This window comes from Phalacrocorax carbo, chromosome 1 (genome assembly GCF_963921805.1).
Source record: "Phalacrocorax carbo chromosome 1, bPhaCar2.1, whole genome shotgun sequence".
Lineage (NCBI taxonomy): Eukaryota > Metazoa > Chordata > Aves > Suliformes > Phalacrocoracidae > Phalacrocorax > Phalacrocorax carbo.
Genome location: NC_087513.1, coordinates 214,820,467 through 214,942,362, shown reverse-complemented (window position 1 = coordinate 214,942,362; position 121,896 = coordinate 214,820,467). Strand labels below are relative to the sequence as shown.

The 121,896-nt window shown below is 45.4% G+C and overlaps 3 protein-coding genes across 5 annotated transcripts; all 3 read right to left on the bottom strand.

Moving 5' to 3' along the window:
- Positions 1 to 296: 296 nt before the first annotated feature.
- Positions 297 to 17,291, bottom strand: LRRC32 (leucine rich repeat containing 32). 3 transcript variants are annotated; one of them, XM_064441527.1, is made up of 3 exons: positions 16,777 to 17,291; positions 8,637 to 8,727; positions 297 to 4,000 (listed from the first exon to the last, which is right to left on the bottom strand). In XM_064441527.1, exons 2-3 carry the CDS (start codon positions 8,721 to 8,723, stop codon positions 2,060 to 2,062), a joined length of 2,028 nt encoding a protein of 675 aa, XP_064297597.1. In that variant the 5' UTR covers positions 8,724 to 8,727; positions 16,777 to 17,291; the 3' UTR covers positions 297 to 2,059. The 3 variants fall into 3 exon arrangements, with proteins under 3 accessions (XP_064297597.1, XP_064297598.1, XP_009508141.2); XM_064441528.1 differs by lacking the exon at positions 16,777 to 17,291 and adding an exon at positions 16,657 to 16,769; XM_009509846.2 differs by lacking the exon at positions 16,777 to 17,291 and adding an exon at positions 12,001 to 12,831.
- A 12,630-nt stretch (positions 17,292 to 29,921) lies between these two features.
- On the bottom strand, positions 29,922 to 65,691 carry LOC135313145 (retinal guanylyl cyclase 2-like). Its single transcript, XM_064450272.1, has 11 exons — positions 65,668 to 65,691; positions 65,416 to 65,572; positions 64,349 to 64,498; positions 62,092 to 62,240; positions 58,886 to 59,049; positions 58,405 to 58,597; positions 58,120 to 58,294; positions 51,769 to 51,867; positions 49,318 to 49,412; positions 48,170 to 48,255; positions 29,922 to 34,317 (listed from the first exon to the last, which is right to left on the bottom strand). The coding sequence occupies exons 1-11, from the start codon at positions 65,689 to 65,691 to the stop codon at positions 34,179 to 34,181; spliced, it is 1,431 nt and encodes a 476-aa protein (XP_064306342.1). The 3' UTR covers positions 29,922 to 34,178.
- Positions 65,692 to 68,217: 2,526 nt separating this feature from the next.
- On the bottom strand, positions 68,218 to 84,377 carry LOC135313130 (retinal guanylyl cyclase 2-like). Its single transcript, XM_064450165.1, has 7 exons — positions 83,581 to 84,377; positions 80,907 to 81,208; positions 79,055 to 79,409; positions 74,319 to 74,403; positions 71,113 to 71,209; positions 69,004 to 69,138; positions 68,218 to 68,226 (listed from the first exon to the last, which is right to left on the bottom strand). Exons 1-7 carry the CDS (start codon positions 84,317 to 84,319, stop codon positions 68,218 to 68,220), a joined length of 1,722 nt encoding a protein of 573 aa, XP_064306235.1. The 5' UTR covers positions 84,320 to 84,377.
- Positions 84,378 to 121,896: the final 37,519 nt, after the last annotated feature.

The window sequence follows — 121,896 nt, the reverse complement described above, 5'->3', positions numbered from 1 at the left end:
AAAGCTCACTAACTTCAGCATCGAGCTTCCAACTAATCCCTGGGTTTGCTGCTTGTGCAAACTTTCTCCTACAAGAATAAGAGCTTAAGCCAATGGGAAGCATTGACTTTCATAGCTGTTAGGTCAGGCCCTGTTGCTGCTAAGTTTGTGCCAAAGCTTGCCTACATCTTCAGTAGGTGTCCCGGTTCTCCTTTGGTTGTACACCAAGATAGGGAGCAGCTGTCCCTGCTTCAGGACTAGAAGGGAAAGGTCGAAGGTGGAGCCTGAACACCATAGAAAACTAGGAAGACATAGCTTTTTATCTGTGGAACATTCCAAGCTGGTACTTTAATATATTCACAACCCTGTGCTTTTTACAAAATTCAAAGGCGTTTTTATTGTACAAAATTTCACAATGAAAACTACCAGCCAGTTTCTTACATAACTGCTTTAAAAAATAGAATTATACACCTGTTTGTAGTGTGTTAATTTTGACATTCACTAGCTGGGAGAAACAGAAATGGAGCAGCAATTTGACTCTGAGTTATTTACCTGGACAGGATTTGGTTTGACCTCTATTTCTTTTATGTGCCTTAATGTACGGTTCCTGGCATTAACAGAAAACCTGCTATCACTCCTCCTGAAGCCATTGAACCCCGTTAGGAGGTCAGGCTCCCACTGTTGGTGAGCTTCTCTTCACTTCAAAAGGGTGAATCTGCTGTCAGAGTACGGGGCGTAACATATGTCAGTGACAGCTTTTAGCAACGAGAGAGGCTGGCCACGTTAAACCCATCACAGAATGAGGGTCTACGTAACTCTGCTTGCAGCCAGTCCTCTAGACCATAATCTCTTTTTAGGGAGAGACAGTGGACCTCTGATGTGAACAGCGGCCCAGGACTACATTCCCTATGTATTGTTTTACACTGGTATCTTTAAGACGCCTTTTTGCTGTCCGACCTCCTGTGACCTTTAAAAATAGACAAATTTTTTTTTTTTGCATTGAAATGCAAGTGTATGCAGTGAGTTCCCAACAGTTTCCCTTAGAAGTATAAACATTTCAGTCCAATGGTAGCTGGTTGAAATTCATTCTCCAAGATTTCTCTTTTAAAAAGTGTTCACCCCAGAGATGAATCTCTTCACATTAAACCCAGTTAAATATGTATTGCACGTGAGGGACAAATTTCTCCTCTTTGAGTTGAACTGTGGACCTGTGACCTTCTGAGCAGATCTGGGTAACATATAGCGCAGCAGCTGTTTCACACCTGATATTTCTCTTACATCCCTCGTGGGTATTAAGCGCTAAGACTAATTAACCTCATTTACCTCCTGTGTGTTGCTCTAGTGGCTGGAGCAACGTACCACTAGCGAAGGGAGGTATCCAAAGAGGTTCCTACCACCAAGGCCTTTGGTTCCCATGGATAGCTGTGGATTTTCTAAATGGTGGCCATAATCACAACAGACATGAACAATGATTTCCTTTTTTAGCTGAATTCTCATGGGAAATTTGCAACCAACTTCAAGGACTGAAAAACTGTTTATTGGCCCGCCCTGGCGTTGGCTTGTATGATTTAAGCTTAAGAAGGGTTAGGAGCTGTTATGTCTAACCAGTTAGGAAAAAGCAAAGCTCATAGCTCAGAGCAAAATATCTCATGGAGGCACAAAACTTTGAGAAGGGCTTTCCTGCTCAGTTGATGTCATCAATGACTGTCATAAAAAGGTGATTCAGTTGCAATGCTCGATTTGTATAAAGCCTTTCTGCGAAGGCAACATCGCAAAATATCTCTGAGCATAGTGAAAAGCCTCAGGTCCCTCAAAACAGCAGCAGGGCTTTGCAGTGGCCCTTTCTACCACTGTATTAACTTTCTAAGCAGATCTGCTTGTGAATGAAGCAAGTGCAAAACACGACAGATTCTCCTTTCAGTCCCTGCAACCCAGAGCACTGTAGGGGTGCAGTTCAGGGGCGCTTTGAAACTGTCTTAAAATCCACAGTTAAAGATCAAAGATGAGAATTTTACCCTTCATTTCTACACACCGGCAGTGTGGCACCTGATTTCTTCGGTTTTCAAGGCATTTTGTGTTCCTATGCTTTAAACTGATGGTTAAAGTTTTGCCTGCGGAAGCAAAAAACTGAACCCACGCCAATGATTATCACCGATAAAACCAACACAAATGTTAATATAATAAGGAAGTTGATTTTCTTTAGATCCTCTTTTTCACAGTCTTCTGGTCTAATGTTCCCAATGTGCATTTCTTCCTGGTACCCAAAGTCCTGAGTGTACTGGCATGTTAAGTGCTCCACGTTCGGGATCTGGACATTTTTGTTCTGGATCATTGATGAAAGCCAGATGTTTCCACAGCAGTTGAGTGGGTTCCCAGTGAGATACAAGTTTTTAAGGGAATTTTCTAATGCTAAAATATTGCTGCTCTCTAATGTACTGAACCTATTGTTCCGTAGGTCCAGAACTTCCAGTGGAGAATCACTACCCCACTTAGGCAGCCAGTTCAGCTGGTTTTCAGAGAGGTTTAAATGTTTAAGGTGACTAAAACAAGGCAAGTCAATATTTAAATCTGTCAGCCTATTACCTTGTAAATACAAATATTCCAGAGACTTTTCCAGTCCTGATAATGCTTTAACCTCTATTTTCAATCTGGGGTTCATGGAGAGATCCAAGACAATCAGAGAAGTCTTGTAGAAAGTGTATGCTGGTAGGATGTTCAGCATGTTGTCAGCGAGATACAAGTACTGAAGGGCAGGAGAATCAACAAATGATACGCAGCCACTTTCCTCTCCAGCAAGTCTTTGCTTAGCTAATCCTGAGTACATGCTGCAAAGGCTGATATTATTGCTCTGTAGATTAAGTAGTCTGAGGCTAGGAAGACTTGAGAAGATATCAAATTGCAGGGCCTGAAGATGGTTGTTTTGAAGATAGAGCTCCTTTAAACCTGACAACGTGCCAGCATCTAGGAGAAGGTTGTGCAGAGCATTGTAGCTTAAGTCGAGGACAGTTAGGGAGATCAATGCACTGTCATAATTTACTGCAAATGCCTGAAGACAGTTTTTACTGAGATTAAGGGTGTGAAGGGACAACATTGATTCAAAGAAATCATCTGGAATGGATTTGATTTCATTATAACTTAAGTCTAAATATACAAGCTGGGATAAATAAAGAGAACTTTTGTTTCTACTTTGCTTCTGATCAAGAAGATGAAAAGGAGCATCTAGCCATTCATTTTCCATATAGTCCATTTTATTATGAGGGGATTCAGCAGTGAGCTGGATTAAATTCTTTGATAAATTCAGGGTTACCAGTTTATTTACCTGGGGAAAGACTGGGAAGTGAAGCAGTTTGTTTTCACTCAGATCCAAACATCTTAAGCTATATTCATCATCTGACTTTGTGGTGAGGAAGGTCTCAATGCTATTCCTGCTAAGGTCAAGTATCTCCAGCTGCCTGAGGTTGAAATCAGAGATGCAAGTAATTGAATTCATGGAGAGATTGAGTTTGGAAAGGTTCACTAGAGCCTCAAAAGCACCTTCTTCTATTTCCATGATGATATTGCTCTGAAGATCTATCTCCACAAGATTGGGAGACCCCTGAAACATCTTGTGTGAAATTGTTATAATACTGTTGTCTGCCAAGGAAAGATACCGTAGTGCTGGAGCTTGTTTAATGAAATACTCAGCCATCCCGTTGTACAGACTGTTGTGCGACAAGTCCAGTATTTCCACCTTGGGTAACAGTCCAATCCCTTCTGTCCCATTCTGAGCAAGCTCATATAAGTGATTGTTGGCTAAATTTATTTCCAGCAAACTCGTCATGTGTGCAAAGACTCCAGGCGTGATGAGGCTTATCTGGTTAGAGCTTAAATCCAGGCACTGGAGGGAAGTGTAGAATGATAATGGCATTTCAGGGATGCTTTGAATCAGATTTCCAGACAGATCTATTTTGTTTACATTCGGATGGAGCTCGCGAGGGATTTGGTGGAGGTCTTTGTTGTGGCAAAATGCCTGCAAGTTTGCCTGCCAGAAAAAAAGACAGAAAAGGGGATGTCACGTGACAAACAAAAAACATCTTTACATGAAATATAAGGAACATAACATTCAGCATCCAGGCAGGCCCTTCTTCTGAAACACTGATCGCCCTCTTTTCTCTGAGCATTCAGACAGCAAGAACAGCAATCCTAACAATTTTTTGTAGTTAACAGCACTCATTTAATTTTAAAAACATTTATGATTTACAACAGTAGAGAGCTTTATCTGCATGTGATACCTACTAATTGTTCTCCTTTTTGTACCTTTCTCCTGGGCTCACTTTAATAGTCCCAAGTGGAGGAGTTTTGCCCTCTTTCCACTGCAATCAAGCACCTTTTCCTCGCTTCTGTTCTGTTGTTTAATTTTCTTAGCTTCAACACTGTATAAGATTTCAACAACTCTACTCACAATAGTAAGTAGTACTTAGAAGATCCTCACTCCGTTGGCAGCATAGGTCCCAAAGCAAGGAGGTGGAGAAACATGTAAGGATCCTATAGCACAAAACCCATCTCTCTCCTTAGTCACACCCACAGATATTTGATCACGTCTGCCTTTAGCCATGGCTTAGTTAAGCAACGCATCTTTAACCAAATAGGTCATTCAACAGCTGAAACCTTTCTGATGAAAATCTCCAAACTCTTCCTGCTTTTACCATCCATGTTCATCCTTCTCCTAAGGCAACAGTTCCCTTCTTGTATGGGGAGTGTGCCTTATGGAACCACCCACACAAGACATCCATGATGCAACACGGAAAGGACAAATTACGTAAAGCCAGCTTTTGAGGGGAAAAAAAGCTGTGATGTGCCACAAGGGTCACGCCTTTTCAGTCCAATTCTCAGCAACAGGGTAGAGAAAAAACCCAAGTGCAAAAGTAAAATTCATCTTCTAGATGCATGTCTGTTTAATTGCAGCTAGGATTGACTTTGTGTCCAAAGCAAAATTTGGAGTGCGTGTATATAAGGAACATTGGAAACATGAACATGATCATCCTTGCATAAATGTCAAGCTGTATTTTGTTATTAAGGAGAACATACAGCAGCCAGAGGAAGTGGAATGCGAAAGGCTTAGGCAGCATTTAATTTACTGGAGGAAAACTCTTGTTATGAATGTATTTGGGTGACTGGGTCATGTACTGTTTGTAGAAAGATCAGAAAGAAAAAAAAAATAAAAAAAATTTGTTGATTCTTAACTTCTGTGAAGAAGCAGAATCCAGATTCCATGACGCAAAGCTTTTCAGATGTTAGAGAAAAGTTAAAAGTAAAATGTATTAAAACCCATCTGTTTCATGTGAACTTTTATGTGACTGAAGTGGCAGGTCTGTTCAGAAGTGGGGCAATAGTCAGCATTTTGTGAATCTCTTTTGCATCATGTGAGTTTTGGAGACGGCACAAAAATGTGCCAGAGGAGTGTAAGTGCTCATCCAAACTCTAGATATACACAGACTGCTCCACAGTCCTTTCCATGACACATCTTTCCCAAAGACCCCAAGTAAATGTCCTATTAAAACCTGAGTCCTCTCCTTTTTTCCCTCCAAATCACTCAAAATTCACCCAGATAAATAAATTAGAAAAAAAGAGAAGGGAATTTTCTTCCTGACATTATTTCTTTCCTGCAAAGCCACTGTAGAATTGCTTATTTTGAGCTAAAATGTGCACAGAGCTGAGCTTAGCTCTGAGGCTCAGGAACGGAGCAGGAAGTCTCTCCTTCATTTTGTGGAAGAGGGAGAAACCAGAAGGATGCAAAAATCCAGAGTGAAAACGCAGCAGCTGCTTTGCAGCCTGAGGCAAATGCCAGGTTTCTTCCCACACTTTGAGCCAGATCTCAACAAGTGTTGGGCACCCTCCGTTCCCTCTGGGCACCCAACACCATAGCAAAGTCCTGATCCAACTGCCCTCGGCGTCAGTCGGCTGGTTTGCACTGAAGTCAATGGGAGAGAGGTCGGTCCCAGTTCACCATGTATCTTGCAGGACTGGGCCTTTAATCTGTAGCCACTGAACCCTCCCAGGGATAAAACCAACTGATAAAATCTATACCTCCCACTGTCTGCCATTTGTTCCTATAACATTTCTCCTCCCATTTTTAACTTTCATTCCTCTTCACTGACTATTTTGATCCTCACTGAATTTCTTATCTAGTCTGTTCTGCACCATCTTTCTTCCCCTGAGGCTCAAACTGCATGAATTTTATTCTCATCGGCACTAGGAAGAAAAGATGAAGCACGTCTCAGTGGGTTGGAGCAAACAGCATCTGTTTGCTTGTGTATCTCCCCTCCCCCCCACCCCGTAGCCCAGTGGGTTGGTAGCCTGAGGCTGGAAAAGAGTTTTTTTCCAGCCTCATGTTCTGACTTCTTAATCTCTGTCGATGCTGCTGCCAGCTTGTTTGAAGTCCATTGGCAAGAAGTACTGGAGGGTGGGGAGTGTTTGGTCCCTTCTGTGTCTGGTTCCATTCAGGTGCTGGTGAAAAAATGACCCAACAGCTCAAAAGTTGAGCATCGCTTGGATTCTGACTCCGATTCTTCGCTGCTCAGCACTGGGTGGAAGTTGTCACCCACCTTAGTAAGAACCCTACAAACACAGCATCTGGATCCAAGCATCCACCTGTGTTCTCCCATATCAACTCATGAGTGTTTGAACCAAAGAATTTGGGATGGAGCCACTTGGCATCAACTCGCACGTGCACGGTGTCCATCCTAGAAGAGCTGCCCAGGTGGAGGCTCAGCTATACAACAAAACCTTAGCGATTTGCCGAGGTACCACGTATCGGCTGGCCAGTACACATGCGTTCTTGCACAACCTCGATGCAAGATAATATATAATGTGCCGAAAACCCTTCCCTTCTATGAATTATTTGAAAGTTCCTCTCTCCCAGTTAACATGAATTAGCAGAAATATCTTTGGGAAGTAAGACATGAACTAGTGGAAAAACCTCTCTTTGCATGTCAATATGAGGTAGGAAGAACCTCCTGACATTTAAGCTATGCCTTGTTGTTGCTCAAATGGGCAGATGCATGGTGACTTGTATAATCACTGCAGCTCACTTACATGTCAGGGGCCTGGTGGGGACTGTTGACTTCCTAAAACCTCTTTCACAAGACTTCGGTTCAATGACAAGAGCACCAGCAGTGAGTCAGAGAGGGGCACAGGTTTCTGATTCATGACTCTTCCAGCAGATCTGGGATGAAAGTTTTCACTTCTAAGCCTTTACTATTCTAAAGGTGTCGCCACAGAGAAAGTACCATGTAAAACAGCGAGGTTGTGATGAAAAATCATCACATGAAGTAAGCAGGACTCCTGGTGGACCCTTCAGCTAATCCAGTAGCTGCCTCTTTCTTTAAGCTGTGTTTGGCTCTACACCCTCCTCCTTCCCTTGGACCAAACACCCAGCGAAGGAAGAGGAGCAAAGCTCCATCGACATTAGCGACGCTGAGCCGTTAATTTATACCAGATGAGCATCCCAGCCTCTGACAGCAACAAGTTTTCTGTCGGGCCAAATTTTTCCCAGACTCCTTGAGTAAAGCCTTGGGTTGTTGGCTCGATGCAAGCAGTTTACAGTGGCGTGGTGGAAACAAGCATGTGTTTACTTCTCAGCAACAAGCCTGATCTGTGACCCATCAAGAAATGGGATGGGGCGAATCTGCTTGGATTATTGCATGTCTCGCCCAGCCTTCATGTGACTATGATACATGGGACCCAAGCCGTCATGTTTACAGTGGCTTCATCAGTCTTCCCTCTCCAGCCAATGAATTGAACTACCCAGTCACCTTCCCAAGATCTTTTTATATATACTAGGTCTTAATTTCTCTGGAATTCAGGAAGCGCGGCAATACAGAAGGGTGGGCAGGAATGGAATGAGTCCCATAAGGGAGATGTGTACAGCTAGCAAATTATTTTTTTTTTCCTATTTTGGAAATTCTTGAGGATTTGCACTGAACAGCTTCAACGCTTTAAAAAAATAAAAAGTAGTTAAGTATTTTTAAATGGCCTGTTACAGTCAGAAGCACTTGGATAGGGAAGGGAGAAAGTTCAGCTATGAATAATATTTATAACATTGTACCAGGTGCTTGCAAAAATTCAAGGACCAAATTTTGTACTAGAGTGAGAGGCTTTGTCACTTCTTTCACCTCCAGCAGAAGTTAGGGACCTCTCCCTGGCAACAATGCTGTGTCAGGGCAGAGGAGGTCAGTCTCCCTGTTATTACAAAAGGGCTGGTATAGGTGTATTTCACAGAAGATGCTTTATTTAAAGCACAAAGAACTCAGGCCTGATATAAAGGAGTTGATTTTAGGTCTAAGTTCTTTCACTGTCTCAGCCACAGATCCCTTGCACAGTATTGGGGAAATCAGGTCCAATTTATTTTAAGCAGCTCCCCCTTAGAAAGAAACAGGGATAATGACCCTTGTTTTTCCCCCACCTTTTAGGTGCTGTCACTACAACAAGGACATAGCCTGAGACCAGACTGCTGAGCATCCACTAACCCAGCAAAGCCCACCTCTGCCACCATGGAGAGCCTGGTCCTGGGGGCATTTGCCTTCTCAGAGGGCATAGCTATTTGTGCAGTGCCTGTAACAAGGGGGTCCCAACCTCATCCGGGATTTCAAGGGGCCTGAGCAGGGAGGCAGCCTTACCATTTCACAGGACTTCCCCTCTGCGGGCTGATCGTTAGAGGTCCCTCTGTTCACCGCTGCCAGGAAGAAGATGATGTACAGTTTCATGGTTCTGCAGGTAAAAGTAATTATGGTTAGATTTCGAACGTGACACAGTGGTCGACGAGTGCAAAAGCTGGCACCAGGTCATCATCTAACACGGGGAAGCACCCCGCAATGCAGTAAATGAACCCACCTCTGAGCCTGCAGCACTTACAACCTGCCTATGAACCTTTGCATCCCTTTGAGCCTGGTCAGAAAAAGAGATGTTCATCTGGGGACTTCAAAGGAAGGTCCAAGGCATTTCATCGATTGCCCCAGTGTGATTTCAGCGGCTACCTAGATGATACTCAGGCCACCCGATGAAGTCCAGGGCCTCAAGCTGGGCAGCGTGTCTGGCATCATGGAGGAAGGCAACTGCTGGAGACTGAGTTGCCTTCATTCTCCTCATAGAGGCAGCTCAGGTACTTTCAACTAGGCTGGAGTTTTGGGGTGCCAGGTCTTGAGAAAAGTGGATGGGTGCCACTCAGAAACAACAAGTATTGGGAACAGTTTCTACTTCCATCCACAACATTTTCCACTCCTCTCATCCCAAAGTGTCAAAGAGCTTTTATACACTCATCCAGATTTGTTGAATTAATATAAACAGCTTAAAGAACGAACTGAGAACTTTTCGTCCAAATGTTAGTTTTCTATTTTATACATCCCAGGTATGGGCAGGCTTTTAAATACATTTGAAAGCAGATCCCTTACAAAAGGACAGTTATAAAATGGAATGGATTTGTGTGAAACGAAGGATTCCTCAGAGTTTAACTGTTTGGAAAGAACTCCAGAAAAAGAGCATAGAAATAACCGCAAAAGCAGCAAACGCCACTGGGAGGCCTGTCACTGGGCAATGGGAGAAAAATGCAAACAAAGCCAAAGGAAAGCATTTGTCCTTCAAACAGCTTGTTTCTAGATGGACACTAATGAGGTCACCACTGATGTGAACTCCAGATATCACTTCTTTGTGACACGCCTCTGTCGCCAACATGCTGAATCTGACTGTATTTGTGTGGCTTCTCGCAGGCAGATCTGAGCTGGTCCTGCCCGCACCCAGAGCCAGCTCCCAACTGGAAGCCATGCAGCACTGCCTAGCTAGCACTGCTCGTAAGCCTTTCCAGGAGGAAGCCTGCATCTGGCAAGCTCCAAATGCGCACCAATCCCATGCATATGTGCCGCCAAAAACCAGCATCAGTGTACCGTTACTCAGCGGCTTCCACCCACAGAGCATCAGGAGGCTGGAAACAAAAGATATGGGATCATTCCCAGCTGGTGGAGATCCCTCTGCTTAGTCACTGTTTGAGGGGTGCAGCTGATGGCAACGCTTCTGCGCAGCAATGGCAACTGCAGAACAGCAATGCCAGCGGGTTCACTACGGGAACCAGCGCATCCCTCCGCTTCCCAACCAGAGAAAAGAGTTGTGTAATAGGAAGAGAGAAACTGGGGAGACTTAGACCACAGCTACTCTATTTTCAAATTGCACATTCCTTCCAGTCCAGGGAAACAACTAGTGATGGATGATAACCTGGGACCCCAAGGTGAAAGATCTTAGAGTTTGTCTTTGTGGCTCAGAAGTCAGTTTCCCCCCTCTAAAACAAGACCAAGGATGCTCATTCTCGACCCTTTTAATTATTGTTTGCAAAATACACTGAAATCATCCTATAGAACGAGGAATTGCTGATACGACCATCTATAATGTCTCTGTCATTCCCCCTCTGCTCCTCATTGCCCAGGCTTAGGGGAGTGAGTGCCTCCTCTAAGGAGGAGAAAATGAGTTTTATCATTTGGGTATCAGTTTGCTGGCACTGAGAGAAAAGACAAACATACTGATGATTACAAGACTTTACTCAGAGCCCTCAAATGGAAATCGTTTCTGTTTAAATCCAATGCATTAAGCTGACAAAGTCTCCATTAATATCACCCACAACAGGGCACCACCCTCATGGGCAGCATGTGTCCCGTGTGCTCTGCCATGTCGTCTCTTGTCACACTGCCAGTTCAAAAAACGGTCCCTTCACTTCCTGAATGACAAACCTGATGCAATCTGGGTTCTTTACATGCTTCGAAACTTCCTAAATTATGTTTATAAAGCGACTGGGAAATTGATGTATTTGAATGCAAAAACCTGATTTAATGGCACGCTGAGCAAGACAGGGGTATAGTAAGCAAGGACCCTGTCCCTCAAAGTGTTTGAGGGTGGCTGTCACACCCTGAAGCACTAGGACGTGGTGGTCTTTTCCAATATAAGACCACATGGACTCCGTCCAGAGGAGGGTAAGTCACTCCTCCTGGTACAGCACAACCCCCTTGCTCATGGAGATTCCCTTCCCAAGGTGATATTCAGCTTAGCTGAAGAGCTTTTCCCTGCCTAGGTTTTCTCTGGACAACATTTAGACCCACCTTGTGTGTCACAGCACTGTGTCCCCCACCTCTCTGGCCTGTGGGAAGGTCTCAGATGCCCACCACCCTCTCCCAGTGCAGAGCAAAGGGCTCACAGGACCCCTGTTGCCCTGGTGTCAGAGAGCATCACGACTAAACCCTGCCTGCTGGCACTGGCACTGATGGCTCTAACCACAGCTTACAAAAACAGCCTGGGAGTAACAGCAACTTGACCTAAAGGAGCTTTTAGAGGCTTTCCCAGAGTTGAAGCAGCTTTGTGCTCGGTGCCAGTTTGCTCCCACTGGCAGCTGTGATAAAAATCCCAGCATACCTCAGAGCAGGGCTGATCTCTGAACCACATTCAGTGTCACACCTTTCCATCAGGGTACTTCAAAATTACCCAGCCCCATCCAGAGCTGAAAAATATACGTGAGTTCAGTGAGTAACTCCTCCAAGGAATCTTATTAAGTGGGTTAAATAATTTAAATCTAGAAAAAACATGGTACCCAAACCACGTCAGCATGTCCACTTAACAGACGGGAGGGCAAAGGCAGAGGAGAGCAATGATTTGCCCCAAGACAGATTTGAAACCATGGAAGAACCAGGGCTTAATCCCAGTTTCCCCAGTTCCCACACCAGAACAATATTTGCCTCCATCTCTATTACAATATCAACCCTGAAACCACTTCATAGATGTTGCTTGTAGGTAACAACAGCAGCGCCTTCCAAATTTCCCCTAAAGGCAATTTTTGTTACTGCTTAGACAATTAACAGAAACATTCTCCTGTGCCAAAGAGAGGTTAAATACGAGCCAATACACAAAACACAAACCAAACTCCCCAGGGTCTGTTTCTTTTTCACACAAGACTCTCTGCTGCTGTGTTAGAGGCTTCAGGATTAGAAAGAGTGAATATTCCCCGTTTACCTTGTTTCAAGGGTTTCTCGCATCCCCAAACACTGCTTATCATGTCTTTAAAAAGCATATCCAGCTCTTCACAACCAGCTCAGTCCTGGTACCGATGAAATTGTTCTTCAGCTTCGGTTTCACCCATGCGGGACATCAAAAGGCTCACTGGTAACTTCATAATGAAGGACTTTTCAGGGAAATAACCTTATTTGGGACAGTGTCTGCTTTAAATTATGTTGCTTGTCTTCCTCCGGACTCCTCTCCGGGCTCTTGCTGGGTCCTAGCCACCGCTGTGCTCCAGACGGAGTCAGCTACTGTGCGACATCCTGAAGCCCTTGCTCGGGGCAGGCGTTGAGAAACAAGGGGGCTTTTTGCCAGAGAAACTGTCAGGATCGGGCCACGGGTTTGCTCAGGGGAATAAGTGACTTATCGTTGCCGATGCCGCTGTTGAGCTGCGTGCGTGGTGCAAGGCGGCGTGTTTACTTTAGGGGTTTGTGTCCGCGAGTTACATTCCTGGAGGGTTGCAGCCTCCTACCCCTGCACCTAAATCACTCTCTGCATCGTTAGGGAAACAGCACTTGAGGATGAAAGGTTTCAGATTCATGGCTGATGAATATAAAAGCCCTGAATCTGGAAACCTGTCCTGGAAGAAACAGCTCTTTACAGAGGTCCCGCTGATCAGAGCGGGATAGCAATCTGCCGGCAGGATGGGGGTCCGGTGTCAGCTACAACGCACCTGACTGGAAGGGTTTTCATGGCACGAGGCAGGAATGAGGGACCCTGGCAAAGGCAGAGGGGTCCGAACATCTGGATGAGCTGCTGAATTTTTGGCAGCAAGTACATAGTGCTGAAACCTCCGGACCTGCTAGGAAAAATTCCCATTGCAGAAGGGGTGCTTTTGCCATGCAGAAGAGGATTTCAGATTGCCTGCAAGCTCAGCTTTTTATTTATTATTTTGTGCTGCCCTCTAGGGCTGGAGCAGCTGTCTAATTGCTGGTTTCCTCACTTCCTTTTGCTAATTAAGACCTGCTTCTGGAAAACTCGCCTTTACATAGATTTCCCCGTCGCTGTCTCTGAACCTCTCAAGCCCGAACTGTTGCAATGCACTTTTCCCATGGTTGAAATCATACGACAAAGACCTGGGCTCTGAGCATCTCTTTTGCTTTCTAATGCACCCTGAAACGAGAGGCATAAACGCTATGAAGAGACAGCAGCATGCGTGCGGGCAGGCGAGGGCATGATTATGTGCAATGGGTAGAAAAATCCACGTTCAGCTCTCAGAGGAACAGTCTGCCGGGGAGATTATCACAACCCCGGACAGTTTCCCCTTGACTGGGCTTCATCAGACTAGTTTTGATCACCTTCCCCCAAGCACGTAGTGTCTTGAGCTTCCCTTGGTCGGAGCTGGCTGCAGCGCTGTTTTTCACTTGATCCCTTTGGCACGCTCCCTAGAGCCAAGCTCTCCATCTGCAGTCGCCTTGGGGTAAGCAGGAAACTCATGCTGAAGCTAGGGAACCCTGTGGTGTCCAGAAGTTTAAATGCCTTTTGGATGCTCTGGGTTTAGAGTTTGCCTCGTCAGCAGCGTGCAACGGCACTTGCAACGCACAGACACTTTCGCAAGGAAAACCTCAAAAATGTGGGGTCTTCAAGAGAAGAAAAATACTTCTAAATTTTTTTAAAATAGGATATTTTGGTTTGATTTGGAGATGGAACACAAATATCATGCCTGTAATGAAGAGCAGTGAGTGCCTCGGATGACTGCAGCTTCACATTTTCCTACACCTGGATGTTCAGAGCACTTTGGGAAGTTTGGATTCACAGGGGTAAAAATAGCAGGGTTTTTTGTTTTGTTGGTGGTACTTTTTAAAAAAAGCCAGCTCTGCTCCTCAAGCTGTTTTACCGAGTGGCCGAGCAGCTGTGCCAGCTGAAGTGTGAAAAAGAGCCTGGACAGAAACAAATGCCAAAGCAGGAGGGAAGGGCATGCACTGATTCTGCTGCTCAGGACTTTGCTTCATTAAAACCACAGCCTTAGAGGGACACCAACCGCGCTGGGAAAGGTCAGCGGTGTCCTTACTATCTCTGCCCTTTCTTAAAGGGTATCTGAGAGCAATTAATTTCAAAGACCCTTAAGCATGTGGCTCACTTGCATTTTCAATATTTTCATGCTTTGGGCGGCCCAGAAGTTGATACCTTAAAGTGGTGTTGAGACATTAGCACAGTACGCGCTTGGTAGTCACGTCTGCGGAGCAAGGCTTGCCTCCATGGGACAGATTGGGTCATCTCCACTGGGAAAACTGGGAGTCAAGCTTTTTTGCCCAGCTGTACAAAATAACAAGGGCTGTCCCACCCCACTGATGCCAAAGGGTTTGCACCTGTGGCTCTGTGAAATCAGGCCCTTCCTGATTTTCCTGTGGTCTCCTCAGCAATCACCGCCTGCTCGGTTTCTGCCGACAGGATTTCACCCCACGTCACCCGAAGCCGGGGTTGGCGTGGGGATCAGGGCTGGTGGGGACCTCGTCAGACCTCCCCTCTCCTCCAAAGCCCCTTCCCAGCATGGCCCAGAGCAAACCCCAGCCACTGGCTCTCACGGGCTGGTCTGTAATCTGCTGGGAGTTCCCAAGGGTCTCGGATAATCAAGAATATGTCTTGACGATTATTTGTCTTGAACCTCCAGACCTTTTGGAGTCTGTCCATCCAGAATGCTGCTGCTTTCTAAGGCACTGCTTTTAGGGATGAGTTCTGTGTCGAGCTGCATGAATCAAACTCTCCAGAGAAGTAAACAAAACAAGCCCCCACCTTAGAAAGTGGGTCTGAACTGCAAGGGCAGGAGTGGGACAAGTATTGCTCCCTTTCGACCGGAATAGCTCCCTGGTGATTCATTCCACCAGGGAGCTGGAGACAACATTAATAGCGATCCTGTTAAAAAAATAAATAGCCCATGCCACCCTCAGCCACAGCCTTTGAGAAGGAGGCACAGCTCCAGCTCCTGAGACCCTACAACATCTCCAGGAGCTGCTTCGCCTGGTCTGGTTTGCTTGTGCCACCTGCACGGTGCTTGGTCTGTCATGAGCAGATGCAGCCGCCTGCCTTTCTGGTGTGCAGTCCACGCATCAAAATAAGAACTCCTACATCTCCTGTAATCCCAGCGTGGCTTTTCTCCTGTCCTTTGAAGCTGCTGCCTTCCTTCTCTCTCTCTCTGCCCTCTCTCCTTGCGCACCTCTGTCAAGTGTGCAGCCAACAGCATTTCCCCACCAAAAATTAACCCTTCCAGTTAAGGACACAAAGGGTTTAGCCACTTCCACTGATTTATGCACCTTTTTTCCTGCTCCTCTCTCCAGAAGAGAACACGTAAATGAATGAGAATTGCACGAAACCCACCAGCCCGGAGACTGTGTGAGCGAGGGGCTGGGCGAAGGGACAGCAGCAGATGGGAAAAGGAAAACACTTCCGTCAACAAAAACTGACGTAAACTAGCATTTGCAGATTAAACTATACGAGTATGAAATTCTCTCCCAGGAGAACAAAATTCCCAGAGAAACTCAAACCCAGGGACCAAATCAGAACCTTTTCTCACCAGCTTTAGTCTAAGCACAGAAAAAAAGAGAGAAATATTGACTTTTAATACAGCAATTTTTCTTTTACTGACAGTGGAGTCAGTGTTTGAGAAAAGGTGTACTCGATTCATAAAATGAAGGAAAATTATTTCTGATAGATTTGACTTGCATGATTCTGATACCCCCCCCCCCCGAATCCATCCATCACTGTATTAGTAAAAGGCCAAGCACTCATGCAGTCACTGAGCTGTAACCATCTGCTTGAAAAAGAGGTGCCTCATTGTCAATTTTTGTTATTGAAAACCAAAGGATTTCAGCATTTTAGAATAATAAGATTATTTTTAGGTTGAAAGTATTACATCTTAGTAAAATGACAAATTTTCACTCTTGCCGAAATCCAAACTTTGGCTTCTATTTAAAGGAAACTTATGTAAAAAAAACCAACAGGGTTTGGCTTTAGAAAATTATCTGTGACTTTTATATAAACTAGAATTTTCTAAAACTTTACCATTTCCAAATATCGTCTAAACATCTCATTATAACGGTCCAGATGCAGCAAAACACTCTCAGCAAGTCATTGTTCACCCAAGGTGACATTCAAGCTGTCAGGATCTTAAGAGTAGAAAAATAACCATGTCATCTCACACCTCGTGCTCCAACAGGGAGAGTTCAATGACAGCACTGATAGTAAGAACAGCATTTTGCCCATTTTACCCGGGGACTGTGTGATTCGCCCAAGGCTATATTAGGATTCAGTGTCGGAGAGCTGGAAGCAGCGTTTAATCAGCGCACAGTGCTGATCTCTGCAGCACTCCTGGTTCAGAGCGCTATGATGCAGTAACACCATAAATAGACTAAAGTCCTGTGAAGAAAGAAAAAAAACAACCCCATCTCCCCATCTTCCATTACTGTAAACATGGAGAATAGTAACAAAGCAGGCATATGACAACTGTATTGTTATAAACTAACCGGTGCCTCCTTAACATAAAGGATCTAACTCGCTGCAGTGCAAGTCCCTGATGGATTAAATCTACAGCTGTGTGGATAGAGCCATCTACACAGTGTGTTTAGCCAGTCCTCAGGCTATTCGTAAACACAGTATATTTTATTTATACAGTACCTTCCTCATCTGTGTTATTTTTAAAGGCTGCAGCTCTAAGTCACCGGAGCCCCCGTCTCTCCCGCAGTCGAAAGCTCAACTTTCCAGCAGGCTCCCGGTTTCACACGCGTCTCCACGTACCTGCTCTGTGGCTGGAGGAGGAGGAGGAGGAGGAGGAGGTTTCGCCTCTGCTTGCAGCCTTCTGTCTCCCGGACTCTCCCAGCAGCCTTTCCAGCGCAAGCTGAGGAAGAGTTTCCTTGGGGAAGTCGTACCTCTGTTGCATGCCAGCTGACTAAAACTCTGCGAGCTCCGAGAGAAGTTTGAAGTCACAGGGAAAAAAAATACTCCCCATAGACTGGTCCCTGAATTCATTCCTTCGCAGTCATGAGCTCTTATATATTCCCAGGCTCCCATGAGCACGTGAATACATACCTCTGTAATAGTTTTAAAATGTGTGTGTCCTCTGCGCTTCTCTTTATTTTCCATTTCGTTCATTCAACCTTGGCTTATTTCCTGCAGTTTCTCAGCTGGTAATTACGCTTCTCTCGTATTGACACATGAAACAGTCTGTGAATACCACAAAAAATCCCCTCCACAGGCTTCGGGGGCACGTGCTTGTCTCTGAAGTTCGCTGTGCCTGTCCCACAGATGTGAGCGTGTGCTTTCAGCCACATGGACCTGCAGGTTCTCGGGGGTGGCATTTGCTGGGGCTGGGGTAAATGGGTAAATCATGGGGACTGAGCGGGCTGCAAACCCTAAACTCCAAGTCCTTGCAGGATGGGATGTGTAGGAAAAGGGTATGTTGGAGGGAAGCATCACAGCAGGACAAGCACATTGCGTTTGGTGTCCCGACAGCTCAGGTGTGTCTCTGCGGCACAGCAGTGGCATGGCCAAATGCACCCCTGGGGGAAAGGATAAATTAAATTTAATGCTTGAATGGGTAATAATATACATGCCTTCTAAAATGGGCAGTGGGATGGATTTTTGTTTCCCCTTCTTGGGTGTGAAATTCCCTTTCGTTTCAGAAGCAATGCTCTGGTGTATATCGGTGGGAGACCTTCACATTGCCCATGTTGTCTTCTTCTACTTCGAAGTGTCCTGATACCTGGGCAGGTGCCTGCTGGCTCCACGTGTTAGCTTCTGGGAGTTCAAACCTCCAACAGGGTTTTGCGAGCTCCCGAATGGGTGTCTTAGGACCAAACCAAGTCTTGGCTTCACCAGCCAGGACCTGACCTCCCCTGGGCCACCCCACCTAGGAGCTCCCGCAGGTACCAGGGACCACCGCAAACCTCCCTCCTTCTCCCCTAGGTGTATGAGGAGCACCTCCATGGAGTGACCCCCGCCTTGCAGGAGAGGTTCAGCTCCAGCATCGTGTGTTTTCCCCCTTTTATGCCGAGATGTGCAATGACGGCCAATCATTTTTACCAAAAAAAAATGGGGTGCTGAGTCTCTTCTCCTGGACAACATCAATTCTGTCCCGCTTTCCTAGATTTCCTTATTAAAATCAGATAAAAGCCATGTCCTTTTATACAGTTCCTGTGAGTCAGAGTTACTTCAGATCTGCAGCATACTGGGAGGCTCAAGATGAAAACGTCTACAGATGTGAAAGATGTGGTTCGTTAAATATCACAGTAAATATATTTTGCACATGTTGTTGCAATAAGTACGTAACAAGGACAATAAATTTAGTAGTAACATGTATATAATGATAAGGAAGTAGACAATAATGACTTTATTACTACAACAGCTATTGCCTGTGTACATGTATAGTACATACGTTTATTTCTTAAAGGCCAAATGGCTTACAATTAATAAGTAAATGGTTTCTCATTGACTTGTCTTGGCAACAGAAGCAGATCCTTTGGAGGAGCTCGCTTGTGTACAGCAGTCCCAAAACCTTGTTGGTGTCCTCAGAATGGTTCTTCTATGGGACATAATGGTCCCAAGAGTACAGGGCAGTACCAAGGAGTGAGCTTATGGTCTGAAAGCTGTACAGTCCCGACAACCCCATGCAATGTCTAAACTAGCTGTCCACTATCGCTCCATCTCGTGGCACCGTGCCTAGTGAATATGGCTGCCCTGTTTGGTTTGGCATGAGCTTGACATTGACATGTTGATGTACGCTTCCTCCCCAAGCCAAAACTCGCCCCTTAGTCTGTCCTAGTTTATTTGGCCAGGACTGATCCGCAAAGAGGGTTCACTGAAGCACAAGGATGTATCGTATCCCTTCCTGTCACCACACCAGGCCAACCTGATGGCCAACTTGATGTCACAGCAGCCTAGCCTGGAGGATAGCTGTGGACCTGCTTCTTAGACCTGGGGATCCAATTGTATTTTCCAGGTGGTACGTGGCTAGCTTACAGGAAAATGGCCTAGCACAGAAAGGGTAAGAGGTCTCCTGACAATAAATTTTAGGTCCATAAGGAAGCAGAAGGAATTATTCCCATAGATCCTGCTGCTGTTAGACCTCTGTCTCTGGTGTGGGGGCTGCAGAAGACTTGGGTCAATCTATGGCTGGTTCCCAGTGGCACCTGAGTGCTGATGCTTCTCCAGTTACATCTCTCCCACTAAAGATGTCTCTTCCAGGGAGTGATCTTTGGCCTGATCCATATAGACCTGGCCCTTCTCTAGAGCAAGATGGCTATGTCCTGGTATGCAGCACTCAGATATCTAGCTCTGGGTGGTATCCCACAGACCTGAGATGGTTGTTTCACTGTATTGCTTTCACAGTGCCTTAAATAATGTGGGGACAACATGCAACGCCCTGTGGAATAATGTAGGAGGACTGTGCGGAAGAGAAGCAGCCAAACTTGATGCAGGCCCTGAAGGAAACCCCAGAACTACACCCAGCTTGGAGGAAACAAGCTGGTTTGGTGGGGAAGGGTGCCCATGAGAGAGCTAACCCTCAGTGTGGTTGACTGTGGGGAGCCAGGTTATCTGGCAGTATCAATGCACCCATGCATATCCCATGAAAGAACCTGAGGACACTAGGAGGGATGCCACACCTTGAAGACTTGTAGCATCATGCCTCCAAAACTGCTTACAAGCACCAGTTCTACAGTGATTTCTGCTGGTATCTGCCATGCACAAACCCTGCACGCCTCCACACTAGGGCAGCAGGCTGGGGCAACCAGCAAATCCCACGTCAAAAAAAAGGCCACAGGTCAATGCTGGCCACACAAAGTCAACCCTGGGCCATGTCCTGCCATAGGCTCAACCCCTCCAAGTCTCATGGGGTTCCCACTCTTCCATGGGAGAGGTGAGCAGGCTTTGGTTGGTGAGGCTGGCATGGAGACAAGCAGAAGTGCACGAACAGAAAGCAAAACTCCCAGCTACTGAGATACTTCGAGACATCACTGCCAGTATAAGCATCATTATCTTGAGCTGACGTTAGCCCAGTTGCTTTTTAGAAATTACACACAAAAAAAAAAAACCACCCCAAAAAAAACACCAAAGGGAAAAAAAAGAAACCAACCAGGAAGAGATGAACTGGCAGTTTTTAATCACTTGCAAAAGATTAGAGGTTGACCACGTGCTCACCTTACGCTTAAAATAGATTGTATCATGTCAACAGGATGCCCATCTCTAATTATAAATGATATTTCCCCAGACTAAACAAAGTTTGATATTTATGCTCCATTTCCTCCAACTCCTATTATAGCCTGTTTTTTTTTAAAAAATATGTGAGGAACAAGAGGGCCAAGAGCTTTGCTCTGGCCACTCTTTTTCCATTCCTGCTGTTATTCAGGGAAGTTTGCTGCTGGGAGCGTGGTGATGCTTTAAATGCTGTGATTTTGGCTTGCCTTGGTGTTGACGCTGGGGTGAGTGGGACAGGGGGGTTTTCCTGGTCACCAGGTCAGCTGTGGTTCCTGTCCCAACTCAGCCTCATCATACGGTGCCTGCAGATCTCAAGAACTTTGTCTTTGGTTGAACTCAAAGAAGATGTCGCTTTTGGCATCTCCCCAGACTAGGCCTGGCTTAATCTCCTCTGGTACCAACTATAACCTTCCTGAGGTCCACATGGCCTTGGGCCGTGAAGACATTGCTCCACTTACAACTGCAAAGAGGACATGCCTTAGCTATCTCCAAACCAGCTACCAGTAACCCAAGTAGCTGCGAAATTTATCCAAAAAGCAGGGTAAAAAATGCATGTCCGGTTCTCCTGGGACACTCGGCACTCACCCAGCCAGACGTGACTAGCTACGAAGGGGTTAGCTGTCTCCACGTTAGGAGGCTGTGATTTGCAGGATGGGCATAGTCCTGGCTTGTCTTGTCACTCTTGGGTGGCTGCCTGTCTCCAGGCGCTGCTTGACACCTAGGCAGGCAGTGCTAGAAAATTGAATGGGAAAGCAAAATGCACACAACGGTGCTCAAGACCTTCGTGGAGTGCTTGAGGGATGTTGTACGTCACTTGGAGTGGCAGATATTGCTGAATCTCCTAGTGTGAGCAGGTACTACTTCAGGATATAGATAAGGTGGCTTTGGTGATAAGGGTCTGCTGCAGAGTGAGAGACCACAGAAGATAACACAAATAGAGTTGGGGAGGAAATGATGGCCAGATGTGGGGGTTGCTGGGACATGGGGCAGTGAGACAGTAAGAGAAAAAGGAGAGGGAAAGCGTGTGGGCAAAACTTCCAGGGAAGGAAAAGCATATCCCAGGAGGTGCAGAGAGTCCCGTCATTTTGGGGGGTTGGAATGGGGCAAATGGAATTTGTGCTGGGATTGTGGGGGGCTGAAACCATCATCAGGGTTCTCTGGTTTTATTTTCCAGTGGCTGTGGGCCTCACACTGTTGCCCAGTGAGACTTTGAGGTATGGCTTGCAAGCAAAGTTGCCAGGTGAACATCTTGAGAAGACAGAAGAGAACCTTCTGCCTTGCACTTGCCCTGCCATCTCTGATGGTCGGAGGCAGCCTGCATCCAACCCAGATTTTTACAGTGTCTCTGGGGTTTGTCTGCCCCCTCTACCATCTCTAGGGACATCTTCTAGCCTGTGCTTGAAACATGCCAAGCTTTATCAACAGGTTCAGGAAACTGTGCTCCATGTGACAAATCTGGTTTATCTTGAAATGGCAAACCAGACGAGACTGATGTGGTTTCCCTTGCAAACATTTCTCATATCTCTGCCTTCCACTGCAGTGGCAGGAGGATCTATGAATCAGGTGGTGCTAAACAAGCTGCAGAACAGTTTATTCTGTTGTCTGTGCTAATGGGGTTAAAGATCATGTTTCTCTTTTTAGACCTCCTACTCAATTCAAAGTATGAAATACCATCCATGCTTCTTCCTTTTTTTCACTTTCTTTTGGGTAGGAGAAGGAAGAGGAAAGCTGGTCTCTCCCCCTGGCGTTTTCAGTCCCTGCTATTGACTCAGACCTTGCAAAAATGACTTTAAACCATCAACCACCACTTAAATAATCAATTTTCCCTTTTTGTTGTCCCTTCTCTTTCCACCTCTTTGCCATGTTTGGATAGGTGGTGTCTTACTGCAGGGAAGCTGTAGTGAAGGGATTACTGGCATTTTATCTGCAAAGCCTTGTAGCTGATCATGAAATAGGAAATTTTCAGCTCTTGTGGAAAAGGGTTTCACCACGGTTGGTTAAGTATGTGATCTGTCCTGTTGTTTGCTCCTTCTATGCTGACTTTTTAGGCAAACGCTGAAAAAAAAGAAGGTTGCAGTCATAATCCTAGGGAGAGAAGAAATGACTTAGAAATGCTCTATTTTTGTCATGTTCCTTAAACCCTTTGATCCTTCCCATAGCCCCTTGATCCATCACTACGTCACCACTTCTGAAAGCATTTTTTTTTATAGCCCACAGCTGGATTCTGGGTTATTTCCAAAATGTCTTTACTTCCTGCGCAGTGTGCAGTTTTTCTTGAATAATCTAACTCCCACCCCCAATTACGTCTTTCGGACTTTTTGAGTAGAGACACAGTATTTAAACCCTAGCTTCATCCCTGAGCATGCTCCTTGCTGTGCTGACAGTACGTCACGGCAATCCCTACGCACAGTACTGGAGGAGAAAGGTACCGGCACCATCTAAAGACCCCTCCACACCAAATAACGAGGGCGGGGTACACTGGGACATGTGAGGGAATGAACATTGGAGTTGTTTCAGTGGAGAGAGAAAGCAGACATAGGGCAAAAACCTGAAGGAAGCAAGGCCTTTTTAGTCCTGCTTATCAGTCTCTTAGATTTGTTCAAGATCCTGGAAATTTAATTGGATGCTGAACATCTCCTTCTGGATTTCAGAGGTGGGATGGTCTCCTTTTAATACAAATTTGTAACCTCAGAATGATGTCATAGGTGAAAAAGATGAGATCTCTCTGATCACATGTAGATATCTGCAAGGTCGGCATCTATCAAATAAACCACTGATCTTGATATCCTTCACAGCCCATGGAGGGAAATGGAAGCCCTTCTTGCTCATGATTCATCTCGTTCTCCAGAAGATGAGTCACCCGCAAGGAGCTCCTACTTTCTCCTGTGAACACAAAGGGAGGGGTGAGTGACTAACGCGGACACAGATTCAAAATTAAAAGGAATGAGTCCCTCTTGCAGTCACGAAACAGGGAGCTGGATTTTTTGCTGGTTGTGGTTATATGTCCTGATGGTGCAAACCCCAGCTTTCCAGCCCAGGTTGGACATACCAATCACTTAAAATACTGCCCAGGTTCCACTGGGAGAAGCCACTTGGGGCTGGTGTTTCTGGATGTGTTACAAACATTATAAGTGGTTCTGCCATTGCCTTGAAGGTCTGATATCTATCGCCTCATTGAGCAAAGCTCTGCACGGGATTCCTGCCCCGAGGAGCCTCAGTACCCCTATAAAGCATCTCATTGTGCACAAGTGAAAAGATATCTGTTAGCAAATTGGGATGCAGCTTCTGGGGTTAGATTGTACATGCCTTTTCCTCCACAGGTCGGATGCGCGGGGTTTTAGACAATAATCCTTATAGATCTCATGACCTATCATATCTAGAAGGTCTTTCTGTGCTCCATGGTAAGCATCTCTTGGTTGGAGGAGAGGGATTCTTAGGATTTTCTTTCTGGTGTCAAGACACCTGTATTTTTATCCTCTCCATAGCATGAGTGAAAAGAAAAGAAGCTCTTTGGTCATTGTACCTTTCCAGAAGGTCCATGTTCCTGCTAGCATACCTCACAACTCAAATGGAGGAAATAAGCTGTTCCTAGGACTCAGGACCTTGAGGGCGGCCACATTGCTTATTGGTTCATATTAACATCGCCATTAGATCTCCGTTGTTTTTGGTTGTCAGATAAGACGATCTTGATAAATGTTTAACACAACCCAGAAGGGATCAGTCCTTTTACTGTGCGTCAGTGAATATCCCCTGATTGCAAAGGAATAATAATAGCTTATGACCAAAGAAAAGTGGAGGCGTTCAGCTCCCACCGACCTTCTGATTTCTCCAGACACACACATGCCAATACCCATTCCTCCTTCACCCGCAGCACTGAGGAAGCTTCTCGCCTCTCACACATGGTGCTCCCTGTGCTTACCCCATGGTGGACCGCTCCCAGCTCAGCCCATTTCATCCTTGAAAAATGCAGAGAATTTCTAAACAAACAGAAAAAAAAAATAGCCAGCGTGCTGTGCAATATGAGGTTGTCATAAGGTTTGAGATTCAGGGTAAGAAAGTCATTGGAGGTGGTCAAAGAAAACATTGGTGATACCTTTTTAGCCACTGAACAAGTCGCCCATTGACATGTGCAGGGAATACGGGACAACGGATTTACCTATACTTTGCCTGCCCTCTGGTGGTGAATGGCTGCCGGTTAGTTAATGCATACATACATATTTTTATATGCAGATATATATATGTGTATGTATATGTACATATATTTGTATGCACACATGCATATGCATTGACATATATGTCGGAAAATGCTTTCATCTGAATTGTACTTTGAACCCGAATGTTACAGACATGACTAGTGGTTAATTATTGTCATTGGCTGTAGCTGGTGTTTTTAATGCTGAATTTAATACTGAAGATTTTACTGTGATGGTGTTAAAATTTTTCAGTTAAAATGATTCTGTATGAAAATAATAGGACTACAGTTAATTATTTGTTCCATCTTGGAGAGACCAGTGAGCTCTTCATGTGTCCTTTTCCTCTCTATAAATAAACTCTCCTGAAACTGGGATGAGCTGTACAAAATCAAGAGCAAACTGTTTTTCCAGGACCAGTTCTTATAGCAAATACAGGACAGCATAAAAATAACTGCCGCAGCATGGCTGTGCTTTTCCCTACGCAGTGCCAGTCTTGGTTAGCAGGAGGGCACAGAGAGGAAGGTGGCCCTGGGCTGAAAGGGTCTCCTTTCCCCTTGTAGTTGCAAAGAGCAGAGGGATTTGCCGTGCAGCTCTTCAGACCACCTACAAACCTGTCCAGCACTGGGACATGAGGTATCAAGGATAAGCGTGTTCAACTTTGCGGCTCTCAGGACTTATAGAAATACAAAAGGCATTGCCGAAAGACAGTGTCCCCAGCCTTTTCTCTTTGGGATGACCTATTACATTCGGAAGGGCAGCAAAGGTGGTTCCTCAGGCTGTATTCATGTTGAAGGGGTTTCTCTATGTCTAGAGGGAAATGAACTGGAGAAACTTCTCGTCTCAGCACCTTCATTCACCACTCAGCATTTCCAAGTGAAACTACAGCATTTCCCCTTTGGGAAAATAGCCTTCAGCCCTTCAAGCCCTTGAGATTTTCAGGCCCTCCTGTAGATTATTACCCTGATTTCATATTTGCCTTGGATTGTGTTTTGAAGCCATGCAGGGATAAGTACACCATGTCCCTGGGCTCATGTAGCCTTAGACAGTATGGCGGTGGCATCCATAGTGTCCAAACCCACTGTTTATAGCACATTGAGCAGTACTTGTCTGACTTTCTGTCTCATGGTAGCTCCAGCTGAACCAGTGACCAGTTCCTGGGTGCTGGATTCAACTCTTAAATTGCTACCACTGGTGGTCTCCAGGCCAACGAGCACCACCCCAAACAATCTTGGGGCATGTCTGGGGACAGGGATATTCCTACCATGTGGCTGGGGTGTTCGGGAGGAGAAGGGAGTTTATTATCTGACTCCAGTGCCAGGGAAGGGTGCAGGCATGTGTCATTTAATCATGCAGGTGTCACCATTGCTTTCTGAGGAGCACCCCTTTGCGCTTTTCCTTTTCTAAGTCCAGAGAAGCACCATGCAAGGTTGGTTGCTCTCAACACTCAGGGCTTCCTGTTGGTCCAGATGTGGGGAATGATTTGCTGGAGACTTCTCAGGATGTGAAGCTTACTGTCCCTTTACAGCCAGAGGACTCCCCATCGGGGAGTACCCGCTCATCTTCTGCTGGCTGGGCACATGCGGGCAACAGTGCCTGAACATACAACCAAGGCAGGTTCATCCTACCTAAATGAAGACTTTTTTTGTTCTTCTAACCTCACCTGGTCAGGAGGTTATTAATCCCAGTGTTGTAGAGTCTGTACCCTTCCCAATACTTGGCCATCAGGACAAAGCTACAACAGCAAGGGTAGAGAAGAGAAGGTTTTCAGGCTGATCCCTCCTCTCCATAGTGTGAGAAAAAGCATTTCCTTGGTTCCCCTGCAGATTGGACCTGAAAGGCTTGGACCCACCATAAGCATCGGGTCATATTTCCCTCTCGTCCCGACTGCTTTGCCGTCCTGACAGGTGCAGTCAACCAAGCAAACCCAATGACATCTCTCCATGAATAAACTTTGGCACCTTGTTTGGATAACAACCTGTGATTATTCCTTCTGGTGCTTTCTGTGCGATGATGGTGTTTGGGGAGCTGAAGTTACAGATTTGGCCAGGCAGACAATCACCTCCGCAGGGAGCCCACACAAGTAGGTTAAACAAAAGCTTTATTTCCACTCAGCATTCTCGGAACATGGTGCCAGGATTTCACAGACGGCTCAAAACAAGTATTGGCAAGGACCGCTCTGCTCCTGTGATGCTTTCTTATTGCAAACAGCCCTGAGTCACAAAATGCTTGTTCAGAGCCAAGCCTGAACTTCCTTTAAAATCAGAAGTGTTCAGATTGACAATTTTCAGGTTTGTTCTTTAAGGCACTAACGTAGCAGAGCAGGGCTCGCATGCAGAGGAGTGTAAGCAGTTTCTACCTCACCAGACTCTCAATCCATGGCTAAAGCCCTCTGGTACTACAGTAGAAGACATATTCAATAGACCATGGTTATTAAAGCAGTTAATTGCAGTACATCTGCCATCAGATATTATTCTTTGCTATGGAGTTGGACTTGATGATTCTTGTGGGTCCCTTCCAACTCAGGACATTCTATGATTCTATATGCGATGTTTGGACAGTGCAGTGCTCCTGGTGAGCAAAGACCTCAAGATTGGAGCTCAAGCCATGCAAAACCTGTTTGCTGCCTTCTCCTGCCCACAGTTTTCTGACTAGCGTGGAGAAAGGTCAGTTGGTTTCCTGCAGGTTTTCAATATTTTGAAATACTGTTTCAGTTCCAGATTTTGAATGCAAAAATAAATAAAGAAGGAAATTGGATGTGGAGTTGGGATCTGAGACATCTGCCTCCAGGGCTGGAATTGGTGACTGAGATAGCCCAGCAGATGGGCAGCTGAGGTGTCTGGCAAACAAACTGTTAGAAAACCAGACCATTTTCCATTTAAAAACTGCAGAACGTTTGCAACTTGGCAAATGCTAACAATAGTAAAAAAACTTCAATGCTAATAAATGCCTTCTGTTCAAGGCCAACTGGAATTTCATGCATTGTATCATGGTTTTCATTTGGGCATCAGGGCTATGTAGATATTTCACTTTTGGTCCTTGGCCCTACATCAACTTTCCCTGAGCTTCTCTGCACAGGTTAATGAAAAAATGTTTCAGACCTCTAGCTTTGTGAAAATGAGCCTATTTATTTTCAGAGTCTGTTGTACAAGTTTTTTTAACTGTACCTGCAGTCCATACTATGTAGCTTGGCTGCTGGACAGCCCTATATTGAGAAGAGAGAATGGCAAAAGGGGGATTTAATTCCTTAAAAAAAAAATTATTTTGAAGTGTCAATGAAAGCAGTCAATAAAAGCGAACCAACTCATAAAATTTTTCTTGATTTTCAGGAGATCCTAAACAGACCCTATGCAGGAAAAGAGGCTATATTACACCATGTAATGGCAAAGTGAAGGGCAAATGTCATGGATCCAGACTGATGTGGAGTCAAGAAGCTAAGAGGAGAACTGCATGACCAGGATTCACTGTGCAACCACTTTTGTGTGTGGTCTTTGCAGTCCCCCTCCGGGTCCTGTGCTGTTTAGCAGAACCTGGAGGTGCTTAGAGATATTGGTCAAGGAAGGAAGGAGACTCACATCTGTAGATATGATGAAGTCAGGCTTGGGAAGGATTGTGAGCAACTCTGGTGAATGAGGAAAAAAATGGTGAATGAAATTTAATACCAACAGCTGTAAAGTAACGAGCATCAGAGGGAAAGTATTAGGTGCTTCTTACACTGCACAGAACATGGAGCTGGGGAATCCTCTCCTGCGGTTATTCTAAGGAGATTGGGGGAGTACTCTGGTGTGGGGTGAATACTGAAAAGCTTTACCTGTTTGCCTGTCTCAGCAGTCGCTGGCCCAGGAGCACTGCGTACATGTTGCTCACCCACCAGCTGCAGGAGGCTGGAGGAGAGGATTGCGATGACCCAGGGTCTGGAAACCATCTTGAATGCAACGGCTTTCTGTGCATTTTGGGGGATCTGGCCCAACGCTGTGTGCTAACCCAACCTCCCCTTATATCAGGCTCTCTGTGTCCTACAGCATTGTCCCCACAACCTGAGCTAACAATCCTATAGCTCTTCCTCAGGCTCAGTTTTGCCTGCAAGGGCTTTTTCTAAGGCCACCATTTCACACTGCTTCAGTTTGAGTGTGAAAAGCTGTAGTTCCTCAGCCTTCTCCCACCTATTCTTTTATACAAATGATTATATTTAACACAGATGAAGTCAGTGATGGGTTTCACACTAGGACTCTCTGGCATGATTGGAAGGGAATCAAAGAGTCATAGAATTATTAAGGTTGGAAAAGACCTCTAGGATCATCAAGGCCAACCATCAACCCAACGCCCCCTAAACCATGTCTCCAAGGGCCACGGCTACATGGTTTTTTTTTGAACCCCCCAGGGACGGTGACTCCCCCACCTCTCTGGGCAGCCTGTGCCAGGGCCTGACCGCTCTGGCAGGGAAGGCATTTTCCCTCATCTCCAACCTAAACCTCCCCTGACGCAGCTTGAGGCCGTTTCCTCTCGTCCTGTCACTGGTGACTTGGGAGCAGAGACCAGCCCCCCCCTCACTCCACCCCCTCTCAGGCAGCTGCAGAGAGCGAGAAGGGCTCCCCTCAGCCCCCCCTTCTCCAGGTGCAGAATGCAGGGATATGTGGATACAGAGGTAGGAAATCCTTAGCCCACCTTCACCAGTGATGCCCAGGGACTTGCATCCAGCTGATGACCACTGTCACCGTGTGTGAGTGGGTGGGAGGAGGGTCTGCCTGTGAATAGGACCTTGCCAGACCATGTTCCCAATTGCATGGACAGATGGCAGGAGGTTGCCCTGATGTCTCCCATGCATTCGTCAAAGGGACAAACCCATTGCTGGTGTGAGGGGGGAAGGTTGCGGGGAAGGTTGCAGGGGAGGGAGGGCGGGCTCCTGCTGCAGTGACCATGGAGCTGTCCCTGACCTCACCACTGAAGGACACGTCTCTACAATGCCAAGGTAAATAACCAGAGCTTCATGGAAGGCAGAGGTCCTGATGTTTTTGCATGAGGATGTCAGGACAGAGACAACATCGTTTCATGAGTTCAAGACGGGCAATGCTGCAGCAGACTTACCCTCAGCCCTACTCCTGCCTTCACCCGCCTGCAGTCCCACACCCCAGAGAAGCATCTTGATATATTCCAATGAGAAATGTGCTGTGGGGAGTGGTATTGCCCCCTCCCCACTTTAGTATCCGCTGTCATGGGAAGCTTTCCCAGACATAGCTCCTTGCAGCTGTATGGATACCCATCCACGCTGTGGCTGCTCCAAACCTGTCTTGGGTTCTTCTCCATCTCCCCACACCTCCTCTGCCTGACTGTCCCGCTGGTGGCCTGCATATTTTGAGACCTGCCTCTAAATTATTGAATAATGCAGCAAATATGTGAACAGGGCTCTCCATAGGTGCCTTATCTGCACAGAGAGCTGAAAAGTAAGCTGAAAAATAAGCTGAAGATAAATACACAAACAAGAATGAGACTTTCAGGTGGAGGAGTAGGCCTCCAAGGATCTTTATTGGCATTTGGTTTTAATTCACTGTTAAAAATACTGTAGGAAATCTGAGCTATATTCAGACAGTGTATATTGTGTGTAAATACATCTTCTACAGCTCTCAGCGGGTTTGCACGATTACATTAAAATTCGCCCTATAACATTAGTGGTAAAACCTCTGATAATCACATGGTAGGTTCTTGTTGATAGAAGTTTCTAGAGTGTGTCCTTCACTATCGGAGAAATCCACCAAGTGACTTGCCCACCGTCACCTGAGAAGTCTGCTGCAGAGCTACAAAATTTACATTTTCTGCTTCCAGCCCCAGTCTTCCTCATTACAGCCTCTAAACACTAGTTTTAGGAGCAAAATAACAAGAAAAGAGCCTGATACAGTAATCACAGTTACTATGGGAAGAAATTTCATGAGTAAACCTAAACTTGTCTAAGCAGAACAATGCCAGGAAAATATAAATATATTTTATAGTGTTCTAGCAGCAGAGGTTATCACACTCAGGGATGAGTCCTTGGCTTCTTCCTGTTGAAATTAAGAGGAAAAAAATGCCACTGGCTTCAAAGAGAATTAAGAATTGTCCTGGGATTACTAAAGTCGTCAGTAATCAGAACTTTGCTTCTCTGTTACCCTTTCCCACAGATTTACTACTTTATTTTTTAAAATGAAGTCAAAGAATGTTGTTTATTTCAGAAGACTACAGGGCGAAGAAAGAATCCAAAAACTGTGTACAGAAGGGCAGACTGAAATCCTCCTGTTTAAATGGTCTTTGACTGGAAAATTCAGGTTTTGGCTACCCCAACATACTTTTAAAATTGTCTTCTCTGGGACTATCAAAAACACACACTTAAAAGATTATTTCTTAGTTGGTAAGTATGAAATAAAACCCTGGGCACCCCAAAATTGAAATATATATGTATCTGTACATATGTGTAGATGTTGAAAGGGAGAGTATATGCATAGTGGTAGATTGAAGGGGTGTGTTGTTGGTTTTTTGCTCATGCATTCACAAATGTTTAATGTGATATACAGCAGAAACAGAATGTCACTGTTGCTCCCGCTCGCTGCCACGTTACCAGCTGAATGGTGTGATGGGAAGTGTTAACAATGGGCAAGCTACATCACAGATTTTGGTTTCTGTTCATGTGTATCTTCCTTTACATCCATTTTGCCTGTGTGCTGGGAAGAACGAGTGTTTCACAGAGGGTTAACACATCTAGACAAGCCACGTGGCAGAGTTTCCAGACGCAGGGAGAAGGTCAGGGCGTTCAGCACCTCCTCTGAACCAGTGATGGTACCTGTGTGGGAGTGAGGTTCCTCCAGCTTGACTTTAGTCATCTGTGATGTTGGTTTCTCCACCTGAGCCAATCAGTGCAGCTCCTGTTAGAGTCGATGGCAAGTACTTTTAGGGCATGGTTCATCCATCCGAATGCACATATCTAGGGTGGGTTTCACTTTTGGGTTAAGACACCCAGCTTTCAAGGTGTACCTCACTAAACATACGTGTCTAGTATTATTTCAGATCATAGTATATTTTTGTCTGGCCTCCAGCTGCCATTACAAAAGGATCTGGTCCTGTATCTTATTTATCAGCTCTGTCTGGATGTTGTCGGTACTCTAGGGCATCCCAAATGGCATTAAGCACTTGTGTTTAGGCAGCTGAACTGTATCACAGGTATCTCCATTTGGGTATCTCTGTGTGCACCAGGCTCCCTTTGCTTGAATGGAGACGTTGCCAATAGTCAGTGAAGTTTGGGGGTGACTGTGCTAGACAGATGTAGGCACCTATTTTAGGCTCAGATGCATCATTAGGCTCCTTGGACTTTTTGACTTGATCTCCATTAGCTGTAATGGGAGCTGAGACACCCAGCACACACAGAGGTATCCACATGTAGGAGCCCAAGAAACACTCCTGGGAAGAGCCTGTTTCCCTTGTCTGACTGTTAGGGGACCTGTGTGGGTGACTTTTTCAGACTGTACCTTATAGGGCAATATTTAGTCAGATGATTCTCGTTTTGCACACCATTGTGGGTATTTGTCTTCATTTGGAGGCCAGCCTGGGCTACACACAGGCCTTTCCAAGCAAAACCCATTGATGCAACTCTCACTTGCATGGAAATACCACACCAAGAGCAGGGGGAGAGACCACCTGTCCCCCATAGAGAGGATGTGCTTTTTGCATGCCACATCTTGCAATCGTCTTTAGCCAAGACGTAAGGTCAGGTTCATGGAACCCACACCACTATGTACCAGAACAGCACTGATCAATGTTTTTGACATGGAAGGATAATGGAAAATACATGAATTATGCAGAAATTGTTTGATTTTAAGCTCACGTTTGCACAGACCGCTCCCGGTAACAACCCTCCCTGGAACTGTATGTTGAGGTATATTGTGTCAGAATTGCCTGGCCCACGTATCTTCCATAGGACTTCATTCCTGAATGAATTTGCAAACAGAGGGTCAGCACAGTGCAGAAGGTGAAAGCTTTCCGAAGCCCTGTTTGACAGCTCAAGTGTTGTATGAGCCTTTCGACAGATGTCTTTCAAGGGCCAGCTTCCCCCACCTGGAATATCAACGGTCACCACTAAGCAGGCAAAAGCTTCTTTCACAAAACCGTGAGATATCACAGAGTAAAATCTCATTAATAAAGAACATTAATGAATTTCCTTTCCCTTTTCACTTTTCAGGTGTTTATACTCCAAACAGCTCTTACTTTGACAGTACACGTGTGTTACACATGCTACAGTGAATTAGTTGTGAAAACAGCATCTTCCTTAGCTTTGTGGAGTCTGGCTTGCCTCGTTTCATGAAGTTATTTGCAGTAACCAAAGAAGGTTTGGCAAGTGGTTTTTGACACTTATTTATCGTCTGAATGATAAAAATCTGCTCTCATTGCTCTGATGAGAAGAGTTCAAACTGAGCTTGAGAGCGGTCTCCATGTTTTCAATGAGCTCCTTCTGGTGGTAATAGTGATTAAATTACTGTATCTGCTGTTTCCTTCCGCCTTGAAGGAGGGAGAACAACAATTCCCAGAAGTTTGTTAGAAGCCAGATGTTGAACAGGAGTAAAAAACCTGGGAGAAGAAGTGGCCAGCAACAAAATTATTTGACCTTGACGAAGTGTGCTCTGAGAGAAGTGCCTACAGACCAAATGCTGGCCCTTTGCAGAAAGGTATTTTTACTCACTGGTAGGTTTACTTTGAAGACAAGTGCCTTTGAGACCACTTGGAGATTGGGAAGGAAGAAGAGAGATGTGTTTTAGGCTTTGTACTTCTTAAGTGATGTACTTTTCATTCCCTCAGCCCCACTTTTGCAGGAAAGAAAATTCATATCTCATTGGTATTACTCAGCTAAAGGAACTGCAGAATGTCATTCTCTGCATCTCAGTTTTCCAATATCTGGCATTCCGTTTTCATCCTGCTTTGGGATGAAAAGCATAAAATGTTCAGATATGCTATATGTGTGTGTGTATAAAGCAAAACAAAATGTTCTTCCAGTTTAGAGCTGGAATTTTGAAGACAACATATTTTGACATTTTGAGCAGAATCGCATTTTGGCATTTGGAATCAAATATTGATTCATACCAAACTGTTTCATTTCAAAACTGTCATTTCAGTTTGAAAATAGCTTTAAAATAGCATTTGCAGCTGAAACGTCGATTTAAAAGAAAATGTTTCTGCTTAAATTGACATACATGAACAAAACATTTTGATTCAAAATTTCCCTTTGTGGGGGAGTAAAAAATATTTTTTGTTGTTGTCAAAAACATTTTCTTCTGGATTGTATTGACTTTCATGAAACTAGAGTTTCCTACAACAACAAAATCTATCTAATGCAAAACAGTTAAACAACTTTAGCACTCGGAATTATTGTTTGAATCCAGGCCCAGATGCCTGGACATGTTTGTGCTCCCATGCAGGCCTAGCTAAAATGTTCTGTGGGCTCATCCTTGTGACAGATGCTGATGAAAAGCTGGCGCTACCATCACCATCACCATCACTTTCCTCCCCAACAGACCCCTGCCAAAACCACACACACAGAGCTCTGGTCTGGTGCCCAGTTTCACAAGAGATGATGGTCAGGATTCATCTGCCTGCTCAGGATCACCCCGTGTAAGAGCTAAGAGGCTTCATCAATTATATTGCTTTTGGATGGAAGGGAATTAAATGGAAGGTGTGAGCTCCTCTGCTGGCTTAACTTCCAGGTGTCCGTCCTGATCTTACTAGTTCTTTGCTGCCTTCTTCTCAGATTTCATCCTCTTCAATACTTATTCCGGCCTCCTTCACGCTCCCCAGCTCTTTAAAGGTTGCTCTTGTCAGTGTCCTCTTTGTGTCCCTCAGGACAGATTTGAGTTTCCTGGTCAGCACATCTGGCCAGTTGTGGCTGTAAAACAGAGGACAGAGTTAGCGACCCTGCTCACTAAGCAACAGCCTTTCATTTTGCATCATTTTGTGTCAGACAAAGCAGAAACATTAGATTTTCTCAAAGCCATCAGGAAGCATCAGGCAAGGAGGGATGTTGGTAGAGAACTGCAGGGATGTGGTGGTCCCAGTAGACCATACAACTGCTGGAGCTGTTGCATGGGTGAATGGGATACATAAAGCTTTCATCCAAGGATGTCCACTTTACAAATGTAAATTATATTTACATAAAAACAACCGGAGGGCTTCAGCTGCTCCTGAAAAACATTTCCAGCTGTGCATCACAAGCCTCATAAATCTCCTGGCTGGTAATAAAAGAGATTCCCTGTTAATCAGCTGGACTTCTCTGGGTTTGAGGTCATTCACTGCCACCAGTGAGACATCTGAAGGTCCAGCTGCTCTGACAGAGCCATGATCTCACCAAGCCCAAGACAGGATGGGCGGAGAACCAGAAAGCCCTGACAAACATCTCAGACCTAGGTGCGGTTTTGCTGCCTGAGCCTGACACTGTTCCTGACAGAATAAGCTCTGCTGAGCACCAGGATTTAAGAACTGGTCTGAGAGACCGCATCTAGATCCAGGCTAGTAAACTGATGTGATGGGGGACCGTTGGCTATGATGCTCCAAGTATCCATGATACATCTACCATCTGTCAGTGGGCACAGGTTTATTACAACATAATGGGGGTTTCAGAGACAAAACAAATATCAAGAACTTGTAGAAGGCCAGAAGCTGAGTGAATGGCAGGGCTTTAGGTAGCTCTTAACTCTGCAGCTGTCCTGTCCTACATAAAGCATCATATGAAATAAAATTTGCTGTATATAAGAGAAAAAAATATCATTCCAGCTGTTGTAAACCAAAAAGATCCAATGTTAACCCATACCAATAACACAATTGAGATTATATAGATATTAAAAAGAAATAGTTGAGAAATTGTTGTGTATATACATATATATGGTTTTAAATTGTACACACCGTAGTTGTACAATGACCAAGCAATTACCTTAGAATAGAAACATATGTAAAACTGACTGCATGAAGCAGGGATCCTGGAGCAATAGGACAAGGGGATGGCTTTAAACTAAAAGAGGGGATATTCAGATTAGGTATAAAGAAGAAATGTTTTATGCTGAGGGTGGTGAGGCACTGGCCCAGGTTGCCCAGAGAGGTGGTCGATGCTCTGAGTGACCTGATTGAGTTGAAGATGTCCCTGCTCACTGCAGGGGAGTTGAACTAGGTGGCCTCTAAAGGTCCCTTCTAACCCAAACCAACCTGTGATTCTATGATTCTAACCCAAGAGTGTAAGATATAAGGTCTTGAAAGGAGAGGAATGAATATTATTAGACTCAAGGACTATGAACTCTAATGACCAATTATTAATGTAGGACTGTAAAGTGGCCTAATGAAACTGCCCTTAATGACAGCACAGGATGAGGTGTCTTTAAAGTATCTGTTAGATATCTATAAAGTATATAAATATACTTTAAAGTATCTATCATCTATCTATCTATCTATCTATCTATCTATCTATCTATCTATCTATCTATCTATCTATCTATCTATCTATCTATCATATCTAATGCTTTTTTGTTAGCATTCAAGATAATTGTATTTTATTATCTAACCTAAGATTCTGCAGATGGTGTTTGATGGTCTGGGTACCTGAGCCTGAGGACTGGCTATTAAATCTGGATACAACAAGAGGAGAGCCAGGACTTCCAAACTCAGCACATGTCATATTCCCTTACTCTCATACTCAGTGGGAGACCAAGGGCAGCCAAGGGCAAAAACCAGGAAAGGGGTCTAAAGGCAAATTGCTGAATCTTAAGAAATTACCCAAATGTATCAATGCAATGCGATTTAGGATTCAGTGGAGGATCCACCCTGAAAATTCAATCATTGAGCGTGATGAGAAGGAGCTGATGCCCTTGTCAAAGATGATCCCAAATGTTTTGCAACCACTAAGGAAACAAGGAAAAGGAATTTCCTTTTTTTTTCTTTCAGGCCTTTATTTCTTCCAGCGTGTTGCTGGGAGGTGTCCCTGCATACCAGGAGAGAAGTAGCTGATGCAGAGTGGAAGAAAGGAGGAAGAGATGAAACGTATGATGGGGGAAAAAATCAATAGAAATGAATATTTGGTTTCTGCAGTTCTGGTTTTAACCTTTGGAGAGATCATGCAGACAAGGTCATCTGAGATTATCCCTGCAGTGGGGCTGAAGAAGGAAGCTGTAATTGTATGGGTTTCTGTGCAGGTGTGCATTTCACCATTGGGGACAGAGAGAATCTTTATCAAAATCCTGTACTGAAAGAGCTTTTGACTCCTGGTCAGCCACACCTTGCTAGTCTATGGCTTGGCCAGAAAGATGCAATGATTTGGGTGTTTACTATATTTCCTGAACAAGGAAAAACCTTGAGGGATCTCCTGTCACTAAGCTGAGTTGGTGGGACAAGAGGTCAGAACAGAGGGAGAGGCAAAGTCCTGAGGAAAAAAGAACAAGAGAGAAAATAATTTTAAAAATTGAGCATCAGTACATTTACGTGATCTCAGACCGGTCCTTTGTCCATGCAGGACCCACTACCTGTATGCTTATATGTCTTCAGGCCAGCAAAGAGCAATACAGGTGACACTACGATTTATGCACCATGGTTCCCTCAATAAATACAGGAGCTACCAATCACACTGGGGTGAAATCTCACCCCTCTGAACTCCACAGTGAGCTCTGACTGACTTGCATGGGGTCTAAGTCTCATCTCCAAACTGAAATCAGCCTAAGGATCACAGGGAGCCATTGACATCTCTGTGGAAGAGTTCTCTGGAGGGCCTCGAAGGAAAGAAAGAAATCCCTTTTGCCATATCAGAAGCACTGTAAGATGCTACAGGAGGGATTCAGCTGCATGAGAACACTGTCTGGCAGTATTTGAGATGCCACGGTTTATCCTACATGGTCTTCAGCTGCAGTTGCCTCTGCCAGACTCGCACAAGTGTCTCTGACAACCATGGTCCTCCAGGCTGAATCCCATGAGTGGGTAGGTAGGTCCATCACAGATTCTACTGCAGGACAGAGTGTAAGGACCACTAGCAGTATAGCCAGGAGGTTTATCTTCAGGTAACTGGTGGTGTGCTTTGGTATTCCTCATGCTTTGCTGTACATTTTTATCAAGATCTGTTGAGAGCCATCACTTCTCTTCAAAGACAGGTGTCCACCAAGGACAACAGAGTCCACAGTCACTCCTTCAGGGTTAAAGGATTTGCTTCCTGAGCATGAGGAGCAGAGTCTTGGCATTCCTCTGGACTCCAGGACAGATGAAGACTCCAAAATATATAAATACTCCAGGATGGGAATCCCTATCTTATCATAGCAAGGACCCTGTGAGACTGTCAGTTTACAGTCCCAAACTAAGGGACTGTAAACTGGGTGAATGGACCATAGATCACTACATCTGAGACCCTTGTAGATTGTCCATTTATTGCTATCAAGGAAAAGCAAGGTTGTTGATGGCATATTCCCTTTCATCATAAATGTTTAAGACAGATTAGCTGGAAACATCACTAAACCCCCAAGCAGGCACATGGGAATAAATGGCTGTTGAGGACGTAATTGCGTCCATTGAAAGCTTCATGCACAGGAGAAGGATTGAACTAGGACTGTTGAAAAGCTCCAGGTACAAACGTCTTACTGTTTTTCCTAAAATTTCCCATGAATTGAGCCAAGCGGGCTAATGAGAACCTTCTGTTCTCTATAATGTACTACTAATCAGCCTCGCTTCAGTGCAGAAGTCTATGTCTGAGGGTGATATATGTACTAAATGTTTTTGTATCAGTATACGTGCAGTTTTTGTCAAGCAGGGCTAACCCAAGTGAGAGATCCTCTTTGTCTCTGGCCTTGGAAGAGTAGCTTGTGCTCATAGGTGTAGATCAGCAGGATGGTCTTCTGTTGCTTGGAGCTTATATTTACAGCGAGTGCTCACATACCGTAGTGCTTATACAGGTCTCTGTACAGTATGTATTTAAATCTTTTTTCAAATTATGAATTTCTGCCCAGCTCCTAGAATAGGGAGAGCCTCAGACAAAAATTTTAAAATCTCTTAAGGGAGATAAAATAGCCTAATAATACCCCCTGGATCTTTAAAAGCTGTGGTTGAGAAAGAGGAACACAGCAAAATGTTCTCTGCTGGGTTTTACCCTTGTGAGACAACTGGATGGAGCCTTAGTCTTTAATCTATCAGCTTGATATGGTGCATCTTAGGGGTTTGTAACCAGCCTATATCGACGCACCCTGTGCTTTCATCCACCTCTGCCTTTTTCTAAATGGAAATTAAGTAAAGGTTTGTTCAGAGGCACTGAGCAGAAGCCTTATTGCTGCTTTCAGAGATATTATTTAAAAAACCAACCATACAGCACCTTCATGGGACGTCAGACCCTCTATGTGCATGTGTGGGTGTGCATGTTTATATGCCAGCCTTGCTGTCGTCACACATATTTGACCAGGCATCTCAGGTCATGCTTTTATACTCCATGTAACTTCTGAATTCCAACCAAATCATCTTAAATCCACATTTATTTCTTGTACCAGTAGGTACCATAGTGATGAATAACAGCTGCATCCTGTTTCATGCCATGAGATATGAAATTACACTAGGCAGGAGATATACTTTACAGAAAGGCAACAGGAGGCAATTTGTGTTCTTCCAGGCTTGAACTCCAGCTTTATCTCTGTGTTTACCATGGACTGGGCTCTTCCTGGCACAGTGCGCATTGGCATCCAGCGGATCAACAATACACTCCAGGTGAACACAGTAATACTGTATGTCTTTCAGGAATGAATGTGATAACAGGTCACAAATTTGCTAGGAAATCACTCAACAAGGCTACTACTACCTTTAGACAGCTTTGCTGCTGTTCCGAGCACCTTCTGAATGAGACACTTTAAAAGAATCGTACATAATTTTGACAAAAAAAAAAAAGAAAAAAAAAAAGAAATAAAATTCATGACACTAAAACCAGCAAAGTGCAGACAAATAACACATAAGCAGACACGAAACAGCAGAGCTACGTTGGGACTGTCCCACAGCTACTACCTCAGATCTAGGCCCTTTTGCCAAGGAGTTTTTCAGCTTTCCTCCTTTTGAACTCTGCAATTTCTTCTGAGGGTAACCCGTGAGCTCTACACCTGCAGTGAACATGTAGGCCATTAGAGAAAGAACCAGTTCAGCTTCATCTGCAATAAAGAACAGACCGTAACGGAGACCGAGTGAAAAGTAAGTGTCTTCTGGTGTGAAAAGGGAAACAAATATTGGGCCTGGTTCTGTTTTTATTTGTGCCTATCTTGTATCACTGTAGCTCGACTTATTGCAAAGGGAGGTTAGCTAATTTAATTTTAAGTGTCCTGAAGTTAAGTGCCTGCTCTGAGACACGCATCTTTTGTAATCTGTATAACCAGGCACTTCCAGAGGGCTCTTGGCACATCTTAGACACTTCTCCCAGGATGAGATGAATGACCTTGTTGATCGAGGAGCACAAACTATATATCTATCATGGCTGTATCCAGAATCTATTAGACAAGATGAATCCTGGAAGAATTATTCCATTATTCCTCTGATCCTTCCCCTCATTCATCAAATGGAAGAACAGAACAAAACTGCTGTGAAGATCTTGCCTTCTGTTAGTTCAGCTCTTCCCTCAGTGCCTTTTAGTCCTCCAGGGGTGTTGCTATCAGAAACTCTCAGCTTTCAAATCTATGGGCACATTAGAAATGGAAATCCTATTTCACTGTCCCTAGAGACAGCCAGTTTTCCCTGAAAGCTTAGCACAGATTTAACAGCCTTTCCCGAGGGAGGCTGGAGTCAAGTTTCGGCTCTTTCACCAATTCTGTCCTGCAAATGGAAACATCTAACCAAGCTGTCCTTCCATGCCTTACCTAAACCCTCAGCTTTGGGAGCACCTTTCCTTTTTATAGAAACATTGATTCCTGTTTATAAACCCTCCTGTGAGTGCTGGAGCCTTTAGGGCTGGGTCCCAAGGACAGGGAAGCCAAGATGGTATAATCCTGATGGGCTGAATGAGGAATGGCTTCTTCTGGGAATCTACCTCTCAGATGGGATTAATCTCCCTGAAGTTTAGCTATCTGCAACAGAGATGTCTCTGTCTGAGCTAAATATCTTGGGCTTTCTTCTGAGCCAGTGGAGGGAAGCAGGCACTGCTGGACCACAGTGGGGGTTTACCCCAAAGTAGATGCCCTCTGTGGGGCAGAAGAGCTAGAGCAGACTAGAAGTGTTTGTTTCTCTGCATTGACTCTAAAAGATGTGTAAGATGACCAGCGCAGATGGAGGTGCCTATCCTAGAGGTAGATAACTTTTAATAAGATTAAATCCTACCAGTTGGAGGGGGAAGAGGAATACTTTGTCTCCAGCCCCTTTATGCAAGGAGTAGCAAAATTCAGCCACACACAGGTCAGCGTGAGGTTCTTTGAGTTCACCAGCAGGACTTCATCCCTGGGGGGGTGGAGGAAGTTGATGCCTGTTTCTGCTCAATAGTGCAACAGGTTGTGACCCATGGAAGGTGAAGACCTGACCAAGGTATTTGGGGATCGAGCACAGTATCGGTTTGCCTGAGCTCCACCTCCAAACACTGCTCACACAAGTATCAAATAACCATTTGATAATGACTTGCCCTTCATCCACAGCACAATAACAAGAAGAAAGATCTAGTGCAAACAGCACTGACACATCTCCTGAACTCACTCATGTCTGAGCAACTGGAGGGGGCTGATTTTGCACCCTCCACCCCAACTTCTCGCAAAACCCCTCTGTCTGAAGTCACCTGTTATTTTCCCAAGGTTTTCTCTTCCCACTACCTTGTTTCCAAAGCCAGCGGGAAAGAATCTATAAAGTCCTGCACCCCAGCTCCCCTGACAGTTAAGGAATTTGCCTTCTCTTTTCTGAATATGGTGTGTTACAATGATTATGTTCTGAGCATTGAAAATACAAGCTCCTGGCTTGAACCTTAGGCAGCCGGCACAACTTCTAGTTCCCAGTTACAGGGGGAAAGGCTCAGACCCATAGACAGAGCATCTTTATGACTTGGCCATTCTGTACCCTTTGATAAGAACAACTGTAACTCAAATTGCCTTGAGACCTGGGTCATACAGATGCAGACATAGTCTCCTCTGCCCTCATTTCTCCTTCTCCTATTCCTGCTTTGCGTAAACCCGTACGCTGGAGCAACGCGTACCCTATTGCAAGGCGCAGGTGTCCCGGGCAGCCCGTTACATCTCAGCTCTGCGGTCCTGCTCCAGCCAGCCCTGCAGCCCTTTCATTGACTGCTTCCCACACACCTTTAAACCAGTCAGGATTGTCCCTGGGGTTACTTGTTTCTGAGGTAGTTTATTTTATTTTAATCCACATTTCATCATACTCTAGTTTTTCTTACTTTAAATGGCTGGTAAAATTATAGGAGCAGCTGTCTGGGGAGCAGAGGAGGCTAAAAGCAGCTCTGAGACAGTTTCTCCTCAGTACTCTTCCCTTTTTTTCCTCATCACTGTTGTTCATAAAAGAGCTTTTGGGCTGCCATGTAATGAGAAAGCCTGTTTAGATGGCACAAGGGAGAGCAGTGTGCCCTGATCAGATGGAGATCTCACTTGGCCAGCCCACGCAGCAGGTGCAACACCACAAAAATGTTCCTAGACTCAAGCTGGCTCCTGTTCAGACAGCTCAGATCACTCATCACTGGGCTTCCCTCTGCTTCTTTTTTCAAGGGAAATGTGGGCAGATCCAGGGAGAACCACCCTCAAATGAACTCCTACAGCCAGGACCTACCCCAGACAGCCTCCCCTGCTGTCAAGGTGCTGATTGCTGCTGTCTCTGTCCCGCTGCAAAAACATCTTTCAAAGGGACCTTCACCTCCCACTTCACCTCCCAGTCTGTCTGGCTGAGACAGAAGAAACTACTGGGCACGTCCAGACACATCTGGGCACACCTCAGCCACGCCTGAGGCCATACCTGCAAGCCAGAATATGATTCAAAATGCCAGCCAGGCCCTGAGCACAGTTTCAGAACCACCTTTCCCTAAATCCGTAGAAATATCCATAGAAGAAAGGGTAATGCATCAAATCACATCTTCCAGCCAAACAATGCCACTACTTGACTTTGCTTCCTTTCTGAACACTGCATTTAGGGTTTCTTGCTGTCGGCAGTAATTTGCTAATCTAATATTCCAATCAGTTCACCCAGAAACCTCAGCTTGCTCAAAAAGAGCTTCTTTAAATATACCAGCTAGAGCAACCACAGTCCAAGTCAGAGCACCTTGTTCAAAGGGAAATAAGTCACTAGCTTTCATTCCCTTTCTCCCCTCAATCAGATTCCAGAGAAAATGTCTTCTTTCTCACCTGCATTATGCCATAGCCGTGACCAGAATATTTCTTGGTCTTAATTTTTCTGCTGCGTTAGGGGTTCAGAAATAAAAGAAAACATTGATTGCGAAGCAAAAAACATCTGTCCTGACACTGGGTGATCAAGCCTATGAGTCAGAGGATGTTTGATTTCCCTGAATAACCTTTGTTATAGAAAGTTTATTTAGGAAATGTTGTGATGCTGTTGTATAATCCCAGCTCTGTGAGGAGAGCAAAATTTTTTCACTGCTGCCTTCTTCACAGGCTTTTCTATTTCTGACTTAAAAGTGCATTGGGTGAAAAACTTCAGATAGGAGCCTGAATGGAAATCCTTTTGCTTATCCCCCCCAGAGAGACACGTCAGCAGCAACAGCAACACTAGAGACTCTCTACTGACCATCTCCCATCCTGCCAGGGTGCCTCAGCATAGACAAAGCAATGAGAGCTTTGTATTGAGTAGAAGGCGATGTGTTGCCATAATGGGTGTCTTTTTCCTGGCTCATAAAAAGATGTTTCTCATCTGGTGTTGGGAGATGGATCCTTTGAGCATCCTTCACTACTTCTTACCTGTTTCATCTTCAAACAAGGATCTCAGTGCTTTCTCCAGGATGGATCCTCATGTATGTGAGGACAGGAGAGTGCAAAAACTCCCCTCTGTCCCTGGCTGCATCTTCAGTTTTTAGTGATCTCTCATGTCAGGTTGTACTTATCTTTGTGGTTGGGGGTGGGCTGGATGATCTATCACCCTTCTGGATTTAAGAGCTACTGTATGATTTTGTACAAGAGAAGGGATCTGGTTTGATGACAAATATCCAAACCTCTCATATGTTCTTTATCTGGGCACTGGGTTTATGGTTAAAAACCCTTGAAAGGACTCATGATCTGCACCTTTCTTTGTTGAATTCTATTCTTTCTTCTTTTTTCCCCCCTCCAGTTAACTTTCCATAGATAATTTAAAATAGTGTTAGAAAGGGAAAGCTTCTAGCTAAAACTACCTCCTGGGATAGAGGGCTCCTGCTGCTTGAAAGTACTGTATTCAGTACCAGAGCAAAGGATTTCTGAAACAGGATGGTAAAAGTTGGAAAGTCAGAAGACTGAGTATGTCACTCACCTCCCTGGAACTGCAAATGAACATCCTGGCTCTTGGGTTTGTTTATTCTTTTCCTGAATTTCATTAGCTATTGAATTTTTCCTAGTGTTAGTTGTTTTTTCAGAGCTTTGCCAAATGCGTCTGTAATAGAGTCCAGGTCAGGCTTGCATCTGCTGGATTTGTATAACCTCATATCTTTTCCACTGTTTTGGACAAGTGCTCTGCCAGTGCTGACAAGGTGCTGCCTGTCCCAGGGCATTGCAGGATGCCAACTTCCAAATCCCACATTTATAAACTAACAACTTTGTGATATTTCCATGGCTGCTTTTCAGCCCCAAAACTAGTCTCCTGGTGTACCCTCAAAGAAACCTCACAGCCTTCCTTTAAACCCATCTGATGTGAAATCTCAGAAAAAAGAATCCTACAGGTAGGCTGCTGCTCAACTGCTCAGTGTGCTTGGTTTTGCTATCTCATCATACCTTCTCTATGTCCACCCCAATCTATTATCATTTCCCATGGCAGTATCAGGCTTTTGTGGCAAACTTTTTCTTTGCCTTCTGTGGCTATTGTACAATGGAGCCCAAAGCCACAAGATCCTGGGATGCAGCAATACAAATCTCAACAAGCCGCAAGGAAGAAGGAGAAATAATGTTCATTACACGGCAGACATCTGCCAGGGAAGGTGTAGAAACTTGCCTTGGAGCAAGGAAAGGAGCCAATTGAACTGCCTGCCCTGTTTTGTGATGCAAAATTAACCTAAAGCTTCCATGTAAAGAAGGTAAAGCTGAGATTTGACCACACTTAGAAAGGAGAAGGTTATCCTTCAAAAAGGAAAATTCTCTGGGGCAGGAGCCAACACTGCAATCTGGACACTAAACTTGCACTTTCCCCGTGTCCTGGGTCTACGGCTGAACCTCCACTCTATCCCATAAAAAGAGCATGTGAAGGGGTTTCTTACTTGATTTCCAGTAAGATTTTGGCTTCTGAAAGCAGATATACCAACCCTGAGCAGCTTGACCTAAGGTTAATTATAAGAATAGACTTTTAGTTAATTTAATTTTATGCATGGTTGGAAGAAAGTAGGGGTGGTAAGAAGCATATTAGGTCTTTTAATTGAACTACCTTTCTTGTTAATTAATATGTTTTGTATCCTGTGTGAGCCATGTCACTCACAGCACTTGAGTTTTAAGAGTAAAGTCCATTTATCTGAATGTCCTTACACAACCGTAAAGGTATGAAAACCTGGTGCAGACAGTGGAAATCAATGAGAATGTTCCACCTAATGCTTCCAATAAATCTGTAATTGGGATTAAACAGAGACGTTGATGAATATCAATAAACTTCAGATCATGTAGGTGCAATAATTGTTCCTTTGTTAGTTATTTGGTGGTGGCTTGAGGTTTATTACTAGACAATCAGATGTATTCTCTCACCAATTTCTGCAATATCAGAAAGGACCATTAGTATTAACTGAATCACATAATTAAATATTATTCCATATTTTTAAGTTTGCTGAAGTTTGGCTTCTAAGCTGCATATGAACTCACCTGTGTAAGGTCAAGGACCATTCTCTAGCTCTAGGGTGCCAAGACTACTGCAGACACAGTAGGATAATGAAGCTTGATTGGTCCCTAGACATCTATGAACAGCTCTATGAGCTACTTGATCATAGACCTGCTCATGACTGACTGCCTACCAGAGCTGGAAAATTGCTGATGGGTTTCGCATTATGGGATGTAATAGGAAGTTCGTAATATTTTTTTAATGTTATCTGCTGTCTTTACCATAAAGCACTACAGTGAAGGTCTGAAATACTCCATATCTCAAGGGCCATGACTTGTCATGGCAATAAGAAGCATTCACAGACCATGAGTGAAACTAAGCTGATCAAGTTGTCCAGGTCCATATGAGTTCCAGGAGATAACTCATGGGGTCAGACACAGATCCAGAGATTTTAATGAAGATGAAATCATTTTTCTTAGGGTTACTTTGAGCCCTTTCTTCACACAGAACTTCCACCCCTAGGATCTGACCCTTAAATCCATGGCCCACGGGTTTGTGTTTTCATAGTATAGACACGAGACCTTAACCTTCTCTTAATAAGTACCACCTCTCAGCAAGACCACCACAACGGCCCACCTGTAGATGTTTAGGCCACCCAAGTCACAAAATAAAGCATGAGATAAAAGCAAATGCTCATGGACTTCATGGAAAGGAAAGACATAAATAGAAGATGAGTTGCTTCAGGACAGGGTGAAAAGATGAGTAGAAAAGGAATTTATTCAGTAACTCCTTCTTCAGCTGAAAAGCCTACAGATGAGGAAATTCCTACGGAAGTATATGAGGCAGTGACCTGAAACCACCATATTGGCCAATAAGTGAGAAACAACTTTCAACCTCTAATAAACTGACCCAAAACTAAACCATCAAGATAAGGCTGGAAAAACAGGACACCTATCTGATGACAGCACAGCCTATGCATGAGACAGTTCTCCAAATATTTGCTTTGATTGAACATCCAGTTACTTTTCTCTGCCATTTGACATCTGACTTCTACAGGGTACAGCTTTCATTTTGACCCTTCACTAGGACAGATTCAGTTTTGTATAACTTTGCTTTTTCCTCTGATTCCACATTCATTCAACTACTGTATGATGATCTGTGGGGACAGAAATACTGCCAAAGAACAGTGAAGATCAGACCCTTGGGACAAGAGCAGAGCACCTCCCTCTGTGCAGTGCTACTGGTGGATTCTTCTGAGGTTACACAAGGTTGTTCAAGATCCCCTGATCTTGGGCATGTAGGAAATTTTTTTGCTTCCTCTTATTGTACCCCTGGACCTGATATATTTTCTGTCCTTACAACTCATGTTTAGAAACAGATCAGGCCTGATTTTGGCACACATGACGAGAAGACAGGCTCTTTGAGGATTATGGAAGGAACCTCAACAGTCAACAGAGGCCTAACCCATGACTTTTAGATGGTAAAACCAGGATGAGAAGAACCCACTTTCCAGGTAGAAGTCTTGGTGCTTCTGTGGTTGCATGGTAAGCCAACCTACCTTGCTAATCTGGCAAAACTCCTCCAAGTTTCAGGTTTCCCATGAATAATGCATCATTGGTATCAACACACATTACTCAATAGCTCATTTCCAAAAACTATTAACAATAAAATGTCTCCAAGCCTAAGAAATATCTTCTCTCAAAATTATCTTCCAGTAACCTTCTATCTTTCATCCTGATATATACTCAAATAACTTAAAAATTATGGACCAAAATACTGTAAATTCCATGCTACGCCAGGAAAACTCTGGGAGGGCTCTGAGCACATGGGATGCCCTGTCTGCAACTGCCCAAGTAATTAACTGTTATCTGCAAAGGGAGATAAAAACTATCTTCATTTCACTAAGAGGAAATGAGGCAAAACTCAGAACAAGATTGCTCTGGGGAAGTCAAAGTGAAAACAGACCTGCCTGACATCTGCCTCTGAGCTAGTCACTGTAGGACCTCTTTACAACCAACAAAACAGGCACCTTGCAGGGGTGATTCATCTTGTAATACAGATGGCCAAGCAGGCCAGTCGAATCAGACCCCTCAGCACATATTTATCTTTGTTGATTGAAAAGGGTGTCAAGGCTGACTAGCTTTAATGTGGGTGACCATGTTGTTCTTGTCAAAAAAACCCCACTCCTGGTTTTTGTGTCCTGACCACAACATCCTTTCCAGGCGTATAGCATGTGGCAGCTGAATGGGGTGTACTCAGTTTGCAAAGTCAGGCTTTGCAGAGCTACAAAATGGCTTAATGAGTTTCAAGTGCTCAATCTTTGCTCACCGCTGCTTGTATGGAGGCAACATCATTAAGTCTTTAATTACCTAGTGGTGCCATACTTTTACAACACAAATTATCCTTATTGTTCTGTTCAAACGAATAGTGCTACAGGGAAGAACCATGGTTGTATGGTGAAGGAGGCTGGAGTTTTCTGCAGGAGTTTGATGGAAGAAGAGAAAAATCTGAGTGTCACCCATTCACAGATGACAGCAGAGACCTGAAAGTGTCCCTGTGTGTCTCCCATACGCACACAGAGTAGGAAGGAGATTGAGGGATGAACTCCCTGGTGCTCAGCCTCCAAGGGACTACAGGGGAAGCAGCAAGTTTTCAAGCCACTTCTTGGGAACTGTGATTAAAGAGAGGAGTTGAAGAAACTGCATCACTCTGAGTCCCAATACTATGCCTGAAAATGTAAGTCACCTAAGGAAAATGATGTAGAGTTTGCAAATAGATAACATGGAAAGACAGCTCTTAGTGAATGTATTGAACAGTGATGAAGTCACACTTACCCTGGCTTTATTTCAGGAGGTTTAGGTAAGGGCTTCAGAAAGCCTTTTTTCCCAACTAGCCAATATGTGTCTTCTACTCCTTTACCCTAAAATAAAAATAAAAATCCAGATAATGAGCGGCTTTCTGACCACACTCTGCTCAAAACGTAATTTCCTCACTGGGTTTCTGAGAGCTTCATATATATCCAGAGATAAAGTATGGCTGGAAGTCTTGGGCTCTCCTTCATGGTGGTTCAGGGATGATTTGAATTTCACTATCCTAAAAGAGGAGGCCTTGTTCAAACTGTCATCTACAAATGACCCTCATTGATCTGGGTCATTGAAACCACACAGCTTAACATAAATGGGAAACTACAGGATCTCCAACCATCTTATCTGGCAGCACTAATAACATCATTAACTGAGAGATTTTACAACTGCTGCTGGGCTGAGTATCAGAATAATTTCATCTCCCACCACTGATGATTTAGCTTTTAAGGTGAGATGCATCTGATGAACTGTAGGCATCTACATCACAGTCAATCACCCTTGACTGGAGGAGTGAGGGAAAACAGACATTTCTAGGGTGACATTAATCTTCACTTAAACTGAACCCTGAAAGTAAGTCAGGTTAATATTTTCCTAAAGTGACAATTCATCTCTACTAACTATGTAAAGGTTTCTTCCCATTGACTAAACCTGGTATAATTACCTCAGATCTCCACTTGCAGACATATGAACCTGGGTGAGATGATTCCACTTGTCATGAAAGACTGTTGAAGGACCTGAGGCTTTATTCAGACCTCTTACTGTGGGTGTTTAAGGCAAGCAAAGCTCCTGCTTCTGCCTATTGACTATATAAGGGGAGAAGTGATGTTTTGAATTATTTAGTGCTGTCTTGTTTGGACATTGTGAAAAGCAGCAGCTTCTGTCACAGGTGGACTGAATAGAGTCCTAAATAAATAATTAGATCCAGCACATACAGCTGATTGGTCAATACCATGGTCCTTCAATAATTACCTTTTTTACTGAAACAACTGATATGGACAATTTGGGAAGGATTCAGCAGAAGAGTGGTGGATGAAGGCCAAACAAGAGCTTACTGTGAAAACTTCTTAAGCAAGAAGATTCCCCTGTGAAGCATTTCACACAGCCCTGACCATCCTTACCTTCAGTTCTGTTTTTCCCCTAGGTACGATTTCATAGCCTTCATTTAGAATCCGAAGCGTATCCACTGTACTTTGGCTGACATGAATTCTGTAAGCTGGGAATGGAAATCAAAACAGCTGGATCACTATACTGGACACACGCTGTGAATTCCCCACTGCTTCATACTGGCAAGGAAAAATGCTCTAAAGCTCGCAGGCGTGTAGCTGGTGTAGCTGTGTGATGCTCCCCCATGTAGGGTTTGATGCAGATGGATGGATCCATCCAGGTAGGGCTGTAAGAAGCACAGGGTGAAAGATCTACACTAAGGACTTCCTGGAGAAGGATGGCAAACATGCAAAGTAGAGAAGTCCAGCTCTTAATAAAGATGGTAAGAGGTTTTTCAACAACATTGTCAGCTGGAATCAAAAATGCCATCTCTATCTATTGCCACAGTGTAACTAGGCAGAAAGAAAGAAAAGAAAAATAACCATCTGTCCTGCTCCAGACACCCAACATCCTTTGAAAGCTGGGATGAAGAGCAGAGAGATGGAGTTTGCAAGGGGATATAACAAAAATGTGGCTGTGCATCTAGATCCATCTGGGTTTTTCAGTAATTGATTCCGTCCAGAGCTGCCATTAACACTGTACAAACAAAAAGGGCAAAGCTGGAGGACTTTATTAAATTCCCATCTGCCCCAGTTTGCTTTACAGCCTTTGCTGGAACTCCTTGAAATTTGTTGTTGTTCTGCTGGTGTGAACAAGCCAGGGAATGTTTCTAAAACGTTTGCCCCCAAAATAGGTTTTTTTGTTATTGTTTTTGTTGAGCTTTTATTTCAGATGTGTCAGTCACATTCCCTTCCCCCTTGAAGGATGGGGGATGAACCAATTACATTTTTTTTGCAGTATAATCAGAAAGAAGAACATCAGTTCAAATGAGCAGAGGAAGACCACACAGCCTTGAGCTACATTTCCTGAGACACTAACCTACAATCTTCCTACTACTGTGTATCGATATACATCTATATTAATGTATAATGTTACATTTTTATCTGCAGTGCTCCTGCTGTCTCCAGTCTCAGTGGGACTTTGCACATCCAAAGGTATAAACCTTGAGATTCTTGAAATATCTCTCTACTCCTTAGAAATCTATTAAAGTATTTCCTCCTTTCCACTGCTTTCCAAATGCAATGTGAGCCTCTTAAAGTAAGCCAGCCATAATCACAAGAAAGGTAACTTTCCTTAATTAATGATTAGCCTAATTTTTAGTCTTAATTAGTCTAATCAAAATCACTGGAGCTAGAAATATGAGGATTGTGTAAAAGAGTGAAAAAGTTCTAATGTGGCATATATACTGCAACATATTTCTAGCCTGGCAAGACCTCAAGATTTTAATATTAAATATCACAGGCTTCACATAGCTTGTAAACTAGCCATAATAGGTAATCTCCTAGAGCTGTTGAAAATATCAAAAGGGAGATCACAGATCAAGGACTAATATATATGAGATGTTGCTTTTGCAAACCAACTTGTACTGACAGCCTGAACACCAAAAGCCAATTCAACGCACGCCCAGGGCTCTGACACTGCTGTCCCTAGATGTCCACTGTGTCATCCACAGTTCAACCACCATGGTTTGCACATCCGTGCCTTAGCCAAGGACAGCACCAAACAGCAGGTCCGTGTACACATAGAACTGAAAGGCAAGCAAATGTTTCTTCCCCATCAGCTCTTTTTACATGTCTAGACGTCTCCAGCCATGGGACAATAAGAAACTGCTGCGAGATGGTACCATCTTATCTGCTGCAGCGATTGGCTCTGTGCATGTAGACTGGGCTTTTATAACTGGAGGCCTCAGGAAAACAAAGGTATGACCTTGAGGGAAAAATAGCATGAACATCAACCCATCAAGAAAACCCAAATTGGAAGGGAAGCTAAAGGATTTCGTTAGGACTTGCCAACGCTTGTGCACGGAGTTGTTATTGCTGATAAATGACGCCATCACAAATGATGCCCTTCATGTTGCACGACATGGTTGCATGTGTTCTGCTTTCCTCTCTCTCCAGCACGATGGAAGTAGTGCCCACATGTGCTTCAACCCTTGCCTTGTACTGGCCATGCCAGGTAAGTGCATTATGATACTGTGCAAGAACAGCTCTGAATTCAGGGTTCTCAGCACTGACCGAAAGCAGGATCCAACCCATGTAGGAGAAATCTAGGGCAATATTCATGTTGATTTTGGGTTTTGGGATCCAAATCAGAGGACTGCAGCTGGAAGGCAGAGCCCTAACGGCTGACCTACGATAGCAAAGCTGATGCCCTCCCCTTCAGGCTGCTTTGAATTTTTCCATCTGACTTGCCCTTTCTTCAGAGTTGACTCAGTTGCAATGCTTATAAGGAAAGATTCACGTTTCTTCATCTCTTTCGAGAAGTTTGTTCAACCACCCACCCTGGGGACTGTCCCAAATACTCACGCAGGCCTGTGGACTCCATTCGCGACGCCGTGTTCACTGTGTCTCCGAAGAGGCAGTACCGTGGCATGGTAAGCCCCACCACACCTGCCACACAAGGCCCTGAAAGACATGTCATCTGTATAACTCAGATGGTACTGCAGAAATCAAGGGGCTCACCAACAAAGAAATCTCATCTTCTCCTCTGATATTCAAAACTCACTTGGGAATATAGGAGAAGGTTTTTTTAAAGATCTCATTGGTCTTGCTGCTTGCTACAAGCAACCAAAAATTAAGCATTGCTCCAGATTGCACATCAGTGTTTTATGCCTGAGAAAGGTCTTGTGTGGTAGGACCTCATTTCAGCATCATCTGGGAGAAATTTGTTCAGAGTTCATGGAAGCTCAAGGACTATCACAATCTCATTTTAAAAAGGCCTCCTTTTCCATCTAAAAAACCTGAAGTTCAGATCCTGTGACGTGCCCTGTGTTCCAGTGAAGCAGGGCTGAAAATCAGTCTGGGAAGTCCAGAGATGCTGGCAGCATGCTGGACCACCCTGTGTCCCCTCCTTGGAAAGGAAGACATCATTAGCTCGCCTGTCTAGCCAAAAACTGTTTATTTTTCCTCTTTCTCATTATTTACGCGAGATCCACTCCTTTCCAAAGCAGCTCCCAAAGAACTGGTGCCAAGTTCTCAGGGAGAGGGATGAGTGCCGGATTCACACGAACATGCGCACACACAGCAATAAAATGTGTGATAGCCAAACAGGACAGACAACTGTCATCTGGGGCACTTGGCTTAGCTAATGTTTGGACTGTGTTCTGAAGGATGAGATGCTGAATTTCATCACCCACATTTTAAAATATCAGGCTTGCAAAACAAATTAACAAAAAAAAAACCAAACCCACAGTGCTTTCAGCAATATAAGGGAGTGTGGGCCTTCCTGCAGAGGAAAGACAGGCCTCTCTGTATTTTCCATTGGATGCATTTACGTCATATATCTTTCAGGCTCTTCCTGCCTTTTTAATTTCATGATCCTTCTGTGTTAAGATTTAGCAAAACCGACATCTAGGATATCCTTTCCCATACAAGGTTACAAGAGATGAGAACATAGTTCATCATCAACAGTATCTGAAATGATGTTATAGATAAAGTTTTCAATTATATAAAAATTGTAGGTTAAAATGTTACTTTTTTTAAAAAAAACCCCAAACACTAGTAGCCTAATTTAGAACTGATCAGTTATTTCTTTTAGGACAATGTAATTTTACGGTGATTTTAGCTTTCTTATTTACAAAAACTGATTCTTCATATAGTTTTCAGATACATCTTAAGGACAATGAAACTCCATAGCTGAAAGCTACAGGGAACTTTGCAAGAACCGCTCTTGCTGTGACCTCTGAAAAGTTGTTGCTGCAGAGTCAAAGTAACAGGATTATACTATAATTTACAGAGGATGCAAACTGAGAGGTAAGACAGATTTTAACTCCTGTCTGATGAAGGATCACTTGCTTAAAGATTAAAAAAAAAAGAAAAAAGAGGAAGAATAGTTCATACCAAAAATGTTACAAGGACTTAAACAGCATGTCTGGATCAAACACAGCATGCAGGGACTTCTGGACATCAAGAGAACCTGATTTAATGTGGTTTCTTTACTGCCAATGTGCTGCACAACCTTGGATAAGACTTTGCTCCTCAGAATCGCTTCTAAGTTAATTCCCATCCTTGTCAGTACTCGCTAATTTGATTCAAGCTCTTCAGGAGAGGAGCTACATCCACTAGTGGAAGTTTTTTCAGGGTCTAGTCTATAGGCACTTCTATAGCACAACTGTAAAGGCACTGTTGATACTACTGGGTCAAGGACCTAACACTTACCTAACTGGTCCTTAACGTGCGCACAATAATGTGACATATGCATTAAAAAAGGGTTTTGTTGGAGACTTTTTAATTCACACTTCAATAAGAGCTTTCCTTGAGAAAACACTAACTCACATCGCACCACCTCTCTTCATCTTGTGGTGAAAACATGACAGCGGCACTCAGAAATCTCAGTAAGGATCAAAGCTCCTTCTGTAATAGGTGTTGCAAGGACAGAAACAAGTGATTCTTGTTGAAAAACAGCCCTCATTGAGGAGGATTTGATTCCATTTTAAGAAGCACAAATATAGGCGGCTGAGCTCCTACTGTAGTTGGTGGAGACCAAGTCAATGAAGTCAAGTGAGCTGTAAGAGCCTTTCCACTCCTGCACCTCTCTCCAGGGTCCACCTACATGTCCGCCAGATCTCCACCAATGACAAAATGAGTGCAGGCTCCCTAGCCCTCCTGGAAACACCTCCACATAGGTGCCTGAATTTAGGTTTCCTACTCAGTCAGTGCAACCATCCAATCACTTCTGCAAAGGTCACAACCTATGATAGGCAAGATTTTTAGGGTGAGGTACTATCTTTCTAGAATATTGCTTTTAAGCCTGTCCTCCTGTTACAGGAAGTTATTAGTTCAAAACCAACTCTGCATTGTATGCATGCCCAAAGGACTTTTCCATGTTGAAAGCATCCAGGAGTTAATTCACTCGCTGCCTTCGCTGCCTGTGTGTGCTCCCCCTTATCTGGACAGCTTCGGCAAAGGGTTAAAAAAAAATTCCAGCAATAAATCTCCCACACTAACAAGTTTCAGAGGAAACTAGATACCCTGTGGTGAGAACGTTATGGCCTAGTTGTTTAATTATACAGGTTCTCTGGTTTGTTTTGAAATGGCGTTTTGCCAGGGTTTGCAGGGTCAGTTAATGAGCCGTGCTGGCAAAGACTCTGCAACAACCGTCAGTGGTGCTGCAGAGGTTAATAAGCTCGATCAAAGTGTGGGGCTGCCTGCCAGAGAGCCTGACCAATAAATAGACCCTCTTCAGCCTCCATGGAAAAGCTTGTCTTCTCACCACTGCTCTCCCTGACTGTCCAGCTCCAGCCCAGACATGGACGGCGTGGAAACAGCTGAGTCAGCTGAGTTTTTCTGGACATGCAGTCAAGAGAGGAGAGCCAAGACTCCAGGGTGCATTTAAAGCAGGGAAGAAACTGCAGACAAAACACTGGTCTTCTTATCCTCTTCTCTTTACCCATGCATTGCCACAAGCAGACCATGGGCATGGGCCAGCAAAGGTTCCCAGAGGTGCAGCTCTCCGTTGGGGTTGGAGGGACATGGACAGCCCGTGCCCCCATGGCATTTACTGCTTTTTCGGAGGAGATCACAAGCTCTTCTTGGCACCAGTTTCCATGGAGCAGTTGGTCCACAAAACTGGTGGTCACACCTGTTCTCCACCCTCTCCAGTGAAAATGTTATCGAAGCCCTCCCTCTCCCTAGGGACTTCCTCAATGCTTTCATGATGCTGGTGATTCCCTCTTCATGCTTCCTTCCTCAGGAGAAACGGGGTCTAGGGTTAATCAAACTCTGCTGTCAGCTCGGTGGCTCAGAGAGCTGGTTTGCTTTGGAGCCTGCATTTCTCGCTGGTCCCATGACAGTATGACATTGCCAGATCTGTGCAAAACATGATCTAGCTTCTGCTTCTTTAGGAAGAAAACACCAATTCCTCCCTCTCTTCCTCTCACACCCTAAACAACAGCTCAGAACAGCACCGCTGTCCAGATACCCAGAGTTCATAAAAACAAGAAAAAATGTAACTACCCCCCCCATACACATCACCTAGGGATAGATTTTTGGCCGGGTGGATGAAAGATGCATTGCAGAACTGCTGTCAACAGGCAGCAGCAGACGTTGCACACCAAATTCCTCCCTCTTTATGTTGAAAATGTGCTGCTGGTTCTCCAGAGACTCCTGCTCTGGGCAAGCCAAGCTGGGGCCATTGTCTCACCTAATTTCTGACAGAGTATAAAACCCACAATGCTCCTGCAATCATTCCTTAACACTTTAGACTTCTGTGGAGGGCCAGCTAAGACCCCCAAACTGCAAGCATCAGGGGGATGAGTTTTCAAAGATAACCCCAAAGGAAGAACTTATATGGTCTAGGAGATATGAAATATTGATTTTAGCTCTGCCCAAGTCACAGCTCTGTTCTTGGGATATTCTGGATGAGATGATTCCTTTTCTCTGCTCTTGTTTCCCAATGTGTACAACAGGGACTGGGACAGTGACTTCTGTAAAACACTTGCATGCCAAAGCTGCAAAAATGTGGGCTTTATCAGATAGGCAGAAGGACAAAACCCGCTGTAATACTGGGTCAGACTCCTGGACAATCGTATTCGTTGTTTGGCTTCCTGCAACGGGCAGTTCTTGGTACTTTAGAGGAAAACACAAGAAGTCTGATGACGAACAACTGGAAAACATTTATGAACGATTGGCTATGGTATAAAATTATGAAGGTTCATATCTTTTCTAAAAATATTGATTCTATGATAACAGCAGATGTCTTTTCCTCCATTTAAATTCCTGGTCATAGTTTTGCTTATATGACTGGGGTTTTTGGGTTTTTTTTGTGTTTTTTTGTTGTGTTTTGGAGTTTAATCACACTTTGTATAAAAAAAAAAGAGCTTCCTCTTTTCAAACAAGCCACTTTTCTGTTAATTGAATAGGTTATGACTTCTACATTAGAAATAATTTACTTTACAACATAACTTTCTCTTAATAGCTGCATCAGATATTTTTCCAGTTATATCCTACCTGTAATAAATCACCCCAACTTCTTATTCACAGAATCACAGAATCACAGGTTGGAAGGGATCTCAGGGATCATCTAGGCCACCTTTCTAGGAAGAGCGCGGTCTAGACAAGACGGCCCAGCACCTTGTCCAGACGGCTCTTGAAGGTGTCCAACGTGGTCAAGTCAACCCCTTCCCTGGGGAGATTATTCCAATGGTGACTGTCCTCACTGTGAAAAATCTCCCTCTCGTGTCCAATCGGAATCTCCCCAAGAGCAACTTGTGTCCATCCCCCTTGTCGTCTCCATGGGACTCCGTGTAAAAAGGGAGTCTCCATCTTCTTTGTAGCTGCCCCTTAAGTACTGGTACGTGGGGATGAGATCCCCTCTGAGCCTCCTTTTCTCAAGGCTGAGCAAACCCAGCTCTCCCAGCCTGTCCTCGTATGGCAGCTTCCCAGTCCTCTGATCATCTTGGTGGCCCTTCTCTGGACCCCTTCCAGCCTGGCCACATCCTGTTTGTACAGCGGGGACCAGAACTGCACACAGCGCTCCAGGTGTGGCCTGACAAGCGCTGAGTAGAGCGGGATGGTGACTTCTTTATCTCTGCTGGCGATGCCCTTTTTGATGCAACCCAGCACCCTGTTGGCCTCTTGGCCGCAGCAGTCACTGTTGGCTCATGCTGAGCTTCCTGCCCACCAGGACCCCCAGGTCCCTTCCCACAGAGCTGCTCTCCAGCCAGGTGCATCCCAATCTATGCTGCACTCCCGGATTATGTTTTCCCAGGTGCATGACCTTACACTTGTCCTTGCTGAACTTCATAAGGTTCTTGCTGGCCCACTCCTCCAGCCTCTCCAGATCTCCCTGCAGAGCAGCTCTCCCTTCTGGAGTGCCTACTTCCCCACTCAACTTGGTGTCATCAGCAAACTTCGTCAGGCTACACTTGATGCCGTTATCCAGATCCCTTATGAAGATGTTGAATAACATTGGGCCCAATATCGATCCCTGGGGGACTCCACTAGTGACAGGTTGCCAGTTTGAGAAAGAGCTATTTACCACCACCCTTCGGGTGCAGCCTGTCAGCCAGTTCCCCACCCACTGCACAGACCACTTGTCTAGGCCATAACGCATCAATTTCTCCAGGAGGAGATTGTGGGGGACCCTATCAAAGGCCTTGGAGAAGCCCAGGTAAACAATGTCCACCACCTGCCCCATGCCAACCAGGCAAGTCACTTTGTCATAGAAGGCCACCAGGCTGGTTCAAGCATGACCTGCCTTTAGTGAAGCCATGTTGGCTTTTCCCAGTCACGTGCTTCAATTGACTTGTAACGGCCTCCAGGAGTATTCATTCCATAACTTTCCCAGGGATTGAAGTAAGTTCTCTTTATATGCCTGTTCTTCAGGGATTTTTCATTTCAGAACAGCATTACAAAGACATCTCTGGATGTCTCCATATCACACCAGTGAAGATCCTGTGGCACATCAAAGAGCCACCCTTGCAACGAAACCCTTGTGACTAACATGTCTGATGTAGTTCCCAACTGCGACAGAATACACAGTTTCTCCCCAAAATGACACTAAGCCATTTTCCTCCTTGGGGTTTCTGTTTTTAAAGATTTTAAAGCATCTTCTACTGGTGCTTTTTTGGGGCAGGCAGGGAGAAAGCGTTCCAAGCTGGAAATACAATTACAAAGGAGTTCTTTGATGTTCAGGCGCAGGTGAGTGTCACTGCCTACCTGTGTGCAGCCCGATTCGTATCCTGAGGGGGATGTCTGGCATGTGCCTCATTCTGAATGTTCCCACTGAGCTGAGGATGTCCAGGGACATGTTGGCTATCTCAGCCGCGTGCTTGTTTCCATTCCGTTTTGGGAGCCCTGAGGCAACCATGTAGGCATCACCAATTGTCTCCACCTAGCAAATACCATTACATGAAAAAATATGTAAATAAATTGACAAAGATGGAAAAGAGGTGTAGAATAAAACTAAAAGAGTTTGATCCTCATGCCCAAGGTACTCCTCACCTTGTAAACATCATGGTTTCCAAGAACAGCATCAAACAACGTGTAAAGGTCATTCAGAAGGTCAACTACTTCAATGGGTTCACTGAGGGCTGAAATGGTCGTGAAGCCCACGATGTCACTGAAGTAGATTGTCACCTGGTCAAAGTACTCTGGCTCCACAGTGCCACCAGTCTTGAGGGCTTCTGCCACTGATCTGAAATAACAACGCCAGTAAAGATAACAATGTGCCAAGATGGACAAACCCTTTTGTAGTACACACACAAGAGCTCAGACACTCTTGTTCTACTGCGCTCAGAAGATCTGACGCTAAATAGGAGGTTCTATATGGCTGTAACAAGCATTGACTGAAGCTTTTTACTTTGACTGGAAGGTGTTTGCCAAAATTGGAGGTCAACTCTGCAATCTTGCACGCTTCTAGGGAGCTTTTTTGCCCAGTCTAGCTATGGGGGCTTTTTCTACTGCCTAAAGTACCGGTACTTACGGGGGGAGCATTTGTGACAGTAGTTTTTCAGTCTTCTGCTTTTCAATCTCTAGCTCTTCGGTCCGCTCCCTGATTAAATCTTCCAGGTTGCTTGAATACTGCTCAAGCATCCTGAGCATTGAGTCAATGATATTGGTCTTTTTCCCTTTGTTGATGGTTTTGAACTGGAAAATCAAACTGCAGAGTTATTTCTCCATCTCATTACATCATTGTAGCACTCTAAGTTTGGAAAGCAACAAAAACACTTATTTTAAAGGGACAATGCTAAAACTGGCTTGATCAGTGGGAAGTGTTCAACAATAAAGGAAAAAGGCAAATTAGAGGGTGAATTTGCATCGATAGCTATGGAAGCTGCCCAGGAGCATGTTGCTTCTCTATGACCGTTCAGTGCGGGTTAAGTGAAACACCACCTTCCATGAGATGACAAGTATGTGAGTGTGGAATAATTGCTGGAGGTGACTTAGAAATTGAACCTGTGTTTTCAGAACAGGTACAGCATGGAAGAAGCTGTCAGGGCAAAGTGCAGCTGATATGTGAGGAACTCATTCCACAGAAGTTCCCTAGTAAACTTAGATGTCGGCAATGCCAGAAGTACTTGGCGTACCGACTCTAGGAGGAGGTGTGCGGAGGCTGGAGCGGTGTGGAGGCATCGCGGCCAGGCTCCGTGATAAATGGGAACTCGAGGTACCGTGGAGCTGGTACGCTGCATATTTGCTACCCTGGGTCAACAGTCCATCATACTTTTGACAAAATGCTGTCCTTTTGGTGAACTTTGCTCATTATAATATCATTATAATAGCAAAGCACACCTCCATCCCAAAAGCTACCCGCCTCTAAGGTGTGATCACCCCTCACCGGGCACGCGCTTTGAATTTCTTCTAGTCTACACCTTTAAAAGTGAAGCAAGGAAATTTTACACCAATCCTAATAAAGGCATGTATGACTAGAATCACTCAAGCTCCACCTGAAAGATGAAAAATAGTATAAAATGTGTGAAGAGAAAAAGGGTGTTGGGGAAGATACCACTGTGTACCACTCTGACTTCTGGGACCAGTTGAGGGGTTAACCTCTCTTCCCCCCCACTGGGATGCCTTTGGGTAAGATTTGAGCACTTGGTTATACCAAGTGTTCCCCAGGAAAACTTAGAAACCTTCACTTTAAAATTCCAGTGCATTAGAGTCACTTCATATTTGCTTAACACACTTGTAGCCTAGCAGTGTACTCATATATTTGGTATTGATTTGTGCCTTGTAACCAGCAACCTTATCACCAGTAATCCAAAGAACCTGTGTATCTGTTGCTTTAATAAATTACACTATTTGTTAATCTAGCCGTGATCGTTCTTATTGAACGCGACTGGCCGGGGCATCTGCCAAATTAGTTACTAACAACAAATACTCGCATGGGTGGTTACTTCTACAACCCTTAGAGAATAAGTCGTTGACCAAGTCTGAGACTAAGACTGGACTTAGCCACACCTAGACTCCTGTTGGAGCAGGAGTTTAGAAAGCAAGGGGGTCCTGTCTGAACCCTGTGACTCAACGGTAGGGTTTCTCCCTAGCCTCTCCTCAGACTCCTACTATTAATGCAACAGTGAGTTGTTATGGAGTCCTATCATGCTGCAAATTTGCACCGTCGTTTATCCAACGACTAATCATGGCCAAGAAGGGCAACAGGATGCTGGGTTGCATCAAAAAGGGCATCACCAGCAGAGATAAAGAAGTCATCATCCCGCTCTACTCAGCGCTTGTCAGGCCACACCTGGAGCACTGTGTACGGTTCTGGTCCCCACTGTACAAAAAGGGTGTGGCCAGGCTGGAAGAGGTCCAGAGAAGGGCCACCAGGATGATCAGAGGACTGGGAAGCTGCCATATGAGGACAGGCTGGGAGAGCTGGGTTTGCTCAGCCTTGAGAAAAGGAGGCTCAGAGGGGATCTCATCCCCACGTACCAGGACTTAAGGGGCAGCTACAAAGAAGATGGAGACTCCCTTTTTACACGGAGTCCCATGGAGACGACAAGGGGGATGGACACAAGTTGCTCTTGGGGAGATTCCAACTGGACACGAGAGGGAGATTTTTCACAGTGAGGACAGTCACCATTGGAATAATCTCCCCAGGGAAGGGGTTGACTCGGCCACGTTGGACACCTTCAAGAGTCGTCTGGACAGGGTCCTGGGCCATCTTGTTTAGACTCTGCTCTTCCTAGAAAGGTTGGACTAGGTCATCCCTGAGATCCCTTCCAACCTGGGATTCTGGGATTCTCTAATCTTTAAGGTAACTTGCAGTGTTTTTATTTGAGAGCGGCAAATTTCAGGGCATTAGCAACATTTACAAGCTGCTATGTATCACCGGCCTTAAATCCACCTTTACACATGGGCATGTATGTGTCCTGCCACCTCCCATCCTCAGCTCACTGAGTTGTGCTTTTTCCTCATGATCTGAATCTGAGCCTCTGGACCACTGCAATAATCTGTGGCTTCAGAAGCTACCTTAGACTCAACAGTGGAGTCACATGGGTGTAAATTTATCACAGTTTCATAGAATGGAAAGGTAAAAATTATGGCTATTGGTTTACCTAGTTTGACCTTGTAAGAACATAGAAACAATACTGCTGCATCAGACAAGGGCTTTATTTTGCCAGTACCTCTCTGTGATACTGGCCAGTGACAGATGTCTGGGAAAGCTGTTCAAACCAGACTTAGGTACAGTTATATTCCCCTGGGATATGCTCCCAGCCTACACCAATCTGCAGTTCAGGGACCTCCTATGCCAAGCGTTGTATCTTTGTTTTTAACCGCCTTTGGCAAATTTTCCTTTTAAATTAATCACCTTTTAAATACTTTAGAAGATCAAAATTTACAGATAATTTACATTTTTTACATTTTACATTTTACATAATTTACATTTACATAATTTACAGATCTTTGATCTAAATGAGACCATCCCTGCAGGTATGCTGCAAACGTGAAGACACCAAGCCCGTGTCCAGCCTGCTTCATACTCACACCCCACACTGTGGTGCCATAGCAGCCCAAGTTCAGGACAAGACATAAGCCAGACTCCATGAACTATAAAATAACCCAATAACAAAGGCAAGACTAGAGCTCTGGGACTTCTTCAACCATTATTTAAGGGCTCGCTTAAAGAAAAAACCCACACTTTCCTGCCAAGTACAAAGGATTGCACCTGCTGCTCTCTTCACTGACCTTATGAAATACCTCCTCAAAGGTTGGTCGTCGCTCGGGGGCTTCACCCCAGCATTGCTTCATTACCTGGATGCACTCCAGGGGGGCCAACTCAGGGGTTATGTTTGGGCGGCACAGGGGAGGGGGCTTCTTCACTTTCTTTATAATTTCTGTGACAAAGAGAAGAATGGGAGGCACGTTGTGAGATGGAGGGTCTTCGTGGAGGCAAAAGACATGGACATTTTCACCTATCCTTTGCTCGCTCCTTCAGCCATCACTGTTATTCCTCACCATCCAATGGCTGTGTCAAATGAAGCTGGGGGTTTCTGCTTTCATCTGCCAGGAGTCTCTGGGAGGATTTAAAAGATAAAAGAGATTCCCCTGCCTTCTTGTCCCTGGAGAACTCATTTATGAGTAATAAAGTGGCTGGATGGGGGAGGGTTGTGTGACAGATGGATGTGTGAGCCTTCAGGCCTGTATTTAATGAAATTGCCTCTGACTCTCTCCATTAGGATCTGCAGTCCTCTAAGGAAGCAGAGGGTTATGGCTGAGCCCAGACAGGAAGGTTACCCACCTCTGATGCTTCGTCATTAACTGAGAACCAGTACGTAGGAGGCTGATGGGAACAGAGACAGTAGAAAGTATTTTAAGGGGGAGAGTTTGGGTTCAGAAAAACATCTGGGAAATGACTCCCTATCCAGAGGTGAAATAAGACTAATAAGGAACTGGGCTTGGGCTTTCAGACCCTGAGAAAAGAGCCCTTGAATCTGCAGGTTTTAGATAAAACAGCACTACAGTGAAGGAGCAGAGCTGCAGGTTTCATTGACAGCTGAAGCAGGGATGCAGGAGTGTGATATCTGAACCCAACCCTGACTTCAATTTTGGTATTTCTCAGTAAGAAATGTGCTTTTTGTAAGGTAGAACTGTGTCTTCCTGCTTAAAAAAAAACAAGGCCAAAGTGATTGTATTTGAAGGTTTCATTTTGTGTAGTGCAGAGCAGTCAAATGGAGTGAAAAACACCCTCTTTCTGGCAGGAGCCCTGTGTTTCCACAGCTGTTACTGTGAGTACCCAAAGCTTTTTGGTGTTGACAGTTTACATTAAAGCTCTTTGGCTCATCCCACCAGTCTCCACCAAATAAACTAAACAAAGCACCTGGCTCAAATATTTCCAAAGGCAGCCAAGGGGAAATGCCTTACCCAGACAGTCTTAAAGTTCACGCCACGAGTGAAAGCTCCTTGAGGATTAGGATGCAATGAGTAGAAATTCATCACTTTACCACATCAGGAAACTGGAGTGTACTATGTGTATCGTTTGCTGGAGGTTCCCCATGGGGACTGGGTGGGGACACACCTGCTGATTACATCATAGGCTGCATCATAGGTCCAGCTCTGAGTTACAGAGAAGGTTACATCCTAATCATCATTGTCAATGCGTTGTTACAGCAGCTTGGGGTGCAGCAAAGTCAGGGCCCCACTTTTCCAGGTGCTGAACAGGCAGATACTGAATCGCCATAGCCCACTTGGTGACTGTCGAGCTTAAAACTTGTTGAGAATGGACTTTCACTGAAATAGCTCTTTTTTGATTGTTCTCACCCTCTCCCTGTTCAAGTGTTTGTGACCTGACCCTGACTGCAGTGTTTGCTTTGCCTATGCATGGACAACACAGTTTGAATGAATGAGTGTGGCATCACGAGCAGTTCCTGAGGAGTTCACCTATTTGCTATTTTTGATACAAGCCACCTTATATATGTCAGTGGGGTCATGATGTACCATTTCAATCTCTGCTGAAAAGAGAACCTCTTTAAATGGGGAAGTACTCAAAGAAAAATAGGTGGACAAAACAGGATGCTCGCAAGGGGTCCAGTTCGACAATGTCAACCCCCATGACCATACAAAAAAGGGCCAAGGAGTGGGAAGTAAAGGAGTTTCTAAACTATGGGAAATTCTGCTATCAGATTTCACCCCACACCATGATGAAAAGTCAAAGTTTTGACAAGAGAACTGGAAGTGCTGTTGGCCAGCTCTGTAGTATCTTGAGGAGCACCCAGAGCCCCTGCCGGACTGATAGCAGTGACGAGTCACATACCACAGCTGAGATCAGAAATACACATTGTGATGCTTATTATGAATGTTTCATTGAAAACAGCTTTTTGTCACTGAGAAAGGTCATGAGACTGGGACACTATTTCCATACTAATGTTTTACCCAAGGGGCATGGCCAGATGTTTTTTGAGCGCTCTGCGTAAAGCCTTAAAATTGTATGGAAATAGTTGCCTACCTTCAGCTGAGAGTTCTGACATGCAGTATGGTGGACCCCGAACAACCATTTCTTGTAGGATGATTGCAAAGCTGTAAATGTCCCCTTTGAACGTGCCCTTTCTGCGCATGTCCGGGTCCCTCAGCAACTCAGGAGCTGTCCAGAGCAGTTCTAAAAAAATCAGGAGCATCACTGTTCTTTCATCTGAGCTCAGACTATCACAAAGTAAGTGCTTAAATGAACACTTCATTTCAGTCATTTGAGGAAAGGTTGGAACATACTTCATTAGTTACTGGATCAATTCTTTTATTTCTTGTGATGTGTTAGAAATATTTAACTTCCATCCTGACCAAAAAAAATTTGCATTTTCCAAATGTCACTCTACCTTTTAAAAAATCTTGCTATACCAATAATTTACATGCTAACATCAACCTTGAACATCTACATAAGAAGTCTTCTCACTATTGCCAAAAGTGTTAACAACTATTTTTTTTTTTTGTTTGAAAATATCACTCAGACAAAATCTTGACGCTGAAGCCTGGATTTCTTGTTACTGTTGTTGCTCTTTTACAAAACATCAGTTAATAAAATATATTCTGTAGTTCTTCTTAGATTAAAATAGTTTCTGTAAAAGCAGTTTGTGGCAGTCTGAAGTACAATTAGTCTTTATAATCCAGTCTTTCAAGTGAAGAAAGACACAGTTGTAAAACATACCCAGCTTCATCAAGAAATGAATCTTCTTCAAACCGGGATATTGTTACCCTGGTAACTGTGCATCCTGAGCAATGGGAATGAGGAAGATTTCAGCTGCTGCAATATATATAACTTTTGCAAGGGAGGAGAAAAAGGTCTTCTGGCAACTGCCCTATCTGAGACACTGGAAATGTGTAGTAAGCAAATCCTGTGACAGAGGGATCAAAACACTGCATAGCACTTGAAAACATGTTTCAGGTATAAACTGGGATACCAGAGGATGAGTTCCTGGGCTTTTTCTCCGGACTTGATGATCCTTCAGGTTTTTTCCAAACTTAACGATTCTATGATTCTATGACAATTATTTCCAAGAAATATTTCCTTATGGCACCTACCTTCTGGGGGTGGCTGGATATAAGGGCATTTCTGTGCTTCTAAGAGCTCGTTATAACCGTAGTCAGTGATCTTCAGCACAAACCGGCCATCCACAACACAGTTACGAGACTTGAGACGTCCATGGGCAAAATCTCGGTGATGCAAATACCTAATTCCCTATGAAACAGAGAAAAGATTGACATTGTTCCTTAAGAATTATTAAATTAATAATTAATCCATCAGGATTCATAGACACCAAGCCAAATTGTCACCTTAGATGTCATCAGATACTGCATTGACTCTATGTCAAATGCAGTCCTGACCAACCCAAGAAACTATGGGATAAGTTCAGTAATGGGTTAGGAATAAGAATTATGTTACCTGCACCCTGAAGCAATACTGTAAAGAACCGGCAGCTTTAGGAATAGTCAGATGCCTTCCTCTGTAACCCTAGGACTCATTACACTCAGAAGCTGTACTTTTAGGCACGGTTAAGAAGGTGGGCACAAGTGGTACCCAATGGTTAGGTCCAGGGCAGCCATTAAGAGCTGGATGCTCTTACCCCGCTCCCTCAAGGAGGATGAGATGGGCTGTAAGAATGGTTCTGGCAGTGTACCCTCTGTGGGCCACCTCTCCCAGACTGGCAGTTCACCATTAGGGGATGAATACACATGGGACATGATTGGAAGTGTGTGAACACTCTTCCAAAGTGACCATAGGTGTAGCCATCCTGTGACAGGGGATGTCTATGGTTTGGTTCTATGCTGGATGCATTTCTGATTTATGACAAGAAAGGGCCTTTGGGAAGTAGGAATTTATCACCAAATTCATTGTTCTAGGTGATCAGTTCTAGCCTGATGTGTAGTTTTAACCACTCATCCTGCTGCGTGGATGTAGTCCTATTACCCTGAATACTACTTCTCTCAGATGGTAACAAAAGAGTAATAAGAGGTTTCCATTAAAGACCCTGTGTACCAGTATAATAACATTCACATTGGTTTTCCCTACATTACTATAAAAATCCAAAAGTCCTGGATGAAATAGCTATGTCAGTATAAAAGTCACATGCAGGTCACGCCTCAGCAGGAGGCGTGGATTTACTTTAATTAGATCCATCACGAGAGAGGACTTGAACATCCAATCCAGTTTCATATCTTCATTTCTCAGCAAGTCCTCCAGGCTTCCTCGGGAGCAGTACTCTGTCACTATGGCAAAGATGCCACAGTCAGAGAAAAAGCCCAGGAACAGATTCACATTTTCATGACGCAGATCTTTCATCTGAAACAAGGCAGTGAATCACAAAAGACCAAGTCAGCCAGACATCTTCTCAGCAGCTTCTTTATACCGTTAGATGCCCCTACCATTCCTGTACTCCCCAACAGTCTCTCACAGAAGGATGGGGAAGCAAATGACCTCTTTGCTGCTTACTTTTAGCTATCCTATATCCTTTTTAAGATTTGCTTTTCTTAGTCTATCCATTAAGACAAAGAAAGCAAGATAGCAAAAGCAAACTGAACAGAAATTTATTTTTCTTTAGACAAGCTAGATTGGATCTTTCACAAGGAAAAAAATTGCTTTGCTGGGGTAAATTGAGTTCAGCATGTGGAGCCTTGTTCTGGCTCCCGTCTGATCTGGAAAGCAATACCATGCCTGGAGGATCCAAAGTCATCCATCAGTAGTGCCTTTGGATACATACCCTGATAAATTTGGAATATTTATATGTATAAAAATGCCACTCCTATGTTAGCAGTAGCTGCCAACAACTAATGGCCTTTAATTTGGAAAAGTGCTTGTCATTTAGTAATAATAGTAAAATTGCAGACTAAAAGTAAACTTCTAACAGGCATCTGAGCTGGAGACACAAAGCAAATCCCAGAGAAATGCCCAACAGTGTCTGTGCCACACTGTTAGGCAGTCAACAAATAACACACGAAAATAGCTACCGGTGCATCATCCTGCCCTGAGACAGGCAGGGGTGATTTCCTCCCAACCACTCTGCCTTTGTAGACAAGGCCACCTGGAGGACTCCGTGTACATTCAGCATTGCCCCAGCTTTGAAGCGTCAGGTCCAGGGTGGCATTTTGCAGGTTACTGGCTCTGATACATTGGGTCATTGGTGAGTTCTTCAGACAGAATCATGCGTGGCCCGTTCCACCAGGATTTAACCAAGCAAGACTCACTGACAGGCATGACACGTGATTCAACGGATAAATACGCAACGAGGAGAATAAAAATACCCTGCAGTCACAAAGGTCCCCCGAGCAACCTTCCCTCCACATGCCCATCCCCTGTTCCTACCTTCCTCAAGATGCTGGTGGAGCTTTGCCGCAGATGGTGAACTGCTCCCGTCTCAAATTTTTTCAGCCACACCCAGTCTCCCTGTCCACAGTATGAGAGGGTAAATAATAAAGCAAGTCTCTGAGCAACAGCTAACATTGGGACCTAGGTCTGAATTACAGATCCTTGACTTTGAAAGCAATCAGGCATTTTCAATGTTCTTGGCACTAGATTCTTTCTATATTGCACCTGAATAAAATTATCCACAGAAAATGCTCAGAAAAATGAGGTGAGGCAGAACCTTCACCTGGATCCGAACTTCATACCTGGAAGGTGTGTTAGTATCTGATAAACAATGACTAATTGATTAAAAAGGAAAGTAACTATGTCCAAAGCTTTTCTCTGGTATTAATGATCCAGTTTATTTCGATCCTTTTCAGAAAAAATTACCACGCCTTTTTTTTTTTTTAGCTGTATTTTTAGGAAAGAACTGATGGATGGGGTGAGTTTTCTTGGCTGTTGCATCTGCTTAAACTCCATATGGTCTATATCATCTGGAGAAGAGGTTGAGGGGAGACCTTATCAGTCTTGACAACTACCTGAAAGGAGGTTGTAGCGAGGTGGGACTTGGTCTCTTTTCCCAAGTTTCTAGCAATAGAATGAGAGAAAATGGCCTCAAGCTGCATCAGGGGAAGTTTATATTGGATATTAGGGAAAATGTCTTCCCTGCCAGAGCGGTCAGGCCCTGGCACAGGCTGCCCAGAGAGGTGGGAGAGTCACCGTCCCTGTAGGTATTTAAAAGATGTGTAGATGTGGCACTTCAGGGCATGGTTTAGGAGACATGGTAGTGTTGGGTTGATGGTTGGACCTGATGATCCTAAAGGTCTTTTCCAACCTTAGTGACTCTACGATTCTATGGTCCTATTAGCACAAAGGGTAATTTGATAGCCTTTATTCTGTGTATTTGGATCCTGCCTTGTAAAAAAGGTCCTTATTAGAGATACCACCACATAAAGGCCCTGTTTTGTAAGAAATATTCTTCATGGTGCCTTTAGGTGGTGACATCACTAACAGGGACCAGACCTGGCAACACTACATGGGGATGGCAAATACCAGCACCCATGTGACTCCAAGTGTCAGAGAGAGGGCTGGGATTGAATCACCTTAAATTCTGGTAAGTCCGTGCTTGGGAGTAACTTGTTTTTACCCTCAGAGTCTGTCGGCAGTATTCACATCCTGGGATCTACAGTACTGTGGCCCAAGACTCTCTCCACTTGAGTGGCTCTGTGAACCGAATCCAGGGGAGGAAGCTGCTCAAGGTCTTTACATACCTCATACAAAGCCACATTGGAGGTTTCGTGGGTGGCAGCTGCACTTTTCAAGGACGAGGAGCGGGTTACAGATTTCAGGCTTCTGCCGTCGACTGCTAAGCTGTTTGCATCAGTCAGACTATCCAAGGTCAGCCTCTGGATGGCAAGGAAAGCGGGTGTAAGATGATTGCCACCTTTGGATGTAAATCTCTGCTCCAGCTCTGCCTCTGGCCATACTTTTCACCCATGCTAACAAACTCCCAAACCTCTCATCTCACCTCTCTGAATACCTCTAAAAGGCTCATAAGGTTGATGCCATTTAGTACCTTAAACACTACAGCAGCACTGTAGGTGATGGAAATGCCATGGCTCTGGGGAGATACCAGATGAGGCAAGTATGTGGAATAATCGCTGGAGGTGACTTAGAAATTGAACCTGTGTTTTCAGAACAGGTACAGCATGGAAGAAGCTGTCAGGGCGAAGTGCAGCTGATATGTGAGGAACCCATTCCACAGAAGTTCCCTAGTAAACTTAGATGTCGGCAATGCCAGAAGTACTTGGCGTACCGACTCTAGGAGGAGTTGTGCAGAGGCTGGAGTGGTGTGGAGGCATCGCGGCCAGGCTCCGTGATAAATGGGAACTCGAGGTACCATGGAGCTGGTACGCTGCATATTTGCTACCCTGGGTCAACAGTCCATCATACTTTTGACAAAATGCTGTCCTTTTGGTGAACTTTGCTCATTATAATATCATTATAATAGCAAAGCACACCTCCATCCCAAAAGCTACCCGCCTCTAAGGTGTGATCACCCCTCACCGGGCACGCGCTTTGAATTTCTTCTAGTCTACACCTTTAAAAGTGAAGCAAGGAAATTTTACACCAATCCTAATAAAGGCATGTATGACTAGAATCACTCAAGCTCCACCTGAAAGATGAAAAATAGTATAAAATGTGTGAAGAGAAAAAGGGTGTTGGGGAAGATACCACTGTGTACCACTCTGACTTCTGGGACCAGTTGAGGGGTTAACCTCTCTTCCCCCCCACTGGGATGCCTTTGGGTAAGATTTGAGCACTTGGTTATACCAAGTGTTCCCCAGGAAAACTTAGAAACCTTCACTTTAAAATTCCAGTGCATTAGAGTCACTTCATATTTGCTTAACACACTTGTAGCCTAGCAGTGTACTCATATCTTTTGTATTGATTTGTGCCTTGTAACCAGCAACCTTATCACCAGTAATCCAAAGAACCTGTGTATCTGTTGCTTTAATAAATTACACTATCTGTTAATCTAGCCGTGATCATTCTTATTGAACGCGACTGGCCGGGGCATCTGCCAAATTAGTTACTAACAACAAATACTCTGACGGGTGGTTACTTCTACAACCCTTAGAGAATAAGTCGTTGACCAAGTCTGAGACTAAGACTGGACTTAGCCACACCTAGACTCCTGTTGGAGCAGGAGTTTAGAAAGCAAGGGGGTCCTGTCTGAACCTCGTGACTCAACGGTAGGGTTTCTCCCTAGCCTCTCCTCAGACTCCTACCATTAACACAACAAGGTATCTCTGAGCAAGACAAAGGGAAGTGTCTCCTCTGGCACAGACAAGAAGCCTGTATCTGTGCCAGTGACCTAGGCAAAGGGATTGCCCCACAGCAGTCCATAACGTTGGTTTGGTCCTGGGCATGACTCTGGCCTATGCCAAATAACACTCCTCGGGGAGATCCCCAGCTCTGGGCAGGAGCCAGCACAGGCCAGGAACAGTTCCCAGTAGGTAGTTTGGATGCAGACACTTTATTTTAGAGGGTAAGATGGTTTAGCTGTATGCACATGGACTATGCTGTGCCATCATGCTACACCATCCAACCCAAAGAACAAAGAATAAACCCTGGCTGTTAGAATAAATACAACCAAGGATACTATTTTACACCATCACAACAGCTCTGACACTCCACAGACATCTAATCTGTGACTCAAAACCACTCATCATATGGGAAATTTTCTGGTATGCTGCGGAAAAGGAGACACAGAGAAGTGAAAGACCTTCGCAGAGATTCATGGGTATGAAAATACCACACAGCAAACCTGTCTTTGAGTGTCCCACCAGATTACTTTCACAAGTGGAAGGACTTACCTTTTTATGTAGCTCTGGGTTGATGAAGACGAGGTCATCCAAGGTCAGTATTATCTTATTAGGTCCCCTGAATAGCTGGCTGTTCAGGATACTATGCCTGCAAGATTTGGAGAGTCACAGTTACCATTTTTTGGTAGGTAACCAGTTTACGCCACCTCCGAGCCCCCCACATCTGGCTTCCCTGCAGTATTAGGAAGCGCAGCATGTGGTGTGGCAGTGGGGATGGACATGGGAAAGCAGTAGACAAATCATAATGCCCTGACTTGGACTGAAATCCCCTCAGTCCAGGGTTATCCAATTCACAGGCTACAAAAGCTATAATCTCAAAGGGTCTCATCACAAATAGATGTCTTGAGTCCATCTGGTCACAAATAGAATCGGATGTATATGTAATGCATACTTTGTTTTGCTTGGTTGTATTTTTCACATTCCAAATAATTCTCCATTAGGAGAGAATACTAGGTTTTATTAGACCAGCCAATCTGGCTGGTGAGCAAACAGCTCTCGGGCACACCAGCCTTTCTTAGGGACTGAAGCTGAACCATGGGTAATTTATAAACTCTGCCTGGACAAAAGTTACCATCAAAATGTGCTGGCTGAACCTCTACATTGCAGTATGGTGCAGTACAAAGCACACAGCAAGATACCCCCTTGAAATGACTGCAGGCTCATACAGAGGGAAAAGCTACAAGGGACGAGCAGTTTGGCATGCGTGGTGTAGTGCAATGCGGCGTGGAGGTCTTGGAAGCAGTATTGCTGAAGCAGTGCTCTTTCTCTTGGTCGGGAGTAATTACATCAAGACGACAACTGTGCTGATTCAGATCTATTTCTTCCAGGGCCTGAGCCAGATGGGATGTTTACCACGCACTGTGTAACACAGGACAAATGTGCTTCTGGCATCTCCTCAGGATGCTGTTGCCCGTTTTCCAAGGGATGACTCTCTGCACTCCTTGATAGGCTACCAGGTTTGCAGACTTGCCGCAGGCAAGACAGGAAATTCCCTATAGTCATCAGACCAGCAAAGACACTATCTGTTGCTTGACTGCACCCTGCTACTTGCTCAGCTTCTCTTGAATTCGCAAGGCAGAAGAGACCTCAACAAGAAATGGTGCACTGTCAAGGACTACATGTTCCTGGCATAGTTCAAACAGGCTCACGACCACTTCGTGCAAATCAATATGAAACATTCCAGAGTTTCATTGTTAGTCTTTAGCTGGAATTCATCTGACACTAATATCCAACGTGTGGCCATTTTAGGGACTCAGAAAGAGGCAGAAGTCACACCCCATCATTTTGAACCCACTATTTCAATGGATGTCAAGGTCTAACACTGAGCATAAAGCACACTATATCCATTAGACAGTCAAAAACCTCAATGCCACTTTCTTTTTTTGTTTAAGGAACTTTGTTTACACTACAGCAGATGTCTGATCTGCACACACCTAAGACCTTTCCAGATGAGGTGGGCAATAGGATGCCTTTTGTTAACTGTACGGAATCCATTTCACAGAGCAACCCTACATCAACACAATTCACTTTTCCTCTGCATGTACCACTCTGAGCATTTTAGAAGAGCACAGACAACTTTTTTTGAGGTCAGAGGAAGCCTTGGCCACATAACCACCATCTTCATGCAAAAAACTCATTACTTAAGTACCTTTCACCTGTCCACCTGAAAACCTCTCTTGATAATTGCATCCTCTCCCCCAGGCACAGAAGAAAGCAACCCTCAGCCAAAAACAAAGCACAGAGAGTGAAGTGACTCATTTAAGGTCATGCAGCAGATACCTGGCAGAGCTAAGAACAGAGCTCCCATGTTTGAACTCAGACCATGCTGTGGTTTAAATTTAGTTCCAGACATGCCCTTCCCTAACATAAATCACTGTCTGAGTCATGCTAGACTTTTTTTCTTCCCTTGCAGATAGCCATACATCTTTACTCATAACTGAGCGTTCCCAAGCACAGTCTGGTACTTGTGGAACAGTTTGTAAGTAGAGTAGGCAGAAAGATTGCCTTTTATTTGTGTAATTGTAGAGGCTGGTGGCCAAAGAATAGAGCAGGGTTTTAAAGTGCGGGTGGATGGAGGCAACCTCTTCAGTGCCTGCAATTATAAGATATCAGAAGCAGCTGTGTGTTATAAGCGGGGGAGCTGTTTGGAGTGTTGCTTGCTGGGTGGCCTTATATCATCTGGGTTTGGAGGCATGATTCAGGAATGGAGAGAAAATATGTTTTGGGATGATTTGAGAGGCAAAGCTGGATGGAACAATCCAGGAACGCTGCTCTGCTGAACCCATTGCTGCTGAGTAAATATTTCTTCTAATTTCACTCTAATTTCAGTCATGCACCACATAGACATCAATAATGAGAGACAGATTACTCCAGGGGTCAGTTTGGAGCAGAAGATTACCTTAGGTTATGGCCGCAGTGTCCTTGCCAAAGAGCAACCCATAGCTCCTGGACCAACCAGTACATGCTGGCTCATGTCCACCTTGGATACAGAGTTGGGACACAAGTGTGACCTATGCAATGGTTGGAAACTGTCCCTTCCCCAGCAGACTACTTCATTTGCTCCAAAGATCCCATGCCCAGGCCAATATATATGGAACATGAATGATCAGGTCACTGGACTCCAGTTCAAAACAGGGAGTGAGTCAGCTTGGTAATAAAGAAGTATCCTAATTAATTGCTCCGAACCCTCTCAAGAGATATTCTCTCTTTCTCTTTAATACCTGGAGAAAGTAAAGAGAGTCAGCCTAGGTGCTTCATAGGAAACATGATTATATTAGGGACAGAAATCCATGCAAGAATGATCTGGAGTAAGAAAAAGACATTAAATGTGGCAGCCCACTTGGTCTCCGCCCTGATGTTCTTAAAGCAAATTCTTGTCTTTGGTTTGTATGGCATACTTTGCACTTCCAAAGTGATAGTAAAGCTTCAGATCCATCATCCAGCTAATCCTCCCAGCAACAAACTGCAATATTCTTCCAAGCCTGGACTGGATTGAGGGTAAAATGGCTGCAGAATCAATGCCTGCAGTGCTTAAGCCACTATCACTTAATAAAGTGAAGAGATACATGACCGAAGAGCAAAGACCACAATCAAACCTGCTATGAGCTCATACAGTCTAAACTGCTGGCTGAAGTGTAAGTAAGTCTCCTACAGAAGCTAAAAGTGGCACCAAATGGAGTTACTACGGCAGTTCTCACCTGATGAGAGAAGCCAGGCCCACAGCACAAAGCACCAGGGCAAACATCAGCATTACTCCCAAAATCATGACTGTAGGCTCAATCCCTGTGCAAAGAGGGGAAAAGAATCAGTGAATTAGAAAATCCCTTCGATTTAGGCAATAATATTGAAAATATTGATATTAGGCCATTAGACTGCAAAGTCAAATATTCAGCCAGGAGAATGCTAAAAAACCAGTTTTTATGCAATGTTAATTTGTGAATACACAAATACTTACTGACTTTATTTGCATGAGACTGCAACTACTTTAATTATTTGTTTCCATGTGCTTTTTTTCTATACCAGACCTAGAGCCCTGTTTCAGTGGAAAACCAGTTTTTCTTCAAATAAAGACTGGACTCACAGGGAAGTATTAAGTTTTAGAGACAGCTTCTGCAAAGTTCGTAACTTTTGAACATTTGACCCTCTTCTCTCCAGGAACTGAAACCCTGAAAGATCTTTATCATGTGGTACCAAACTGACAGCCAGCGTGAGTCACCAGCCCATCTGGGATTTTTCATTCCCTGCTACAGACTTCTAACGCTGAAAAGAGCAGAAGAGAAGGAGGAGAAGGCTGATGTCTTCCTCAATGGGCCCATCAACAGAAGGTACTGGAGACGCATTCTTTGCTCATGAGCGAGTGTCTTTGCTAGAGAGCTGAGGAAAGCTAACACGAGTGGATGAGCGAAATTCCAGTGGGAAGGGTTTGCCGCCTCTGTCTCTTCTGTCCTCTGTTTATTTCTAATTTATTCTGCCTGTGTCCAGAGATCCTTAAACACAAACAGGCATGGAGAAATTTGGATTGATAAAAGGTTCATGACTTTAAGTGACTCTTGCACCTAAATCACAGGCCTTTTTGCAAGCACTGAGACCTAGAGCTTCCCAGTGAAAGCTGCAGGAGTTTTCAAAAATTAATGATATTTTCAGGAATAGACAGAGCATTTTAGCTGAAATTTTCCTGCCGGGTTTGGACTTACTGTCTGCTTCAGCCCAGGGCACCAGTCCCTCACTGTCCTCTCACATACACTGGCCCAGGTTGCCCAGAGAAGCTGTGGATGCCCCATCCCTGGAACTGTTCAAGGCCAGGGTGAACAAGTCTTTGAGCAACCTGATCTAGTTGAAGATGTCCCTGCCCATGGCTCAGGGGTTGGACTTGATGATCTTTAAAGGTTCCTTCCAACCCAACCCAACCCATTCTATGATTCTATCGTACTATGGTTCTATCTAAAAAGTCACTCTGCTTTCATGCTCCAGCCCTGTACACCTCCATCTGAGAAGAAACACAGGCACAGTAGAGTGGATACTTCACACCCATTTCTCTACCTCGCAGACCAAAGTCTCACTCCACTAAAGTGCAATGGAGACACAGCCAGCTTTCTCCAGGAGGTGCTCACCTTGAATACTGGAATGAGCAAGACCACACCAAGCTGGCCTAGAGGCCAGGGTTTGTTCTTCATGCATAGACAAAGTCAGAGTGTTACGGTCCCCATAAGAGCAGGTGACAGCAACCCAGTGTTCATCCCTAGGAGGCAAGGGAGCTGCCAAAGGTGTCCCCCCTTCCAGAAGGATTGGTGGGAGCGTGAAGCCAGAACAAGCCCATAAAGGCCTTGCACAATGCTAAATCCATGGAAGAGGAGGGACTGCATCAGCTTAGAGGCAGACTTGCAGGAGAACTAGTGCTCTGGAGCTGTGGTTGCCTGCTAGAAAACTTGTTGCTAAGCAGAATGAGCTTCAAATAGCCCAGTCACAGGGACATGGGTTGGTTTTCTGGCTGGACAAAGGACCAAATGCCTCCTGGGCAAACCAGTGATGAAGTGTAAGGGTACAAAAGTCCTGTCTCACATCTCTGTGTGGCCCTCTAACATTTGCAAAGAGAATCTGTAACCCAGACCACAGTGCGGTAGGAATAATGTGGCATTTGTTAATGCTTTCTTCTGTGTACAGTCAGGGTTTTTTTCACTGGTGCTGTCTCCTAAGCTTCCTCAGGTAGCCCCCAGAGACTCTGCTGTCTGAACAAATCTCCTTTAAGAGCCTCAGAGAAATTCTTTTGCTTTGCATTGTATTTTATAACCGAAAAGTGCTTGACCATACTGTAGAGGACTCTAAGGCAATGTGGTACTTGAAAGGAAGTGCAGAAAATCAAGGAATACCAAAGGGTCTCTCCCTGATCATGTCCTTTTCTTGAAGTAGGGGCATCATGATATAAAGTCTTTTTCACAGCTGGAAAAAAACCACTGAACCAGCATCTGATAAGCTGAGGGCAAGAGGTGGTTGGAGCACAAAGTCACTGGGGAGAACAAGACACAATAAAGGGCAAGAGAAGTGAAAAATAAACACCCAGATAAACCATAAGGAATAGGTGATAGTCAGAGCAATACCAGAGACCGGAGCACTCACGTCACTGATGGATGGGCCATTGCAGGAACAATGCAAAGCCTTGAGGAAGCTCAACCAGGACTTTATAACTAACCAGAAGTGAAAGCAAGATTATGACGGGCTTGTGGGAAAGAGCAGACTTATGGCATTCTTGAGGGGACTTGTGGGATTGTGTAAAACTCATTAGGGCACCCTTTTAGGGGACTGTGGGAGTATATGAAATTTATTATGGAGTGTTTAGAGGAAGAGAAAAAAATGGGAAAAGGGAGGGATGGGGAAGCTCAAGCATGGGATCGCAGAATCACAGAATCCCAGAGTGGTGGGGATTGGAAGGGACCTCTGGAGCTCACCCCATCCCACCCCTGCTTCAGCAGGCACCCCCAGAGCAGGGGGCACAGGACCACATCCAGGCGGGGTGTGGATGACTCCAGGGAAGGGACCCCACAGCCTCTCTGGGCAGCCTGTGCCCCTGCTCTGGCACCCGCACAGGGAAGGGGTTTCTCCTCATGTTTAGGTGGAACTTCCCGTGTTCCAGCTTGTGTCCATGGCCCCTTGGCCTGGTGTTGGGCACCATTGGGACACTGGTCACACATAAGCATGTTGTGCATTTTTCCAGCCAAACCCCACACATAATCACCACAATCTGTCCTACCTTCTTCTTAACCCCTGTTCTTGATATTTTCCTGGATGAGGGTGCTCTTTATTCTGCCTGTGTGTGACATCTGCAGAATTCAAGTCAGCCTAATCAATGAGTAAGATAGGAGGTCCTCAAGCCTGCAACCCATGAGAGACCACAAGTCTGGAGACTCTCTCTTGCAGAGACCAAAGGGTTTGAGAGCTGGCTATGGGGGAATTACAGGTCTGTACCTCCTGCCAGAGGATGCATTTGTGTGTGTGCAGGGGCTGGGGTTGCAATGTTCTCACAAGCTCGGAGCCTGATCAGCTGGTGCATAAGAACAGGATCAGGCCATTGTGTTGTCCATGTTTCAGCAATGCTGGTTGTGGGTAGCGGTGCCTGTAAATGCATCGCTCTCCTGCCTGTGTTAGTGTGTCGGTGACTGGCTGTGTCTGCACTCCATGTGTGTGTGTGTGCACGTGTACTGGGAGTACCTGTTCATCCCCATTCCTGGAGGACCTGGGATCAGGCACCACAGCAGCCTGGCAGCTTCACGTCCAACTTCCCTCCAAACCTAACTCCATACAAAGCCAGGCTGAGGCTTTGATTTAATTCTCATCATAAAAGTCAGTCTATGAAATATTAGCAATAATAATAAATAAATAAATAAAGCTTTATGCTTTTGTAAAGGTGTAAACATAAAATCTGATCTCTCTAAAAATCAGTGAGATTCCTCCATAGAATGCAATGGGATGCTAAATTTCTACGCTGTTCCTAGTAGCAGTGCAAAATTACAGATATAGTAGAATTATACTTGTCTTTTCTATAGCTTACCAATTTCTGTAAGATCAGTTTATCTCCAATTTCTGTGGAGCAACACTGATTTAAACCAGCTATGGCTGAGCCAAGGGGAATGTTTTTCTCAGCTGCTGAATGAAATATTCTGTAGATGTGGTTAATTTTGCCCATTTAAATCATATCCTGGAGAAGGAGGAGTAAATGTTTAGTATTATAAGTAAATATGTCAAGTGGAGGCTAAGTATCCTACCCTGAGATTTTGGTTTCCCTGTGGACTGTAAAACTGCACCACAGTTGCCTCAAATTAAAAATAATAAGTAAAACCAGTGCCCAGTCTTGCAAACCCCAGAAGCAGCACAGATATCTCTGCCCCTAAAATCTTCAGTTGCCACCTCTCTTGTCCACAGTAACTAAAATTATTTTGAGTAATAATTATCATCTTTTCTTAATGAGGTGAGCTCTGATGATCCTTAAAGCTGCATAGCTAACTGGGTAAAGAAGCTGGGGTTAACCAGGAGACATGGTGAGAGCATCTGCTGTTGTGCAGCTCTCTTAGGCTGTCTTCAGTGCAAATCCTCTTAGTGCTCTGTCCCTCAGAAGGACAGGGACACAATGCTGGCTGGAGCCTCTGGTGTATATTGATTGCTATCAAAATAGGCAGATGTTGAGTGTTAGGCCTGGGAAACCTTTTCCAGCGCACACAGTGGCAACAACCTAACAAGCAATAAGAGAGTCTTGTGGATCAATAGTGGGATCCCTGTGTAGGGCTCCCATTACAAACAGCATGATGACTGGCTGTATTTATATGAAATTCATGAGTTTAGGGTTTTCTCTTTGGGGTGCTCTCCCCTGGAATAAGAAAAAAGATTAAATAAATAAGAAGCATGGATGCAATGCCATTTGACCCTGGGTTTTTGTCTTTCTTACCTCCAGAGCAGAGAACATCTGGATCAAACCAACAGCTGGAGTCTGGTTTGGGTGGAGCTGCCCTGGGAAAGTGGATGGCTTGGCCTAGGGACTTCACGGAGTCTGAAGACATGTCCAGCAAGTGGGTTGGGAAAAGCTGGTTCCCACGACCATCTGTGTCCAGTACCACGTAGTTGCTGAGCCCCTTCCCACAGTTGTCTGTCTCTACCAAGTGACTAAATCCAGGGAAACTGAAGTTTTTTGTGTGCTCAGCTATTTTAGCTCCTGAAAGTCTAACTCCTTTCCTCCGAGCACTGTCTATAGCCACTGCCATGAAGTAAATGGCATCATAGATTGTTCCAAAAAGTGGAGAAACCTAAAAATACAGGAGAAATAGAGGTCATGATATACTGCTGCCAACCTCTGTTTTGAGATCCATGGCTAAGCTGTAAACTCAAGAACTGAGATACCTGAGCATTAAGGCTCACAGTGTGATGGGTTTGAAGAATCTTAGGTTGAAGGTAGCTCTGGACTGACCCAATATATGTGTGACTTTGAATATCTGTATTTTCTTATACTTGCTTCCCAAAATACAATTTCAAAATATTTTTTTAAACCATGTCAAATTGCTTTATCATGGGAAGAGCCAAGACTTTGAGCCTGATGTTCAGCTGGCATTTTGTCACAGCTTGCCTCAAAGCACTGCTCTAAAACATCTTCCACAAATAGATCAAAGCCAGAGGCTCGCCTCCTTACCCAGGTAGGAAAATGTCATGCCCAAAGGATCGGGTCTGTCTGTCAGAGCTTTGTTTATTCCTAAGGCATAAAAGTCAGAGCCACAGCAAATTCGTTCTCTGGGGTACCAGAGCCTTTTCTCCTCGCATTGCTCCCTTTCATGCCAGACTTGATTTAGGAACCTAAAAATTTCCCCTCATCTAAAAACACACATGGTGGATTTTGCAATCACATGGTCATTCAGAGCTGGTAGGTGAAGAGAGATTATAGCCATATACACTTGTAATAAAATGAGGAGTGCCGATGGGAGCAATAGAATTTTACATCTGTGGTGGGATTCGGTAGACACATAGAGTGAAGAACTCTACACCAAATACAGTTAACCTAGGCTTTCATAGTGAAGAGAAAGAAATGAATGCTTTGAAGGCATGATTCACCTCCTCCTAAAGTAAACATCCATGCAGGTCCGATAAATCATGCCTTAAAAGTACTTATAATTTTTTGAAAGATCATGGTGAGATTTGAAGGTTGGCTCAGCTGAATCCTGCATCTCTTCCCCAGTATGACAGATTCCCCAATGCTTCTTGCAGTCTTTACAAGGTTGCACTGACTTGTTTTTTTAAATAGGCTACTGGTGACATTTAGCTAATTGTGCTGACAAAGAATGACTTTGACTATAGTGCTGAAAAGAATGAGGCAACAATCTTTCTAAGCATTCCCCTCTAGAAGCATCCAGTATTTTGTTTCCCTGTCACATCCCCCCAAATTCTCAGGCATGTGAACATCTTATTCTGGTGCCTTAAAAACGCAATGGACTTTATCCACCTTAGGAAACAGCTCTTCAGTTTGGGCCTACAGCAGTTAGCACGTAGCAAACCAAATCTGAGAGCCTCAGAGCCAACCCCTTTCTCTTGAATTCCCAGCATGGTCCTGCACTTGAACTGAGTTAGATTGCCAGACATTCGGGAGAAATATCCTTTCTAAATGAATGCAGACCACATCCAAATTTCACCATATTTTTCTCAAAATTAAAGCATGCAATCTGGGTTGTCTCTTGCCTGTACTTTCTCTATAACTATTGCATGTCTCATGTTGCCCATTACCAGGTCCCAGAAAAGCCTGAGAGAAAGAATATTACCTGGGTGGCTTCCAAATCTGTGGTTATTTCACCACTTTCTTTAGCTTCCCTGAATGCATCATAGAAAGTCCTTTCTCCAGACTCCAGCGTGATAGTCAGCACAGCATCATATGCTTCCTGCAGCTTGCTGTCTTTATCAAAAACACTGAATGAGTTGTTTTGGTAAGGAAGACTGTACAGTAAAGTGTCATATGGAACAAAGACGTATCTTCCATCTGCTAGTCCCATTTCCAGAGCTTTTGTGAGTAAGGTAGCCTGTTCCTCTCCTCCAATGAGCACAGAATGCATGCACAGGAGTATTACTGAAACACAAGGATTGCAGAAATTTTTGTTAATCCATTTGGGGTTTTCAAAACAAAATAGCTCCCTTCCCTCCAGTAAAAGAGCTGTCTGAACTGCTGTATCAGGTCAAGCTCTAATGGTCCTCCACCAATGTTACGTGCTGAGGAATTTGGGAGCTACACCAATTTTGTTCGATCTCTGGAGGTCTGAAGCATCTAGCAAAGGAGGCTGTGAGCCATACAGAAACTGTTCTTGGAGCCATACAGAATCATAGAATCGTAGAATCATTAAGGTTGGAAAAGACGTTTAGTATCATTAAGGCCAACCCCCAACCCAACACACCCAGGCCTCCTAAACCATGGCCCCAAGTCCCACGGCTACACGGTGGTTGAACCCCCCAGGGACGGTGACGCCCCCACCTCTGTGGGCAGCCTGTGCCAGGGCCTGACCGCTCTGGCAGGGAAGGCATTTTCCCTCACATCCAACCTAAACCTCCCCTGACGCAGCCTGAGGCCGTTCCCTCTCGCCCTGTCACTGGTGACTTGGGAGCAGAGACCAGCCCCCCCCTCACTCCAGCCCCTCTCAGGCAGCTGCAGAGAGCGAGAAGGGCTCCCCTCAGCCCCCTCTTCTCCAGGCTAAACCCCCCCAGCTCCCCCAGCCGCCCCCCAGCACACTTGTGCTCCAGACCCTGCCCCAGCCTCGCTGCCCTTCTCTGGACACGCTCCAGCCCCTCCAGGCCCTTCTTGTCCCGAGGGGCCCAAACCTGAGCCCAGCATTCGAGGTGGGGCCTCCCCAGGGCCGAGCACAGGGGCCCCATCCCTGCCCGGCCCCTGCTGGCCACACCAGTGCTGACACAAGCCCGGAGGCTGGTGGCCTCCTTGGCCACCCGGGCACTGCTGGCTCATGCTCAGCCGGCTGTCAGCCGGCCAGAAGTGGAGAGAAATTTTGACAGAAATGAAGCACAGGTTAACATGATGGGTAGTCATAGTCATCGTTGTCATTGACTGAAAGACATGAGCTTTCCCTTTTGTGCCCTGAGCTGACAGACACCACACAGTCTTCAGCAGTGTCCAAGCTCCACCCGCTCACCCTGCCACTTTACACACAGATTTTAGTTTGGGCCCTGTGTTGGGTTGCAACATCTGGTCCATGCCTGGCTGTCCCAGAGTCTGTGTCTTTGCCTGCAGATGCCATGGGGCCTATGTCCCCATGTCTGGAAGGGAGATCAGAAATACAGGTGTTTCTGCTTAACAGGCTTTCCATGGTGCTCAGTGGCCCTTCATGAAAGGAAGCACTCCTGATTTTTCATCGAAGACGTAATTTCAAAGCTCAGTCTGTGAGAGGAGCAAAGTAGGGCAATGATGAGAAGGAAAGCTGCAAAGAAGTCCTGCCTGTTACTAAACCAGGAGGGAGCAGGATTGCTAGAGGAGCTCAGCCGAAAAAATATCCTTGGCAAAGTAGAAACTGAATAGAACAAGAGCATTTTCAGGTTGCTGAATTACAGGAAAGAAATGGGTGTTTCTAGCCAATGATTCATCCCATACTACAGCAGCATGCTTAAGCTGGGCAGATGAATCCTGTCTGAAGAGTTATTATTTCTCTCCGTTGGTTATGAAAGGAGTCCATCATCTCTAACTCACATGGAGAGCTGTGATGGTGATGAGATGAACAAACCCAAGAGGGGGTTGGCCTCAAGCATAGATCTAGGCACTGATAAAACTCCATGTTGGGCAGCACCTTGCTACCTTTGTTAGTCTTTGGCATAAAAGTCAAAGTCTTATCTAAAACGTAGCTTCATCTGAATTCACAGTGCTGACTGGTATACATCCAGGATCAGAGCTCCATCACAGACTTCCTAACAAGGCTCTGAACTAGGAAAACATGGCTTTTTTTCCCACATTTTCTCAAGAGAAAGCAGATCATTCTTTACTACATGTGCTGTACATCAACAAGGACCCTTTCACTGCTTTAGTAAGTGGTGTAGAACACTGGATGTCCCTTCTGATACCTTCACTGAACACAGGTAGCAAGGACACAGCATCAAAGCATTAAATTTTTTATAATCCAAAAGACCATAAATATAAAACATTCCTATAAACCCCTCTTTACACTGGACAGACACCCATCTACTAAATATTACATTTTCAGACAAGCTGGACTCAATCTTTCATGTTGTAGAAGAATATTTTGCCTTATCTCCATTGCATACAAAATGCCCATCATTCTTTTTAACATGAAACCCTGGCTCCATTAAGGCCAGAGATAAAATTCTGCTTTATTTAAATGTCTTAAAAATTCCATTCTCTAAGCTATGCCCATTGGATAAAAACGCAGCCCTACTCTGCAGAAAATAATAATAATAAAGAAAAGGAATGAGGTTCAAAGCACTTACTTCTAATGCCGTCAACTTCTTTAATCTCATTCCAGGTGTCTTCAATGCCTTTTTCTCCTTTACGCACGGATGTAACAATGCCCACAGGAAGCCCCTGGTTCCTAAGTGCACTCGCTAACTTGTTAGCTGTGGCCATCCAAATAACCTCGTTGGAAGCAATGATGCCAACATGAGCCCAGTTAAAGTATTTCATTATTGTAAACAAAACTCGGGTTGGAGAGGGCAGGGTCCTTGCAAATGTAGGGTGGTGGATGGTGGAATCCAGTTTATAATTGATGCACATCCATGAGAAGATGGCTTTATTCCAGTTTTCCCCTAAAAGTGTAGCCACCTCACAGAAACCAGGGTTCAGAGGGCCTATGAAAGCTGAGGAAAGCTTTTCAAAGTCAATTAATCTAACCAGAGCTCTTGATGTCTCACATTCTTCTTGAAGGACTACATAATCCAGCCTGTGGCCAAGATCTAGTGAAGGATCTTTGCTTATCCGTCCCACTGCTAATCTGGCAGCCACATGGGGAAAGGCTTTGGAAAAGAAGGGGTCACAGTTCCAGGGTCCAAGCAGTCCAATTTTAAAAACAGAACAATGTGCTGGGGAGCAAAGTAGGATTATTCCCAACAGCAGCCACCAGAAAGCCTGGAAAAATGTTTTGAATGAATTTCCAGTGTTGAACAGATGGAATCTAATGTGCCTTGACAGCACCCAGAACAAGCTGTTAGGACACAGTAGGAGAAGTGACATTGTTTTACAGGTGGGTAGATCTGCACTGAGTTCTTCAGGAAGCCAGGCGGTGCATTACCAGCTGCTGGAAGAAAAGTAGATTACATTTGCCTTCCTGTATACGTATTTGTTCAGCGCAGCAGATACAGCTGAGTCAGCCCAAGTTACACAACAGTTCTCAAGGTGCAAGTCTGTGAGGTGCCAAAACCCTGCGCAGACACGTGGACATGCACCACGCAAGCCACTGCGCCACGCAGACGAGCATCCGACCAGTACCAGTTAAAGGTACCATAGCCTTAAATGAATACTTATATAAACATTTTAAAATGCTTTGCAATATATTTCTAAACCAGGCAGGGAAGACTGACTCCACTTTGTTTGTAGCAGTAAACACAACCTATGAATACACTATGGTGTTGGTTCTTCAGAAGGATAATTCCCAAATCACACAAACACGCGTATAAGAAAATAAAAAGGTGAAGCGCACTAAGCCAGCAACTTCTGCCAGTCCAAAATCCTCAGTGAGTTTTGAATATGAATCAGAGCCCATACAAACATAAATATTCACACACACGCACGCACATCTATACATATACTTAGAGATACATATGGCTGTACATACGATTTTAAAACTTTCTGAAAAGGTTTTTCGAGGACGACTCATGGCAGAATCTTTTAAACCTGACAAAATGAAAGGTGGATAAACAGGTAATCACAAAATGAAGGAAAGGAGGATTATGATTTGAATTTAGATAAACAATTGTTAAATAACTGTCAGGGCAAAAGCTTTGTGTTCACTCTTGGCTTAAAATATACTTGGTATAGGAGCCGGAGGGTTTTTTTGGGAATAAAAACCTCACCCTTTGCGGCCAGGCACAGAAATCGCAGACCCACAACAGTCTCCCTGCCATCTGCAGTGTCACCCCGTGGCTTAGAAAATTTGCTGATCCAAGCAGGTTTGTGCTCTAAAAAGAGCAGGCCCCTTATCAGCTTACCTGTTCATTACTGGAGAAGTGTTCTTATCCCGGATCCTCAGTCACTGAGACATACAATGCAGAGCATCTATGCTCTAAATGCACCCTCGGGTCCTCTAGCTTGATGGAGAGAGACCTCCAGAAGGAGCCACCCACCAGCGGAGCAACTTCTCACTGGTGGCTATCCTTGGACGTGGGTCCTGCCTCAAGGAGAAGCGATTCATGGTCAGCCTCCCCTGCCAGTGCGCTTGGGGGCCCACCGTCTTCAACTTCTTGCTTACATGGGCCACTGCAATGGGGTGGGTGCTCTGGGACCCTCCACGCCGTGTCAAAACCTTCCTATGTCCCTTTTGGTGAGGGCCATCCTTCTCCTCCAAGATCTCATGACTTGGGGTACGTGCCCCCAAGACCTCCTCGATGAAGGTCTTGCAGAGCTCCAAGGCTGCCTCACTCTGAACTGCCTCAGTGCAGAGATGTACTCATATCTAACTTAGTAATTGTAGGGATGGCATCTTAAAGCTCTGCCCTCAGATTAGTGGGATTTAGTTGCTGGGATCTGCCCCTGCAGAACAGCTCCTTAAGTCTCTCTGCACCGCAGCAGGGATAGCTCCTCTTCTGCCCTGTAAGCAGCAGAGACAAGGGTTATTTTAGGTTTGGGGTAAGCAGAGTATTTGATTTTGGGCTCTACCATCCTGCTGATATGTTGCATTCCCCTTTTCCCCATTTTTTCCTTGTACCCATCATGATACACACAGATGGTTTTATACTTGCATCAAACTCTTCTTGTTTATTTCCCTGGGTCCCTATGATATCTCCCTACAGCTGAGCCCTCCAATAACCCTCTCTGCTCTCCCAGACACCTTCCTTCCTCAGTGGACTTGGCAATAAAACTGTTATCCTGGGAAGACCTTGAATGTCTCCAAGCCTGTCCTAGTTAGGAAGCTCTGAGGTCACAAGACCAGCACCTGTGGTGTGGAGGGAACCATTTGTAATCAACCGTTGAGCAGTATTAACTTCAAATACATCATATAAATTATACACGTCTCATTGGTGTGTGTTCAGGGGCCGTTCTCTCTTCATGACTAATGATTATGGTTGGGGAGAGAAGCTCTCACCCTTCATTTCAGTAATTTTCTTCCATTCATTGATTTCTTTGCACAGCCCAGATCTGGGAAGGTTCCTGGACACGTGCTTCCTTGAAGGCTGGTACAACTCAAGATGTTTATCAGGAATTACCAAAATACTTTGCATTTGGCTAGTGTCTAAAAGACATGGTAATGTCAAGCCTAAACTAAGAACACTGCTTTGTGTGCTACTAGTTCATAAGGGTTTGACATTGTGTTTTGATCAAAGCATGAAATTAAATAACGTTTTGACAGCTAGGAGTCTGGTTTTTTTTGAACTGAACTTAAAAGTTTGATTTATCTATATACAAGTATACCTACATCTCTACTCATATATCCTATGCTCACTGCTCTCTCACTTCTTCCAGTATCGACAGTGCTACTGCACAGTTTAATTTCACTCAGGGTCAGCAGTTTGGAAGTGTCCTGAAGTAGTTCCTGGGATTTCTTTCTAGGGGTTGTTTAGGGCATTAAATTCTCCTGTGTTGGAAAAAATGTGCGTCAGGCACCCAACAATGAAAGATTAAAAAATAATCGACTTGAAGGTCTACTTATTAGCATAATTACTCCGACCCATAACAATTCATAGTTTTGCACAACCAAGGGGGTTGAAACCTTAATCACTTTCTCCCTTTATTCTGCCTCTTTTTTACCAGTGAAAGAAAAGACCCTCCTGTGATCAAGTAATACCAGTGGCAGGAATCCACCCTCCATCGGAAAAGCTGGCTATCCCAAAGAGCTCTGCCACATCTGTTCCATGCTTAGGGTATCCAGGGCTGGCGATAACACTCCTGCCTTTGCAAGACATGCTCAGGTCTTGGCATCACATGATTTGCCTCAGTAATAAATAACCAAGGTAATTAATGCAGTTGAGGCAAAAAACCACATTGAGGTAATACACCTGGCTGGAATTAACATTAAAGTTTAAGACCTGGTGTATGCCTTCAAACCTTGTGTTTTTTTCTCACATCTTAAGCTCATCATCACTGCAACAACCACATCACAGAGCGAAGATTTCTTGGTAATGCTGTGCTATTTGCACGCCATCAGATCAATTCCCATCACTCTTCCGTACTCACTGAAGTGAGCGAGAGATGCGCGCATTCACACAGCCGTAACATTCCCCATGGGAAGGTTAAGCCACAGCTGTATGGCTTTGCTTTAAATTTTTAGAGCAGAAGAGGGTGCTCTAATCTCTCCATCTGACCTCCCACATCAGCCTGGCCAAACAGCCTGCCAGGAGTTGCTCCTGCTTCAAGCCTTTCAAGAGTCCTGGAAATAAAATGCATTTTATAATGAATTATTCCAGAGGGTATCGCTGAATAAAGCTGATTTCTCTGGAAGCCCTCTGCAGCCAGCAGAGAGAGACAGGGCAAAGGCTTAGCTCCTGTTCTGACTCTCCCTGCAGAAAAGTCTCATATCTCCACTGATTACAGAGAAAATCGAGGGAGAGCAGCATGGCAACACTTGCGTTAGCCTTTCTTCACATCCTCTGAGCCTTAATTAAAAGCTCCAGCCTTGGAGGATCTACCAGGTTCCCACATCTATTATTCCAACTGTTAATTACCCTCAACATTAAAAATACCCACTTAATGCCTATTGTGTTTGGCTTCAGCTTCCTACAACTGGCTCTTGCTCCGCCTTTGCCTGTGGAATAAAAAACCAGGAAGCACAATAAATACCACCTCCCTGTAGACATTTGCACACCATAATTAGCTGACATACTAGTCATCCTCTGAGCAAAACAAATAAACAGCTTCTTACAGCTTTTGCCACAGAGCATGCTTTCAGGGTTTCAACCTTGCCACGCTCTTTTGACCTTTGCTGTTAATTTTCCTTCTCTTTGCTAAATTAAAACAAGTATCCATTAGTAAGCCTCACTCCTGAATGCTGAATATAGAAGTGATGGCATCTTTTATTACCTATTTGATTTTCCTCCACTTTAATTCTATAGCTCAGACGAGTGCAGCTGCAGCGTCACAGTTTTCAAGCCCATCTCTGCTTTCCTTAATGCAAACATCTGCCTCGGAGCGTGGTATGAATTCTTTGTTCCCAGATATATACAGACCTGCCTGGTTTTAGTTTAGCAGATACTTTTCAAATATGTCCATTTAATGAGAGGTCCAGACCAATCTGCAAGTTTTATGAATAATGATTTTTCTGTTTCTTCCAGATAATATGATATAGTTATTGAACAGCCCCAGAAAAAAAATGAGATCCCAGAGGCTCTGCTAGAAAACAGTACCAAAGGAGGCTCCTTGATTACTATTTGATTTCAAAATATCAGTTAATCATCTTTTATTTCTTTATGACATGGACACACTGACTCTGCAGCACTAATTTTCTCTCTCAATATCACCTTTCAGTAGGATGACAGCTTGTAGGTGTTCAAGAAGACAATGTCACCACTTGACTTTACATGCCAAACTTGTGACTCGATCACAAAAATTATGTAAAGGCAGACTGACAAGATTTATTATTGCGCCAGCCTCACTGCCTGGCATGAGTTAACCTCCATCCTTTAATTCTTTGCAAGTTCCTCTCTATTTTGTCTTTTCCATGACTTTGAGCAAGCTTCATGTCGACCCAATCTGACATCAGTTTCTTGGCCATGCAGCACGGGAAGTGTTTGATGTCCTGTGGCTTTGGTGGGGCTGTTTTTTGGGGAGGGAGTGTCCTGCTCTTCCAATTATCCTGTTTTTATATTGCAGTCCAGCACGTGGAATCCCTTTTTCTCTAGATTATCTGGTTTGCATCAGAGCAGCTACACGTCTTTGCATCAGAGCAGCTATATGTCAGCCCTGAGGAGTCCTGTAGAGTCAGGTTCAAGTGGGTCCACTTCTTTCCCCAGATGGGTAGATTTATTTGATTTTCTTGGAAGCTGATTTTGTAGCCTGTGAGATCTGAAGTCTCTGGCACTGGCATTAGTGGAATATATGACGTTGCAGGTAGCCTGGATAGTCAATATTAGAGCTGGCAGAAAACTCTCTTGTAACACCGGATGCGGTATTTATGCATGTATTTATTTAGGCATCAAAACCTGAGTGTTTAATTTGACAGCCTTCCCTCCAGAAGCTCATTATGTAGCAACACACAGAGAAACGCTCCTCTATCAGGGGCCGTTTCCAAACCTCTCAGAATCCAGCTATGATTCAACCTAAGAAGTGGCTACTGTTCATCATTTTCTTTACATGAGGCTTAGCAAGGCTGTACTTTTAATAAGCAAGTTAAAGCCAGGTACTGAAGGAGTTGGAGTGTCTCATGTGGTGTTAATTGAAAAAAGCACTTGCCCAACATGTCTAAAATGTTTTTCCTGAAATATGTCAGATTCAAAAAGATTTCAGATATGTCTGGAACTATGTCTGGAGACCTTAGAAACTGCCAGGTGTCTTATCTGGGAATAAATGTATGAAGCAGGTCTGTCTCATAGGCAGGGAAGCTGAAGGCGGATGAGTGTCTGATATATGCTTTGCAAGGCTGGCCTGCATGGAGGAGCCTGGAAACCAGCCACAGCAGCTCAGTGACAAGGACGATTTCATTGATTGTCTTAACAGAAAATCCGCGGGGGGAACAGCAAACCCACCCGGCACTTGCAGAGCTCAGGAAGCTTGTAGTTCCCTGGATATTTAAAAAATAAATCGCTTTATTGTAGTGTGGCCAAAAAAGCAGAAAGAAAAGAAAATATCACACTAAATCTTTTGGCAGACAAAGAATGTCGGGTTTTGACCAACCCTGGTCACAGCAAATGGTAACAAGACTTCCAAATGCGTCAGTGGGCTCATGAATGGCTGGCTGACGTTTTGTATGATGACTTACCCTATGCTATGTTGTAAACTTTCCCACAACCACATAGCCTCACTGAAGCATTCATCGGACCCTGCCAGATCTGATAAAAGGCATTTATCCCTAAAATAAAGCTTGAACATGACACTGAGTTACATTTTCCTAGCACCAAGGCTTTAAAAACCCCACGGAGGAAATAATCCCAGAACATCTTCTCTCACAATAGGTCTTTGCTAGCCTCTGGCACCTTTGGCAGCTTGAAGAAAAAAGCCAATTTTACCACCTTATCTGAACATCTGAGCTTTCAGATGTTTGCTGGAGAGACTTTAACCACAGCACAGGACCACAGGTGTCCCCTGCTATCAGGCTACCTAACATCTAGCCAATATTTGGTGGTAGAACAGCATCATTAGCATTACTTAAAGGTTTAGAAACTGAGGAGACACAAAGTTTATCTACCTAGCCTAGGCTGCATAGGAATTGCATGCACTAGACCCAAGGATTTATGCTTTTTTTGGTATGGGATGAAACAAGACCCAAGAGGTATGTTGCCTCTGTTATAACTGTAGACTTCTATTGCGTAGGACTTAGGTGAGCACTTTTAAGGCAAGGTCTCTGCATGACCTGCCAGATGTTACACAGAAGATCGTACAGGAGCAGAGAAAGAAACCACCCAGGCTCCGAGCTGCATGTCCATGCAGCCCTAAATCACTTCTCTGGCAGCATCTGGGCTCCCCAACACTCAATGTCTACTGCATTAGAGGTCTTCTGTTGCAACATGCTTTATTAATTTACCAGCAGCATATGCAATAATTTCTTATATCCCTATTTTCTAACACCATTTCATCGATAATGGGGAGTTACAGAACATAAATCAATTAATTAACTAATTAATATGGAGCATGAGTTAGGTATGAACTTTCCTGGGTAGGTGAAAGGTCTTAGCAGGCACCAGCCTCCAGCAACCTGATGGCTTCATCTCTCCTGCTTCAGTTATATATATATATATACACACACACACACACACACATATATTCAGTTTCAGTTATAATCTGGGCTGCTCTGGCAGTGTCTGGCAGCTGCTTTGCGTTGCAGCGTGGCAGGGGAGTCACCGCCTGGCTGCAGTCTGGCTCTGCTGACTCCCTGCAAAGCCCTCTCCCATGGAAAGCTCAATGTTTGCCTGAGCCTTCCCTCTAATCCCATCTGTGCCCACAGGGTTGGGCAAGTGCCTGCCCAATTTACTGGTATTTAACTGGCCCTATTTCAGACTGGCAAAAAAACTAATCTGTAGGAATTTCTACTGGCATTTTTTAAGCCTTTCTGAGGGACCTCTCTGAAGGGAATATTTTGATTTCACTTCATTTCCAGAGCCTGCACAAAACTTAATGAGGGTGAATGTACCCAGTTTCAGAGCACACCTACTTTGTAGTGCCCTTTAATTGTCATTCATGAAGACAGCCCTTGAGATGACTAGTTCTAAGGGACATTTAAACCACACAGATGGTTGCAGATGGTTATTTTGTAGTCCTACTCAAAATCAGTTAAACCCAGCTAGGGTGACACATCTGTTAAACACATGCTTTAACTCTTCAGGAAAGCTAAGGCCAGATATAACAGAGCAAAATACCCCCAATGTCTCTTTTACTTTGCCTCCTGGGGGTATAGAAACAATCAGTCCTAACTGCCACCCAGCCATTAAATAACCAGCAATACCTGCAGTTCAACTAACCACAGAAGGGGGAAAAAATAAAATAATCAATTGCTCTTATCTATCTTTATGGCAACTGTGTGATTTTTTTTAAAAGGAATTATAATTTAATGAAAACCTTGACAGAAGCAAGACAAAGGATAAATCCCAGTGTAAACATCACCATATTCCAAACCCACAGTCTGCAGGAGTCCCAGACAAGCCCCCAGATATTAATCCCTTCATCTGAAACATGCACATCCAGGCTAACACCTCACTAAGTCCCCATTATCTGTTGCTGCACAGCATGGTACGCTACAGCAGGGCAAGTGCAGCACACCCTCAGAGAGAGGGAGAGAAAAAACAGATCAAAACTGCTGGTGAAAATAAGCACTGACCCAGGAGACAGCCAGGCATTTTTAAATAGCAGCAGCCTGCTGTGTCCTGGTACATCTTTTTCAGAGTGGCCATCAGGAAAGGTCCCTTCCAAAGCGGCGAGAGAAATAAACAGTATGTTCCTCATGGAAAAGGAAATCCTTCAGCGAAATTTAACTTTCAAAGTACATCTGTGGCCAAAGAGCCGGAGCATTAGCAATTGGGGACCAGCACGGCATTGCTATGGTTTGTGGAGCAATTTGTTTCACCTGGGATGCACAGAGGAAAAGTCCCAAGAGCTGCAGCTCAGCTCTTCTGGTGCCCATTTAAGGGAATTGATAATATCTTTGTCTCTTTGGGTGTGAAAGTGTCTCTGCTGATTAAAATTCCCTGAAGGCCTACATCTCCTAAGCTGATAATTATAAGCCTCTCAGGCTGACTGTGTGTTGCTCTGTTACCTCCAGCGCTGCTGTGGATGGGAAGCAGACACAAGGCACAGGTAGTCACTGCTGAGAGCTCTGCAAGCTAGAATGGAAATCTTGGATGCTCAGAGGCAGGAGAGAAAAAGGGAAGAGCAACATCCAGGGCTGGGGGAGAAGTGAATCTGCTGCCCTAGGAACCACCTGGCTTACCTATGACCAGGCAAGGCTGCACGAATGTCTTCAGGGATCAATAGAGAGGGCTGCAGGGAGATTTATCAGAGGTGGATCAGGAAAACCCCTTCCCAAACTGTCCTTGGCTCTGATGGGCTGGTCCTGACTTTCCATGGTTCCAGTTCCATTGGCCTTTGCTCCCCATTGGAGACCAGGAAGTCCCACATCTGATCTCAGCCCAAACTCCAGCCCTGGCCAGGCCAGTTCTCATTTGACCTTTCAAATTGATGTCAGAGAGTCTCTGCAAGGCTTGCAGTGCTCAAAGGCAGGCAAAACAGAGACGTCTGGTGAGAAACCCCTTCCCTGGGTTCTAGGACTGCCTCCTTTCCAGGTGGTTTTAGCAAGGGTATGGCTATGGGGAGGGTAGCTTGCCTTTTCCTACTAGCACTTCCAGCCTCATGCTATGAAAAAGAGACACCATCCTTGCTGCCTTTCTTCTGTCACTTTACCTGCTGCAGCTGTCACTAAAGCGAGCCATGTAGTCTTATACAATAAGGCACTGGGATACCTTCTCCTGTGTTTTAAAGAGCACAAAACACTTCCAAGCCTGCATCTGGATCAGGATCACTGAGAGTGACTGGAATAGTGAGTAGATAATGCAGCAGGTGCAGCAAAAAGCTGTCACTTCTGCTTCTTCCCTAAGACCACAGACATATGTAGAAGCCATGTTTTACCCCATATTGAGCAATTTACACCTTTTTTCCTGAGCACTAAACTGTTTAGATGAGGATCTGCCAAAAGATTTCATATCTGTCTGACTGGCAGAGAGGATCTCAAGGAGTAGTGTAAATACGCTGTCAGGTGTTCAGCTGATGGAGTGAAGATGCTCATCCACAGAAGTATCAAACTCTGGTTCTGGTCCTATCCCGATCGCTGGACATTATCTGAGTGGAAAGGCCAAGGTGGAGTTCGCCTGGGCCAGGAGGAACCTCAGTATAGTAAAGCACATAAGGATACACTTGACTGTAAGAATCAATATTTCACACATTATCTCAGCTCCGTGTATTGGAGTTGGGCTGGAAAAGGCTCCAGGTGTTTTCCTGGGGTTTTCTGGTGGCTATTCTAGCTTCTGAAAGCTCCTGTGCCATGAGATGCAGTAGAGACGGGTACGTGGTTGCAATGAGAGCAGAGTAACTTGCATGTTCTTCACGGGATACCAAGGCAGGTCCAATGAGGTGGAAGGTACTCCAAAAGGTGGGAGAACTGTTTTCAGGGTTTCCTGCTTTGTTGCAGGCTTTTTGTTAGACCATAGGCAAATCATTTCACCCACACAGCAGAGATAAAAAGCCTGGCTGCAAGAAGCCTCCTCTTTAAAAGGGGAGATATGAGTCAGCCTCGAGCAAACCACCATGTACCAATTAACAGGCTGCTCTTCCCATCCTTCATCTGTGTTTCTTCTTCCTCCTTGTGTTCATCACCTTCTCACCACCATAGGCAGAAGGACACCCACACAAAATTTCCTGGTCCTGCTGCCGTCCTCAGGTTCTGGCTGCTTTGCCAAAGCCCTGACACTGGGGGAGGTTAGAGCAAACCCAGTATGTCTATGACTTGCGGTGAGCTGTCCTACATGTTTGTGCCGTTCACAGCCTCCAGCCAGGGGCATGTGACATGTTGGACCTTCCTTTTCGTCTCAGCTGGCCACAACCAGCACAGCAGGTGCCAAAAATGGTTCTGACACTGGGGAGGTTTATTTGTCTTCCCTTTTCCTTGGTTCTTCAAGGAGAAGATCAAAACAACCTGACATCTGGTTGCACTTTACTGCCACGCTGGCTTATGTCATGTTGTCATGTCTTTCTTCCACAGTCTTTATTTTTTTTATTAATCACCTCTGAGCCAACATAGCTGGCACATGCTTATGCCCCATGTAGCCCACGAGAGAGCACTCCCTCGCAGGTAGACTGCACACTTTTCCAACTGGTTATGCTGGGAAGCAACTCACCTGGGGTAGCTTGGTCCCTTGGTTGCACTCTAATCCCCAGCTCACGCCCAAATCCCACCAAAGTCAGGTCCCTGGGAATCAGACATGATGCATCAGCATCTGGTCTGTTAGAGGGTTGGTGGTTTTTTTTTTCCAGGAGAGATTTCTGCAGGACACAAGCACCTGTAAGCAAAACAGGAGAGCACAACAAGGGAGGGGCTTTCTATTTCCCAGCCACACATTTTACCAAGTGCAAGTGTGATTTGCCAGTTCATCATCTGGACACCATTGTCACCAACAGGATTTTGATTCTTAAAGCAAGTTGAAATCAGTGCTGGTAAAATATATTCCACTGCCCTCAGCCTTTCTTTTCATGTTTGGGGACCTTCTGTCTAAAAGAGTCTTGGTTGTTTCACTAAGCCACTGAGCACAGTTTGTTTCTCCGATTAAGCAGTGAGATGCTCTGGAGAGAAGAGTGGTAAGCCTCTCTTGATGCCTCATTTTAATTGTTTCCCTCGTCATGAATGTCTGAGGATGACAGACAGTTCAGAGGACTCCCCAAATGCCAGACTTATAACCACTCCTGATTTTATGTTATTCTGAGATTTTTTTTCCTGCTCAGATGATCACTGGGTCTCATTGAGCAATGTGCGCAAGAGTTCTTGCGCTAATGAGTAAGTCGGAGCTGCAGCCCCCCACTTACCGCACCCTGCAGCTGCAAAGTAATGCTATAAAAACACTTAATGAAGCGTGATGCCTGAAAAACACCCAGCTCACTCCTCCAATGGGAATGCTCTCAGCCACGATTACAGTGATGTTTGGACCCGGTGGCGGGGGAAGGATGGTGTTGCCTGCCTGGTGCGCTGTCTCTCTCACATTGCTCTGTGTTGGATAGCAGAGAAGCCTGTGGTTGATCCACCATCCTGCTGCACTGGGAGAGGGACAGAAAAGCTGTCCTCTGGTGAGCAGTGGGGCCAAGACATTGCGCATACAAGGTGAAACCCCTGCTTTAAAACTGGGGGAGCTGAGTGGCCCAGAAGCTCAGCAGTGGGGCTGAGGGCTGGCCCAGGGAGTGGTCTCTTTGGATGAACTGCAATGGACATTGGGTGAGAATCCAAAGATGTCTTGGACACTGAGTTTGTCCCTTCTTTCCTGACATCCTTTAAAGCTTCCTTTCCTCCCAACACAGCCCTTCAGCTGTAAGAAATCCCCTCCCAGCTACGCCTCGTGGCAGACACATCCCCTACAGTGGCACTAATGTGGGCCTGAGACCTCCAGCTGATGCCAGGACATGTTTCCATGTCCACAGGGTACCCAAGCTGCTGTGGCACTTAGTGTTATTAAAGCCATTAGGGAGCCCGGAAAGTAACTCAGCTCCCCCTAAAACATCTGAGCAGCTGAATAGCTCCATTCAGCTGCACCTCCAGGTATATAATGACATATATGATGTCCTCTGGGTCTAACACATCAGTGTGGAGTGCCTTATGTAGGAGTTGCATGCTCTGCTGGAGCTGCAATGCCCTAGACCATCTCCTGTCACAGAAATCACCCCATACTGGTTCCCTAATGCCCTCTGAGGTCCCCAAAGTGTCCCACATGGTCTCCTATTGACTTTTCAAAAAAGTTAGAAGACTCCCATAGGCTGTGTCATACCTATCATCAACCCTGTGCAGATGTCTCAGATACCCTAGGGCACCTCGTATGACACAAGTTGCCCCTGCACAGGTGGCTCCTTCCAGATGTGCTCCTTCCCCTCTTCCAGCCTTGAAGAGGCTGCCCAGAGAGGTGGGAGAGTCACCATTGCTGGAGGTATTTAAAAGACATGTAGATGTGATACTTCAGGGCATGGTTTAGGACACATTGTAGTGTTGGGTTGATGGTTGGACTTGATCATCCTAGAGGTCTTTTCCAACCTTAATGATTCTATGATTCTGTGATTCGAAGGTCCAGGCCGATGGCTGGGATGCCCAAATCTCTCAGGAGCCTGCCCTGTGGTCAAGTGGCATCTCAGCTCAGTGCAAATTATACAGCACCAGCAGCTGACAGCTTCAGCAGAGCAGTCCGGTGGTCTCCCTCCAAGCTCCAGCGGACAGACGTCCACATCGTTAGCGCTGTAACTGGCATCTCCAGGAGACGGCTAAACAAACTGCAGATGAGCTATGGGCTCTTCATTAGTGAGGAGAGCAGGTGGTTTGTCCCATCGCTGGTCCTGGTAGGCAGGAGGGGAAGGAGCTGGGTGTTTCACACCGAGGAGAGGGAGCACTGATCTGCCCAACCAAAGGTTGCTTGCTACCATTGTTCTATTTTGCATGCACCAGCAACAGGACAGTGACTGGAGAAGACCAGTGAGGACTGGAACTGGAAAGGGTGGGATGGGAGAGAAACTGGTTAGAGAGAAAAACCACCTAGGAGGACCATGGTCAAAATCAATGGACAGGCAGGGAGATGCAAGAAGAGAGCAGACAAACACAGTCTTGAAGGGGAAAACCAGAGAGATGGCTCAGTTCTGGATGGTCCTCCCCGTGCTGCGGCCACAGCATGGATGGGATGTGACAAAGCTTGTGGGTCCCCATGCATTGGGAAGCTCAGCCTGCCGTCCTTCCAGGAAGATTGACCAGGCACGGTCCTCATATCCCAATATAAATACAGAATTCGAAGGACGAGGGGTATAAATGAGAGGTTCTTTTTGCAAATTACAGCTGTGAGCAGCCTGACTATGTTTCAGGGGGATCATCTTCAGATTTTACCAAAACCACTGAGGAAATGAAAAAAGAGAGGGAAAAATGTTAATTGCTGAGTTTTGGATGGCATGGGGTTGGACACTGAGGGAATTAGTTTAATTTCCTGCTCATACAGTGCATTATCTTGTCCTTTCAAAGCTAAGGGCCCCGTGTGTGCATGGTAATCGGTGTTCAGTTACTGCTCTGTGGTGAGGGGCTGAGATAGGATAGCTGCCCAGAAAGAGGGGGTTTAAAAAGAAGCTCCCATGACACACCAGCTTAAGTGGATGGGAGCTAACGGGAGGGATGTCACCACAAGTTAATCCCCCTGAGACAGTGCCTCCAGGCCCAAGTATACATAAGCACGTGGGTACCGATGTATCCGAGCACTCAGGGACATGGTAAAAGGGATTGCTTTGGATCAGTATTCAACTTTGTGATCTTCCAGAGACCTCCTAGCATCCTTTGGCCAAGCTTTGCTGTCTCTCAGGACTGTGCTTAGGCTTCCTTTAACTGGTAAAACACCTTACATCTGCAACTCCCCCCCCTCCCAAGCAGGAAGACACTGGGACAAGTCAAGGTTGAGGTGCAGGTGTCTGGTTCCCTCCTTTGCTGTGAGCCAGGGTGTCGAAATGAACCCACCACTTCAATTAGGTGCTAAAAGAGGGGGGCTATAATATCTCCTGCCATGCCTTGTTTCCCCATCTGTAACGTGTAGACAATAGCTCCTCAACTCATGGAGTTGTTGCAAAGAATACATGAAAATGGTGATGCACTCCATTACCATGGCAACGGGAACCATTGAATTATGGGTGGATGGAGTCAAGTCAAAACGATGATGGAAATGCATTTGTGTATCCGCCTTGCTGTTTATAGATAGGTCTTTATTCACTGGTGTTCCCACCATGCATTCATCCAGGAACAGAGCACAAAATGTAGTCGCCACTCCCTGGCTACAGGGCATGGTCTCCTCCGAAGGGTTTTATGTATCTTTATCAGCATTCTTTAGTTCTGAGATCTTGCAAAATATACACGTCTCCTCCAGAGTTTGTTTAACTGGAACTGGCTTGTTATAAACATCCAGTCAAGGATGGGAGAGCTAACACCTATTATTTCATTGTCTGGCAAGAAAACAGATAAACAGAGGAAAAGCAAATAATTCCCCTGAGAGCACATCTGTGCTGATGCTAAAGGAGCTCCCAGTAAGAAATACAGAAAGGGTCATGCTTGGCGGTGAGTTAACCTTTGGAGTAGGAGAGAGAACTGTATTAAAGCATCTGTTCTGCACAGAACTTGTCCAGCCCTCACCCCCGGAGCTGAACCCTCTAGCTGGGCGGGCATCTCTGTTCACAGCATCCATCTCTTCACAAGGAAGCCTTGTTCCAGGGAAATGAACCCCTGATACCAATTCAAGCAGTGACTAAGCTGAGATGAGGCGTAGTGATGAAGGAGGATAAAGCTTATTGCAATCCAGATTTTGAGTTGCACCATCACAGTGTCAAAAAGCTGTGTATTTAAACTCACTTACCTTAGTGACATTGCTAATTTAGTTCAGAGGGAGACTGGGAAAGGGGACTGTCTGTACAAGGAACGAAACTAAATGTCTTCACAAACTGTACAGCCTGGAGCACAGCAATGCTGGCTTAGACTTCTGTGCTACATGAACGTGATGCATGAAGCCAAACACATCAGGCTGAGGTCTTTGGGTCTTTCGGGAGGCATCAAAGACAGATTGCGGCTCAGCCTTCCCAGCAAAACTGAGGCTTGATTAAGAGCTAGAACATGGCCTACTCTGGATGTAGGAAATAGGGGAAGAAGGCGGGAACAGAGCTGGAAAAGGGGGAGAGGTGGCTGTCCTGGCATTGTGGTAATTTCCCTTGACAGTCTGTTGCCATGCGTAACTGACAGCTATGCTTTGAGAAGCTGACGACAAGAGTTGTGTGCTGGTTTTGGCTGGGATAGAGTTAATTTTCCTCATAGTAGCTAATATGGGACTCTTTTAGATTTGTGCTGAAAACAGTGTTGATTATAGAGAGATGTTTTCGTTATTGCTGAGCAGCGCTTACATCGAGTCAAGGCCTTTTCTGCCTCTCACCCCACCCCACCAGCAAGGGGCTGGGGGTGCACAAGAAGCTGGGAGGGGGCACAGCTGGGACAGCTGACCCCAACTGACCAAAGGGATATTCCACACCGTATGACGCCATGCTCAGCATATAAAGCTGGGGAACAAGAAGGAAGGGGTGGGTTATTCAGAGTGATGGTGTTTGCCTTCCCAAGTAACCGTTACACGTGATGGAGCCCTGCTTTCCTGGAGATGCTGAACACCTGCCTGCCCATGGGAGGGAGTGAACGATTCCCTTGTTTTGCTTTGCTTGCAGGGGCAGCTTTTGCTTTACTTATTAAACTGCCTTTATGTCAACCAACAAGTTTTCTCACTTTTACTCCTGCGATTCTCTCCCCAGTCCTGGGGGGAGTGAGTGAGTGGCTGTGTGGGCTTAGTTGCTGGCCACGGTTAAAACACAACTGTTGGTCTTGATGACTTACATCTACTTATCATCCTCAATTAGCCTGAACCAATGCCACAGCATGTTTTGGGTGTAAATGGGTAAGTCATCTTCTGTTGACCATCTCATGCCCAAGCTGTGGTGTCTTTCAGGGCCTTTGTTAAAGGAAGCTCTTTGTCAGTGGCTTTGAATTGCTGCACATCTACCCTGTAGAGTTGCAGTGTTGCAGGTAAGGTGCTGTCCTCGAGGCAGGTGGATGGCTAAAGTCACTGCTGCTGTGGAGGTAGGGAGTGATGCCAAGAGCAGCCATCCTGAATAGCAAGGTACACACCAGCGCTCACCTACCCAACCCAGTGTCACCTGCTGTCGAGGGTAGCTGAGCCCCATGTTTGCTGTCAGCTTTCCGTGGTGGGAAGTGGCACCTCTGAATTCAGTTGTAGAGCAATAAATCACTCTGTATACCTCAGCCCTAGTTGTTTGATCTCCTCTGTTGGCAAACTGTGCTCTCAGCTAGCTGGCCAGGGCAGTTTTTCCAGATTTGCTCTAAACTAACAGATATCAGAATGTGGTACTGTCCTTTTAAGACTTAGCTGTGCATCAATATCTAAATATCTTTAGGTAAAACCAAAGGAACATTTGACTGGCAGGACTCCTGGATAACATCCTGAGTTCATCCAGCCCATACAACTACAGCAGATGTGGTCTACATCTGTCCCAGCAGAATAACCCATGCCAGGGCATGGATTCTAGCACAGTTCTGCAGTAGTCCAGTCCGTTTAAGTATTACCATGAATTGGTGATGTGTTGCCTCATGCCAGCAAAGAGATGAGGCAATGCCCAGGCAATCTGGAGGAGAGCACAGGCCAAAGGCTATTCCCATTAGGCAGCACAGAGGAGACCGTCTGTTCTGCAGTGAGAGAAACAAGCTACATGGACACAGCCTGAGCAGTATTGTTTGACCCCAGCCCTAGAGAATATTCCTTAGCAGAACAGATAAAACCACATAGTCCAGAGAGATTCATGGAAAACCACCAAGAAGATGTCACAGCTTCCCAAAAGCCTACAGAAAACTCAAAACCTTTAGCAGAAAAGCCCAAAAGCACAAGAACTAGAAAGTCGTATAGCAAGAAGGAATCAGGGGGACACACGCATGTAGGAACCAGGCACCAATTTTGTTTTTTTAATTCACCCCTTTGCCTGTATCAGTGGTTGGATTTCCATTTAATTTTGGTTAAAGTGGGTCAAATCTCTAGACAGCAAAGGATAAGTGCCTACTCCTGGCTATCATTGCCCCATGCTGAGTCTTGTTTTATGGGCAGTGTAAACCTCTGCAGCAATTTGTTATGAAGTGAACACTTACGCTTAACATTTAAGCAGCATAGATCTCCATATACGTCTATAATATATGCAGAGAATCATTAAATTTTTATTGTGCAATTCTGGAGGGGAAAAAAACCCAAAACAAAACAAAACAAAACAAGGTAGCAAGCAAAATTTTTAATATAAATGGGGTATGTTTACCTCATGTGTGATATTTTAACTAGACATGAAGCAGAGGTGTTTTGGAGCCGTTTACGCAAAAGAAAATTAAGAGAGGCTTGTCTGAGAGGAAAAGGGTGAAATCTCAGAGGTTTTTGTCGACACCCTTGATGGATAACTTTCCAGGTGCTTCTAATAAGTCTCAAGGTACCTAATGGATACAGTTCTACAATAACACCATCGACAATATTAGAAAGCCTGGTCAGTTTTGGTCTGATGCATTTTGCTACGGCTACAGGGAGAAGGAGGTACAGCATAACAGCAGTAATGAATAACAGAGATGGAAACACACGGCAGCAACTGGAGCCCATATCAAGTATTGAGCAATGCGAAGGTTCGGCATGATTGGATTTGGCTTTGTGGCTTGGCCCACTATAAAGAGAGCAATTGTTTGCAAAGCTTCATTGTGGGATTAGATTTCTAAACTCTTCAAAGTCTGAGGGATGGTTGGATGGAGAGCAAAGGTTTGGGCTATTTCCTAAATAATAATAACGGCAGCTTCTGGTTGCTATGTTTGACCCAAATATTTCCTTGGAAACAAAGCACAGCAGAAGCTTTTGCCAAGTCAGATGGAGCTGATTTGAAACCAAAATAAAGATGTAAATAACAACAATCATTTGGAGTGGAAGAGAGTTATCAGAATCCCAGTTAGGTAATCTGCAGGTTAATCTATCTACTTGGGCTGATTTTTAGATCATGATCTGTACAACCATGAGCAGTGCAGAGAAGGGGAGAATTATTCACTATTTTGTGATGAAGGAACTTCTGACGAAGGTCCTGGTTTCAGGTCTGAACAAGCAGGAATGGCATATTCCCTTTTCACTTGGTGCATGGAAATTTGCTTCTAGATCACATCCAAAAATATATATATATGGTAGGTGCCCAGAAAACTTAGCCCATGTTCAAGCTTTACTTCACAAAGTCTCTAAATCACTTGCTACTAAAAGCTGAGAAGGTCTTTAGGAAATGTTTACCTTATCTTTGTCCATTATACTTTTTCCTCTGGGTCCTTGACTGACGTGTCAGAGACAGGAGACTGTGTTTGGCCCAGTAAAAAACATTCTTGCATTTTATTCCAGTTTTTCACATTTCTTTAACCAATAGATCTTTTTGTCCAAATCACTACTATACTATTAAGAAATTAAATATGTTTGGCTGGGATAAAAACATATGTCTGACTAACACAATGCCCTAAGAGTCCTCGTTCCAGCCAATATGTGTCATTCTGTGTCACAACAGTTATGTTTGAAAACTCTGCCAAAATGAAATGGTATGGAAATATATGACCCTGCTGGGGACTTGCCAGCAAGACCTGGAAGGATGAATCTGTGGTTAACAGATGTAGTAATGATTGTGTTAATTATTGCCTTCCTTTATGAGCCTGACTTCACAATGTGGTTCATCTGAGTACAGCTAACTTAGTAGGAAAGAAATAGTGAGCAGGCATGTCTTCAGCTGCAATCAAAAATGACATCTTGGCGTCATTGGCAGATGACTAGTCAAACTAGGTTCTGGTTCACTCTTCTAGACTATCACATCCCCAAAGGAACCCACATAACCCTCACTTTTGTCTTTTTAGATTGTCTGTTTAATCTTATCCTACTTTGCACACCAAAGTGTCTTGTGTTCAATTAGAGACTGGCATAATCAGTGATTATTATTAATGATGGCCATATGTTTACATCAGAAAAGCCAGGAAACAAATTATATTCTCTGCAGCAAAATGGCCGTAGGGTATTCTGAGCCTGATGGTGCCCCCAGCCTGGTACGGCTAGTGCATGATGTTCCCTGTAGCCTAGAGCACCCACGGGACTAAGGGGAATATTGACAACTTCTCCACTGTTGCCCCTGAATTACCAATGTGCAGCAACAAGCAGTCAACCAAGGCACAGCTTCAGCACTCTTCTAGACTAGAATTACAGTTACTGGCACAGCTGGGAGTTACTTTGATTGCTTTAAGGCTTTGCTGCTTTCTCAGTTTTGTTTATACAAAATGGATGCAAATTGCTTCCCCCAACCCGTTCCTAACTGAGGAGGACCTGCATCGCTTTCAGCCTTAGCTACATGAGTCTGCTATGGCTTGGCTCACAGAATCCCAGAATGCCAGGTTGGAAGGGACCTCAGGGATCATCTAGTCCAACCTTTCTAGGAAGAGCACAGTCTAAACAAGATGGCCCAGCACCTTGTCCAGACGGCTCTTGAAGGTGTCCAACGTGGCCGAGTCAACCCCTTCCCTGGGGAGATCATTCCAGTGGTGACTGTCCTCACTGTGAAAAATCTCCCTCTCGTGTCCAATTGGAATCTCCCCAAGAGCAACTTGTGTCCATCCCCCTTGTCCTCTCCATGGGACTCCGTGTAAAAAGGGAGTCTCCATCTTCTTTGTAGCTGCCCCTTAAGTCCTGGTACATGGGGATGAGATCCCCTCTGAGCCTCCTTTTCTCAAGGCTGAGCAAACCCAGCTCTCCCAGCCTATCCTCGTATGGCAGCTTCCCAGTCCTTGGATCATCCTGGCGGCCCTTCTCTGGACCCCTTCCAGCCTGGCCACATCCTTTTTGTACAGCGGGGACCAGAACTGTACACAGCGCTCCAGGTGTGGCCTGACAAGCGCTGAGTAGAGCGGGATGGTGACTACTTTATCTCTGCTGGCGATGCCCTTTTTGATGCAACCCAGCATCCTGTTGGCCTCTTGGCCGCAGCAGCCACTGTTGGCTCATGTTGAGCTTCCCCCCACCAGGACCCCCAGGTCCCTTCCCACAGAGCTGCTCTCCAGCCAGGTGCATCCCAGTCTGTGCTGCACTCCCAGATTATGTTTTCCCAGGTGCATGACCTTACACTTGTCCTTGATGAACTTCATAAGGTTCTTGCTGGCCCACTCCTCCAGCCTCTCCAGATCTCCCTGCAGAGCAGCTCTCCCTTCTGGAGTGTCTACTTCCCCACTCAACTTGGTGTCATCAGCAAACTTCGTCAGGCTACACTTGATGCCATTATCCAGATCCCTTATGAAGATGTTGAATAACATTGGGCCCAATATCGATCCCTGGGGGACTCCACTAGTGACAGGTTGCCAGTTTGAGAAAGAGCTATTTACCACCACCCTTCGGGTGCAGCCTGTCAGCCAGTTCCCCACCCACTGCACAGACCACTTGTCTAGGCCATAACGCATCAATTTCTCCAGGAGGAGACTGTGGGGGACCGTATCAAGGGCCTTGGAGAAGCCCAGGCTCGCTGTGTGACAGACCCTATACATTTCCTGAAGAGACCAGGTTTAATTCTCAATGTATTAACAAGGATCTCATCTTGGTTACTGGTGCCTCAGGTGACGGAGGAAGGAGCTTCACACGTCTTTCTCGTGAGAGAGCAGTCTGAGTACCTGGATGTGCAAAGCTCAAAGTTGGTCAAATCAAAACCAGTGACAACCAGCCCAGGTGACCGTGCAGGCTTCCTGAGGTTAAATAACAACTTAAAATTTCAGAGGCTAATCATGAATCCTGATTTTGTGGTGGGCTGAACATTGAGTGTTACACCCACCTCACCTAAGGATGCTGCCTCAGCCACCACGACATTCAAATTGCACTGAAAACACGGTGGATCAGGTACACTGTCACAGCAATGTGACCAGTATAAGCCATATAACCCTCTATATGGGAACCACTCAGCTCCCTCTGGGAGTAGCATGGAGTCTTTCGGCCTTTCAGAAATGACAGAGCCAAGCGTCTCTGCCCTCAGGTAGCCTCTTTGACACTAGTTTGCAAAAGGAGAAGGCTTTTGTGGTATAGTTTCTTTCTAAGGAAGGATATTGTTTTTCAGGAGGCAGGAAATGAATAGCCTTCCAAAAGAATTTTATTTTTGTATGACTATCAGGGACATCTCTAGTTCCCACTGTTAATGCCAACAGGTGTGAGAAGGGATATTAAGTTGTGTTTAATCCTCTGGCTATTAGACCATATTACATCACAGTCCAGAGACACCCCCCCGAGATACCAAAGGCCTGAGCTAGTAAGCCCATGCCCAGCCCAGATCAGTGCAGACTGGAGCCAGAACATGAGCATGCCCATGTTTGCACACAGATGCTTGGGAGCTGCTCGGCCCCACCACTGGGCACACAACCCTGCGGATCCTGCAGCCAGTCACCGTTCATGTGGCTGCCGCAATGTTTCTCACCATTCCAGCTCTGGGGTTTGCACAGGTGTGTGTGCAGCTGCACAGTCACATCTCTCAAAGCATCTGATGAAAAACTTGTACTCAAACAGGTCACCTTTCTTCTAGTGACACAATTGACTCTTCCATGTTTCACTGCATATCTCTTGGGCTAAGAAGAAGTCTGAGTCACAAAATCAGATTCACAGACTGGTGGGGGTTGGAAGGGGCCTCTGGAGATCATCCCATCCCACCCCTGCTGGAGCAGGCACCCCCAGAGCAGGGGCACAGGGCCGCGTCCAGGCGGGGGGTGAATGTCCCCAGGGAAGGGACCCCACAGCCTCTCTGGGCAGCCTGTGCCCCTGCTCTGGCACCCCCACAGCAAAGGGGTTTCTCCTCATGTTCAGGGGGAACTTCCCGTGTTCCAGCTTGTGCCCGTGGCCCCTTGGCCTGGCATTGGGCACCGCTGAAAAGAGCCCGGCCCCATCCTCCTGACACCCACCCTTCAGATATTTATAGGCATTGATGAGACCCCCCTCAGCCTTCTCTTCTCCCGGCTGAACAAGCCCAGGTCTCTCAGCCTTTCCTCCCAAGGGAGATGCTCCAGCCCCTGATCCCCTTGGCAGCTCTGCGCTGGCCTTGCTCCAGCAGTTCCCTGCCCTTCTTGAACTGGGGGGCCCAGAACTGGCCGCAGCCCTGCAGGTGTGGCCTCACTGGGGCAGAGCAGAGGGGGAGGAGAACCTCCCTAGCCCTGCTGGCCACACACCTTTCCATGCCCCCCAGGACACCGCTGGCCCCCTTGGCCCCAAGGGCCCGGTGCTGGCTCAGGGTCACCTCGCTGCCCCCCAGCACCCCCAGGGCCTCTCAGCAGAGCCGCTCTCCAGCAGGTCCCCCCCAGCCTGTGCTGGTGCGGGGGGCTGTTCCTCCCCAGGGGCAGGACCTTGCACTGGCTCTTGCTGAATTCCCTGAGGTTCCCCTGGGCCCAGCTCTCCAGCCTGGCCAGGACTCGCTGGATGGCAGCACGGCCTGCTGGTGTATCAGCCACTCCTCCCAGCTGGGTATCATCAGTGAACTTGCTGAGGTTACACCCTACCCCATCATCCAGGTCACTGATGAATGTGTTGACCAGGACTGGACCCAGCACAGACCCCTGGGGAACACCACCAGTGACAGGCCTCCAGCCAGGCTCTGCCCCGTTGATCACGACCCTCTGAGTTCTGTTGTTGAGCCAGTTCTCTGTCCACCTCACTGTCCACTCACCCAACCCACACTTCCTAAGCTGAGTCAGGAGAGAAATGGTGAGTCCAGCTACAACTAGCAAATGCAAGGGGAAAGAATATGGGAACAGGAAAGAAGGACTTGAACACCTCTCTCACCAAGGCTACTAATAAACACAAACACACAAATTCAGATTTTCCTGTTTCATCCTGTCATGGAATTGTAAAGGGTGTGACATCTGTCCCTTCACCACTGGTAGAGGCAAGATCTGAGGTGATACAGCAAATATATTGTGCCAGTGTTGCTTTTCAAGAACTCCCCACTGGTTCTTCCCATTAACGTGGTACTCAGAAAAAATCTTTCTGCATTTCAGTAGATAAGGAGTGACTTATTTCCTGGTTTTGGTTAAGGAAGGTGAAGAAGTACCAGGGGACTAAATTGTTCATAGCACAAATGTTTGTGACAAGTAAGCTCACAAGTAACATGTCTGAAATGTATCCTGCTGTAACACAGCTTTTTTCCCAAGGAACGACTCCCCATCACATCACTTCTGCTACCTTGACATCCCTTGAGCCGTTGCCCTCTACAATGATGCTCAGCATCTTGTGATCCACCAGGCTACATGGTGGTTCGTGGAACTGATGTGGGGCTGTCTAGGGACAATGCTGTGAAATGGCACCGTCTGTTGGTTACATCACCTGCCCACTCTTATTTTCTAGGCCATGATCCTGTTGCTCCACCCCAGTCAGAAGTCTCAAGGCAAACATCTTCAGATTTATCCAGGCCATAATACAGACCTTATTTAATGCTTATTTTGCTTTGCACTGAAATGAGAACAAAATTTCAAGATTTGATGGTAATTGTTAGAGGGGATTGGAAATGAAGTTTTGGGAAATGTTTTCTCAGCTTCTCATTATCTTATGCATTTTATAAAACACTTTTCTAGCGTTATAGCCTGGGAAGTTTAGATAGAAATAGGTCCCCTGTTACCGGGGATTTCATCTCCTCCTCTTCAGCATTAGATATCATACGTGGTTACTACAGTGGTGGCTTTTTGATGTTTGCAGACTGAAGATGGCAAAGCACAGCAGGACATAATCAAAAGCAATGAAAATGTTGTTTGCCCTAGTTTCCTAGGGAAATGAGTACTATGCAGTCATGCTACCTTTGTGATTGCCTCCCTGTGTCTTTGCCTGCCTAACCATTCAGTCCTCTTCTTTTTTCCCCAGGTATTTTTGAACATGCTGTCCAATTTCCATCACTTCTGACAGAAAGGTGGAGACCTCAAAGGTATTTAGATATTACAGAATCAACCACAAGACATGGACCCTTAGGAAAGCAGGCTTTGGCAGCCCCAGTGCTCAGAACACCACGTTAGAGTGAGGCTTCCCTGTAATGAATACGGGTGAGGGGAACAAGCACGGAAATACTAAGAGGTCTTGTCTCCACCGGGGAAACAGTATGTTCTTAATTCAAGTTAACTCACTTCAGGCAAAATTGCAGACACACTACAGCATTTTGGCTTTTTTTGGGCCTTTTTTTTGTTGTGTAAGGCATTACAGAGGAGACAAAGCTGGGAGTGGAGGCGTGTGTGTGACCTTTCATTCATTGCTTGTTGTGAGCGTTGTGGCAGTGCTAACAAACCCCTGCCATCCTGAGAGAAATGTGGTACAAAGCAGAGAATCGACAACCTAGGCTGTGGGCAAAATGTAAGAGGTGAACACTACAGGGAAGGAGGATGTTACCTTGGAGCTGCCCTGGCCAGCAATAAGTGGGTAGCTTATTACTCCTGTAAATTAACACTCTTTGAGACTTTGATTTGACTTCTATAGAACAAGTTGATGTCTACCTCCAAGGCAGGAGTAATTTCTTGTCTGCTGGTCCTAGTACATGACACAGAGACTAACTCCAGCCTCTAGGGAGCTCAGTGAGCCATTTGCAGGGTGTGTGTGAAGCACCAAAGGTGGATTTTCTTATTGCATCCCTCTCTCTTGAGAGTGGCGTGTTGCTGCTCTCCTCGCCCCATGCATCACATCACAGACAGAAGAAATGGAGGTCAAATGGCAGAAGGGTGTCCATAGGGAGCATGCTTTCTAACAGCAATCCTTTAACCCCTCTCTGAGCACCCATCCTGCACAGGACACCCCCTTGTCATGGTTTTCACCTGCTCTGTGACCCCACAGCCCAGTTCAGCTCCTTGGATAAGCCTTTCTTTGTGTCCATGCAGCATCTCTCATTTATTAGGAATGTCCAACAGCTTTTTGTTAAACTCCTCCAAGCAGCTGTAGGGCCACAAAGGGTTGCGAGACATTTGAACTGGGCCATTCTAGTGCTTGCATCTGCAATGCCATCCTGAATCCTCCTTCATTAAGCCTGGCGTATCTCTGGCCCTGTCTTTGCCTGCCCACACAAGGCATCCATTATTTAGTGTATTAGCATAACCCCTCCCCAACACACCCTCACAAGGCCTTCTGGAGCTCTTTGACGTTTTCCTGCTCCAGGACAACTGAGCAATGACAAGTCCCACCCAGGAGACATGACAGCATGCTGGAAAAGGAGGGGTTGTCTGAAAGTGCTTGATGCAATTTTACTGACTAAGCAGGGCAGGGCAAAATAACTCAGCGAAAATTAAAGAGGAAACATCGTTTCCACCCAAGAAGCCTTGTTCAATGGGATGGTGAGAATATGACACCTGCCTTTTTAATTTTCCTTTTCTGACAGTTTCAAAAAGCTTGGATAAATTTTTTCTCATCTCCCAAGAGATCTCCTCAGAGACCGTTTCTAGGAAAAACCTTACGAGTGGTGCCTCAGTCCCTCCGCCACACAGCCTGTACTAGCCCTGGGCTGTGGTGGGAGAACTGCGGGAGGGAAGCCAAGGGACCAGGCACAAAAGTTGAAGCTGTGACCCTTTTTCTATATCAGCCTGACTCATAGTGTAACTAGCCCCAGGCCATTTCCAACATGTCAAAGCAGAGCAGAGGTGCACTGAAGTACATCACCCATCCTTCATGCAAAGCAGATGTGATATCTTCAGATTCACCCTGTAGTAGAAAGAGACCTGTGGACCCAGGTCTTTTGAACCCAAATTTCTTGGCCACCCTACTGAGACATCACTGCTTTAAGAGGCACCAGGGACTCTGATCAGTAGAGCTCCCGTTTTTCTGAGGTTGTTTAAACACCCACAACAGGGGCCGGAAGAATATCCTGGATTAAAGGGCTTTTGACCATTTCCTTGGCACAGGAGGGAGGGCAGGTGACATCAACCCACAGAACAGGCTCTCCGGCTCCCTGCAGCCACACACAACTCAGCATCAGAGGATTTTCAGTCTCACAGTTCCCTGCAGGGGAAGAGCAGAGCTTCTGCATTGAATTTCTATCCACCCTTATATTGCAGCACATGCCTGCTCCTGAGCAGTCATCTTCAGCCTGTGCACCTTGAAGAAGTCCTGCAGGCCCACGAGAATCAGAGTTCATTGGAGTCATTTCCTACAGCTTTCCGGGGCTCTCATCCATGTGCCTGACAGGTTCCTGTGACAGCCAGGCTCAGGGATCTGTCTCCAGGTAGACAGCTTTAGTAGAGTGCTTTGAGGAAACTGGTTTACCATCTGTCTCTGTCTACCTGTGGCAGCTTAATGGAGAGTAATGATCCTCCATGAACCCTCTAAATGAAAGCCATTAACTGAACCGATGAGAGAAATTGAATTATTGTCTCACCCAATACTTCCAATTTACCTGCCAGTTTGTCTTGTCCAATACACGCTGAACATGGACGTAGTCTCTGTCAGTCACCAGGTCACGGGCAGAGAGAGAGATCCCTCTCTTTGGCTCCCCAGGAAAGGTAAAACATGCTAGCAAAGTCCTCGGTCAGTCGCTGACTGATTTTTATAACTCACTTACTCTCCCTGTAATCTGAACTTGTTTGAGGTTGGTTTTCATTCTCTTGTGGTTTGCACTGACAGCAGATGCGTCCATGAGCTGCTTTGCCCAAGGCCAAGCCTGCCCCTGCCTGAGGCTGGGACCATGCGGTAGGTGCAATATCCATGGTCACAGACCCACTGAGCGAATCCATGCTGGTTTTTTCAGAGTCAGCCTGAGGCTTCCAGGGAGACCAAATTTAGCATCTGTACAAACGCTAAACATGAAAACATAAAGATAAACCTGAGTACATGGCTTCAAGGATGCATACAGCAGGGGACCCTAAGCACTCCCAACACTTAGCAGGTCCTCAGTCCACTGGCAGGCAGCAGACTGGAAAGGAGAGCTTGCCTGCAAATTTTCAAGTTTGAGGCAATATCTAACAAATTAGCGTCCCTAAAACTGGAGCACTTGCAACCAGTTTGATCCCCAGTGTACAGGGCTGCTTCGTGATCGCTTGCTACAAAACACAGGACTTAGAGTAACTCAGCAATGTGTTAGAAGTCATGTTATTTTCCTTACTCATCATGTATCCAACTATGGGCAAAGGGGACTTTTTGTCTGCCCTTGATGATGTTTGATGAAGTAGATTCAATCAGGCAGGACACTGGGCCTGATAGCATCGTGTTAGCCCATCTATTATTCCGCTTGTGTATCTGCCGGTCCCTAGGTGGGTTGGTGTGCCTCCCAGATGTTCTTCCCTGTTCCTGCAATGTCTTTTTGTTTTCATGGTCAATAACCTTGTGCTTGGTGTGTGCAAATCTAATTACATTTTGGTCTGACAGAAAACCTCAGCTTGCACGTATGTCCAGGAATGATGGATATCCTGTCTCTGGAAATAGCAGAGCCACAAATGGGAGCTATCCACAAGTATGAAGGTAACAAAGCCTATTTGCAAACTAAAATTAAAACCCACAACACACCTTTACTCTTTGCTTCTGCAAAACTGAAACAATAAATGGAACATGGCAGTAAAGAATGAGAGGATAGCATATAGATGATCTGAGCAAGGAACACAAAGGTAGAATCTCTGTTTTGACTCCTGCTGGTTCTGGCTCTGTGGTCTTGGTGAGAGTTCATTTTAACCATCTCTTTTCTCTGCTGGCACTTTCCTGCCTCTTCTTCCTCACTGTTCATTCTGAATGCATGCTGACCCTCTCCTGCTCCTCCTAGCCTCCCAAAAATTTACGGACCCCCACCAAAAAAAGGCCACCAACCTTCAAATATCATCTTCTGCACTGGTGCCTGTCTGTTATCTGAGCCCAACAAAGGCCTTCCGTTGGGGCTGCTTCTGTGCTTAAAGCACATGCAGAGGTTCTTGCAAAATTGGGGGCTGAGGCCGTCAAAAGACACAAGGGAGACACCCCAACGCTGTGGAGACACAACGCCTTCAAAAAGCTTTCCCAAAAAGTGCACAGAGGTCCCTGAAGACAAAATTTTAAGTAAGTTTTATTTAGGGAAGCTGTGAATTTCCTTGGGGTTTTTGGCATTCTCTCTTCCTACAAGAGATTTCCTGATACTGTGGTGGCTGGAAAGGCTCTTGGTGCCCTTGTGTTGGAAAATGTGCTATATATAAAACGTGATGTTGTTGACAGAACTTACAGATGACTGAAGCTCATCAACAGTAGCAAACAGCTGGTGTTAGTCGAGATGTAAATTAGTTTTCCATGGCAGGCAGGACGGCACAAATAATCATCCCCAAACTTAGCAATAAAGACCTACTTCTGTCATTTAGGATCCTATACAACTCCAGGACATAAAGCCTTCTGGCCATATATGAATGTCTTGCTGGAAGCAACAGCTCAGCTATGATCCCTTTGGATCCAGGGCTCCTTCCACTGGTTCCCACAATTAGGATGAGGCTAAATTAGTAAAACTGAATCGCACAGATGTACAGAGCGTGAATCTTTTATTTATTGGCTCAAGCGAGCATGTTCTATTTTCATTGGCCTTTTTGGTTCAGATGCCATCAGAAGGCAGTGCTGGACCCTAATTATAGACATCTATGAGTAATGCATTTCACAGCTGTTGTGCTATAACAGGCAGGGAGCAGCTCAGCCAGCAGCCAGCATTTTCACAGAGTGCCGGATGCCGATCTCCAGGTCTCCGCTTGGTGCAGAGCCCAGGGGCTGCAGCTGCTCGGGCTGGGATGCGGGCAGCACACTTGGGAGAACAAGTCCCACAGGGTAGCCCAGCACTTGTAGAAAGATCAGCTGGAGTGAGAAGGTGACTCCCGTTTTCTACTCCTGTGACTAAGGGAGGTTCCTCCCATAGGGCCACAACAGCCGATGTCTCCAGGAGCTGCAGAATTGTAAGGAGAAGAAATTTAGCCTGAAGTAACAAGCCAGGAGGCAGAGAGAAGAGTAATGCAAAAAAGAAAAGACCATGGGGGTTATCCCAGGGTGAGTTCCTCTCCTGTCACCATGGTCTGACTGTAAACCCCACGAGGCAGGAATGACAGTAAGCATCATATAGACGGAGAGACTCTCTGGTAGGTCAGTGATGGTCCTGAGATACCTTGTGCCCTGCCTGCCCTCTGCATCTCTCTTTTGTGTCAGGCTTTCTCTTCTTTTGTCCTCACAGATGTCACACTTCAAACATGCCTGGCTCACCAGGGACTCTGGAAGTGGCGACGCCTCTCATGTGTGAGTAGGTCTGCAGGGTTAGAAATAGGTGCCAGCTATAAATATCACAATAATGACCTGCAGATAAACCGATGGGCCAGGCTGTCACCATGTGTGGGAGATGTTGGTTCCCCTGCCGCTGGCCGTCCAGGAACGGCGGCTGTGAGCCATCCATGGAAAGCATCCGGGTTGCCATGTGTTCAGACAAGGAAGAATTTGAGCTCAGCCCCCATTCCTCACAGCCCCTGCTATTTCTATCTCCCTTTCGTGTGTGTGTGTGCTTTAAATAGATACAGTCTTTAAATAGTCATGACTTCAGATGGTAGTTTTCAAATAAAACCAAGTGATGGACTGTGGTCCCCAGGCACTCGAGCCCAGACTGCCAATGACCGAGCGCCCTCAGGCAGGGTCTGGCCGCTCGTCATAGCCTTGGTCCTAGGATCCAGCTGGATTAAACTAAGACCCTCAGGATACAATACCTGAATTATTTGGTGCCGGGCTTTGTTTTGCTTCAAGTGGGCTGCATTAAAAAGTTGTTCCAAATTTCTGCCCAGGCAGATGATGAGCATCACTCGGGTGGAGCACATGCCTGTTCTCCTGGGCACCTGGAATGGACTCAGACACAAAACTCTGGGCAGCCTGGCTGGAGGCAGTGGGCAATGAACGGGGCATGAAGCAGCAGAGAACTTGCCTGCTGGTTTCAACACATTCTAGTGCTTGTGGTGTTTTACAGTTCAGATGAGGAACGTCCTGTCCTCCAGCAGCTTTCACCTCGTTGTAACTGCCAGTTTATCCTGAACCAAAACTTCCCCCAGAGAACCCTCCTCCACCAGCAAGAACCGATCTGTTTGTAAGAGGTCTGACCACATTTGTTCTCTTCAGTTAAAACTGAGCTTGTTTAACAGACTGTCAGAGTCTTTTCTCAATCAGTCAGATTCTGCAACTATAAAACAAGGGCAAGAGAGAACAAGGACCAGCAGTTCCTTGAAAGCAAACCCACTTTTCTGCCAGACTCTGCCTCTGAGTCGTAGGACCTGCCGCCTTCTGCCTGTGAGCATCTTCCAATGTCTTGGTCAGCCACCGAAAATACTCTCGAAACAAAAAGACAACTCATCCTCTCCATCAGCTTTGCTAGCCGGGTCACTGAGTGATACAGGAACTGAATTAAAGGATGGATGATGGCTTTAAAAGCTGTAAAATGTTGCAGCTGTTAAAAACATCTGCAGTTCTGCACACTGAAGGAAGGAGGATCTAAATTTTCCGGACACAGCATGATGCTGACTGCTCTCAAAGCAAATGTTATTACGTGCAGTGCTGTCCAACATGATGATGTGCTCAGCTTCCCAGGCACCCAGCACAGCGAGCGTTGGCTGACGCGTCTTCCTCCGATACAACCAGCCTTGGCCATTGCTAGAAGTAGGATTTGGACTGGAACAATATCCATAAACTCCGCGGGACTAGCTGCTTGGCTTGGTTTGGCTGCGTCCCCGCGGGGCTGATTCAACAGTCTGGTTCCTGCAGACTTGGTGCAGAGCTGGGAACTCACCTTCCAGTGAAGTAACGCAAGTCTTCATGCTCGGGTGGGGCGAGCACATATTTTTTAGATGATAGCTAAGCAACTGCAGTTCTCTGGTAATTCATAAAATAGGGACAGTGCAAGAAGTCCTGAAATTCTTGCTTTCTGGCAGAGATAGGCGATAGCATCATGCTGCATAACTTTATACAGCAAACCATGCCTTGGCCCCGCTTCCCTATGGGGATAGCTTTTAAGGACGATATGGGAAACTCCCAGCTGCCAGCAGCCAGGGGAGGACGCCAGGGTTTGGCATCTTTTCCACGTAAGGTCCCTGAGAGCACATTAACCCTGTCTGGCTGCTTGTTAGTTACCCTCCCCAGGCAGAAACCTAGTTCTCCAGCGCACAGGGGCAGGTATGCGCCCGAGGGTGCAAAGAGCTTGTTCCTGTTACACTGACAATGCAAAGCAGGTGAAGGCAAGTCCAGTCAGTCCCACCAGCACTTCCCTGTTCCTCACATATCCACCACTTAGTGGGATCAGAGGTTTTATTCACTTCTGATAAGGGAGCGTCTTGATTTTAATCATTGCTACCTAAAAGTGAGCAGATGTGGGAAACTATTCACATCACCTCCTTTCCAGGATGGACACTGCCGTGTGCTCTGCTTGGAGAGGAAATGAGGATCATAAACAATCATATGACACAATATAAGACCATCCTTTCCTCCGGCTAGTATAAATGGGATGATTAAAGCCTTTGTGGCTAGTACCTGCAAGACAAAGGGATTGTTTTAATCAATTAATGTTTCACCACATATGATGTTTCCAGTATATTGCATCCCACTGCCCAAGCAAACCGCATTGCTCTTGTTGAGCTCCTCCTAGGGGAGTTTTACCACCTCAGTCCTGCTGCTAGAGTGAACACACTGGGGCCTGCGATGACCCACAATGTGGGTGGCATCAGGCAATCCATGCTACAGTCCCTCCAAAGAGAGCAGAGTACCTCTAGCAAAGGCTGACATGATCATGTTACACATTTGCAAAGCAAGATTTGAGAGGGGTGCATTTAACTGAGGAGTTTAGATTCATCCTGGATGTAGAGGGTCTATTCAACCAGCCTGGCTAATGCACGTTAGTTTTCCATAGCCATTGGTTCACAAGGGGATAAGGGGCCATGATTCATGCTCCGCACTTTCCACCGATCACCTCAAACTGTCTGCAACACCAGAACGCTCCACAGAGACAGATTTCAGTGTAAATCCAAAGGGGAGGCTGTGAACCCCTACTTGCTGATCCCACAGCAGACCCTCCCAGCTCCTCAGAGCTTATTTGTTCAGGAGCAGGACCAGTGAACACAAGACCTTTCCTACCTGCCATTTGCTTTCAGCCACAATACCCTCCAGTGAGGCAGCAACATTTCACTCATGAGGCTAAAGGGGTTTGCAACTCAGAAGGGCTGGGTGCCCTGAAGAGGTGTGAAGGTGATGCCTTCTGAGTGACATCCTTAGCCAACTCTCTTCTGCCCATGCATCCTTCCTGCAGCCCCAAGCAGAGACACTCAGCCCGTCATCTTGACCCAGGTTGCGGTCCCGGGGTCAGCATGGATGCACCCTTCTCATGACCAGATTATCGATGCCTCACTGAGCATGTTGGCATAGCTGGAGACAGGCAGGACAAAGCTGCCAGGATCTGGTAGCTTTCGGGCAACGCCAACCCAAAAGCCACACAAACAGTGCTGCACTGTTTCACAACAGCAAAATATCAGCGAAATCCAGCTGTACTGCCCCAGCCTTGCCTGTGATCTGGTCCTTCTTGTGGCCAGAGAGCTCGGCATAGGCAGAGTGACTTCATCCCTGTCTCCACACATCATGTAGATACACCCAAAATCACTAATTAAGGTCTAATTCAGGAGAGAAGGGTGGAAGTTTTCTTTCTGGTATCATTTCACCTCTCCTTGCTCTGGTTTCCTTTCAGTAAATGGGGAATGAATCATCCTTCCCTCTTCCACTGGAGGACTGCAAGGGATTAATAAGAGAGCATGTGCAGGACACATCAAAGCTTTCAGTTGAAAATCCTCTCCCACAGCTCTACAGGAGCTGCTCTACAGACACGTGATGGAGAGGTATATCACTCTGCAGAGATGGAGACATCAGGTGCCCAGCATGAGGCGGCATTGGAAATCCATCTCCTGAGGGCTCTGCTAGTTTTTCCTGGAGGAGAATACCAGCTCCGCTCACTTAAACAAGTTCTGCTACCTAATGCTGCAGGAGTTTGAAAGCCCTCCCCCGCCACCCCCAGTTCCCCCTCCTCAGGTCTCAGATCCTGTGTTGCTGGGGGCCCCTCCGGTGTCTCATTAGGTTCCTTTATTAGGGCTTGATGTACAATGAAGGACTCTGTAGTGAAGTGACGGAGGGCAGCCAGTTCGTGTGGGACCCTTTGTCTCAGGTTTTCTAAGAGCCAGTATTGTGAAAGCATTTGGCATGCCCACCAACACAAATATAAAGGCAATTTAATGACATATTACTTTTAATTGGGGGTGTGGAGGGGGAAAATAAAGAAGAAAGTGCCTGGCTGAATTGGTGCCAGAGGACTCAGGTGGGAATTTACTGTAGCGGCTCCTGAGACTGCCAATTGCCCATAGCAACGCATTGTGTAGGAACCCAGCATCCACCACAGAGGTGATTAAAGGTCCAGAGATGAAGGCAGGAGAGTGGTTGAATGGGTTGGGGCGGGAATAACAACTCCAGGTGGGCTCTAATTCATACAAGAAGCTTTTAGGGGAATTCTGTAGCACATCAGAGCAGGTTATGGAGGGCTAGAGATTTTGATGTTCCCTCAGGGAATGCTTCATCTACAAAAAGCATTAAGCACCTGCCTCTAAAACGTAGGTCTCTTCCCACTGCATAAAGCTACGCAGCACAAAATCACCACCGATCTTACGCTGGCCAGCACATAAGGAGCCAAAAGGTGTGAATTCAAGCTCTTGACTTCAGCTATGCCCTGGTTGTAGTGGAATTTTAAGGCTCGAGATGGGGAACATCGGACAGAATTTGGAAAATGCGGTTGGGTGCTCAGAATCCCCTCTTCCAGCCATAAAACCTGCATTCCTGCAGGTGACTGAGCACCGTCGTGGCATCCCAGAGGCAGAGAAGCAGGCAGAGCAGACTTGTCTCATAATATGCAAAAGAAAAAGAAAAGCACAGCCTTCTTCCAAGGCAGCTCTTGTGCTGATGGTGGTGTAGGGAGATTCCCAGGAAAGCAAGCATGTGTCTCCCCAGTGCTTCTTGAAACAGAGGTGGTTGATAGGTGTGAAATGATCTTTACTTGCCTAAAAGGAAGTATGAAGTGTATTGGATGAGGCAAAGGAAAAAACTTACTTAATGCCTGCTTTCCCCACCCTCTAAAAAAGAGAACTTTCCTCTGACTTCATTTCAAGCCTGGGAAGGGAAAAAACTTTGAAACAATCTTCCTGGGAGGTCCTGATGAAACAGGGCTGTCAGAGAAGGCAGCCAGTTGCCCTTCTGATTTGAAATCCAGCTAATTAGCTCCGAAGCACGGCGCTTCAGATCTGAGCAGGGCGCGGAGCTGCCGAGTTTGATATTTCCAGGCCTGTCAGCCCATGCATTAAAAAAGAAATGAGCTCCAGCACAGTGAGGGAGCAGCGGACTTAATGAGGCACCCTGGGGCCATTTGGCAAGCAGGGAAAGAGACCGCCTTGATGGCAAAGCCCTCCTCTCCCGGTCTCCTGATGGGAGCCTGGGATGCAGAGCAATGCTACAGAGGGGTAATTCCTCCTCCCGAGGCCCCTGCAGGGATTCATGAAGGCTGGAAGCTGACGGCAGCGCCAAGAAGAAGGAGGGGAAGCAGCTGCAGAGCCAGGGCACTGTCTTGAAGGAGCAGTCTCTTCCCAGCATCGTGGGGCTCTGAGCTGCAAGAGGTTGCGATGTCATGGTCTTTTGGGGAGGCAAAGCCAGGCACTGATGTTATTCCTGTTTCTTGTGCTGGGCTTGGGATAGCATCAGCTCTATTTGGAGGCCCTTCTCTGAAGCTAACTGGATATGGTAACAGCCCTGGGCAAACCCCTGGACCAAGCCACAGACTGTGTTAAACCATGCCTGAAACCAGGACAAAACCTGCATTAAGGCGTGTCAATACACTTAGCAGTTGTTCTGTATCCTGTAAGGTTGGCAGGGCACAGCTACCATTGAATGAATCATAGAATAGAATCACAGAATCATTAAGGTTGGAAAAGACCTCTAGGATCATCAAGTCTGACGGTCAACCCAACACCCCCAGGCCTCCTAAACCATGCCCTGAAGTGCCACGTCTACACATCTTTTAAATACCTCCAGGGATGGCGACTCCCCCACCTCTCTGGGCAGCCTGTGCCGATGCCTAATGAACTCAAGGCAAGACTAAGGCTCATGGGGTCATACCACCTCTGGGTGTAGAACATCTACCCACAGAGAAAGCACTGAGGGAGTAAGTTTTTCTAAGATACAAATGAGAACTAGAGTAGAAATCAGGCACCTACATTCTATTTGAGGTCCAAATTTCTCCAGCATAGAGTTTATCACATGTGAAATAAAGAATTGTTCTTCATAAAGCTGATTGCAATGGCACCACTGAATCTCAGAGGCTGGTATTCAAGCTCAGATGGTGCCTTAGCAAATGGCAAGCCTGACTTCTCCAGTTAGGGCCCCAGACCTGATACAGAGGTTCTCCAGATGCTTCACCAGTAGAAGTGGTGTCACTGCAGCAACTCATACCAATTTCCTAACCAGGTCTGCAGCACACGTCAGGAAGTTATTACTGCCTTTAACCACTCAGGTTTTGAGAGCTGCAGCATCCTGTAGTTCACTGAAGGCTCCAACCCCTCCCTGGAGAGCAGAAGAGCCCACACTGTTGTGGTAGATGTGCTGCCTGTATCCAAGGCAGGCATAAGAAAGCAGTCCTGAGTGTGTCCAAACTGCAGCACAATTCAGACTAGGACAGCGTGGCAGATAGCATCCTCCTTGATAATTTACATATGAGATCTCTTACATGGCTGTTTCCTGTTTCAAACACTCCCTAAATTTGTGCAAGGGTCTTGCAGTGAGGCATGGGAGAAACATCCTCTTTGGGACCATGTTTCACACTTGCAAAACAAGTCATGACCATATAATGTCATTTTTACCTCTTAGCTCTGAAGGAAGAGATAAAACAGGGGAAGGGGAGAGGGTGTTTACTGCGACAGTCTCTACAACAGGGGCCATCAAGGAGTGATATTTTTTTTCACTTCAATGCCTCGCTGGAGAAATCTCAGGTCAAAGAAAGGGCTTAACTAAAAGGAGCAGGAAGACAATATTATTCAGGTAATCTAACGTTATGCTTCAGAGAGTGTAAGAAGTTTACATGGGAGGGTGAGAAAGCCATTTTTCACACGGTTGAGGGTATTGCACAGCTCACCAGCTGCATCCTGGGAAGAGTCTCATCTTCCCGATGAACAGTTGCTATCTGAGACGATGGGATTAACTGGAACAAAGGTCTGACCGGACCACTGGACTGTAAGGCAATTGGCTTTGTTTGCGTACCCATTCTCTTCCCTGGCCTCCCCCTTGAAAACACACATCAAGACACATCACAGCTCTCTGTCCCACCAAACTGGGAGGTCTGTTGCTGCTTGCATTAAAAGACAGGGCATGCAGAGGCAGGTGGCAGAAGTGCTGGACCTTGCTTCACTCAGGTGTTTGCACTGCTGTGAAAATGTTGTAACATTTAGCAGAGCTACTAAACTAGATAAGAGATAGAAGGGCAGCCCCTGTCTCCAGAAGCAATGAAAGGCACCCATGCGTTGATACTTCAGTACGAACTCAGCATGCCACGCTGGGGGTGGGACTTTTATTAAAAAAAAGGTACACTTCAGATTTCACAGTGCATCTGGTGTAGTTGCATTCCTTTGGTCAGCAGCGGTCTTTCACTACTCTGCCTTGGCTTGTGTTATGGAGCAACTCCTAGACATCAGGCGGGGAAAACATTTAAAGATATTCTTAAGACCCCTTGATTTCAATCATGTACAACTAGTTTGCATTTTTCTTTAAGCTGTTTTCCTTTCTCTGCCATCAATTCCACCTTAAAAATCATTTTCAGGGTGTCCTGTCACCCCCATTATGTGGTGTTTAACATGTCCTACCCAGTTTCCATCTTGCTCCTTCTAGAAGAAATTATCTGTGTATTCAACGTTAATGTGGGCTAAACGTTGCCTGACAGACTTCAAGGCTGAGCTTAAGCAAGCTTTGTAGGGAGGGAACATACCTTTATTAGGCCAACCGCTTTAGCTTGAAAAAAACAGAGGAGTTCCCAGGCACATCAAACATCTGACCTGATTGTGGATGCAAACTGAGCCACCAGCATCACGTTGCAGTGACAGAGGCAGACACTGGCCTACCACAGGGCATGTAAGCAAGAAAGACCGGGAACATCACATGAAACCATCACAGACTTTAAGAGCTGGGCAGACCAGAGACAGTTAATCTCCAGTTCACGAGTAGTTCCAGTGTGATTTGGATGTCACTGCCCTCCCAGAACTCCCTATTCCCATATTTCCCAATGCAACCCTGGTATAAATTAAGCCGCTCGCACAGCATGGAAGAAGCCCTGACCCCAGGCTCTTGTCCGAGGAGGCTGCTTTTTAAAGTGTGTGCTGTGCTGAAACTGCACTGGGAAAACGTGAAGAAGAAAAGTAAGGGTGCAGTTGGCTACAGCTCCTGCTGCAAACTGAGACTGGATGCACAATGGGCATGAAGCTGTCTGGAATATCCTTACATTGTCCCAAAAAAGAAGGAAGATTTGGAAAGAGGAGAAGGAAAGAAGAGGGGCTGGTGGACCCAGAGCATCCTCCACATTGCTTGCAGGAACTCAGCCCTGATAAGAAG

What these genes read in the sequence shown, in the direction of transcription:
- LOC135313145 (XM_064450272.1), bottom strand. Translation starts at nt 65,691, where the DNA reads ATGCAGTATCTGATGACATCTAAG. An exon ending in TATCCAGCCACCCCCAGAAG is followed by an intron (nt 64,499 to 65,415) that starts GTAGGTGCCATA and finishes TGATTTTTTTAG; the next exon opens with AACTGCTCTGGACAGCTCCT. An exon ending in CCTCCTGAAATAAAGCCAGG is followed by an intron (nt 34,318 to 48,169) that starts GTAAGTGTGACT and finishes TCTGTTTTACAG; the next exon opens with CCACAACTGGCCAGATGTGC.
- LRRC32 (XM_009509846.2), bottom strand. Translation starts at nt 12,023, where the DNA reads ATGCGAGAAACCCTTGAAACAAG. An exon ending in CGAGAAACCCTTGAAACAAG is followed by an intron (nt 8,728 to 12,000) that starts GTAAACGGGGAA and finishes TTTTACCTGCAG; the next exon opens with AACCATGAAACTGTACATCA. An exon ending in AGGGGAAGTCCTGTGAAATG is followed by an intron (nt 4,001 to 8,636) that starts GTAAGGCTGCCT and finishes TTTTTCTGGCAG; the next exon opens with GCAAACTTGCAGGCATTTTG.
- LOC135313130 (XM_064450165.1), bottom strand. Translation starts at nt 84,319, where the DNA reads ATGTCACTTCTCCTACTGTGTCCTAACAGCTTGTTCTGGGTGCTGTCA. An exon ending in GGCCTGGCTTCTCTCATCAG is followed by an intron (nt 71,210 to 74,318) that starts GTGAGAACTGCC and finishes CAAATCTTGCAG; the next exon opens with GCATAGTATCCTGAACAGCC. An exon ending in ACCCAGAGCTACATAAAAAG is followed by an intron (nt 69,139 to 71,112) that starts GTAAGTCCTTCC and finishes CTTGCCATCCAG; the next exon opens with AGGCTGACCTTGGATAGTCT.